This window comes from Balaenoptera acutorostrata, chromosome 20 (assembly GCF_949987535.1).
Source record: "Balaenoptera acutorostrata chromosome 20, mBalAcu1.1, whole genome shotgun sequence".
Lineage (NCBI taxonomy): Eukaryota > Metazoa > Chordata > Mammalia > Artiodactyla > Balaenopteridae > Balaenoptera > Balaenoptera acutorostrata.
Window position 1 is genome coordinate 44,996,407 of NC_080083.1, and position 122,158 is coordinate 45,118,564.

The 122,158-nt window shown below is 44.9% G+C and overlaps 4 protein-coding genes and 4 non-coding genes across 8 annotated transcripts; 6 read left to right on the plus strand and 2 right to left on the minus strand.

Annotated features, from left to right (window-relative positions):
• Positions 1-14,158: 14,158 nt before the first annotated feature.
• Positions 14,159-33,292, plus strand: FBXO47 (F-box protein 47). Its single transcript, XM_057536470.1, has 11 exons — positions 14,159-14,240; positions 16,081-16,287; positions 16,845-16,937; positions 19,594-19,670; positions 20,994-21,071; positions 22,679-22,787; positions 27,352-27,528; positions 29,012-29,158; positions 29,838-29,980; positions 32,287-32,446; positions 33,104-33,292. The coding sequence occupies exons 2-11, from the start codon at positions 16,107-16,109 to the stop codon at positions 33,214-33,216; spliced, it is 1,278 nt and encodes a 425-aa protein (XP_057392453.1). The 5' UTR covers positions 14,159-14,240; positions 16,081-16,106; the 3' UTR covers positions 33,217-33,292.
• A 13,877-nt stretch (positions 33,293-47,169) lies between these two features.
• On the minus strand, positions 47,170-85,426 carry LASP1 (LIM and SH3 protein 1). The gene is made up of 7 exons (XM_007177524.3): positions 84,977-85,426; positions 77,800-77,894; positions 68,831-68,915; positions 61,098-61,205; positions 50,877-51,021; positions 50,416-50,519; positions 47,170-47,780 (listed from the first exon to the last, which is right to left on the minus strand). The coding sequence occupies exons 1-7, from the start codon at positions 85,043-85,045 to the stop codon at positions 47,607-47,609; spliced, it is 780 nt and encodes a 259-aa protein (XP_007177586.1). The 5' UTR covers positions 85,046-85,426; the 3' UTR covers positions 47,170-47,606.
• A 480-nt stretch (positions 85,427-85,906) lies between these two features.
• Positions 85,907-85,978, plus strand: TRNAC-GCA (transfer RNA cysteine (anticodon GCA)). Its single transcript has one exon. It is a non-coding gene; the product is annotated as a tRNA-Cys (tRNA).
• Positions 85,979-87,591: 1,613 nt separating this feature from the next.
• On the minus strand, positions 87,592-87,663 carry TRNAC-GCA (transfer RNA cysteine (anticodon GCA)). Its single transcript has one exon. It is a non-coding gene; the product is annotated as a tRNA-Cys (tRNA).
• A 5,091-nt stretch (positions 87,664-92,754) lies between these two features.
• Positions 92,755-92,826, plus strand: TRNAC-GCA (transfer RNA cysteine (anticodon GCA)). The gene has a single exon. It is a non-coding gene; the product is annotated as a tRNA-Cys (tRNA).
• A 4,704-nt stretch (positions 92,827-97,530) lies between these two features.
• Positions 97,531-103,080, plus strand: RPL23 (ribosomal protein L23). The gene is made up of 5 exons (XM_007177523.2): positions 97,531-97,663; positions 98,224-98,307; positions 98,607-98,735; positions 102,726-102,839; positions 102,947-103,080. The coding sequence occupies exons 1-5, from the start codon at positions 97,651-97,653 to the stop codon at positions 103,027-103,029; spliced, it is 423 nt and encodes a 140-aa protein (XP_007177585.1). The 5' UTR covers positions 97,531-97,650; the 3' UTR covers positions 103,030-103,080.
• On the plus strand, positions 98,339-98,474 carry LOC114237101 (small nucleolar RNA SNORA21). Its single transcript, XR_003622877.2, has one exon. It is a non-coding gene; the product is annotated as a small nucleolar RNA SNORA21 (small nucleolar RNA).
• A 2,456-nt stretch (positions 103,081-105,536) lies between the features above and the next one.
• Positions 105,537-108,262, plus strand: SPMAP1 (sperm microtubule associated protein 1). The gene is made up of 3 exons (XM_007177522.2): positions 105,537-105,743; positions 107,102-107,201; positions 108,064-108,262. The coding sequence occupies exons 1-3, from the start codon at positions 105,537-105,539 to the stop codon at positions 108,219-108,221; spliced, it is 465 nt and encodes a 154-aa protein (XP_007177584.1). The 3' UTR covers positions 108,222-108,262.
• The last annotated feature ends 13,896 nt before the right edge of the window (positions 108,263-122,158 follow it).

Here is a 122,158-nt window from a genome sequence, read left to right on the forward strand (position 1 = left end):
CAAAGTTATGAAAAAGGAAAACCAAGTAATGAAATGTACCACGTTAGCTGAGTAAGGGGAAAAAGTCTTTGACAAAATTGAACATACATACATGATTTTAAAAAAGAAAAACTATTAGCAAACATAATGGTGAGGGCTTCCCTGGTGGCTCAATGGTTAAAAATCTGCCTGCCAATTCAGGAGACAAGGGTTCAAGCCCTTGGGAAGATCCCACAAGCCGCGGAGCAACTAAGCCTGCGAGCCACAACTGCTGAGCCCGCGTACCACAACTACTGAAGCCCGCACGCCTAGAGCCCGTGCTCCGCAACAAGAGAAGCTACCACAATGCGAAGCTCGGGTACCGCAACAAAGAGTAGCCCTAGCTTGCCGCAACTAGAGAAAGCCTGTGTGCAGCAACGAAGACCCAATGCAGCCAAAAATAAATAAAATAAATAAATTTATATTTAAAAAAGAGAGAATTTAGCAAGCAAGTGTATTAGAAACAAAATCAATAAATGAAAATCAAGCTCATTTCTATACACCAGCTACTAATAGATTAAAAATATGAAGTACCCAGGAATAAATCTAACAAAAGGTGCACCAGATCTCTATGGGGAAAAATTATAAAGCTTTATTAAGAGATATTAAAGAATACCAAAATAAACAGAGGGCTTTGCTATGTTCATAGACTGTAAGATTTGCATTAATAAAAATGTCAGATGTCCTCAAATAGATCTATAGATTCAATGCAATCCCATTCCACAGATGAATTTAAACCTTTTTTTAAGAGGAAGGAAATTCTAACATATGGTACAACATGGATGAAGCTCAAAGACTTTATGTTAAATTAAATAAGCCAGACACAAAAGGACAAATAATGTATGATTCCACTTATATAAGGCACTGGAGTAGTAAAATTCACAGAGGAAGTGGAATCATGTCTTCCAGGATCTGGGGTGGGGAGGAGAGAATGAAGAGTTAGTATTAATGAGTACAGAGTTTCATTTGGAAGATAAAAAAGTTCTGGAGATGGATGGTGGTGATGTTGCACAACAACATGACTGAACTTGATGCCACTGCACCGTACACATAAAGATAGTTAAAATGGTAAATATCATGTGTATTTTACCACAACAAAAAATGGTTAATCCAAAATTCCAGATAATATTCATCTCTGGGAGGAAGAGAGGAGATGCAATTGGAGAGAAGTAGGCATGGGTCTTGACAATGTTCTATCTTGGCCTGGTAATAGATTCACCAGTATTCATTGCTGTTGTTTAAACTAAACATATATATTTTCACACCTGATTTTGTATGCATGCCATATTTCTCTTAAAATTTTAAGCACATATATACATATAAATATAAGGAAAATAAATGTATGTGGTAAACCTGTAATGAAAAGCAAGGGAATTTATAAACACAAATTCAAGATAATGGTTCCCTCTGAGGGAGAGGGAAGGAAAGGGATCTGGGAGGGGACCCTAGGGGACTTCAGAGATCACGATGATGTTTTGCTTTGTTTCCTAAAACTGAGTGGTGAGGTATACACAGGAGTCTGTTGCATCACGATTCTTTTCTCCTCACACATATTTTTCAAATATTCTTTTAAATGTATTCAGTGTTTAATAAATGTAATTTTTACAGAGATCCCTAACAATATATATTTTAGAGTTTTGGCTTTATTTGTAAGCCTGGCACAGTGTCAAACACTGAGGCCAGCTACTTAATTAGATTTGTCTGGGCTACTTCTTTCCTAATACCTTTGTGGTTCCGTGGTCTAAAGAAGTACTTGTGATGTGATGAACAGACAACTTTAGTATATAATAAACCATAACTCTCCTTTATGCAAGTGGTTAAAAGGAGAACGTGCCCTCCTTTGGGGTATATTAAAGTTTTGCTGCAGCTCTTCCAGTTCCTTGCAGGGTAGAAATTGGGCCACTATGTCCCTTGGCTGCATTCATCCCGTTAGCTTTCTCTGCCTTTTTCCCCAACATCAGCAAAGAAATAATACATAAAATACAACCACATAAAAGATCCTGTCATTTTTGACAAAGGAAACATTTTTCCAGGATACAGTACCAAGCATCTTCACTATTATATTAGAAAGTGAGTAAGGCTAATTATGGGGGCCCAGAGGGCTGTTTGGCAGAGCCCTCATAGCCACAAAGAACCCCAAATTTAGATCTTGGACCTCATCTCCAAATGAGATTACAATACAGTCACAAAGGCACACAAAAAAGATTTTTAAAAGACATTTTTTATGTAGTTTGAAGTGCATGTCCCAATACCAGACCATGATTCCTGTAGTGCCCTGTGAGTTGATATTTATTATAAGTCTCACCATTATCTTCTGACTAGCAGTTATATTAAAATATATTTCTTGGTTTGGCATTCTAACTTATTAAATGTAAATATGTTAAAATTTACCACTAATTGTATAACACTGCTTTGGTGTTTCTTCATTTTGTAATAAATCAGGAGCCTTTAAAAATTAGGGTTGCCAGGTTTAGCAAAGAAAAATACAGGATACCCAGTTTAATTTTAATTTCAGATAAACAACAAGTAATTTTTAGTATGAGTATGTCACATGCAAAAACGGACACTTTTTTAGTGTATGTATGTCCCAGATTTTGCATGGGACATACACATACTGAAAAATTACTTGTCATTTACCTGAAATTAAAATTTAACTGGATGTCCTGTGTTTTACCTGGCAGCCCCATTAATGGAAGTACCCAGCTTCTCCACCTCTGAGTGCCCCAGAGTGGGTAGAAAAAGGAAGTAATATTTATTGAGTGTCTGATATGTTATGAGCCAAGCGCATTGCAAGCGTGATCTCATCTAAACCTTGCAACAACCCTATGGGATACTTATTATCACTCCATTTAAAAGTGAACAGTATAGCACAGGGAACTATACTCAATATTTTGTAATAACCTAGAAGGGAAAAGAATCTGAAAAAAAGTAGATATGTATGTAGGTATAACTGAATCACTTTGCTGTACACCTGGAACTAATACAACATTGTAAATCAACTATACTTCAATTAAAAATTTGTTTAAATATATAAAATAATTTTTTAAAGGAAATTTTAAAAAAGTGAACACAAAGCTTGAATAATTTATTCAAGGTGAGACAACAGAAATGAGATGGATGAAGAATCAAATTCAGGCTTGCTTCCCAAATCTGTACTTTTTCCCTGTCAGTGCGCCTCCCATCAGAAAGCTTTCAGATGGCCCCTCTTTTTTTTTTTTTAAGGTTTAATCAAAAAGGGAAATACTCCAAAAACTTTTCTATCATACCTTAATATTTCATGTGAAATATTATATTTTTTCGTATCTAATTAAATTTGTTTGCTTTGAGTATAATGTAATTATAAGTGAAATTTGCATAGCCTGACGTGTTTCGAGGAATTTATGTTAGTGAAGAGTTTTGCCTTAGGAAGGTCAGGTAATCTTTTGTAGCTCAGTTTCTTCATCTATAAACTGAAGGTGTTCTGTGACAACTAAAGCTCTTTCTAATTCTCCACCTTGAGGATTTCCACTCCTCATTTAAGAAAACATTAAATTTTACACAGCTCTCTGCTGTCACCTGCTGGAAAAATTACAGAACCTATTTCTACTTGAAATGCACTCTATTCAGTAGCCAGTGAGCTCTCTAGATCCTGTGGCTTGTTTACTTAGTAATTTCAGTCATTAATAAGAATTATAGATTTCTGAGTTTCCCCAATTTCAGTGTTTTCCCAATTTCAGTGTTTTCAATTTCTAAAACATTCCAAATGAACCAAGCCATCTGAGTTGACCATCTGGAAATTAATTTTTTAGCAGTTTTTTTTTCCCCACAGGGGAGTATTTCCCATACTTGTCCCGTGTTTTGTAATGACTGTCCTCCCAAAGCTACTCACACAAAATTTGCTTTAATAATTGCTGTTAGTGTTGCATTCATGAGATCTGAAAAGAAATACTTAATAGAACAGAAAAAAATTTTTTTCTTAAAGTATCTTTTAAAGATTTCTGGAACATTTAATTTTTGTCTTCTAAAAGGCAAGGGTACAAATGCTCATCTACTTTCACACCCTCACGCACAACCTGGAATGCACGTACATTTTTTTTTTTTACCTAACTGCTTTATATCTGGAAAGTCTAGTTTTTTAACTGGAAAAGTGTCCCTGAATTAAAGACTAAGTGCTGGCCTTAACTTTTTTATTTTTTTAGAGCAGTTTTAGGTTCACAGCAAAATTGAATGGAAGGTACAGAGATTTTCCATCTACCTCCTGCTCCCGCCCCCCAATCCAACCCCCAGCATCAACATCCCCCACCAGAATGTTGCATTTGTTAAACTTGATAGACACAGTATTGTCACCCAAAGTCCAAAGTACATTAGGTTTCACTTTTGGTGTTGTACATTCTAAGGGTTTTGACAACATATAATTACATGTATCCAGTATTACAGTATCATACAGAATAGTTTCCCTGCCCTAAAAATCCTCTGTGCTCTGCCTGCCCATTCCTCCCTCCTCTCTAGCCCCTGGCAACCATTGCTCTTTTTACTGTCCCCATAGTTTTGCCTTTTCCACATGTCATATAGTTGGAATTATACAGTATGTAGCCTTTTCAGATTGGCTTCTTTCACTTAGCAATATGTGTTTAAGGTTCCTCCATGTCTTTTTGTAGCTTGATAGCTCATTTCTTTTTAGCACTGAATATTCCATTGTCTGGATATACCACAGTTTATTTATCTATCACCTATGAAGGACTTGGTTGCTTCCAAGTTTTGGCGGTTATGAATAAAGCTGCTATAAACATCCATGTGCAGGTTTTTGTGTGGACATAAGTTTTCAACTCCTTTGGGTCAATACCAAGAAGCATGATTGCTGGATCATATGGTAAGAATATGTTCAGTTTTGTAAGAAATTGCCAAACTGTCTCCCAAAGTGGCTGTACCATTTTGTGTTCCCACCAGCAATAAATGACAGTCCCTATTACTCCACATCCTCATCAGCATTTGGTGTTGTCAGTGTTTTGGAATTTGGCCATTCTGATAGGTGTGTAATGGGATCTGAATGTTGTTTAAATTTGCAGTTCCCTGAAGACATATGATGCATGGCATCTTTCATATGTTTATTTTCCATTTGTATATCTTCTTGGGTATCTGTTCAGCTCATTGTTTAATTGGGTTGTTCATTTTCTTACAATTTTAAGAGTTTTTCGTATATTTTGGGTAACAATCCTTTATCAGACATGTCTTTTGCAAATATTTGCTCCCAGTTTGTGACTTATTGGCCTTAATTTTTAAAACAAAACCATTTTCCAGAATTCTCAACACAATGCTAAAAGTACAGCCCAAATAATTCAATTATAAAATATAAAATATGGGATTAAATTTATTGCCAGTTGGACATGAAAAGATGCTCAACATTGCTAATTACTAGAGAAACACAAATCAAAATCACAGTGAGATATCACTTCACACAGGTCAGAATGGCTATCATCAGAAAGTCTACAAATAATAAATGCTGGAGAGGGTGTGGAGAAAAGGGAACCCTCCTACACTGTTGGTGGGAATGTAAATTGGTGCAGCCACTATGGAGAACAGTATGGAGGTTCCTCAAAAAAACTAAAAATATAGCTACCATATGATCCAGCGATCCTTCTCCTGGGCATATATCTGGAAAAGATGAAAACTCTAATTCAGGGAATTCCCTGCCTGTCCAGTGGTTAGGACTCCACGCTAGCACTGCAGGGGACACGGGTTCGAGATCCCTGGTCCGGGAATTAAGATCCCACAAATCGTGCGGCCAAACAACAACAAAAAAAAAACCTTTAATTAAAAAAGATACATGCACCCCAATGTTCATAGTAGCACTATTTACAATAGCCAAGACATGAAAGCAACCTAAGTGTCCATCAACAGATAAATGGATAAGAAGATGTGCTTCATATATACAATGGAATATTAGCCATAAAAAGAATTTAAAAATGCCATTTGCAGCAACATGGATGGACCTAGAGATTATCATACTAAGTGAAGTCAGACAGAGAAAGACAAATATTATATATCATTTATATGTGGAATCTAAAAAATAATACAAATGAATTTATTTACAAAACAGAAACAGATTCACAGACATAGAGATCAAACTCATGGCTACCAAAGGGGAAAGCCGGGGGAGGGATAAATTAGGAGTATGGGATTAACAGATACACACCACTATATGTAAAATAGATAAGCAACAAGGATTTACTGTATAGCACAGCGAGCTATATTCAATATCTTTTAATAACATATAATGGAAAATAATCTGAAAAAATATATATAATTGAATCACTTAGCTGTACACCTGAAACTAACACAATATTTTAAATCAACTATACTTCAATTTTTAAAAAATTTATTGCCAGTTGGGATTGAGTTGGCTTCTGAGAGTGGGAGCCAATAGCTAGTCCCTTCATATCTGAATCCACACTATCTCAGGGTTTTTTTTGTATAGCTGCCTGGAGCCTGATGCAATCTAAGGAGTAATAAAATCAGAATCCTGGGGAATTCTCTGGCAGTCCAGTGGTTAGGACTCTGTGCTCTCACTGCCCAGACTAACATCCCACAAGCCATGAGGCCGAAAAAAAAAAATTCAGAATCCTACACCTTTCTAAAAACTAATCTTGAGGGAGGGCTCCTTTTGAAAGGAGATCAGAAAAAGATTTTGGGAAAAGGGCATAGTGTCCACTAACTGCTGTGCTATTTGTTCCTCAGCCTCATAATTTCCCAGACAGAGCTATCAACTGGCTTAAATATTTGAGTACATTTATTTATTGCTATATTTCGGTTTACGACAATACTCGTTTAAAAATATCCAAAACACATTTTCAACCCTTCTCCATCTCTTCCATTTGTGCTACAGTAATATACAACAGTGTACATTTTAAATATTTTTTCTAATAATGCAAATAATGTGGACTCAATACAGAGAGCTTGGAAAACCCCGAAATGCACAAAACAAAAAAGAACTTACTTAAATCTCCCTTAATATTGCCACGCAAAAATAACTACTGCTGACGTATTACTAGTGTCATTCCTCCTGTTACCTGAAAACTGGGTTCGCCTCTTAGTGGGTGTTGAGCCAAAAGACACACCCAGGCCAAAGATAGGGAGAAAGAGGGATTTATTACTTGCAGCAAGTAAGGAGAACACTAGGGATCTTTCCCAAAGCAGTATCTCCCCAAACAGCAAAATTGGGTAAGAGTTTAAGCTAAGGGTACATGCATATTCATGAAGGAGTCTGAGCAGAGAAGTCAGCATAGAATTGGGACAAAGGTCAACAGAGTTCAAGCTTTAGTTGATTAAAGCCAAGAGGGTCAGAAGATGTCAACATCATCGTCCCTTAAGATTCCAGTTGAGGGCTTCCCTGGTGGCGCAGTGGTTGAGAATCTGCCTGCTAATGCAGGGGACACGGGTTCGAGCCCTGGTCTGGGAAGATCCCACATGCCACGGAGCAGCTGGGCCCGTGAGCCACAACTACTGAGCCTGCGCGTCTGGAGCCTGTGCCCCGCAACGGGAAGGGCCGCGATAGTGAAAGGCCCGCGCACCGCGATGAAGAGCGGTCCCCGCACCGCAATGAAGAGTGGCCCCCACTTGCCGTAACCAGAGAAAGCCCTCGCACGAACCGAAGACCCAACACAGCCAAAAAAATAAATAAATAAATAAATAAAGTAGCTATAAAATTAAAAAAAAAAAAAAAAAAAAAAAAAAAAAAAGATTCCAGTTGATCTGATGAGCGCTTGACGGGGGTTTGAATTCTGCAAAACAGCTCAAGAAAGTGCTTCAGGCCAATCTTTACCTTTGAAACAGAACCTGGAGTATTTACAACTGATTTATTATCTTTAATATTGCTACTTATCTTGCCTGGTAACAGTTTGTTCTTTTGTTCCCTTAAGATCATTATTACCGAGACCTGTTCAAGGGCAAGCAATATGACCAGACTTAGATCACAAAATGACTTAAGCCTCAAATGGCTTCTCGTGTCAAAAGGCTATATCTGGTTCTCTTTCTCTGGGGACCCCCTACCCTATCAGCTTACACTTCCAGTATTTTATATACTTATATATACATTTTTTTCATTTTAAAATAGTATAATACCACACACATTACTTTATAAGACTTTTTTTCTCTCTCTTTTTTTTTTTTCCTTCTTTTTATATAGTAGACTTTTTAACATAGCGCTTTTCCAGGCAAAATTTGACATGACCCAAACGTAATCACTAAAACTGGCTTCATGCTGGGAAGGACACTGGAGTTGAAAATCTTGGGAAAGACACAACTTGTTGGGCCTTGGTGTCCTTGTCTGAAAAGTGAAGAATTTCTTGCTATTCTCCTGCCAAAGCCTTTTATTGGATGAAATCTTGTCACCATGTTACATCCTAAGGACTCTATGTAACAGTCCCTGGTTCCACATACCCTTAGTTTATACATCTTTTTAATCTCATTTGTATATTTTTCTCTGACTGCCCTATACAAGTCACTTGAAGCTGCCTTATTATTTTTGCTGGCAATTTTTGTGATTCAGCTGACTAGTCTTTAAACATGAAGAGTCAAAAAAGAAAATACCCATCTTTTCCGTTAAAAAAAATGAGGACAAAAGAGAAGATAAAAAGTCCTCAATCAGTGGGCTTTGTTCTTAGTATTTAAAGAAATAAATGCACAAAAGTAAAGGACAAATAACTGTTTCAATTCAATTCAACCAGTTATGATTTAGTCAGAAGAAAAGGTAACAGACTTAGGGACCAAAATAAAGCAACATCAAGAGAAGATGAGAAATACATCAGAAGGATGGAATAGGATTTGGAAATGCCAAGGAAATCAAATTAGAAAGGAAATTACTTTGTCTAAAGAAGGGAATTTAGAAGTAGCTTTAGTTATTTTCAATTATATAAAAGATATAAGCCAACTATGTGTTTTCTCTATCAAGAACCAACAGGAAATTGATTTAGCCTGTTAGATTAATTAGATTAATTTGGACATTAAAAAACTGTTCACTAAGGGTTGGGAAATCAGAAAGTAAAACGTGGAAAATGTGCTTACTTTTTGTACAGGGACTGCTGTTGTACTCTGATATCTGCTCTTCCCTTCTTATATAGTAATAGAATCCCCTATTTTTAAGCTGGGCACAGGCCCTCCAAAATATTTCTCAGTTAGGACTGACTATGTTACTAAATTCTGGCCAAATCCACGTCAAGGGAAGAGTCTTTGAAGTGTCAGGGAGAAGTCCCTTCTTCCCCCTTTCCTCCTTCCTGCCGACTGGAATGTGAATATGATAGCTTGAGCTCAAGCAGCCATCTTGGGCCATGAGGTGGGAGCCACAGGTTGAGGATGTGGAGCAACAAGATAGAAGGAGCCTGGGTTCCAGATGATTGTGGAGCTGCTACACCAGTCCTGATTACTTATCTCAAAACGTTGTTTATATAAGAAAAATTAACTTCTATCTTGTTTAAGCTACTGTAGTTTGGAGTTTTCTATCACTTGAAGCTTATCCTAATTTTAAGTGTTATCTTCTTAAAACCAGAATTTGAGAAAGTTTATCCTCAGATGAATATACAAAGTGTTCCTTGCAGCACTGTTTAATATTAAAAAATTGGAAACAAACTAGTGATGTGGAACCAATTAAACAAATGTGCGATATATCTTTATAGTGAAATACCATGTAACTAGTAAAAGGGATGATATAGATCTATATTTATTGGCCAGGAAAGATTCCAACAGGAAGGAGATGTACCGAAGTGATATCAGTGGTTATCTCCAGGTAGAAAGGTTAGGTTGATTTTTGGGGGGGTGGGGGGGAAATATGTATATTTTTATATTTTTCTGCAATAAACATTGAATTCTTGTAGGAATTTTAAATTAATATTTTTAAGGAAAAGAAACCTGTATATTGTTTTAATCAAAGAAATTTGTGGAATTTCCTTACCTAAAATTTTTGTGTAATGTTACAAGTAACCAGCTGTTTTTGAATAATTTAGATCAGCTCTCCTCCTACTCTGGAATTCAGGGATGAAGATATAATTTGATCACTCAGCAGCAGTCAAAGGTAAAGGGAATGATATTTTAGGCTTTCATAACATAAAATAATAGTTAAATGCTCATTTTATTAAGTAAAAATAATTGCAACAGACTTTCCCTCCCACACATGGCACATTTGAGAGTCAATTTACATATAGATCCTTGCAAAATTCTGAGAAACAACTAAAACAGCACTAGCACCACCTAGGTTTGGGTTGGTTTACATGTGTATATGGGGATGTAGCAGGGCAGCGAGAGAAAGACCAAGTCAACTAACTCATCCCTAAATTGAGTTCCACCGTTACTGCCGTCAGAGAGCTCACAATCTAACAGGATAAGTTGTACATAATTAACCATGATTCAAGGCCGAATGAAGTGACCATAGAGAAGTACCAGCAAAGAATGAAGAAGGTTCAAAAGAGGAAAAACATTTCTCACTTTAAGGATTTTAAAGGGTTGAAAAGGAGGAGGTGGCCTTCGAAATGTTCTAAGTTGGTATATCTCAAACTTGACTGTGGATTTTGTTAAAATGCAGTTTCTGATTCAGTAGGTCTGGAGCTGCATTTGAGTTTCTGCATTTCTAACAAGCTCTCAGGTCACTTGGTTCATCCAGGGACCTCTCTTCCAGGAGCAAGGGCCTAAAGGCTATCTTAGGATGTCAAAAGGTAGAGTTGGGGCTTCCCTGGTGGCGCAGTGGTTGAGAATCTGCCTGCCAATGCAGGGGACACGGGTTCGAGCCCTGGTCTGGGAGGATCCCACATGCCGTGGAGCAACTGGGCCCGTGAGCCACAATTACTGAGCCTGCGTGTCTTGAGCCTGTGCTCCGCAACAAGAGAGGCCGCGATAGTGAGAGGCCCGCGCACCGCGATGAAGAGTGGCCCCTGCTTGCCGCAACTGGAGAAAGCCCTCGCACAGAAACGAAGACCCAACACAGCCAAAAATAAATAAATTAATTAAAAATTTAAAAAAAAAAAAAAAAAAAGGTAGAGTTGGAAGAGACCTTTCCGAGCAGAGAAATCAGTATGAACAACAATACCAAGGTGACAGCAAGGGGTTCAGTTAGGGGGAAATAAGGCTGGAGACATAGAATTTGGCCACATGGAAGCAGTCCTTGAAGGCCAGGTTGGGAAACTTTTATTTAATTAAAGGCAATAAGGAGCCACTGAAGGCTTTTGTGCAAGGGAATTATATAAGCAGTAACTACAATTCTCATATAGAGCCCTATAAATAAAACAAGCTTAATAAGTCAACAAATATTTGAAGTTAGTAAATTCAGAGACCATCAGCAAATATGTCTTCAGTTTTCACCCACTGTTTATGAATACAAAATTAAGTATGGGGCCTTGGAAGGGACCTATGCAAGTAGGAGGCTCTGAAGCTTAAGTTTCCAAAGCCCCATGGTAGATCCATCTCTGTGTCTGTTGTTCTTTCATCTGTGAAGGATATAAAAGAGATATATGGCATCTCAAGAAGTTTACAGCGTGGTTTAGGAGAGAAAGCATACTTATTGAAGAAACAAGCTTTATGCAGGTGTCAATCTTAAAGTGGGTCCTGGAGGAAGATTTAGAAAGAAAGGAAGTCATTTTTGATGGAAGGTTCTGCACAAAGAGTGGGGGTGAATCTGCTGAAGAAGAGACACTTCCTCCCATCCCTCTCCCCCTTCCCCCCCATCCTCGCTGAAATAGCAGATTTGATTCCTGCTACATGTTACTCCAGGACGGGTGCTTGTGACCATGAGCCACTAGAAGACAGAATCCGTACTTACCCTGCAATTAACACGGGGCTTGGCAGAAAATGAGCATGGATCATAAATAATGAATGAACCAATAGAGGAGGAATAGATGATAGAGGACATTGAAGAAATGGCAGAGGGATTTGAGTTTGATGTGGCTGACAAGGCAAAGTCACCATAGGTTCCTGAGATGGGGAATGACAAGGTGGACACACAGTACTTCTACCTAAACTAGATTGCTAATCCAGCGGACACCTGGCTGAAATCAGCACTGGGCACAGCTGACCACTCTCGTTCTTGAAGCACTCCCTTTCAAGGCTTCTCTGTGACTCCATTCTCTCCTGGTTTTCTCCAGTTTACTCCACTAGATACTCCTTTTCAATCTCCTTGCAGAACTTGTCTTCCTTTCCCCAATCTCTGAAGGTCACTATTCTTCTATTGCAGAAAACTCTTAAATTTATATATCCAGCCCAGATTTTTTTCCTCCAACCTCCAGATGTAATTCAACTGCCTCCTTGACATCTCCCTTAGATGTCTCATAGACATATCATATTTACCATCTGCAAAATTAAACTTTTAATTTTCTGCTAGAAAAACTCCTCCCCACTGGCATATCACGGTAAATAGGATTACCATCCACTCACTTATTAAAGTTAGAAGCCTGGGAATCATCCCTATCTCCTTCCTTTCCCTCCCTCCCAGATCCAATCCATCAGAAAATTCAGTTACTTTTATCCCCAAAATATATCTCAAACCTGTCTCTCCAAGGCCACCACTCCAGCCCTGCACAACATCCTAACATATCTTACCTCTTCTACTCTCACCCACCTCATTCATTCTCCACATAAAAGCCAGAGCAATCTTTAAGTGATGTAAATCAGATTGTATCACTGCTTAAAACTCATCCATGACTTTCCATGACACTTTGAATAAAATCCAAACTTCTCATCACTCCACACCTTGGTATCCACTAGGCACTCATAGCCCACAGCATAGGGGCTGAGACCTTGTCTCAGACCTAATAAAAAATGCTTGAGACAGGGGAGAAAAAAAGGAACTGGCTACGAATAAACTTTGTAAGTCAAAATTAATGAATATTTGTGACTGCATGATATATGTCAATTAATCCTAAATTTCATCTCAACCTTTATGAAGTTATTTATATATTTTATTTTACTGAGGGATGTGGGTACATATTAATTTCTTGGATATAATGTGGAGTGGGTCCCCAAAAGCAGGAGTATAGAGAGCCTTCAGGGGGTCGAAAATGGCCCTCATTTAAGGCCTTTATATAAGGTCCTGCACACCCCCATCTATGCTGCCTTCTCCACGGTCTCCATGAGGCCACTCCTAATTGCTCACTAAACTCAACCAGCCGGCCTTGCAAATGCCTAGAACATACCAAGATCTTTCCTGCTGTTCCATTTTCTCCCAGCCCTTCTCCTGACTGGCTCCTTCTCCTCCATTAGTTCTCAAATTAAATGTAACCTCCTGAAAGGGACCTTTCTGACCAGTCCATCTAACGTAGGTGCACACTCCCTTCCCCCAACCTTCTCATTTTCTGTTGCCTTATTTCCTCCATAACACTGCTCTCCATCTGCAGTTTATTTTGTCTGTTTATTCTATATTTCCCATTAGATTAATGAGCTCCATCAAGGCAGGAAACTTATATATCTTGTTCTCTGTTGTATCTTTAGGGCCTACTCCAGTGACTGACCCAGAGCAGGTTTCAACAAATAGCTACTGAATGAATAAATGATTGAGAACTTAATCTTTAAGGGAGGAGGGCCATGCAAGGAAGATTTGTCTTGGACCCCATCTTGAGATGCCGGAGGCACTCACCCTCCTTTGATTCTAGGCACCCAGATAGGTTTAAAAAGGAACGTTTGGAGGTTTTTCCCAACAGAAGTTTTCATCAAAGTTCTTGTAACCTACCCTCTTCTGGGTCGGGGGGGTCGGGGTGGGGGGAGGAATTAAAAACCGGCGCAAAACTAGGTTAAAGGGAAAGGAAGTGGTTTGGGGCAGATGTGTGCTGCGCCAGGTTGGGGCTCTTCGTTTTGCACCCTCCCCTCCCCTCCCCGTCTCTAACGGCTCCACCCCTTCCTCTCATCAGCCTGAAGCAAAGGGTGGCTTTGGGTTAAGTTCAGGATCCAAAGGCCTCATCGCCGTTAATTATTCATGGTGTAGGAGGGCACTGTGGGTGTCGTTCTTTTAAATATTTATGAGGGGGCGGGGCCTCCCTGCCGCTGTGGCTCCTGGGAGGGTTCTAAAATATTCCTGTGGAAGGAGGGTACTATGGGAGCCGAGGTTCTTGCTATTCATGAGGGGGCGGGGCCTCCTTCCCGCTGGGGCTCCTGGGAGGATTCTAAAATATTCTCGAGGCCAAGGGGGCGCCTGGGAGGCTGGAGCTGAGGGGAGCCGGAACCTCCCTCTTCCCGGCGGCAAAACCTTGAGGAAATATTTTCTTTTTTAAACAGTAAGAAATTTGAGGATGGTAGGACAAAACGATTAAGTCCCATTTTCCTGTGATCTTTTAGCCGGAAAACTGTCAAAATCTGTGGTAAAAAGAGATTTTTTCCCCCAATGCTTTCTGGAGATAGTTTCATCTTTTCATGGGCTGAAGAGGGTCAAAAATGCACCACAGTGTGCTTTGACTCTTATATTGACTAGTTTCTCTTTTATGGCCTCCCTAGTTTACCTCTTTGGAGATGTTTTGAGCTAATTCCCGAGCAGATGGGGGTGGGTCTCTTCAAAGGATTTTCTTAGGTTAAAACAAAGTAGAAATCCTAGTGAATTGCTGTTGGACGGTTTTCTCTGAAAAGGGGGGGGGGAAAGTTCATCCAAGAGGGCCCTCAAAGCCTTTCACACGTAGGCAAGAATGAGTGGGGTGGAGCAGGGTATTGAAACATCGTCTTATTAGGATTATTTGGGCTCGTGATTCTCATTCTCTAGAGGGCTGAGAGGAAACCAGAAATAATTTGGAATTACACCTTCAGGGTTTTCAGAAAAGCCTGCTATCTCCCCCAAAACGTTCAGGTCTGAGGAAAATAAAGAATTGTAAGAGGAGAGTTCAGTTTTAGAAGAATTTGGGTTATTGTGTTTCAATCATCTCAGAGGTTTAAAAATATATGTAGTGTGTAGTTGACACACTAAAGTCCCCTGGGTATTGGGTGTCAGTGAGTCTCTGAAGAGCCCACAGGCCCCCACCCAAGTCCCAGGTTACCTGGTCCTCAGAGAAACAGAACAAATCCTAGGCCAGATGTATATTTTACTATAATGAAAATGCTTTAAAATGCCTACTGTGAAAAGTTAAAAACAATCTTATGGATTAAATAAATTAAGATTCTTCCATTTGATGGAATCCCATGCAGTTCTTAAAATATCAGTACATATACTTGCAGAAGTGTATCTATTGGCATAGAAAGAAATTACAATTCTAATTACAATTAAAACTGAAAAAGCAGATTGCAAAATAGTGTGAACAGAGATTCCCTCTTTTTTTGTAAAAATGAAATGTATATGTAAAATTCTGGAATGATATAAACCAAAGTGCTTAATTTTAAATGTTAAAAACCAAATGAATTTAATTTTCTTCTTTTTGTTTTGCTGTATTTTGTAAAAATTTGACAATGCACACGTTACTTGTGTAATTTTAATGATTATTTTTAAATATCTGCTAAATTGAATGCTGAAGCAAAGTGCTATGTATAGTATGTTTTTTTTTAAATTAATTTCTTTATTTTTGTGTTGGGTCTTCGTTTCTGTGCGAGGGCTTTCTCCAGTTGCGGAGAGCGGGGGCCTCTCTTCATCGAAGCGGTGCGTGGGCCTCTCACTGTCGCGGAGCACAGGCTCCAGACGCGCAGGCTCAGTAGTTGTGGCTCACGGGCTTAGTTGCTCCGCGGCATGTGGGATCTTCCCGGACCAGGGCTCGAACCCGTGTCCCCTGCATTGGCAGGCGGATTCTTAACCACTGTGCCACCAGGGAAGCCCCTTTAAAAATGTCACATAAAAATGTCACATTTCTTTTCTTAGAATATATCTCATCCAAATACACATCTCATTTTCTGCTAAAGCTCTATCTAAAATATTTGGCTAAGAGGGAAAAGATCTTTAAGTATTTCATATCATGCTGAGATGAATAAATAGACTCTACTGGTTGGACTCCATAAATTGGACATCACATTAAAAGTTTTGTAAATATAAAGAGACGGGTGTTGCCCATCAAAGTATGAACCTCTCCATTTAAAAAAACAACAGCTCTTCATCATTATGACTTCCTTTCTTCGTTGTCTCTTTTACTTTGTTTCTCTAATCAGGATAAATTCATGAGATAAGAAAAAGGATGGCATCTAGAGTAAATACCAGTTTCACTTTGATTCCCAACCAGAAATACAGACGTAGTAATCATCGATCCAGCCATTTTCCCAACATCCTTGACCCAGATTCTCAGCCCTTATCAACGCTTGGAAATTTTAAAGCCTTGCCATTGGAAATATTCCAAATAATCTTAAGATGTTTGTCAGGTGAGGTTTGGGGTCTATGAGTAGGCTACATGGACAATTGAATGTTTTATTTTCCCCAAGAACTAGTTTGTCATCTTAGGCCCTGCTAGAATGTTAATGGTGTTCACATTTTTTATTTTTAAAATTTCATCAGTGTTAGGTAAGTGGTACTCAAAGAAAATATGATACTCAAATGCTTTAAAACATGCTTCTAATTATAATGACATGGTAATTTGACTGTTACATCCCCAATGTTTCTAATTCATTGAGAACTAGATTTAAAACAATTTTAAGATTTTCCTTTTTCCCCACTTTTATTAATTAATTAATTTATTTATTAGTATTAATAATATTATTATTGTTATTAATCTATTATAAATTAATAGATTGTGCTAATAGTGATGTTCTTGTATTTAAGCCATTCATATATGTGTGTGTGTGTGTGTGTATATATATATATATATATATATATATATATATATATATGTTTCTTTTGATAGTGAAGGATATCAGCATGCTAAGCATGGTGTCCAAAACAGTCAGCCAGCACATTATTAATTATATCTCAACCTCATCAGGAAGCAAAAGACTTTTACTACAGGACTTTCATAACCTTGAGCTGCCTGACGGGAGACAAGACTCCACTATATTGGAACACTACAGATCTCTAGGTAATTTATGTAATGTAATGAGAAGTGTAACAAGTAAAGAACTATACTTAGTTAAGGGGATTTTATTATACAATTCTGTAAGGCCTGTGTGAAATGGAATACTTCCTATTTCTATGATGCTTTTACTCTTCAGTGTGAGGACTTTCCCTTAATAACAGTCCCTTACACTTATATTTAAAGATGAGAGAATGCACTTTAAAGTGTCAGTCCTTGTGATTTCATGTGGATACAATGTCACCTGTGCTTATTGTCTAGGTGGCTTGCCAGTTTAGGAAACTGATGTATTTTTCTATGCTTTACTTCCTGTGAATCCAATGAGTTTTATCTCTGTACTGCTTTTCCCTTTCAACCATAATCTAGTTCTTAAAATAGAAATTTAAGCATATTGTGGAAAATCACTTATTCTCTTATCAGAAACAGTGGTTTTCTTTTTTTTTAAAGCACTGTGCACATTTACTAATAAATCATTATGCTATTATTAAATTAACCTTATCAAAGGAAATTCTGGACAATTTCTTCCCTTGATTTGTAATCATTTATGTCTTTTACCCCATTCATTGATTTCATTCTCCCTAAGAGTGCTGAAATAAAATTCTAATTTTGACTTGACTAATGACACCAGTTTAATTATGAAGCTACTTATAATTAACCAAAACATGGCAATAAAACTAAATATCAGAGTGATGTTGAGATGTAAATAAAGGCATAAGAGTAAGTTACCTTTTAGTAGCCCAAGGATGCCTAGCTTTAAGATAATAAAATAAGACTATATAGATGTGTAAATACATCAAAGTGTATTTGACAAGTATACTTAGTAAGGCTAAATGAAAGGTCTGTAATCTGGTTACAATGTTATTGGTTTCAGTATTTATGATTAGGCTTTGTGAAGCCTGTAACAGAATAGGGCAATTACTTTTTGCTACTTGTCATTGTGAATATCTTTTTTCCAGTATCATTGGCTGCGGAGGAAGGCTACTTGGGAAAAACTTATTCTTTAGTTTTAATTTGAAAGAATTTTTTCTCCCTGACCAGGTTCAATTGCATAAACAAACAAAATAGCATTAAGACAATTATGTGGATAATTCAGTTAAAAATACAAATATGTATTAATCTTAAAAGCTAGCTTTTAAAAATGGTTTTACTCATGTAATGATTTCAACCTTCCATTTAAATTTTGTGCAGACACCTAGCTTATGACTAATTCTTCAGACAAATGTTTTATATACTTACCATTTCCTCATGTTGCCATTCCTATCTGATCTGTTCTTGTTTTCCGACATTAAAATAACATTTTCAGAATTCTCCATTCTAAGGATTATAAATTTTAATTTGCTTCTTCATACAAAACAGAGCAGATGGCCAGTGTGGAAAGAACATTACATCTGACTCTATTTTAGTGGGAAGAAATTAAAGAAGTGAGTCTCTAAAGGGTATAGCAGAGCACCTGTGTTAAAAGAACAAATAAGAAGTCAGCCAGTATTGGTTTTTATGGTAAATTGAAACCCTTAAAAATAGGCGTTCTACATTAGAAAAGGCAACCAACATACAGTTATAGCTTACAATTCCCCAGCTATGATATGCCATGGGACTGGATGCCAAAACATGAAAGGAAGAGAACTCAGCCTGAAAACTAAACACTGAAAATGTCTTTTTATGTACAAAAATAAGGAGGGCTTATGTTTAAAACTCAATTCTGGTCATGTGTTGCCCAAACATAGCAACTTCTAAAAATAGATTCAATTCCCATAGATTCTACAGAATTATATATAAAGTAGTTATTATATTATGTAAAAAAGTAAATGCAGAGAAGATGAAAACTGAAGAAAGTCGTGATATTCAGATATATATTTTCCTACCATGTATCTTATTTTTAGTTTGAGGACATTTGGCCTTATAGGAATGTTAACAATGTATTGCCATTTTAGGAAAACAGAACACTTAAAGTTAGAGGAAACAAATTACAACCATACACTTCCTGTCACTGTAGTTCAAGTTACATATCTCACTGGGAAACTGAAGGGTTTTTTTTTTCTTTTTTAAATATCTAAACACAAAATTCTATACATTCTTAACATGCAAGCCCCATAAAAGGATATCTCTGAAGGAAGAGATAAATATTTCATCCAAACTGGATACTTTCTGTGAGAGAAAAACCGACTTCTAATCTCTGAAATTTTAAGTACTTACGACTTCAAGTTTTTGTATTTGGAGAAAGGAGTACAAAATCTCTTTTCTCATTCTTTCCATTAGCAACTCTTAAAACATTTTCCATGGTGGACATGAGCTTAATTTTAAGAGATATTGGAATATGTTTTCTGTGGAATAAAGACAGTAGAGTTTCCCTGTTGTGTTTTGTGTTTGATTATTGTATCTTTTTAAATCTAAATACTTTCTCGTATCTGTACTATAGCATCAATTTCACAATTTTTTGTAAGATTTTATGCCATAGCTTCTTAGGTGGACACCAGAATCACTTGGTAAACACCATATATAAGTGTTCTGCACCCTTCCTCCCAAACTTCCTCTTAAAAACTCTATCAGCTCACAGCCCACTATGGTATACTTGACTTTCAGGAAACATTATGCTGTGAGTTATAGACATTCTTAAGTTAATTACATTGTTGTCATTTTTTCATGTGTCTCTTTACTTTCTCAGGTCTACTGTTTAAAAGATGTACATTGCTGCTACCCACAAAGGAAAGACTAAAGTACATTCACAAGATACTCGCAGAAGTAAGATCATACTTCTGAATTAGCTCACAGTCTTGATGTCCAGTAAAGATATTTTATTATTAATGTCTTATACTCATTTTAAATCTATCTTTAATTAGTAGAATTTCATGAATTGGTACTAAAAAATTGGTTGATGATAATCTAATACTTTACCAAGTGCTCAGAGATTATAAAACACCAAAATGTAGTATAGGAGTATTTTACTTATTATAAAATAATTTTTACATATAACTAAGTACATCATTCAAGTTTATTAGGTTTATCGGAGTAATAAAAGTATTTTTACCTCATGTGGGAATTCTGAGGTTGTTTTAAAGTGGTGATTTAGATATTTTATTAAAATGAAAATTATTTCCAAATGTTAACATTTTACTATTTAAATATATGTATTAAAACTATTTTTAATATATAAAATGACAAACCTTTTATGATAATTTATGATTTGGAAATGTGTATCAATATGTTTGGGCATAATCTCTGTTAGACATTGAGTTTTACTATATAAACCTAATATATATCTAATACTGCTGATTCAGTTTTACACTCAATATGCAAACTGTTTCTGATCCACTGGCTTTTTTCATGTCAGTGTTTGCATTGAGTTCAGCTGTATGTTATTGCAGCAGCTTCCAAGATGATCTTCCTGCCATTCACTTCTTCACTTCCCAAGACATTCTAAATGCTGAATCACTTACATCAAATTAATTTTCTTGCTTTTAAAAATATTTCCGTGGCTACTCAATTTCATCAAGATAAGGTCCGAAGTCCACAGGTGGTATTTAGGGTTCCCCCTGACAGTGCAGCCTTACTTTCTACTACTTTGAGCCTAATTAAGCTGCTCATATCTTTCTGTCCAAATGAATATTTAAAATTTTTACCTCTATACCATTTTGCCCTTATTGTTTCCCTCACCAATACGATCTATTGATTATATTTGAATCCTACTTAAAGACATTGCTTGTTTCACATCCTTCATAAGCTTTTTTAATCATTCTCAAAATTATCTTTTCCCTGCTTTCATTGTATCTGATATGTTTGGTCATTTTAGCATTTATACATACTTTATCCTGAAATATAAAATTAATTTCATGTTTGTATATCTTATTGTTCTAAAAAAATTGTGAGCTCCTTGAGGCAAAGACTTTGTTTTATATTTCTTTCATAATCCCCACCTATATAACATGAGACTAATCAGTTATTTAGTGTTTTAGTTATTTTCAGTTTAGACTGAAAACAATCCTAGCGTATTTCCATTAAATTTGAATGTCAAATCATTGCACAGTTCCACTGAAAAGGAGGAATTAACAGTTGTTCTCTTTACAGGTTTCCTGTTTTAAATTTAACGGCTGTGTAGCTCCATTGCAATGTTTAGGATTACCATGTTACGGCATGTTTTTACAGGTACATTTTTTTTTTAGTGAAAGAAGAAAAGGAATTCTTTTTGGACTGTTATCAAGTAGAGCATGTAATCTGTCTTTCTATAGGATAATAAAAGTAATAATGATCTAAAAAGAAAACAAAATAACATTGTAAAGGTTTGAGAATGTGTTAATCTAATAATATGTTTGCCACCTCAGATTTTCTTCTTGGATTTCTCACTGGTAAGAAATGTTTAACACTTATTTGCTCTATACCCTTGAATGTCCTTGAAGTTTCCAGCCAATTGTAATGACTAGAAATATTGTGGGGTAGAGGGTGTGTGTGTGCAATGAGTTTTAAGTCTTGGGCTAGTTATTCAGGATATGATCTTAGAAATGAACTGTATAAAAAAAATAGTAACTATAGGAAATGATAGGGATAACTAACCTTTTTGTGGTAATTATTTATATATATATATATATATATAATTACTGTGTTATATGCCTTTAACTTATACAATGTTATACATCAATTATATCTCAGTAAACCTGGGAGGGGGGAAAAAATCAACTGCATGATTTTAAGAACATTTTTTACTATTTTATTATAAACAAAGAAGATAATAACATTATTATTAATGCTGTTCAATATATTATTAATATATTGCACTGTTCTAAGCAGTTTGCATGTATTAACTTACTTAACTATTACAGCAACCTTATGAGGTTTACAACAATCTTACAACAGTCTTGCTTATATCCCATCCTGCCAGCCAGCCACCATCTGCGTGTACAGATTCCAGGGGCATAGGCCCTCCTTCTAGCCCTCTTCCAAGATAGATAGATTTCTGCTTTTTCTTTTTCCCTTTGGAACAGGTAATATGAGCACATGTATTCATATAAAATTCAAAAGGTACAAAATGGTATAAAGTGAATTGTAAGTCTCCTCCCAGGCCTGTTCCTTGTTCACAGAGTTCCCTTCAACAGAAGTAACCACTGTTAGCAGTTTCTAGTATGTCCTTCCAAAGAGAATAAGATTCATTTTTAAACTACTGAAATGTAGTTCAACTATTTTAAGAAAAATTGATATGATTAATCAACTTTTTCAAAATCTACATATAGTTGAATACCATTTGAATTTTTTCATATATGTTTAACTGTACATTCTGGTCTCCTCAAAGATAATTATTATATTTGGTCCTAATAAAAATTGGTTTTTGTTCACACCCAAATGTCGTAAATAAATGCTCATAATTGTCACATTAAAATGAGGTCATTATCATTTGTAAGCAATAGCATAAATGATAGCTAGAGGGGATCAAAAAGGTTCTACTGTAGTCTAAAACTAAGCCACAGTATGGTTGTGAGTCAGATGTCTAAAGTTGTATCTATATTGTCAGAGTTCAGGATTCAGTACCATTTAGTTCCCTGAAAAGATACTCCCTATGCAACCAAAAAGAAACTGGATTTTGGAGCATTTCTAGGTTTTGTTTATATAAAATTTCCTACGAATTTGAACAGTTCCATAGTGGATAAAAATTGCACATTGCCTCGATTTTATGCTACCGCAGTTATGGTCATAAGGCAATAGTGACTTACGTTTTGATTTGATGATTTGAACATCTGAAATGTTTCCTTTATCATCCTCAGACCTTAACAGCAGGATGGGATGAACTTGAGTGCCATCGTGTTTATAACTTCTTATGTGAGCTGACTAATCTCTCCCGCAAGATGCAGACAGTTGTCTGCAGCAAACCAGGTAAAGAACTAAAATTCAGAGATAACATTATACAGAGATTAAAATAGAAAAAAAAAAAGTATAGTTCTAAAGTGTATTTCAAAATAAATTGTGGCATTCGTTTGTAGTAAAAAGACAAAGAGATGTAAGGGAATGATAAACACTGAATCAGATAGTGAGGCAGAAGTGGCCTGTGATTAGAGAAAGAGAAGCGCTCACAGGGCTTCAACCACATTAATAATATTTTATTCCTTAAGCTGGTGGAGGATACAAAGGTGTTCATTATAGTATTCTTTAAACTTCTATATATACCTGAAATAGTTCATATTTTAAAATATATAAGAGGGACTTCCCTGGCAGTCCAGTGGTTAGGACTCCATGCTTCCACTGCGGGGGGCATGGGTTTGATCCCTGGTCGGGGAACTAAGATCCTGCATGCCACACGGTGCAGCCACAAAAAAAATTATAAGAACCCTACAATTTAGCAATTTCACTCTGAGAAACTCCCACAGTATGCACAAGGAGATGTATAAGAATGAGCATTGCAGCATGTAACCAGGGAAAGCTGCAAACAGTGTAATGCCTGTTGTCAGGAGAATGGATAAATGAATTATGGCATATTTATACAATTAAAACCATTAGTAGTGGGCTTCCCTGGTGGTGCAGTGGTTGAGAATCTGCCTGCCAATGCAGGGGACATGGGTTCGAGCCCTGGTCCCGGAAGATCCCACATGCCATGGAGTAATTAAGCCCATGTGCCACAACTACTGACCCTGCGCTCTAGAGCCTGTGAGCCACAACTACTGAGCCCACATGCCACAACTACTGAAGCCCACGCGCCTAGAGCCCGTGCTCCACAACAAGAGAAGCCACCACAATGAGAAGCCTGTGCACTGCAACGAAGACCCAACCCAGCCAAAAATAAAAATAAATAAATTTATTAAAAAAAAAAACATTAGTAGTTAAAATGAATTAACTAGAGCCATGTGTATTACTATGGATAAATCTCAAAATATAATTTGAGAAAAAAAGGTTACCAAACAATACTTTTAATATGATACCATTTATATACATATTAAAAACATGCAAAACAATTCTATATATTCTTTATGGTTATATACATATGTAAAAAAGTATAAAAACATAGTTGGGAGGTATGATAGTTAATTTTGAGTGTCAACTTGGGTAGGCCACAGTACCCAGATATTTGGTCAAACATTATTCTAGATGTTTCTTTGAAGTTATTTTTTAGATGAGATTAACATTTAACTCAGTAGATTTTGAGTAAAGTAGATTACCCTCCATAATGTGAGTGGGCCTCATCCAATCACTTGAAGGCCTTAACAGAAAAAGACTCCCCTCCCCAAACAAGAAAGAATGCTACCAACAGACTGCCTTTGGACTTGAACTAGAACTCTTCTCTTGTCTGCAGCCTGCCACCCTACCCTGCAGATTATGGACTTGCCAAGCTTCCAGAATCCTCATGAGCAAATTCCTCAAAATAAATCCTTCTCTATGTATATACACACATCCTGTTAGTTTTGTTTCTCTAGAGAAAGCTGACTAATACAGGAGGGATAAAACCCAATTCAAGATGGTGATTACCTCTGGGGAGGAAGGAGATTGGGACTGATACACAAGAAGTTTTAACTATATCAGAATGTTGTATTTATTTTTAAAAATCTGAAGCAAATATAGCAAAAAAATAAAGATTTGACAAAGCTAGCTGATCAGTACACAGTGTTTGTTATAGTATCTCTGCTTTTCTGTCAGCTTGGAATATTTCATTATGAAACAAATCATGGCAGATTTTTTTTTTAAAGGCAGACATAGAAGCCCAATGAAACAATAACAAAATTAATTTATCATGTCCCTCTCTTGATCAAAAAGTTTTATTAGCTTCCTTATATCTTCAAAATAAAGCCCAAACTATTTATATTGGCCTTCATATTCTAATCCTAACTTACTTTTTCAAAATTATTGCCCACTACCTCTGTATCAGTTTGACATAGGCATATTGCTCTACTCACTGTATCTCAGACACCTCTTACACATTTCTACCTCATACCTTTTATTCATTCTCTCTTTTTCCTGAAATACCATCTCTCCTTTTCACCCTTTAAGACCCAATTTACCTGACCTCCTCCGTAAAGCCTTTCCTTATCTTCCCAGACCTGCAATAATCTCTCTCCTCTAAACTTCTGTGTTACTTGACTTAACACATCAGGAGATACTTACATATGGCCTTAGTGCATTGGCAGACTTTCCATTTACACTTGTCTTATCTACAAGTAAGTAGAACATAAATGGTATAAAAATATAAAATGTAAAATGGTGTCACCACCAGGGAAAACAGTTTGGACAGTCCTCAAAAAGGTAAAGGTGGAGTTATCATATGACTCAGCAATTGCACTCCTAGGTACATAACTAAGGAAATTGAGAGCAGGAACAAGGACAAATACTTGTATACCAGGGTTCACTGAAGCATTATTTTCAATAGCCAAAAACTGGAAACAACCCAAGTGTTCATCAATAGATGAATGAACAGACAAAATGTGGCATATGCATACAATGGAATATTATTCAGTCATAAAAAGGGGTGAAGTTTTGATACAGGCCACAACATGATGAACACTGAAAATATATAATAAGGGGCTTCCCTGGTGGCACAGTGGTTAAGAGTATGCCTGCCAGTGCAGGGGACACAGGTTTGAGCCCTGGTCCGGGAAGATCCCACATGCCATGGAACAACTAAGCCTGTGTGCCACAAATACTGAGCCTGCGCTCTAGAGCCTGCGAGCCACAACTACTGAGCCCATGTGCCACAACTACTGAAGTCCGTGCACTTAGAGCCTGTGCTCCACAGCAAGAGAAGCCACCGCAATGAGAAGCCCGCACACCGCAACGAAGAGTAGCCCCCACTCGCTGCAACTAGAGAAAGCCCATGCGCGGCAGTGAAGACCCAACACACCCAAAAATAAAATATAATTAATTAATTTTAAAAATATATATATATGCTAAGTGAAATAAGTCAGACACAAAAGGACAAGTATTGTATGATTCCACTTATGTGAGGTACCTAGAACAGGCAAATTCATAAAAACAGAAAGTAGATTAGAGGTTACCAGGATCTGGGAAGACGGGGAATGTAGAGTTATTGCTTAATGGTTACAGAGTTTCTGTTTGAGAAGAGGAAAAAATTTAGAGTAAGACAGTGGTGATGGTTGAACAACACTGTGACTGTAATTGATGCCACTGAATTATATACTTTAAAAATGGTTAAAATAGCAAATTTTATATTATATATATTTTACCACAATTTAGGAAAATAATGTAATATATCAAAAACTGTTGAATTATATACATTAAAGGGTAAGGTATACAGTATGTAAATTATATATATTTCAATAAAGCTGTTTAATAAAAACATGAGATACCACTTCATACCCACTAGGATGGCTAGAACCAAAAAGTCAGATAACAAGCGTTGGTGAGAATGTGGGGAATTTGGAGCCCTCATACATTGCTGGTGGGAATGCAAAATGGTGCAGTCACTTTGGAAACAATCTGGTAGTTATTCAATAATTAAATATAGAGTTACCATATGACCCAACAATCCCATTCCTAGGTGTATCCTCAAGAGAAACGAAAACATATGTCCATACAGAAACTTGTACATGAATGTTAATAGCAACATTGTTCATAATAGCCAAAAGGTGAGACAACCCAAATATCCATCGATGGGTGAATTGATAAAAAAATGTGGTATATATCTATACAATGGAATATTATTTGGCCATAAAAAGGAATGAAGTATTGATACTTGCCATAACATGGATATACCTTGAAAACATACTAAGGGGACTTCCCTGGTGGTCCAGTGGTTAAGAATCTGCCTTCCAATGCAGGGAACGCGGGTTCCATCCCTGGTCAGGGAACTAAGATCCCACATGCCACAGGGCAACTAAGCCCACATGCCACAACTACTGAACCCACGCACTCTGGAACCCACGCGCCACAACTAGAGAAGCTCATGCGCTGCAATGAAAAGATCCCGCATGCTGCAACTAAGACCCAACACAGCCAAATAAATAAATAAATAAAAAGAAAATAAGTATTTAAAAAAAAAAGCATGCTAAGGAAAGAAGTCAGTCACAAAAAACCACCTACTACGTGACTTCATTCATATGAAGAATAGGAAAATCTATAGAGATGGAAAGTAGTGCTTAGTGCTGGGTGTGGTAAAGGACAGAAGGATAGGAGAGTGATAGCTAAAAGGGCAGGGTTTCTTTTTGAGGTAATCAAGATGTTCTAAAATTTACTTGGTAATGGGCACATATATCTGTGAATATACTAAAAAAAAAGTTGAATTGTACACTTTAAATTGGTAAATTTTATGGGATGTAAATTGTATCCCAATAAAGTTGTTTTAAAAAAAGTAGTTCCTTGATAATCTCAAATTTTTACAGAGTAAAATGAAGTAACACTCTCAGTACAAAGCATTTAATGATGTATGTCTTGACCTATCCAATATGCATATCAATCTTTCTAGGAAGAATTGTTTACAGTTCTTTTGTCTTCATAGGAAATGCCCGAAAACTGGAGTTAAGGATCAGACTGTTCTGTAGGAACGTTCTTCTTGATCATTGGACCCATCGAAGTGATTCTGCATTTTGGTTGACGTGTATATTAAAACCATGGCCAATGGTGAATCAGGCAAGATTACTGTATATCATCTTTGGACCAGTAGCTCCTCAAGATGGTGAGCATTCATTTCTTAGGGATGTATGTTACAAAATTGGTTAATTACTTTCACTTTAGGAAACATATCTTTTTGTACCTGCTTAGTTTCATCATTCCTAATAACTGAACCGTGTTTCATGATTTCATAAATGTATACTACATTAACTTGTACGTAACTTAAGCATCAAGACAGAAATTGTTCTGCTGCAGGCCATTTCCAAATATATTCTCATCATCTCTGATTTACCCAAAATAACTGCATTTCATTTTTATTATATATATTGGCCATGCTGCACAGCTTGTGGGTTTTTAGTTCCCTGACCAAGGACCAAACCCAGTCCCACGGCAGTGAAAGCCCGGAGTCCTAACCACTGGACCACCAAGGAATTCCCTGCATTTCATTTTTAAACATTATTTTTTTTTAAAAAATATACTTATTTATTTATTTTTGTCTGTGTTGGGTCTTCGTTGCTGCACACGGGCTTTCTTTAGTTGCGGTGAGCGGGGGCTACTCTTCCTTGCGGTATGTAGGCTTCTCATTGCGGTGGCTTCTCTTGTTGTGCAGCACGGGCTCTAGGCGCACAGGCTTCAGTAGTTGTGGCACGTGGGCTCAGTAGTTGTGGCTCACGGGCTCTAGAGCTCATGCTCAGTTGTTGTGGCGCGTGGGCTTAGTTGTTCTGCGGCATGTGGGATCTTCCCAGGGCTTGAACCCGTGTCTCCTGCATTGGCAGGTGGATTCCCAACCACTGCGCCACCAGGGAAGCCCTTTAAACATTATCTTAACTCAAGATTATATTTGCTGCTGTAGGGGACTAATAATGCAAGGGAAGTAATGTGGTAGTCAGAATTGATGTTTTACTTAATTTGGGGTGCATCATATTATTTTTTGCAAGTTTTTGGCCTTTCTAATTAAGTTTTGCTTGGATGAATGTTAAAATTAGCATGTATTTAGTTCACACTGCCTTATATCAGGAGTTAACTAGTTTAAAGTGTGTTGAGTAGCAGCAGGAAGCCAATCTGGGATCAAATTTTGTTTGTGTGTGTAATTCACAAAGAGAATTGGTCATAGGTAAATAATAAAAAATTGACTGGATTACTCTGTTTTGATATAAATGTCTGGAAAATTCTCAAATACAAATTCTCTCTTTTTGGAAGTCTATCACTAGGTTTTATTTCATTTTAGTAAGATTACATCAATTGTTTATTTTAATTTCTGTTATGGGGTAGCATTATCTTTGAACCAGAAACAGTGTTTTGCTTGGTGAAACTACCTTTTCCTCATTTAGCTATTGTTGCTGTGCTTCATCACATCAGTCAGAGACATTAAAATTTATACTGTTATCAGAATTGACCTTTCATTATGAAAGTTAAAATGAAAGTAGCATATATAAGTAATGGATTCCATTATGCAATCCAATTTCCTTTTTAAACAATCTGTGTAATCTTTATCACAAAGCCAACTATTCTGTCATAGCCTAGCTTTTGTTTCAATTATCATTCAGGACAGGTGGTTTGGCAGAAAATGATAGAAGAACCTGCAGATGAACCCAGTCTGAAAGGTTTGGCTGATGCCATTAAATTACTATATGATACAGGCACCAAAGGATGGACAGCAGATGATGTTATCAGTCTTGTAGATGAACTATCAGGTAAAAAGAATTATTTACCACATACAGTAATAGAAATTTGTTATTAGAATACAGTTATAAAATTGTAAGGACAACTCTATAGGTAACAAAAGAATTGCCTATTGGAAATCACTAAATGCTTTAAAATATTTAAAGTTTGGCTTTTTGTTTGAAGAGAATGCATATAATCAACTTACTTTCCTTCCATTTTCCTTGCCAATTTTATAAATATGTATTTATTGCTATTATTTGAAAGCTTCATAATTTAATTAGCTTAATTATTCCCATTTTGAAGTTCTCAGAAATACCTCCGAATGTTGGGTAAGAAGAAGGCCCTTTCCTGTTGGTACTGGCGAGATGAAACAATGTTTCGCATTCCTGAATAATCCTTTAGATTCTAAAGTTTACAAGATTTCTTTCTTTAGCAGGATTACACCACCTTGTCTGTTGACCTATGTGTAGGAGAAATGCTTTGACTGTATTACTAGTATATTTGTGAGAGTCGCTGTGACTTGGCAATAAATAATCTCTGTCCCCGGTTGAATGCTGTAATCGGAAAACTAAAGCATTTTTTCTGAGATTCTCCCTCGGCACTGATTGTATTTCCAATAAAGTAATATAATATTGCATGTAGTTAATGATGTTTACTATAGCTATTGTGTAATTTCTCATTAAATAACTGTTCTTTCTTTAATAAAAGTGGTTCCCCGTGAGTGGCTTCTAGAGAATAATGCACATCTCCTAATCCTAAGTGGGAACAGCATCTGTTTCACTTTCATGGCTAGTAAAGCTGTGAATGGACGGGCCATTGAACTGGCAAAGCTGATAGTCTTTTTGGCGTTGGTAAGTATAAAATAAGCTTTTTCTAGCAAATTGTTTAACATTATAGTTGACCTACTAGGGAGCTGCCCTGAAGGAACTGAAATATGTATGAAACATTTTGAAAGAATATGTATTTAAGTATATATTTTTATATATACTTAATATATATTTTAAATTTTTAAAATTTATATAATAAACTATCATATCTGGAATCGTTCCTTGTGTTAACCTCTCCCCACTTCATATCTGGATTGTCATTATATAGCTCTGCCAAGTTATATTCTTTTTTTTCCCTTAAATTCCATTTAAAAATAAAGCATCCCTTATGATTTGCTCCAGGATAATCCCTGGGCAGCAGGGAGAGAATGTGTAAGTGAGTGGTGGTAGAAGTGAAACAAGATTAGTAATTGTTGAAGCTAGGGAATGGATACTAGGGGGTCATAATACTACTCTCTTTACTTTTATATAGTTAAAATATTTTTCAAAATAAAAACACTTAAAAATATATTTAATATTCATTCATTTAACACAAATTGAGTGTTTACTATGGGCCATACCTGTGAGAGATTTTAGGACTGTGGAAATTAATAGAACAAATCCCTGACCAAAAGCTGCTTACAGTCTTCTAAGCAATATCAAAGTATATATAAATAAATTCAATGTGATAAGTGCAAAAATATGTAAAAAAAGATACAAAGGTATCAGAGAGGAGCCAATATTGGGTGGGCGTAGAGTACAGAGAGGGCTTCCCCAATTCCAGTAGATATAAGTTTTTTAAATGAATAGGAAGTGTTCACCAGACAGAGGGGTTCGATTATTCAAGCATGTACCTGCATGTGTTGCATAGATATCTCATTTATTTGGCTTCCATCACAGATGCCAGCCCAACCAGTGCTTCAAAAGCAATGGAATAATCTTCAGTTGGCTGTTGTGAGGAATAATTGAATGTAATCCATTTTCTACAAAATGGAGGCAGGATCTTCACCAACTCAGCTGCTTAAAACATGAATGAAATCTCTGTGGCTCTTTTAAAATGTGAAGAAAGCTACTAAATTAACTGTATTCTAAACGTAAATGTTTATTTTAATAAGCAGAGGCCTTCAAAAAGAAAAAAAAAGGAAAGAGAGAATTGGAACTGCATGACTATATCAGGGAACTATAAGCGGTTCAGTATTATTTCTGAAGGGAAAAATGTGCAGAAGAGGAGGAGATGGTAAGTTTAGATAGGAAGGGAGAGGCTAGGTAAGGCAGGGCCTGGTAGACCATTCTGTGGAGCTTGAACCACAGCAGCCACATTGCTGACAAGTTTTAGGAAGCAGGGAGACATTGTCAGTTTTACGTTTTTGGAAGGTGACTTTGGCCACACTGTAGTAAAAGGAATGGAGAGGAAACCGCTAGGGGTGGAGAAACCTCCGGAAAGCCTTCTCTGTTTAACATCTCAACTCTGGTCATTAATTTTCTCTAAATGGCCTCAGATTTGTCTTCTCTTTATCTTCATTTACCAGTGGTGTTCTAAGGCCACTGTATGTGTGGGGTAAGTCATCTCCCAAAATAGATTGCAAGCTCTTTGAAATCCAGGACTATGCCACTTATTTCTTTCGTAGTGCCTTGTACAGTGCTTTACACATAATAAGTAGTCAATATATCTTTCTTGTCATGTTAACATTATTTAGTTACAGTACTATATAGTTTATTTTCATGCTGTATGTTATTTGGCTATGTGAGTTAAATTGACCATTTAAGATGTTAGTAAATAAACCTTTTTCCTTTCAGTCAGTTTTACCTATAAACATGTAATTTTCACTTTATCTGTCTTTTAAATAATAGAGAAATATTCCCTACTACTCTCAATATGGAAAGTTGGTGTCACCATAGGGTTCTCTTGCCTGTTGAAATTGTCTGTCACCCTCATTGGACTCCTTGAAAATAGAGGCCGTGTCTTTATGGCTTACCATTGTATCCCCAGCTCTTAGCATGTGCTCAATAAACACTTATTGAATGAATGAGCAGGAGCCTTATTTTTCATGTTTAATAATTGTTTTCAATATTATTTCTTACATTAATAAATAGATATTCTATGATAATCTTTTTTTCTATGATAATCTTGAACCAGGCTTTTTTTACTTCACACTTTTCCCCACTAAATTTATACCATTTGAAAGCAAAGAAGTATTAGATATAAGAGCATTTCCCATTTATAGACTCAACATGATGTTATATGTATTAAATTCTGTAAAATTATAAACGGTCATTGTTAATACCATTTTCAAATTCTACAGCTTTCTTCAAATGAAGATTTACCATAATGCTTTGTATGTCTAAATCAGGTATGTGAGAAAGAACTATACTGCATGGATTGGGCAGTTAAAATGACGCGAAAAGTCTGTAAAGTCTTTAGCACTCCGGTGGAAAGAAATAACTTCCTGCAGAGTGTGGCAAATGCATTTGCGTATGTGATAATGGAAATGCTACAATCAGTTATGTCTGGTGAGTATGCATGTAGATGGTGCACAGTTGTGAGTAAAGTGCATTCTTGTCTCCCCTTAAGACATAGATAATTCTGTGTAGACTTTTATATCTAAGCTAAAAATAGAAAAATCAGACATTGTTTTTCCATGAGATATATTTAGTTCCTGGTTTCGTCACTTTTTAAATCTGGTATTAGTTTTAATGGAAAACATAAAGTTGAAGAGTCTGCTCTGAAAGGAACTAATTTCACTTCTGCACAGCAAAAAATTTTAACTTGCTTACTTAACCAACTATCATAATCGTAATATTCTTTATTTGTATAGTTTACACATGTATATTTTTATAGTTTTATTAGGTGCCCAACATGATAATTAACCCTATTTTACAGATGAGAAAACTAAGGCTTAGAGAAATTACCTGACTTGCCCAGGTCATGAAGTTAGAAGCAGTAAAGCATGCACCAGCATCTTTTTCTTCTGATTTCTAATTCAGAGCTCTAAATATAATTCCATGATTTCAATGGTTAACGTCTGACTTAGGGAAAATCACTAACTAGTCTTCTCTTACATATTATTAGGGAAATTGGAACATCTTATGTTTCAAATAAATCATATATTTAGAAACTTAACTGTCATTTTCTTTTCCCTACTGTCTATTCCTGTGTATGGCATATAGGAGAGCATGATGAAGACGACAGAAGCTTTCTGAATTTGTTCCATCTTGTGCATGCTCAGGCTAACTTCCATAAGGAGGTCCTGTGTTTGACCATGAATACTCTCTCTACCTAAATACTCAGAAAGCCTTGCATTTAGAGAATAACTCAGTGAACTAACTATTAGAAGAGTGCTACTTTTCCACACTCAGAGAATAGCATTCATGGCACTTTTTATCACCTAAGTAACCTAAGAATTCAAAAGCTGCATAAAAATTTAGAAGCAATTGCTTACACCATTATTAATATAAAAATTTCAGGCAAACCCAGGAATGTATTAAGATTTCTCTAGAAACCAAGCTGTGCTGCTCTAGATTTTGGTAAACCTAACACCAAGCTAAAATGGAACATTAGTGTTCAAGAATCTGGGGCCAGCCAACCTGTATGTGTGGGTCTTCAAAGCAAGAGAAAATTCTGATGCATAGTTAGAACAGACCCAAATTCACTAAATGGTGTGTATCTGTTCACTTTGCTTAAGTTGTGTAAACATAGCGTAGAATGTTTTGTGAAGATTTGCAGTATGATGTTTTGGAATGTGCAGATATAAATCACTTTTTTTACCACCTTCTTGGCATATGATTACAAAGAACATTTTATTTGCTTCATGTTTTGCAGATCAAAAACCAAAGTGTGTGTGTGTGTACGTATATATCCATACGTATATATATATATATATATATATGTATATGTATATGTATATACACATACATGCACACACATATATTTCCTTCTCTAAGACAAATAATCTAAAAAGTCTATAAATAGAGGAAGGCATATATTGTCTTAATACAATCAAGTCATCTTTTATTCTTTCCTGGGGATTAGAGTAAAATGTTGCAAGTAAGGAGAAATATAAAATGAAAGAAAGTAGCTATTCTGCTCCTAAAGCTTTTCTCCCTATCTATCTTAAAAAATAGGACTTGAAGGAAACTGAAAGCATGGATGGTTCGAGCAGCCCATGAGAGAATGGGGTTTATCTTCACTCAAGTAAATGGATTCCAAGAAGCTCCAGGACTATTTCAGTTTGACTAGCTTCTGCCACTGCCACTCTTACTATTAAAATAGAAAAAATAGTGCCTAACAAGCTGAAATAATGCTGGAGCCCTCCTGGATCTCCTATTTTCTTCTCCTTGGGTTTGATCACTTTACTTCTGCTGAAGACACACCCCTTCCCACTGGACTTCTCAGAGGCTGACTTTTTCTTTTCCTAAGCCCTTGACTTAACTCACCTATGGAGTTGAGGAAGGGAAGAAAAACTAGAAGATATGGAAATTACCCACAGGAGTGGGGTACAAATTGTGGGAAATTCTCAAGTTTGGCAAGAGGGGCTCAAGTTTGGCAAGTGGGGTACAAATTGTGGGAAATTCTCAAGTTTGGCAAGAGGGGCTCAAGTTTGGGGTACAAATTGTGGGAAATTCTCAAGTTTGGCAAAAAGATGATTTTTACTCCCACTAATAACAATCTAATGACACACCTTAATAGGATTGAGAAAGAGTGAAAATTGTGGAGAAGATATGAATTGTGATAACAAGGTTTTACTATGTTTTCGTAGCAAAAGGACTTACCTCTATTTTTGGAGGGTCAGAAATTAACTGCCTTTCTTTGATGGATTGTCCAACTGTAATTCCATCAGTGGCAGGAATTTTTTCTCCAGAGTTTAGTATTTACATATTTATGTACAAAATTCTTGCTTTTATCCTGGTTTCATTTTCTTCCTTTCAATTTAAGGATTCACCCACAACTAAATTATAAAGATTAAAAGTTGGCAGATACCAGAATACAAAAATAACACTTTAATTAGCTTTTTCTTTTCCCTCTCTCACCCTTTTTTCCATATGTGCCTTGGAAAGCCTAATCCATTTCTTTGTCAAAACACTGGTGACTCCAAATTGAGAATATTATATTATATGGGGGAAAATAGAAAAATAAAGGAAAAAAGTAAAATTTTTCATATAAATAGTGAATATTTTAAATATTTTACTAAATAAATGTTAAGTTTCATTCCCTTAGAGAAAGAAATTTGGCATTGTGAAATCTCCTTGAACCTTGAACTATCCAAGTCTCCACACCAGTTATTTTCAGCAGGTTTACAAAATAAGCATGGTTTAATTTAAAACATTGCTTATCTGGATTGTGAATCACACTACACGCTTCAATTGACATGACTGCTGCTGTAAATTTTTTTAAAACTCACCTTATTTCATTATTCTTAATAATTGTGAGATTATTATCTCACCATCCCCAGAAATTTGGAACATAAGAAAATCTGTTTCATTCTTTGGGTACAGTAGATAAATGATATCATCTTGCTACCACTAAAAAATAAACTGACAAATTCTTCATTCAATTATTAATAGATAAAATAACCTTTGAGACCAAATTTGAAGTTTCCTCAATTTGGCAGTTTTTTGCCAAATACATTTGTCATCAGGAACAAAGTGTGAATCAATTTTTAAGGTGGGAAATTAACTTGCAAAAGTATATATTATCATTAGTATTGATGTTTAAGTGATGGTAGAGGCAGTCATATTGCCACAAAAAAAGGGAGCATTTGCAAAATAAATAGGCTAAAAACACTGGGAGACTGTCCACTTCTAATTCATTCTAGAACAGTCATAAAATAACGATGTAAACTACCAACAGGTCAGATAACTTATCTCACCTGTACGTCTTTCTAAAGTAGGAGATTAACCTGGGCTTCTAGCTTTTTTCCCCTTTTGGTAGTGATTTCCTCAGTCTCTTTTGACCTTGATTTGTAGGATGATTTTTACTTCCACTAGAAGCAAGCTCAACAACACATCATTATATTTATTTTTACTATTGTTTCTAAACACACACACCACACCACACCACAATAGCACTAATAACAATCTAATGACACTCCTTAGAAACTGAAGTTTATATATTGTGATAAATACTCCGTACCTTATGAAACTATAGAACGTGTATCGTTAATACTTTTTTGGATAATTCCTTCTCATGCCCTGCTGACCCCTCAACTATATCATCTTCACGATGCAGGCAGTACGTTACTGTACTTGGGAAGCCATTCAAGCATTCAGGAAGCTCAAGCAGTTGTTTATCAGGCCGCTCCCCATAGCATGAACAATAGGCACCTTATTTCACCTTTATCCATCCCTTCATGGCTTAGTTGGTGCTTCCAGTTCTTCTGTTAATAACAAAGATTTTATTGCCAGGATAATTATTCACCTTTGGAGATTAGAGCAAGCATGAGGAATCCAGCAAAAAAGTGCAACTGGAAGAACCACCTTATATCAGTAAAAAGCAAACATGAGCCTCTTTGTGTGATGATTCCTCAAGAGTTAACCCCTTTAAGTGAATAGTACTCAATTATATGATTACACATTTTCATGTCAATAAATATTGTGAAGGGTAAAAACACAGTGCTACCACAAAAACCTCTTTGGTTATTGGACACCTTACTAGCAAGGAGACTTCTTTACCAATTCCACCAGCAGGTAGCTCTGAAACCTGTAAGAAATCAGGCGATGGAAATATGCTCCTTGGCTTATTGAGACATCACTAAGGTAGGAAAGATGACCTGAAAGACAGCTGTATTGGACAGTCTTCTCTAGGTTAAAAAAAAAAAGTGCCAAAGGACTAAGAACACTTTTTTTTTTTCATCAAGAAAGCAAATACAACTCCAGAAAATTCCTCAAGTAACTAGACTTAAAAACAAAAACTTAGTTTAGCTCTTGAAAGGCTTTTAAATTTTAAAAAATTAATAATTGTACATATTCTAAGATCACTGCTTTCTTAAAGGTGCACAAAACTGATAAGTACTCATTGTTATTTTTAAAGAATTGTATTTCTGGTGAACTGTCTTTGATACCTAAATATTTAAAATATTTGCTAATTTTATTTAATTTGTTATTTATTCATATTAATAAAATAAAATTAAAATTGAAAACATTTCTAACTTGTTCAGAGTTTGTCATGATGCAAATCATTGAGCATGTAATTCCTTTAAATTTTTTTGTATTTTTAAAAATTAAATGTTTAAAATTGAAGTATAGTTGATGTATAATACTATATAAATTACAGGTGTACAATATAGTGATTCACAATTTTTAAAGGTTATACTCCATTTATAGTTACTATAAAATATTTGCTATGTAATTCCTTTAAATTATTTCTTGTGGAAGAACTTATTTTTATTTAAGCTGTTAATTATAGCCCTACCATGATCAAAAAACTAAATGTCTTAATACAAAATAATGTTTCAATTAGCTATATATTTATGTATATTTTTATGCTTAATATTTTAGTGTATAAATAAATAATTTCATTTACTAGCAACAACTCTTAAATTGAACAATAAATCTATAAGCAGAACAGTATCCTATACTATTCTGTTATTTAATTCAGAGACAAAACTCCCAAGCAATTAATATTCCGATTGCTGCTAATATACTACAATTGTCATAGTTTAACACCAGTTTCAAAAAACAAAATATGTGATTAAGTATTGTGGATTACCTGCAATTTCCGATGACTACAAGATCTTACAGTGTATTTCTATGAACAGAGTTCTTAAATATTTCTAAAAAATGTCTGCCTTAGCAGATTTTTTTTTTTTAGTTTATAATGGAAGTTGTGTCAGTGAGTTTTTCTGTTTCCCCCTTTATATATGACTTTGCTTTTATTTTTACTTAAAATAGATGGAAGCAAAACTAACTTAGAAGAGGCCATTCTAGGCTTAGTAAGCATTTGGTCTGTGATAAAGCCAAAGCATGTAATTTACAAAGACAATTTTCCCACTTCAACTATGTTTAAGTCCTTTATTAAGGGACATTCCCATTATTTTTAAATAATTTAAAGTTAAAATGATACTGTTAAAGGATTTTGAAGTTTGAACAATGCTAATTTTAAGCCTTTTAAAAGAAAAGAAATTTTCTGAAATTTAATAAATCACGTCATGCCAAGTTTCAAACTCAAAGTTTGGATTTGATTCCATATAAAGTACCCAAACAATGAGTTTTAGGTGGCTCCAACTTAGTAACATTTATCTTCCCATTATTTAACTGTTTCCCAAAATATATTCTCTTTCTCCTAACATAAAATACATCATTTTTCCACCCAAACCCATTATTTTTTTAATCAAGAAAGCAGGTATTAATATAATGATTCTTAGCATTATGCCACATTAATTTTTTTCTAAGTAATCTGCAATTATTTAGAGATGTTTTTACTACATTGATGTGGGCCAAGTACAATCCTCATTTTTATAGGACATGATTGCCCTATGACACAGATTTATAAAATTTACACAAAACTTTATAATACTGATACAAAAGTAATTTTTTCAGTGTTTTATTATATTTTAGGATGGCAATACACAAATAGTTTAAATGTGAAATTTAGAAAATTTTATCGAAATGAACACAGTAAAACTCTGTTATAAACTGTCATATTGGGACTTCCCTGGTGGTCCAGTGGCTAAGACCCCATGCTCCCAATGCAGGGGATCTGGGTTCCCTGGTCGGGGAGCTAGATCCCACGGACCACAACTAAAGATCCTACATGCCGCAACTAAAAGATCCCATATGCCGCAACTAAAAGATTCCGCATGCCGCAACTAAAAAAAAAAAAAAGATCCTGCATGCCACAACTAAGACCCAATGCAGCCAAATAAATAAATATTTTAAAAATTAAAAATTAAACTGGCATATTATAGCATGGATATAGGCACAAAGTCATAAAGTTTCTTCCAAAATGTAACTGTTTATTTTTTAAAACCATAATATTTCACAAGTAATTGAAAATAAGGGTGTCTTTCTGTCTTTATATTGTGCCCAATACCAGTGGTATATATCACTGGTGTATAACTGAAATTGGCTGATTGTTTTCACTGAATTGATTAGTTGTTTCAACTTTGTATGGATACAGACTGAAGAGCCTTGACCTCATAAAAGACTTCAGAGGGAGCTCGGTTAGAGACTATACCACAAAGATCTATACCGCCATAATTAACTGTGTAACTTGGATCCCTCCAAAATACTGACACTTGCCCTAATTACCTAGGTAAGGACATAGAGCTGCTCTCTTGACTTGAAGTACAAAATTTTAGTTTGAAACACAAGTTATACCAAAGAGTTAAGAGGAATGTTTTAGTGGGAAATGTTATGTCACGGACTCCACAGAAAACAGAAGATCATCTCTGAATGTATTAATGCCATGCTTCTTGCATTAGTGTATCTGTCAGATTACCCCTTTTTGTTATATACCACTATGTAGTATTGTACTTGTTAATATTCCCTAAGCAGCTTAGACAAATGATCACTGATATATGTTTGGGGTAAATAAATATTTTCATTTTCTCCTCACAATGTGGCAGTTGGTACCCTAAAAGAGTTTGAAGTTGAGTTTTCATTATACAGTGTCATTTGGGGAGGGCAGAAAAGCGGACTACTGGTAAACTGTTAAAGAGTTTGTTCCTGGGAATTCTGTTTTCAAAGATGTAGTTTTTCATCCTAGAATTATAGAATTTTGAAATGGAAAGAGACATTAACAATTTTCTAGTCCAACCATTACATTTGTCAGAATAAACTGAAGCCCTGAATGTTAAATCACTTATTGAAGGCCACATAATTTGTTGCCTAGACAAGCTCCTAGAACAGTGTTTCTTCTTGGCCAGTATTTTAAAATGCAAGTTTTCCATCTTAATTTTGACATATACTGCCTCAATTTTCTTTCTTTTTAAAACCTGGAAGTTGAACACAATGTTATAAATCAAAACTATTAAGTTAATCTTTCTCCTTGTTTATTTTTAAGCTAGAAATAAAAATCAAATGTAGAACAATCAAGACAGACTTTTCAAAGGAATAGATACCACAGATTTGGGGCCCAAGGCTACTCTGGACCCTCAAATATATGGTTTCTTCAACCCTACTTGGACAGAGAAATATGTTGAAAGTTTTCTGTTTTGTTTTGCTTTTAAGAAAAGGAACATTTGACCATATAAAAAACATTTACTTGGGGCTTCCCTGGTGGCGCAGTGGTTGAGAATCTGCCTGCCAATGCAGGGGACACGGGTTCGAGCTCTGGTCTGGGAAGATCCCACATGCCGCGGAGCAACTGGGCCCGCGAGCCACAACTACTGAGCCTGCGCGTCTGGAGCCTGTGCTCCGCAACAAGAGAGGCCACGATAGTGAGAGGCCCGCGCACCACGATGAGGAGTGGCCCCCGCTTGCCACAACTAGAGAAAGCCCTCGCACAGAAACGAAGACCCAACACAGCCAAAAATAAATAAATAAATTTATAAAAACAAACAAACAAACATTTATTTGAGGGTAAGAGATTTTTCCCAAATAACAAGATAAGTGTAACCATCTTGTTTCAATAATTTATAATTCAGCTATTTAGAAAGAATGAGGACTATATATCTGTTTCTTTCTTTAAATGAGAAGCTGGAGCACAACGGGTATGGAGTGGGGAAGATATGATAAATCTTAAAAACTCAAATGACAACTTCCTTCTAGAGAGTGAGACATGGGAAATCACACAACCCCAGATTGTGCAATCTCTAAAGACAGTGATAAAGTGACTACTTCATAGATGAAGATAGACAACATGCTCTTGGACCTACAAGGGAACCCCCTCGTGTGAGAAAGGAAAGAACATACTTTAGCATAATATGCAGTTGCATTTAGACCTAAGGAAAGGCTATCAAATGAATTTTTGAGCAGTTCTCCATAGTAACTTTAATGAGTCTACATTTCAGCTCTCTGTGTTCTCAATACCTCTGTCTACAGCTCAAACGCACGCAGCAGCTGCCAGCCATGCCCACGAATTCCTGATGTCCCAGCCGAGTGAGTGCCTCTGCCTCTGAGCTCAAAAAGCCCCTTGCTTGACAGGGGTTAACCATATCCGGAAGGCTCTGGAAGAGGTCTGCTGGGCAGCAGGACTGCTGTTGATGAGAGGCTTCTTGTTGGACTGGAGTCCAGGAGCTGTGGGAAACCCAGAAACAGCAAGGCTCAGATAGGAATAGCAGCAAAGGTATCAGCTTCCGATACTGGTCATGGGCTAAGACAAGAATTGAGAGTTCTTCTCGCCACTCCGCCAAACCCCACAGCTGGGAAAGAATTGACATCTCCCGCAAGACCCCACTCCCAAGTAAATTTGATTTGCTATATCATCCTCCAGTTAGAATGAGTCACTAGTTAATTAATTAATGCAATTATGCAAGCATAATTGTAAGCCACCCTGCTGACATACAAAGATTTTTTTACCTTTAATTACCAGGAGAAAATGGACAAATTGGAGTTTGAGCACCTAACTTGAAGAAAAAACTAGGAAATATAGTCCCTCCCACCATGCACACCACTCCCAACACATTCTACTTAAAAATCCTTCGCATTGTGGGCTTTACTTTTCATTTTTAAAATTGTTACTTTAAATTAGGTCTCAAAGAAAGAAGTTGGCATTTCTTATTCTTTTCAGAGTGGTCTGGGAAATGCTACATCAGTGCACCTGAGAAAAAAATAGGAAAACAAGATCCTTGTAATTTGGTTTTTGAATCAATACCCGAAATAATGACCAGAAGCAAAAATCCACCGGTGCGTCAGCAAGCAGGATGCTCGGCCAGTCAGCTTCATCCTTCCCCCCTGAGCTGTAGGCTCCACGCCGCCGCTGCGGGCACCTAGAGCAGATAGATAATGTAGGACAGAATGACCAGACCTATGATGGCAAAGAACATCAGGATGAAAATATCCAGCATTGTGGAGTCCTTGGCCGAGGAGGCCTCTGGGTCCCGGGGAAATGTGAGCTGTGAGCACGGAGGTTGCAGTCAGTGGAGAGAAATGGCTCCCTCTTCCCTCCACTGCTCAGCCCTCCTTTCCCCTCCCCCTCCCAGGGCCTGAGACGTAGGGATGCTGCACCTCCATCAGCAGCTTACTCTCCCCCCTCCCCCCACAGCCAACCAATCACAAAGCCTGGGAGCGGGTAACCAAGGAACTGCTCGATTTCGACCAGGCAGCAGCGAAGAGGCTCAATTTCTCCCCAGGAACCCAATCCTACCCCTTTGTATCTAAATGGAGTCTGAATGTTATGGAAGTAGGAAGAGATCTGATCTGTATCCAGGTGCCCAAGGAATGAATCCTCCTGAGTGCCTTTCTTCTCCTTTTTCCCTCCGATCATCCTTGACAAATAAGCTCAGAAAATAATGGTTGGGAGCTGGGTGGGCCACTGGCACATTGTAAAGTCACGTTATGGAGGGACATGGATGAAGTTCTCACGTGAGTCTCAGCTGACATGTCTGGGGAGGGAGCTAACACTTATGGGATTCCTATGCTGGGTCAGATACTGCACACGTGGTGTCATTTCAACCTCCCTACAAGTCTTTTATAGATGAGGCTCAGAGATGGTCAGGAACTTCCCTAATGTTTCACTGGAAAGGGCAGAGACCAAGATTCAAAACTAGGCTTGTCCACTCCGGAGTCCACGTCCTTCTCTCACTCCAGACTGGCCCACCCTGTTAGTCGGAAATGCCCCCTCAGCCCCACCTGCACTGCTCAGTTTGCGATGCATGTTGCTCAGATCCCTCCGATTACAGTATGAGCCCCAGAGGTCTCTCCTCTATTGATTCCTTATCTCTTCGTGGTCATTTCCCACATCCTTGTCCCTCTTATATCCTCTTCAGAACGCATTGCAGTGTTACACCCAGAGAGGGCACTAAAGAACTCTGTTAGGCCCATCCTTCTGCAGTAGGTGTTTAGAAATGCAACTCAAGTGACTTTTTTTTTTTAATTGAAGTATAGTTGATTCACTATGTTGTGTTAATTTCTGCTGTACAGCAAAGTGACTCAGTTATATATACTCTTTTTCCTATTCTTCAAGTGGCTTCTTCTGAGGGGAAAGGAGAATTGGTGTTTTATAGTTTAAGCTGGGTGGGGGGTAGTCAGTTATGTCTTATGTAATTTTTATGCCTTTTGCCTTATTTCCTACTAAATTAAAAAAAAAACGAAAACTCCCTGTGTCACCTCTGAGGCCTAGTGTCCTTGGCTCCACCCCAGCTAGTTCTTTTGAAGGACCCAGGATGAGGGCATGAGCAACCCCTTCGTCATGCTAAGCCTCAGGAACTTAGGCCATTTCTAGAAGGGGATCCAGAAATTCCCCGCATGGGTTCCAGCGGGCAGGGAACAGAGCTGTTAGGGAGTGGAGACTTGGCGCTGGTTCCCTCCCAAGCAGACTGTCCCTGAAATCACTCCAGAGGTGATTAAAGCCTCCTGGGGAGAAGAAGCTCCACAGACAACAGGGTGCAGGCCAACGGAGGCAAGATTTGCCAACTCATTCCCCGCTATTGGGGCAATATTAGGCAGCCTGCGCCTTCGGAAGGGGAGCAGGTGTCAGTACTGACTTTAATTATCCTACCCAGTGCTGCCTCACCACTCCCTACACCGCTCCAGCCTGGCAGCCGCCTTGCCCCTAATTACAAAGGCTTACTCTGGGGAAAGGCCTTTCCTCTCCAGCCTGCTGCTATCCGGAAGCCAGGGAAAGGCCTTTCCTCTCCAGCCTGCTGCTATCCGGAAGCCAGGGAAAGCCTTAATTCTGTGCCCAAGTGGGCAATGCTCCTCTCCACAAAGCCTGACTGGTGGGCCCACGCTGGGGCTGAAGGATCTGGATTCCTTCTCTACCACTGTCCCTTTCCCAACCCTGCAGAAGAGGGGAAGCTGGCTGCCGTGCCTGGTCAGAGATCAGACCCAGGGCACCTGGAGCAAAGAATGGAGCATGGGAGATACTGCCGGGAGAGGGGCAAAGGGCATGTGGCAAGGTCATGGCGGGAGGCTGGGAGCATCACACTGGGGTCCTAACACCTCCAGCCCTGCCACCAGCTGTGTGACTCCCACCAAACATTTCTGCATTTCTGGGTTTCAGTGAACCCCATCTGTAAGATGGACATCACAGTAGTTACTTCTCTCACAGAGCTGGCAATAATGTCAAAGGGAAAAAAATGTGTGTTTAAGATCCATTCATCAGACATCGTGAGTGCTGCTTCGGGTTGCCAGAGCACCTTGTGGATGGCTTCACCCATGTCATCCCACTGCAGACCGTCCCAGGCCATCTGTCATTTCATTCCTCAAACGCGTGCTGAGTTCCTCCTTTGTGTCAGGCAGAGCCAAAACTGCCGCCACCCCCAAGCTGAGCTCATTCATTAATTCAGCAAACATTTGCTGAGCAGCTATGTGCCCAGCCCTGGGCAGGCAGCGGGGTTGGAAAGATGAATGAGCCCCATTACCTGCCCTGACAGCACACTGGCTAGTGGGGAGACAGGTGCATTACAAAGGAAGTAAGACAGTTAAGACGAGAATATGGGAGCTCAAAGAAGCTTCTGGGAGTGTCACCAAGCTGGGCAGAGGGATGTAGCCAGGAGCCAGCCGGTGAGGAGTTCTCTACAAGGAGGAAGTAGGTGCCAAGGCCCCCGTCAGAGCAGACACACCACTGCTCCCTTCCTCCCAGGGTGACAGCTTCCAGGCTGGTCATTCTCCCCCTGAAGGGCAGCAGAGCTCCCAGGAGGGTGATGGGCCAATGCCCCCCAAGCAGACGGGACACACACACACAGCAGCACCTCAGAGCCAGAGAGATAACCAAGTCCGCAGGTAAAAATTATACTTTTATTTGAGTCACCAGGAGAAAGAGTCACTTGTGGTCCAAGTCAAATGTTCAAAATCATAACAGCCCAGAAAGATTTGATCCCAAGCACAAGCCCACGAGGGAGGGGACCAAAACAGACCAAGGAAAGACAACCACCCCATATAAAAAGATGAACAGATGACTTCACACACACACACACACACACACACACACACACACACACACACGGATGAAATGTTTGGACAGAGGCAAATTTCACATGGTCATTTCTGTTTCTTTTTAAATACAGGTCTGTGGGGTGGTATTTTTTTTTTCCAGCTATTAAAAAAAGAAAAGGCCCAGAAGTGCATATGTGAGGGGGAAAAGGTGGAAATTAAGCAATAAAGTAATTTTCCCTGGAGGGACATGAGGAAGAAAACAGGAAGCAATATTGAGAGAATTCACTTTTCTCACCATTGGGCTTCTTGCATTTTATTATTGGTCCACTAAAGTTATATTCACATTCTAGCTTTGCTTTCCTGGGATTAGATCAGCTAAAAAACCTGTGAAATGTAAGAAAAGACCAGGGACTCGGCCCAGCCCTCAGGTTCTGTGCTCTTCTAGGGATGGATGGTTCTGGAAAGGAATACAGACTCCCAGCAGCCCCTGGGTCCCTCAGCACCAGTGTGACAGTCCCTCCTCTCTCTGGGGGTGTGTAAGAAAAGGTCCCCTATTTTTAGGATGGGAGGCATAGAGGGCTGGCAGCAAGATTCCAGCGGCTGGCTTGCCTTGTTTTGGAAGGAAATTTAAGCCGAGTGAAAACAGGCTACTTCTTGCTCCCCCAGGTCCTCCTCCCACCCTCTCACCACCCTGCCAACCGCAGGTTCTCCAACAGGATGTGTCTCTGACCTTTGGTCCCAGAATCCACATTGTGCTTTGAGATCAAGAGGAAACAAAATGGACCAGCGCCTGCCTCAAGGCTCCCAAAATTGTTCCCTCTCTGCCTCTCCCTCATCCCCCAAACTGCCCAATATAAGACACTCCACCTGCCTTCACCTTGGCTCTGGCCAAGGGCGGAAAGGGATTGGTCAGGCAGGGGCTCAAGCCTCTGATTTGGGGTAAATATTCCCAAGTCAACTCACAAGCAGTGAGGACTTGATGCTAAATATGCCTGCAGGGCACAAGGACGCAAAGATGTCAACCGTGGGGCCTGAGTCAGCGGACTCGGGGTGAAGATGGGAGGGGGAGACCCAGAAGGGTGACAAGAAAGCCCAAAGATGAATAAAGCCAGGCAAGGGTCGTCACAGCCACCAACGAGCAAGAGAAGGGACTTGGAGATAGCACCATCTTTCCCTTCCTCATCCTGGGTCTGTGCTTCCAGTTTTCTAGCCCTGGACCCTCTCCCTCTGCTTCAAGGAGGCTTTAAGTAAATGGGGAGCGAGCCTGGGCAGGGTGGCGGGGGCGGGGGAGACAGTGCGGGTGACACAGGGTCCCCTGGCCCCCTATTCTGCGGCCCAGGACACAGAGATGGGGGAGAGAATATGCCTGGAGCCAGAAAGCCTTCCCCCCACCCCTCCCCCACCAAGCACACCCCCCCCCCTTTACTTTTGCCTGGCACATTGGAAAGGGGGTTGGTGGGCTTTCTCCATTCAGGGATAGAAGGAGGGATTTTTCACTCCAAAACATAAGGAATTTCTCTCCCCCAGCGTCCTCCCCTCTCACTGTGGGTTTTGAGGAAAATATCGGGGAAGACACACAGCCCGCACCCCGCCCGCTTCTCTCACGCTCACACTCACCCTCGCCTGTCGCAGACACCTGCAGACACTCGCTCCTTCCCCCGCAACAAAGTCCTGGAGGTACAGAGGGTCCTGTGGTTTCGCATAGTCCAGCTGGGGTTGGGCGGGAAGTGGGGAGGGGGGGAGGCCATGGAAGGCCTGGAGACACCTTGCCAGGAGGAGCGGTCTGTCTAACTAGATCTCACGGGAGGCTTCCTTGCCCCACCCTTCACAAGGAGGCAAGCCAGGGACCCTGGAGACCGGGGTGGGAGTGAGGGAAAAGGGCTGCGGAGAGAACACCCCGTTCCCCTCCTTCCTGCAGCTGTCGTTAAAGTAAGAAATGTGAGAACCGGACCCAAGCCGAGCTTCCTGGGGAGCTGCTCGCCCACACCAGGCTCGGGGTGGGCAGCAGAGCAAAATCACAGTGTGAAAAGGAACCGTGTCGGGAGGGATGAATGAATCCCAAAGCAGGAACTTCACCCTCCTCTGTTGCCCTTGAGTTGGGGAGAGGGGGGTGAGGGGGCCCCTTGGAGGGCTGGCAGCCCCATCTTTGAGAAGCAGAGGCAAAGCCCATCTCACTGGTCCCTGCACGACGGCGGCAACCTCTCCACCCCCGTCCCCATCCCAGGGGCAAGGGCGGTGGGTCCCACTCCCGGGAGTGTGGGGAGCAACTCCCGGCCGCCCTGGGAGTCCTGGGGGTCTGGGGCTCACCCCAGCCTGGAATGTTTGGGTGTGTGAGGAGGTGGGCAGGAGCGGCTGATGGGGCAGTAAAGAGAGAAGGCAGAGGCCTGGGAGCTGACGGGTCGCCCCCCCAGACCAGCCCCACGGGCCTCGGCTTCCCCCAGAGCGGTCCACACCTGTTCCATCCAGAGAGAAAACCAAGAAGTTGGTCAAGGGGAAAACCTGCCAGAGGAAGGAGCCGCGAAAGTGGCAGAACAAGGCTTCAGTTGGCAAAAGAAGCTGGAAGAGGGGGAGAATAAACAAGCTGTTGCAGATTTTAAAAAACAGAGACACCAAAGGGTGGACAGGTCACGCCCAGGACGGATGCGATGCTGCGGAATGCACTGAAGACGGATGGGGCGGGCGGCGCCCGGCGGGCTCAGATGGCCTCCACGTAGTTGGCCGGCAGCATCCCTGTGTCGCCGGTGCGCTCCACGGTCCCGTACATCCAGCCGTCGTCGATCTGCTGCACGTTGACGATGGTGTCCCCGTCCTGGAAGGAGACCTCGTCCTCGTCGGCGGCACTGTAGTCGTACACGGCCCGGTACCGCTTCTGCAGGGGTCGGGGCGTGGTTAGTCAGGGGTGCCTAACTCTCTGGGACCCCAGAGCAGAGTGGACCAGGAGCTGGGAGACACGGAAGGGCTGGGCTCTGCCATGAATTTTCTCACCTCTGTGTCTCATTTTCTGAGAGCAACCACCTTTTTAACAATGTATCTGGCGTCTGCTAAGGGCCAGGCACAAACAGGGATGGAGGTTACAATAGTTCTGCCCTGTCTCTTGGAACAGGAACGCAGTAATGTCCGATAGACACCATGCTGGGTAGAGGTTAAAAATATGACATGTTCTGTGTTCTATTATCTGCATTTTTTTTTTCTTTTGGCCGCCCCGCGTGGCATGCGGGATCTTAGTTCCCCGACTAGAGATCGAACCCGTGCCCCCTGCAGTGGAAGCTCAGAATCTTAACCACTGGACTGCTGGGGAAGTCCCTATCTGTGTTATTATAAGCACCAGTCTTTCTTCTTTTTTTGAAGCTGTTGATGAATCTGGTTCCCAAATTCAGGACAAAGACCAATTCCTGTGAGAAAAACCTCCAGGTGACACAAGACATATCTGTCAGGTCCCACCTTCCAACCTCAGCCAAAGTCTTGTGCTTAAGCCCCAGCTCTAGGAAATGTCCAGTAAAAACACATGAACTCTAGCTGTGATCTTGGAAGTAGGCAAGATTCTAACGTCCTCTGACCCTCACTGTCCTTGACATCGACTTGTCTCCGGGGGTCAGCTCAGGCTTTACGGTCCCCCAGGCCAGGCTCTGGGATCAGTGTGGGTCCGGGGCTGGACGAGCCCATTAGAAACCTCTGGGATCTGCCCCCACTGCCCCGCCCCACCACCAGGACGCCCGCTCAGACCTTCTGTTTCCAGCCTCCGGTCTACCTCCTCCAACTGTTCATCTATTGTGATCTCGGGGGAACTTTCCAAAATGCAAACCTGAGGATGTTACTCCGTGGCTTTAAATCCTTCAGAGGCCCCCTATCCTCTTCAGCATGAAATTTCAAACTTTTTTTTCCCCCGCAGCAGAAACCAGTTTCATGAGCCCTGAAGGCTATGGAATAAGAGTTCACAACCCTCACGAAATGACTGAAGTGACCTCGGTCTCTTATCACCAACTCTGCCTTTAATCTCTTGGGCCAAGTCACCACATCTAAGCCTGCATCCTGCAATAGCCGCCTAACGCATCTCCCTGCTTCCGCCCTCAACCTCCTATTGCTGCTTCTCAACGCAGCTGCTAGAGCCATCTTTTAAAAACACAAGTCAAACCCCTTACTCTGCACAGCTCACCAGTCACAAAGGCCTTCCTATGGCCTACAAGTCCCTGCATGATCAGACCTCATTCCCTACCCTCTTCCCCTCTCTGGTCACCTTGGCCTTCCTGCTGATCCTTGAACTTTCCTAGAACATTCCTGCCTCAGGACCTTTGCAATTGCTGTTCTCCTCCACCACTCATTCCTTTACTTTACTGAGAACTTTGCTCTTCTCTCCCCTCCTCATTCGGCTATCTTTTTCTTCACAGCTTATCTCTGACCTTTTGTTACATACCTACTTATCTACTGGCTTTCGTGTTTGTCTCCCGGCTGGAATGTAAGCTTCAAGAGGGCAGGAAGGTGGACTTTTATTCAGAGCCAAATCCCTTCAGTCCAGAACAGGCTTAGTGAGTGCTGGAAGGACCGGCTGTTCTATCTGGAACCTTATCCTTCACGCGACCTCTCCGGCCCACCTGACACCCCAGATAGCACTGACAATCATTCCCTCGTTTGTGTGGCCAGAGCCTGAGGCCCGAGCAGGCCACTAATCTCAAGCTACTTTATTTCTCGGAGTATTGTCCCTCCTGCTCCTACATGAGCTACTTTGAATTCCAAGGCACCCGGCACAGAGGAGCTGAGCTTGGCTGCACCCGTCACTGGGATAAGTAGCAGGACTTACAGACCGAACTTCAAGTCCGACGGCTGGTAAGCCTGATCCCACCCCACCTCCCACTTTGCTCGTTAATTTATTCACTAAATTGATGAGTGCCCGCTTTGTGCCTGGCTCAGACTAGGTGAACCGAAGAGACACTGCCCTGCCCACATGGAGCGTCAAGTCCAGTGGGGGTGACAGTCAGAAGATGACAAACCCAGAGAACTGTTTTAAGGTGGAGAGAGTGCTCTGAAGGAAACCAGCGGGGCGGAAGGACAGACACGCCAGGGGAGACCCACTCGATACAGGGTGGTTTGGGAGGGCGCCTCAGAGGCAGGGGCAAGCTGAGATCTGAGGGACCTGGCGGGTCGTCGTCATGGAGACTGGGGAGCAGGGCGCAGTCTGGAAGGCCCCAAGCAGAAAGGTGCTTTGTGCGCTCCCAGGTAGCTGGAGTAAAGAAACGTGGGCCGGGAGCTGGGTAGACGAGACTCGCCCAACGTACAGCTATGGCTGGAACACTGGGTCCCAATCTGCCCCCTACACCACACTTCCTTTCTGCTCGAGAGGCTGAGACCCCTATTATCTGCAGATGGCAAGGGAGCTGGGGTCAAAGGTCAGGGGAGGCCAGGCCTCCTGGGTGGGGTTTCTAAGGAAAGTCCAAGAATTACATCCAGGAAGTCTCCCCTAGGCCCACTCACCTCCCACACCTCCTCTGCCCGCAGCCAGGGCTACTCACCCCGCCCCCGCCTGGGGCACTGCGCTGTATGGAGACTGGGGCTGCAGGCTCCTTGTAGCCACCGTAGGACTGGGCTGCCTGCTGCTGCTGGGGCTGCTGGTAAACTGGAAGCCGGCAGGAGACGGGCTCAGAAACTGTCTTGCCAAAGCCAGCCCGCTCCCTTCTTCCACGAAGCCCATGCCATGTATTCCCACCGCCCATCACCTCACTCAACCGCCACGCTGCTCAAAGGCTTCTGTCTCTGTGTGCACATTTGCTGGTGCCGCGTATTCTGCAGCAGGGGCTGCGTCTCCCCCCGTGGCGCTGGGAGCCCAGAACGGGCCCTGACCCTGGTGCCTGTGCCCTCGGTAGGGATGGGGCCTGGGGGGGTGTGTGTGTACACGAGGCTTCCCTCTCACCTCCTCCCCGCCCTGCAGCCGGCCCGGCCTCAGGTCCTCTGCCCGCACCGGCCTCACGCTCACCTGGGACGCTGGTTGGGATGTGGTGAGGCTGCTGCTCCTGGGGCCGCCGGTAGCCAGTGTCCTGGGGATCTCGGCGCTCCGGCTCCAGGCCCTCACCCCCGCTGGGGCCCATGCGGCTCTTCTCGAACTCTTCGTGGTATTTTATCTGCGGGGGCAGAAAGTGCTGGGTGAAGGACCCACAGCAAACCAACCAAAGTTCCCCTTCTGCTGCCACTCAAGATCCGGGGCCGGGAGAGACTCCTGGAGGTCTCCAGGCAAAGAGAGCTGGGTTCTTGTTGGGGGCGTACCAGCTATGTGCCCCTGAACAAGCACTTAACCTTGCTACACCTCCATTTCCACTTTACAGGGGTTGCTGAAGGATGCAATGAGATAATGGATGTAAAAGGGCCACGTAAACTAAAGCACCAGACAAATGTAAGTGGTCATTTTTCTGTGCCTGTGGCAGGGGCTAGGGCTACCCTGCTTTCACACTGGTCCACAGCAGCAAAAGCAGCAACTCCTGTTTATTGAGCACCTACTAGGTGCCAGGCACTGTGCTAGGTGTTCTGCGTCACACGCTCGTTTTACCTTGACAGCACCTACAAGGGGGTACAGTATAGTCGCCATTTAACAGACAAGAAGGAAACTAAGGCACCGACAAGCAGCATGAGTTACCCATGCTCACGGAGACTCCAGAGACTGTGCTCTTAACCAGCAGGCGACTCTGCCTCTTGTGGGCATGACCTTGCAGAGTTCTGCTGAGGACCTTAGCCTGCAGGGCAAAGAAATGCCAGGCCCTCCCTTGAGGGTGGGTTGGTATCTAGAAGATGAGTTCCTTCTCTCCTCAGGTTCCAAAAATGGGCAAAAAGAGGCCTAGAGAAGCCACACACCCCAGGGTCCTCAGCAAGGGCTGGCTGAACTGAACACACCGGGACCCAGAGCTGCGTTCTTAAGATCTGGTCTTCAGACTGTCTGCTCCCAACCCACCTGAGCTGCTTGTTAGAATGCAGGTTCCAGGACCTTCCATAGAATCTACAAAATCAGGGCTGGGGTTTTGGAATATGCACTTTTCTTTTCTTTCTTTCTCTCTCTCTCTCTCTCCTTCTTTCTTTCTTTTTTTTTGTGGGGGGTACTATGCACTTTTAAAAGATTCCCCCAGGTGAGTCTGAAGCAGGCTCAAGTTAGAGAACCAGTGATCTAGAGCAGAGGTTGGCAAACTCTGGTCCACGGGCCTGCAGCCTGTTTGCTCACGGCCTGCGAGCTAAGAACGGTTTCTACATTTTGTAATGTTTGGAGGCTAGGGATGGGGGAGTGGGGGGAGAATTAAGAGGAGTAAGATTGGTAACATGTGAAATTTCTATGACATTCAAATTTCAGTGTCCAGAAATAAAGTTTTACTGGAACACAGTCTCACCATTCATTTCCCCATTACCTATGGTTGCTTCCATTGCAGAGCTGAGTAGCTTCGACAGAGGCCCTTCGGCCCATAAAGCCTAAAATATTTACTATCTGGCCCTTTACAGGAGAAGTTTGCTGATCCCCGCTTGCCCAAATATGTTGACTGCATATTCCTGTTGGTAAAATCTGTTTTAGCACAATCCTCCCAAATTTCATCTATTTTATCCACAAGCATCACTTCACAAATATGGAATGTCTCCTGTAAAACTTACACCAAAAATATGAATAAAACAAAGGATGAGATGAAAAAGAACCACCTCCAGGAGTTCCAGGGTTTTCTCCCTGTACTCCCAGTGGCATGTAGCCCACACCCCACCTTGAGGACCCCTAGCGGGGTCTATTCACTTTTCAGAGAGGACACTGGTGGGGAGGAAGCAACCAAGGAGAGGTGGAAGGCCCACGGTTTGTGTGTTCCGGGATCACCGGGCTGGGCCGGGGCTCAGGGAGGAAGTGGGACAGAGAGTGACAGAATAGCTCCCCCTCACCCCCCAGAGGAAACCTGGAAAGCAGGACACAGAAAACTGGCCCTGTCCTGAGCAGACCCAGGCCTGAATTCTCTCCAGGCCTTGGACCAGAAGCCGGTTCTCACTTCCTGTTCACCAGGATCCTGCCCTGTGCTTCTCCCAGTGAAAAAGGGGGTGGGGTGAGGGGACAGGGAACGGAAGGGGGCAAAGCCTGCCCTGTTTCCCGGAGCAGAAGCAACAAGCGATCCGGTGCCCCGGAAGCCCCTGCCAAGGCCTGATCCAGCTGTCCCAGCCCCAGACCTCCCATGGGCCGCCCCCTCCCACTTTCTTTGCAAGGAGGGCAAGAGTTAACACTCAGCCAGGCAGGCCTTACACAGGAGTAGCTGGGCTAAAGGTCTGCAGGGGTGGTCGGCTGGGACCACCCACATCGCTCTGCTGCTCTTCCAGCTGTTGACTGACGGTGACCCACTGCAGCCCAGGCTGGGAGAACAGGTGGGGCAGCAGCAAAGCCCAGGATGGGCCCTGTCTGGAGGCAGGGAGGACCAGCCCCCTCCTCCCCCTGCCCCTTCCCTTCATGCCCAAGTAGGGACCCACACCCAAATGGTGAAATAAACTGAGCCCATTCCTGAAGGGGAGGCAGCTGGCCCCGGTCAGACTGAAAACCCATCGAATCCCTGAACTCCCACAAGGAAGAGCACCCAGGGGTTAAGTTCAAAGACACAGGGCCAGTGCCCTGCTCTCAGATTCCTAAGACAAGGGCAAAAGGTGAGTCTCCCTTAGCCCCACTCCCTCGGTGACCCCGTCCTCTGGTGAGGAGTCGGGGGTGGGGACAAGGAGAGGCCTCTAGGCTCCCAAGGCAACTGGCCTTCCGACTTTTGTCCTGGGGGGTAGGAAAGGTCAGCTTCCCTAGTTTACTGTCTGTTAATGAAATGAGGCCTGACTCTGGGAGCCGATGACTAGGGGAGGGAAAGTGCACATGTGGAGGCCGACAGAGGCCTGCACCGGGCCCTGAGGGAGCCAGGAGGTGGGCTGAGGGGCAGGTGTGTCCCTGATGCCGGGGCCCAGCTACCCCGGCTGACAGCCCACTTCTCTGGGTACGGCTCTGTCTGTATTAGTGAAGGGGTGACTCTCTGAGGAAGAAGGCATGTCTGGGTCCCAGGCCTGGCGCCATCCCCTTTTGTGTCCTACAGACTTAGTCCTTCATCGAGAGCTGCAGCGACCCTCCCACGCCTCATCCCTGGGGTCATGAGCCCGTCACTTGCTCACGTGAGCTTGGAAGAGTCCCGTCCCCTCTGGGCCTGAGCTTCCTCATCTTAAAAAGAGGTTACGGGGCTTCCCTGGTGGCGCAGTGGTTGGGAGTCTGCCTGCCAATGCAGGGGACGCGGGTTCGAGCCCTGCTCTGGGAAGATCCCACATGCCGCGGAGCGACGGGGCCCGTGAGCCACAATTACTGAGCCTGCGCGTCTGGAGCCTGTGCTCCGCAACAAGAGAGGCCGCGATAGTGAGAAGCCCGCGCACCGCGAGGAAGAGTGGCCCCCGCTCGCCGCAACTAGAGAAAGCCCTCGCACAGAAACGAAGACCCAACACAGCCATAAATAAATAAATAAATAAAAATTAAAAAAAAAAAAAAACAACCCTACCTTTAAAAAAAAAAAAAAGAGGTTACGGCACCACCTGCTCCCACGTGGTCTTGAGGCTCCCGACTACCTCTAGGAACCCAGCCAAACTCTAGCGCTGAAAGCAACTATGGACATGTGTGCGTTTCCACAAGTGGCTGATGGGATTCATCTTGCTCCTTAAAAAGCCACCCCACATGCGTAAATATCCATAAAATTCGGGCCAGCTGATCCAGGTGGACAGAGTAGTGGCAGCCTCCCCACCACCGATGCAGGAACCACCTGTTAATCGTAATAGTAATGACCTTGACCTCTGCTCAGCTCTTCACACTGAGTTCTCTGCACATAATCTCCCTTGGCCCTGACCATAATCACCCTAAAAAAGTAAGTCGGATAGGTACACTTTAATTCCTATTTTACAGAAGTAAATGAGGCTCAGAAGTTAAATGACTTTCATTACTCAGTCAGGGCTGAGGCTGGTGACACAAGGACAAAGCCACAGCTGGACGGGCCCTTTCCCGGGTCAGGGTGACCACATGCCCAAGTCTGCCCCTAGTCCCAGTTCACGTCTTCTGGAATAAATATGAATAGCACTGCCTTTCACTCTCAAAAGGGATGATCATCACAAGGTCACCCTAACTTTGAGAGAAGGGGTGCCTGGCACTGAAGTCAGGAGTTGCAGCACAGAGGGGAAACGGACTGCAAAAAGTCAGGCTGCAGCTCCCTGCTGCCCAGCCCCACCTGATAAAATTTCACTCCTCTCAACTTCCTCTCCCTCCCCTGCCCAACAAGCGAGGAAACTGGTATTACTTTGCCGATCAACCTAATGGTTTGAGAAGCAAGGAGGCACCTTAAAGGGTGTTAGCACATTCAAAAGGGAAAGGAACATTGTTCAGAGGCCAAGGCCCTGTCTGATCCCTCCCGGTTCCAAGCTCAGCAAAGTTCTAATCGTCTAAATGCCCTGAAAAGGTGTCACCATAAGCTCAGAAATGTCAGCAGAGCCCTGGTCTAAAAACTGTCCTGGGATCCCATGGAAGGATGCCAGGCTGTAACTGTGCCCATGAGATCCAAGTGCACATGGGTGGAGGGACCCAGGCCTAAGGACCCTCCCCGCTCATCCAAGGGCCCTGCCAGCCAGGACTCCAGGATGACTAGTTGAGGGTCCATTCCAAACCTACGAAAAATGCATTTTTTCTGCTAGCTGATGTTCTGTTTCTGAACCCCTGCTCTCCTGATTGTGGTGGAAAACAAAGGTGTGACTCCACACTTGCTTCCACATGATTCTACATCATGAGCAAGAAGGGAACATCAGGCTTTGAATGGAATAGTCAACTCACCAGCCAGGGTCTGTTTTTTTCTAACAGTGTTTCCGTTTGTTGCAGTCCTCTGTGGTGCCCTTATATGTATAACTCATTTCCTTTTCTCAGCCAGCCCAAGAACAATGTATCACTGTCATCCCCATTTTACAGATGGGGAAACCAACGCTCAGGAGGTAGGTAAGGGGTGGGTGAGTCCTAACATCAGCTCCTAGTTCTCAACCACCATGTTATGCTGTGCTCCCTGTGAGAGACTAACACGATTTTGTTCTTAAAACAAATGTAAATCTGTGCTCGATTTCATTAGTAATCAGAGAAATGCAAGTTAAAACCATGAGATACCACTACACACAATCAAAATGGCTAAAATGAACAAGTCTAAGGATGTAGAGCCACGGAAACTCTCATCACTGCCGGCGAGAGGGTAAATCAATACCACCGCTCGAAAAGTAGTTCAGCTTATCTGGTAAGGCTGAAGGAACATACGCTCTGAGATCTGGCAATTCCACTCCACCTTAACACTAGGAAATATGTATGAAGCTGTCCACAGCCATAGAAGCAATCCAAATGACCATCAACACCAGAATCAATATAAGCATTTTAAATGGAATGCTATACAACAAGAAAAAAGAACAAACTACAGCTGCATGCAAACATGTACATGATTCTTTAAACCCAATGTTGCCCAAAGGAGGCAAGACACAAAAGAATAGATATGTTCAAAATTGGGAAAAACAAAACTAAATTATTCAGAAATGCATAGTTGGGGTGGGAGGGATAAATTAAGAGTCTGAGATACATATACACACTACTAAATATAAAAGAGATAATCAACAAAGACCTACTGTATAGCACAGGGAACTATACTCAATATCTTGTAATAAACTATAAGGGAAAAGAATCTGGGGAAAAAAATATGTATATATAAAACGGAATCACTTCTCTGTACACCTGAAACTAACACAACATTGTAAACCAAGTATACTTCAATTTAAAAACAATAAAAAAAATTACATACTAAGAAAAGAAAGCATAGCTACATTTTAAAATTGTAAAGAAAAGAACAGCACACGCTTTCAAAAATTAAACTGCAGGGTTGTCCAACAAGCCCACCTCCGGGCCATTTGCCTCTGGGGCTAGAATTTTCTTTGACTTTACTATTTACTACTGATTAGGCCTGGACTATAAGGAATGAAGTTTATTTAAGGAATATAAGCTACTAATTATTTCTGACTGAAAGAAATGCAAAGGATTTCTGCCTGTAGCAAGGCTATCTCCAAAGCTTATGGTTTTGGGTTTTTTAATAAATTTATTTATTTGTTTGTTTTGGCTGTGTTGGGTCTTCGTTGCTGTGCACTGGCTTTCTCTAGTTGCGGAGCGGGGGGCTACTCTTCGTTGCAGTGCGCAGGCTTCTCATTGTGGCTTCTCTTGTTGCAGAGCACGGGCTCTAGGTGCCCGGGCTTTAGTAGTTGTGGCACGTGGGCTCAGTAGTTGTGGCTTGCGGGCTTAGTTGCTCTGCAGCATGTGGGATCTTCCCGGGCCAGGGCTCGAACCCGTGTCCCTTGCATTGGCAGGCAGATTCTTAACCACTGCGCCACCAGGGAAGCCCAAAGCTTATGGTTTTATAGTCCTGGAGGACATTAACTAGTTCTGCAGCTAATGGCAGAACACTAACTAGTTCTGTATCTAATTATATCCAGTGCTTTCTTTCACAGACTAGGCATCACCTCTGCCTGTCAGATGCTCCAGCTGGTTCCTCATAATTAAGGTAATTATATGATAGGTACTCACTGCATGAGAGTTACATTTTTTGTTGTTGTTTTTTTTAACACTTTGAAAACTCTATTTTGACAGGGGTGCTGTCATGCTCTGCTTCTTGACTTGCATGGTGAGTACACACACAGGTGTTTATGTGTTACACTTCACAGAAAAAGGAAAAGTTAAAAGACCCAAAATTGTATACAGAAAATCAGTATATAAGTAGATATGTAGATAAATAAAAGCTTCTCTGCTTGAAGGCTATGGCTCCCATATAGGGACCTCAGCAATTAAAGACTCCCGTCCATTACAGCCATCACAGCTGGTGACCAAAGGCCAGGATAAATTTCAGCTCACAGCCTGCGTTCCTGGCCTCTCACCCCTTCAGGTGCCTTTAATGAAGACACAATTACTAAACAACAAGGTCCTACTGTATAGCATAGAGAACTATATTCAATACCCTATGATAAACCATAATGGAAAAGAATATTAAAAAAAAGAACGTATATATATGTATAACTGAATCACTTTGCTGTTCAGCAGTAATTAACAACTTTGCTGTTCAGCAGTAATTAACACATTGTAAATCAATTATACTTCAATTTAAAAAAAAAGACACAAATAACGCACCACAGATGTCTAACTAGCACCTTGCCCCCTCAGTTTTCCAGACATTCTCAGTACTAGACAATGGCCTAACTTTTCAGCCAAACTTTAGTCCATGTCCCTTCTTTAGCCACAGTGTAGAAAGCAGACAAGTCTGCCTTTAAATTAATAGCAATTGACAATATTTATCACATGCTAAGTGCTTGACATTTTCCTCGCAAATGAGGAGTCATTTGACGTTAACCTGGGAAGTGAGTGACAAGCTACATACAGGAACGCTATTTTGGATACAAAACAAAAGGTGTGGCTCTAAACACCATCTTTCCCAAAACTCTTCTGGAGGAGGGACAAGTTAACAACATGGTTTAAAGTTCCCTGGGGGGTTCTGGGATGTGGCCAGGCCTGGCACCTCTGGTGAAGCTTTTTCAGGCTCTTGGTGACGATTCTCAAACTTCAGGTAACCCAGGGAATGTGTTAAAAATGCTGGTTCCTGAAAAAGAAATTTTATTTTCTATCTCTTTAATTTTGTATCTGTATGAGATGATGGCTGTGCCCTAAACTTACTGTGACAATCATTTCATGATGTATGCAAGGCAAATCATTATGCTGGAGAGCTTAAACATATACAGTGCAGTATGCCAATTATAGCTCAATAAAAATAAAAAGGAACAACAAAAATAATTTTAAAAATAAAATGCTGGTTCCTAAAAAAAGAGAGAGAGAAAATGTTGGTTCCTGGGTTCTGCTCCCAGGTGGCCTGGGGAGGAGGCCTGTGAGCCTGCATTTTCAATCCACCTTTGCAAGTGATTCTCGTCCAGCTGTTTGGAGGCCCACAGTTGACAGACTAACTGTACTTGCTAAAACCAAGAGTCTTCCAGAACTGTGGTCACAAGTCACAGGTTCCAGCTAAAGCTGCAAAAGCAGAACCAGGTCAGGCTCAAGTCACCTCCCCCACCTCAGAGCAGAGGACAATCAGCTAATTGCAGCCCTGTGGTTAATGATAAGATGTTATCTCCTCAGGTGTGAGTGTCTTGGCCAGAGTGAGCTCTGTTACCAGGGCTCCTCAGACATTAACACCTCCAATAACTAGTTGAGGGGGAGGGGGAGGGGAGGGGAGGGGAGGGGAGGGGAGGGGAGGGGGAGGGGGAGGGGGAGGGGTGCGTACAGGTGCAATAGGCCGTGTGTGAAGTATTCTGGAAGCCTTCTCAAAAGGGAGGCAGGGATGACTGGGCTTGTCTCCCTTCTTCTAAAAGCCCCAGGCTGGAAGCAATGAGTGAATGTGCTGGGGGTTGGGTTGTAGGCGGGGAACAGGTATCCAAGATAAGACAGTCTTCACAGTGAAAAGCCACAGAGGCTGAAGACCCAAGATTCCAGCTTTGTGAGCCAACTGGGTCTTCCTTCCGTTACCCGTGGCTTCCCCTCCCTCCCGTTTTCCATGGGGAGAGCTGAGACCCACACCTTCTTTCCTCCCGCTTTACCCTTTGGAGGTTGGGGCACAGACTGGCAGGGAAGCTCTAGGGTGTGAGGTCAGGTCCTGGCTTATGAAGAAGCAACTGAGACAGGATTTTTTTTTTCCGGCGGGGGTGGGGGGCAGAGGAGCAGGGGAGCAGGTAGGGATTACAGCCCTCAGAGGCGTCCTAGCCCAAAGGAAGCACTCCATTTCCTCAAGCCATGAATTTCAAGCTGCTGGTCAACAACCTAGTTGCGAAACCCATTTAGTTAAGTCGGCAACCAGCGTCTTTCACAAACTAAAATAGAACAGAAAATATCCGAATGCCCTCTAAGCGGTAAAACACTCTTTCCTGGAAGTTTTGATTCTGTTTCCCTTAAATAAATCAGCAGGCCTGTTCGGTGGGTCACGATGTGAAATGTGTTTCATACTGCAGGTTGCTGTCAAAGCTTAAAAGCCATGGTCTTGGGCATGGCAGGTTCTGATGGCTTGGGCCCTGGCTTCTGACATCCACCTGAGCCACTGCCGGAGTCCACCCTAAGCACGGTCCAGCCAACTTCTAGAAGGAGTGCCCGACCAAGGAGGTCGGGTGGAGGGCTGAGGGCTGGATGCCGGGTGGACCAGCTAACACACAGGCCCTCTGCAGCCTCTATCCCCAGTCCCTCAGCCCAGTGACACGGGCAACGTGCCAACCCCTTCCTGTTCCAGACATGAAGACAACCGCTTGCCCGGTCCTTTGTAGCACCCTGTGCGACACGGGTCTGCGGCCCACGTCCTGTGCTTGTGGCTCACAGTGGTGCCCCCCCGACCCCACGTTGCCCAAAGCCCCTTAGGCAGCCTTCCCACAGCCCAGAGCCATACAAGCTGCTGGTCCATGGCTCCACCAAGCAGGGAACTGAGGCCTGTCCCCTGGCCACAGGTGCCATGGGGTGCATCGATCCACTGCCCACTCTCCACACCCAGCCCTGCCATGGCCAGACACTGGTCACCGCCCTGGGCCCAGGAGTGCCAGGCCAGGGGGAGCAGGGCCAGCGGGCAAAACCGGCTGGGGTTTTTACACAGGAAGGAAGAGCAAGCCGAGGTGGGGGAGGAGGCAGAGGGGGGCGGAAATGACTGCAGTGTCAGCACCCAGAGGCAGACAAGGGGGAGGCCGGCCTCTCCCCACCTCTGCCACCCAGTTTTGACCTTTGTGCTCAGACAAAACAGCCAGTCTGGACCCTGGCACTCACCACAGCCGGGGGGTGCGGGGGATGTTCAGAGAGAGTAAGGGGTACGGGGGGTGATTTAGCATAAAGGCCCTCCCTGTACACCCCCCCAAAAGTCCAGTCCTTTTAAGGCGGAAATACTATGTGGGCAGAGGGTATCAAAGGGGGAATCTGGGGGTGCACAGAGGAAACGCATCTGGGAACCCCAAACCCTTCCCTTCCCTCTGCTCAAGCAGCCGCCAGCCAGGCCCGCCTAGGAGAGCAGGGGCGGCAGAGAACTGGCCTCATGCATCTGCCAGGCGGGCGGGGAGGGGACGAGAAGGGAGGGCAGGGTGTCAGTATGGTACCCCAGGGAGCAGGGGAGCTTACGTTACTGATCTGGTCCTGGGTCTTCTTGATCCTCTGGAGTTCGGGTGTGTCTGCCACCACGCTGAAGCCTTTGCCCTTGTTCTTCTCAAACTCCTCCTTGTAACGCACCTGGAGGACCACAGGGTGGAGAGGGATTGGAGTCGAGGCACGGGGAGCAGAGAGGGCCCCAGCCGGCAGCCACCTCTAAGGCAGCAACCAGCCAGGACAGAGACCCTGACCAGAAACCCCCCTGCAGTGACATCCACCTCCACGCTCCAACTCAAAGCACAAGCCTTGGCCAAAAAGTATTAGACTAATGAGAATAAACCATTAATACGTATTCAGTGTATCTTGAGTGCCAAGCGCTTTACATGAACTATCTCATTTAAGTCTCGCTGTATACTATCATTAGCTCCATTTTACAGACAAGGAAACTGAGCCGCAGAGGCAAAGTCCCACGCCCAAGGTCATGCAGCTTAGCAGCACATGTCCAGAGCCACCAGGATGAAACCCTCATCTGCCTGACTCCTGACCCTTCACCACTGGCCCATCCTGCCTGAAAGCTAGAGGAAGAAGGTTCTTTCCAGAGCTCCAAAGACTGGCCCAGCCCACACCCTAGCCAGGATGTGGCTCTACCCGCCGAAAGCCCGAGGGAGTTGCTAAGTGACCAGCTGAGTGAGGGCTGTACCAAGGGACAAAGTTGGTGCCCAGAAAGGGGGGAGGTGAGACAGCCGCTCGGAAAACTCAATCAATGAGCCTTTGACAGGCCCCGGCGGCTGCCAGGCTGGCTTCTGAGGTCAACGCCACAGGAGGGGATGAAACTGGCGGGGGGACAGACAGCACTTCAGAACGGGTTTCCAAGCTCCGGGGAAGACCCCTACCACACCTCCACGGCCCCCCTCTTTTCTGAGAATTCCATGGAAACCTGAGTACCAGAGGGACATGAGTCAGACGTCAGAAAGGACTTCCCAAGCACTAAAAGAATTGAAATATGAAAACTATCCTGTCCTTCCCTGGGGGTTTTGAGGAACAGAATGGAGGCTGGAAATGCCCCTTGGCTTTCTGAGTGTGCACTGTCCACCTCGGCAGCCAGCTGTTCCAAACCCCACCAGCTGCCTGGCTCCCCTCCATGGGGGCTGTACTGTCCTAGAGGCAGGTCAGCCCAGGACATGAGGCCCAGGACCTTGAGAATCTCCAGGCAGCTCCCAGGCGTGGAGTCATCTGGCCACAGGGCCAAGCTGCACCGGGACCCGAGTGACAGTACCTACCTGTCAGTTCCTCTGCACGTCCCTCAGGGGCTGGGGTCCCTGTTTGTCTCCCGAGCCCCAGCTTTACCCATCCATGGGGTTCTTGTGCCTAAAAGGTTCCAGAACCTCTTTTGTTCTGATCCAGACTAAAAACAAAGGCCTGGATGTGCCTTTGGAAGACAGTAAGGGGTACTGGAAGTTAACACAGTGGGTACAGGTACCAACCCACCCCAAGGGCCCAGAATTGCCCAGCATCAGCTCCTCCAGGAAGGCCTGGGCCAGCACAGCAACTCTTAGTGTTGGGGGTAGGGGGGTGGAGAGAACCCTCTGGGAAGGGGGCATCAGGAAAGGTAAGAAACTTAAGAGTCAAAAATGTGTAGCTCCATACACTAATATGTATAAAATGGATAACTAATAAGAACCTGCTGTATAAAAAAATAAATAAAATAAAATTCAAAAATTCCAAAAAAAAGGTGTAGCTCCAGATGCAGAAGCCCAGATCCAAGGCCTCTGGCCTTGGTTTCCTCACCTATAAGAGGACTGTCATAGGAATCAGTTAAAATATGGGGAGGGGGCTTCCTATCACCAAGCATAGGCAAAGAGCCAGAGGGAGCTGGTATGAACATAGGCTGTCTCCCACCTGCTGAGTGATCTTGGGCAACTGACTTAACCTCTCGGGCCTCAGTTTCCACATCTGTAAAATGCGGCTCATGATAGACCCATTCCAATGAACGGTGTGGATTACAAGACAGTGGCTCTAAAGCAGCAAACACATTGTGGGGCACATAGCAGGGCTCAATGCGTACTGATAAGGGTGGGTGTAAAAGTGCTTTGTCAACCTTGAAGTGCTGAACAAATGCCAGTGCCCCACTCCTTCCTCCTCTACTTCCTGGCCTCTGGAGCATCAGGCCCCTAATCCAGGGGAATAATTGTCATGGCAACACTACAATGACATCAGCTGGTTCCTAGGCTCGGGAACTGCCTCTCCCTCCCTGCTGGGGAGGGTAATTCATTTCACTCTTGGCACAGGCAGCCCAGAGAGGGCAGAGCTGGGCGGAGTAGGGGCAAGAAAGGATGCAGGACTGGCTCAGCACTACTTTGCTGTACATTCCTGGGCTAGTCAGTCCCCCTCTCTGGGTCCCCTTAGAGGGGCTAGCCAGCTGATCTCTAAAAGCCTTCCCAGCTCTGGAGTCTGTGACCATATTTATTAAGCACCTGCAGGCCCTGACTATGGAGAATCAAGGTGGGGAAGATTCTCCAGGAGGCTGTTTGGAGCTGGAGTGTGTGGCAGAGGTAAAAGGTGGGGAGCCAAGAGCGTGGGGAGGTCCGTGCCTAGAGCCTTGCTCATCACCCAAGCAGGAGTGTTTGCCCTCATATGGGATGGCTCACCAGGACATGACAGGGGGCTCTAGGAGGGAAGTTACCTGCCCAAGGTCACTCAACCTGTTTTGTTGGTATATGCAGGATACAACTCAGCTCGGCAGCTAGATAACTGCAGCCCGGATGCTGCGTGGGCCTCCCATCCTGGAAACTCCCAAGGCAGGGCTGGGAATGATGCCTGAGGCCCCAAGAAACTCTACTTTTTTTTTTTTTTTTTTTTTTTATAAATTTATGTATTTATTTATTCATTTCTGGCTGTGTTGGGTCTTCGTTTCTGTGCGAGGGCTTTCTCTAGTTGCGGCAAGTGGGGGCCACTCTTCATCGCGGTGCGCGGGCCTCTCACTGTCGCGGCCTCTCTTGTTGCGGAGCACAGGCTCCAGACGCGCAGGCTCAGTAGTTGTGGCGCACGGGCCCAGTTGCTCCGCGGCATGTGGGATCTTCCCAGACCAGGGCTCGAACCCGTGTCCCCTGCATTGGCAGGCAGATTCTCAACCACTGCGCCACCAGGGAAGCCCGAAACTCTACTTTTTAATATGTAAATTTATTAATTATTCTCCCAGGATCTATCTTGTTCATCACTATTGTAGCAAACAGCAGGTATACACATGTGTTTGTTGGGTAAATGATGAATGAATTGAACGCAGACATAAAAATCTCCAAACAGGCAGCGTAATTTGAAAAATAAAGCAGAAACTAACACACCATTGTAAAGCAATTATACCCCAATAAAGATGTTAAAAAAAAAAAGAACTGCCCTGCTGACCCAACATAAGAGAAAAGATCACAACTTTAAAAAATTTTATTGAAAAAAATATGATACCAACAATTTCCACTTATTATGTGCCTACTATGAGCTGGACCCACATACTGTGTAACCCACCCCCTTCTAACAAAAAAGAAATCGTCTTAATATTAGACACACACAGGAACTTCCCTGGTGGTGCAGTGGTTGAGAATCCACCTGCCAGCGCAGGGGACACAGGTTCAATCCCTGGTCTGGGAAGAGCCCACATGCCGCGGAGCAACTAAGCCCACGTGCCACAACTACTGAGCCCGCGAGCCACAACTACTGAAGCCTGCGCACACTAGGGCCCATGCTCCTCAACAAGAGAAGCCACCGCAGTGAGAAGTCCGCGCACTGCAACGAAGAGTAGCCCCTGCTCGCCACAACTAGAGAAAGCCCGCGCGCAGCAATGAAGACCCAACTCAGCCAGAAAAGATACTAAATAAATTAAAAAAATACACAACATAAAAAAAAAGGGATTGTGCTGAGTTCATAACATAAATGGAAAAAATAAAATAAAATGTTCCCAGCGAAAAATCAAAAACTAAAAAATAAAAATAAAATTAGACACACACGGATGGGGGAGGAGAGCCAACGAAAAAGGTCAGTTCTGGAAGCAATCATCAGAAGGTCTAGTATTCCTCAGCTTTATCATACCCAAGTTCCATCTCCTCTCCTTTCCAGGAGAATAGTAACAGCGAACATTTATTGAGTGCTGATTGTATGCCAGGAACTGTTTTAAATGCCTAATATATACTAACATCCTCACAATAACCTTTGGAGGGAGGTAATCCACACTTTACAGATGAAGGCACTAGGGCTCAGAGAGGTTAAATAACTTGCCCAAGGGCACACAGCTAGTGATGGCAGATCCAGCATTTGACCCTCAGCCAGCTCCAGTAAGAGTGACACAGGTATGCTGCCTGCCTTGCTGGTCACAAGATTCAGGATAAGAGAGTGGGAACCCTGCCAACAGCAGGGCAGAGAACGAGGCTCTGCTACACTCTCCTGTGCCCTGTGGTATGTGCCCTGTGGCATATCCCACGTGCAGCACCATGGACGATGAGGGAAAAATGAAAGAGACCTTTTTCTTGCACTTCTGCCTGGGCTCAGGGGCCCGCACCGCCCCAGCTCAGCCCCACCCTAAAGCTGCTGCTTCTCAGTGCAGGGCTGGCGGTGGGAGAGCTGCCAGGCCCGGCCACCAGTGCCCTGCCTCAGCCAGGCCTGGGCAGGACCACCCAGAGGGTCTATTCTGGTCAGCTCTGTGGCTGCTGCCCCCACAGGGGAGGCTCCAGGTGTCCCAGACACCCAAAGTGCCACTTTGGGAACCAATCTAGAGACAGGAAAACAAAGTTGAAATAGCATGGGCAACTTCCCAGAGACTGAGAAGAGACGCAGGCCCAGGAAGGGGCCTGGAAAGAGACCAGCTGACACCCTGGTGGGGTGGGGCAGATGAGGTAGAAGAGGTTCCCACTTCCCTTCCCATCGGCCACAGGCCACACCTCCTGCCTCCACAGTGGCCAAAGGCACCAGAACCCATCACCGCCCCCAGCCAGGCCCGCTCAGCCCTTCAAGCCTCAGAGCATCGGGCCCAGCCCCCAAACTCTGGGTAACTGGGTTTGCTGTCCCTATTGTACCGGGCAGGAAAAAAAAAAACAACTCTGAGAGGCAAGGGGCCAGACTCAGACCACACAGCTCGGGGGAGGTAGGAGACAGAACCAGGCTTGCAAAGGGGGCAGGACCGGGGTCTCCACCCTCCGCCTATCCCAGCTCCAGCCCCCAGGAGCCCAACTGCAGATCACAGCAGTGGCCTCAATGCAAAGCCCTAACTCACACCCCTCACAGCAGCTCCTCGGCTCCCTCCCTACCCCACAGCCTGGCTCCAAGCCTCTCGGAGCATGCCTGTGGGACCAAAAGCCCTCATCAGAATCACCAGGGCCGCCAAAATGCAGATTCCTGGACCCGCCCAGAACTGCCAAACAGAAGCCGCTTGGGCGGGGCCTAGGACTCTGCATTCTAAAAAGCCCCCCTGTCCCCACTGGTGACTGGTGCATCGTGGGCGTTAGCGCACAGGGCTGGGTGCCACAGCAGGCTGCAGAGGGGCTTGACTTCTGCCTCCGTCACGGGGCTCTGGCAAGGGGCATGGCCTCTCTCACCTGTGTCCCCATCTGCACCACAGGGACAAGAGTTCCTCGTCATCAGGTGGTTGTGAGGATTAAACGAGGTCCTATGAAGGACGCAGTGAGAACCTATGAAGAGTGACTGCCTTTTTCATGATTTCCCCAGCCGGCCCCAGAGCCAGGAGCCCAGGACCCAGGAGGCGAGCAGTGGGCCAGGCCCCTGGGGGACAGGGGGGTCAGAAGAGCCTTCAGACCCTGGGCAGGGGTTGCTTCCTCCTACAGACCCTGCCCCTCAGGGATCAAGTTCCAGGGGCAAAAAGAGCTGCAGCCCAGCTTCTGTGGGACCAACAAAGGCTGAGGGAATTAACAGGGTTTGAATTTCTCCTTCTGAGAGTAGGGGTGTGTGTGTGTGTGTGTGTGTGTGTCCCTTGCTTCTGCCTGTGTACACACACTCCCACACTCCTCTCAAGCTGTGGGGTGACTACAGGTCACCCCATGGTACTCTGGTCTGCCTGCCCCACTTAGCGCCTTCCACCTCTGGCCCCAGTAGGCTCCAGACAGGATGGGGAGTCCCGGGCGGTGGTCAGGGCCTGGCTAGGGTCTTCCCTGTGCAGATCAGGCCCAGGCCCCAGCGCTGTCTCAAGCCTACTTCCTGCCAGCTGGGCTACTCAGCCCTCCTCAGTTGGCAAGGCTCTGGTATCCACTCCGGCTCCCCCAGTGACTGTGGCTTTCACACCACAGCGGGGGCGGGGTCTGGGCTGGCAGATGTGAGCTGCTGCTGACATCAGCTTCCCCTACTTGCTCCCCATCACTGTGGGACACACGAGGGGGCCTGAACCTCTGGCCTCATCAGGGTTACACGCGGTCAAGGTCACTGTACTCGGTAGTGAAAAAAACAGAGCCCAGACCCTGAAACCTCACTTAGAGTGCATGTCAACAGGCAAAGTCCGGTGCCTCTCAGAGCCTTGGTTCCCTGTCTGACTCCTGGAGTCGGGTCAAGGATAAATGAGGCAAAGTAACTAAAGTGCTTGCTAAGCTGCAAAAGTTCTCACCAGCATGAGGAACTATCATGTTTATTATCAAGGTAGAGATAGTTTTCCTTAGGGAGTTGGATGGAAAACTGGAAAGAACACAAGCCTCAGAGTTAAACAAATCGGCATTCCAAGTCATCAGCATCTATTTCCTCTTCCGTAAAGTGAGACTGATCCTGCCAACTGCACAGGGCTGTTGTGAGGATTGAACATTAATACGCCCAGAGCACTGAGCACTCCATACATTAACCATTAATACAGTTATTACCTCTACTGCTACATATATGATCTTAGCAAGTCCCTTACTGTCTCTGAGCCTCAGTTTCCTCATCTGCACAATGGGAAAACAGCACCTTCCTCACAGGATTGCTCGGAGGAGTCAACGAGAGAATGCAATGCATGTAGATGGCCCAGGGCTGATTCTCCTTCATGTGACCAGAGAAGTCACATCAAGATCTGGCAGCAGGAGCCCCACTCTGGAGGGATCAGGAGAGATCCCCCTCTGAGGCCCTGGTGGATCCTGCAAGACATTTTCCTGGCCCTGGGCACCCTGCCCACTTGGTTACGTTCCCCAAGGGGTCTCTGATGAAGCCCCGCTCTGCCTCACTCCACCCCAGAGTCCAGGCCAGGCTTGTCCCAGAAGCCCTCCCAGACCCCCAGGCAGGGTTAGTCGTTCTGGTCTAAAGGTTCTGGACCTTTTGCTTATTCCTCAGTGTCCCCTGAAGATCGAGTTTTCCCTGGCGCAGGAAGCCCGTCTCCTCCCCTACTGCAGTGACACGCAGGGCTCCCCACCCAGCAGGCGCTCAGGAAAATCAGGCCCAAGGAGACACAGGCAGGACAGGCCCCCTTCACAGCCTGCCCTCTGAGGGGGGCTGTGAGGGGAGAGGAGGGGGAGGGGACCAGCTTCCTGGAGGAGGTGGGCTCTAGGGGTCCCCCACAAAATACCTGAAGCAGAAAAAGTCCGACGCCCACACCCCTCCCACCCACTTTAGGTAGGAAGCGGGATACGCTCTCGCCCACTTCTCTGATTAAGTCAGGAAATGTGAAGTAACTGGGGGTGGGGTGGGGGCAGGGAGATTGGTAACTGCTAGGATTTCAGCGCCTTGGCCTTGCCGAGTAACCACAGAAGGAAGGAGCCCTTGTCAAATCCAGGGGTTGCTCCGCCCCCAAGGGCCAGGCCCCGCCCCCTCACCTGACTCTGGAGCTCACTCTGTTGCTTGAGGCGGAGGTTTTCCGGGGTGTCGGCCACCATGGTGAAGGACTGCTTGGGGTAGTGTCTGCAGGACAGAAAAAAAAAAGAGTGGGGGTCATTCTGGGGGAAGGGGCAGGAACCTCTGGGCTTCCATTCTCTTATCCTCGGGCAGCCCCTGCCCCTGTCCCAGCTTCAGAACCACAATGCCCATTGCCCATGGCCGAGGGGAGGCAAGCGTTTCTCAGACTCAGCCTGGGCTGAACTGGGAAGACGCATCAGGCCTGAGTGGCTGGCTGGCCACCAAGAACTCCAAAGGGAGGACATGGGGACACTCTCTAAGGGTTTCAGATCACCCAAGTAATCCATGTCTATTGCACAAGAAGGTCAAGGGGGCCAGGCACCCAGGAGGGCCTAGCCAGGCTGGGAAGAAGATGCTCATGGGGTTAGGACAAAGCTTTCAGCTGAGACCAGAAGTGGAGACCAATGTAGCAGAGGAAGGGCGGGAGGGATACAGAGACAGAAGTAAAGGGGAAAGAGATACACATTTCCAGGGGGGCTTCCAGGAAAAGGCAGTGAGACAGAAAAAACACACACATCCAGAGTGGTGTTTCAAACAGCTAACCAGGTCCAACATAATCGGAGGGTAGATGAGAGATCAGCTTGAGGCCGAGAAGAGGTCACCACGGGTGACAGATAAGAACACTGTAACAACAGCTGATGTTTCCCTGTGCTAAGGGTGTACATGCCTTAGTTCATCAACTTCTTACAACCGCCCTATTATCCCCCTTTGACAGATTGGAGAACAGCAGCTTGGAAAGGTTAAACAATGTGGCTAAGGCACACGGCCAGTAACTGGAGGCATCCAGATTTGTACCCAAACGGTCTCCCAGGACCCAACACCCTGAACCAAACCCTCTAATCTCCAGACACAGGACAGGCCATGGTCCTGTCGCCTAGAAAGAGGGCTGGCTTGGAGGTAGCACGAACCAGTTCAGCCCTCAGAGCCAAGCCTGGGGGACCTCCAGGACCACCCGGTCCAACCCCCTCATTTCTCCCAGAGGAGGAAGTCGTGTGCTGGTGCCAGGCACTTAGCTGACTTCATAATTATTTATCACATCGGTTTACTGTCTTCTCTCTCCACTGGTTCTCTATGAGGTGAGGGGATTCTTGGTCTTTTCTTCATTGGTTTATTCCAAGCTCCCCAAATAGTACCTGGTGTTCAATAAATATGTGTTGAATGAACGAATGTCCTACTAGGTGTTGAAGCCGAGCCAGGACTAGAACTCGGGTCTCCTCCATTCCCCTGGATCATCACAAAGTCCCCCAGCAAACCAGCTAGAGGAGAGGCAGCCCTGAGTCACTGTGGTCTGTGTGTAGATGCTGGTATGTGAAAGGGCTGGGGGTCTACATAGGCCCCAATGATTTCAGGGACTGGTGGGTGGCTTCTCGAAGCAGGAGCCAAAGCCTGGCCATTCTTAGCTCTGGCTGGCCACACCCCACCACTACTAAGACCACTAGCCGATGCCAGACTCACAGGCTGTCCCCAGGTAAGAGATGGATTGCCATCTTCCAGCCAGCCAGGTTGGCTGATGTGTCCTGGAACTGGACACCAGCAGCCCTCCACCTCTGTGTGTTTCACCAGGCCTGGCATGTTTTCCAGCTGCCCGGCCCATCCTGAGCGAGAGCTATTGGTAATCACACACAAACTTCCCCGTGCCAAGGGCGGGACTTGGAGGCTGGAGAACTCAACTAAATGGTGGGGGGGAGGGTGGGGTGTGGCTACAAAGAGCACAGTGCTGGGTGCTGCCCTGCCACTGTCTCACAGGGTGACTGGCAAATCGTTTTTCCCTCTGAGCTAACTTCATCATCTTGGACCTAGAATCACAAAAGGTGATTGTAGCTGTGCCCCAACTCCTAGCCTGCACTGCCCTGCCTGAGTCCTGCCTCCCAGATCAGCCCAGGCCCATGGCTCCCCGAGCAGAGGGAAGAGCAAGGCAAGAGACTAAAAAGCAAATACAGCTGCCTGCAGCCGGCAACACAAATGTCCCGTAGATGAATGTGGGGCTAAGGCTGTGGGTCCAGTCCCAGGCTTGGCCCAGCTCTGCAAAGCCAGGGCCACCTACAGCTGAGGTGCTCCATTCAAACTCCCTGAGCAGTTCCAGGAAAAGGGAGGATCAACTGGGAGTCTGTTCCTGGAGACTAGAAAGAGAACAGCAGGAGGGATCTAAGTAAGATCTCTAGCAGAACTGGCGGGCCCTGAGGTCCTAGGAGGGAGGGCTTTGGAGATGACCCTCCCACCAAATCAGAGCCATTATGAAGGTGTCAAGGGGTGGGCAGTGTGGTGAGGAGAGTGTCTGTAAGTCGGGGCTCATGAGCACAGGAGGGAGGTTAGGTCCTGAAGCAGGGGGATGGAGAAGACCTTCAGGGCAGCTCTGACCCAGAGCTTGAAGGGTTAGTTCTGAGATGGTGGCTCTGGTTAGCACTTGGTGGGGAAGGGTGTCTGGCAGGCTCGGAAAACACACATGCACAGGAGCCAGTCTGCAAACCTGTGGTTTCCCATTTGCCTGAATGGACAGGGTTAAAACGGAGTGCCAGGTCCCGTGGCCCAAGGTCAGCCAGACGCAACCCCACTCCGCAATTCCGAGGCTCCTGTGCACTTTGTGTTATTCCTCACACATGATGAATATCTAGACGAGCCCTCTGCAGCAATGCACTTCTCCTAGACACTGAGGCCAGCAGGTCCACGTTTGTATACCTCCTACACGCCACCAGAAGGGTCTCAGGAGACCCCCCAACATGCAGTGTGCCTCTGGATGGGGCTGGTGGGTCTTTCATCCTCTCTTTGGAGCCATCATGACCCCCAGATCTCAGCCCCCCCACAGCCAGAACACTAATCCCATCAGAAGGGAAGGGGGGGACCAGCCTAGATGTCGTCGACTCAGCTTAATCTGGTGGGAGGAGGAGGGGGATTTTAAGCCTGCATCAGATTAAAATAGATTAAAGAGGGGCTCTGGAGCCTCCAGTCTCTTACCCTTGCCTCCTAAACCCCAACCCCAGGCCAAAAAATGCAGGCAGCCATGAGCACGGGCTATATTCCTCCTGCTGGGTCAACCCTGTCCCCTACCCACAGCCCCCAGCCCTGGCGAGACAACTCTGCCTTTCCCGTCCCCTGCTCACTGCGCTTCCGGTTCCCATGGCAACCTCATCCTCGGCTCAAGGCAGGAGAGCGGTGAGAGCAGGCAGACAGAGAGAGTCTATGGGGGTGGGGGAAGAGACACAGACAGCCAGGGTCCTCAACTGCAGAGGAACCCACGAAGGCAAAACTAGGAGGCTGTGTCTGCAGGATCCTTGTAGACAATTTAGGTGAGGAAGACAGGTGCCACGGGTTTGTTTTTAGAAGGGAGGTTATGCCAGAACGCCAGTGCTGTGCCCCTCCCCCATCCACATGACTGCCTTCCAAGAGGGCTACAATCGATTTGACCTCCTTCCAGAAACAACTGCTGGGAATTCTACCTTTTCCCTCCCTCTCTATCCTCAGGTTGAAGTGCCCCCCCAACCCATTACCCTCAGATCCCAGTTGAGATGAATGGATATATGCGTATCCCAATGCAGACGCAAAGGCAGAAGAGGGGTCCCCCCCCCAGCTAGTGACCCCACTGGAACCCCAGCCCCACCAACAGACTGGGCCACGGTGAGGGAACGAGGGACCAGGGTGGGGAGAACTGGGTGTCCCAACCCTGGCCTGGAGCCGGGTCCAGAGCACAGCTGTTCTTTGTCCCTTCTGTGGGCCAGCCTGCACCGGCCCCTTGTTAACCATTCCAAGCAGTGGGCCCTCTGCCGATGCCCCTCCCCACCCTCGATGGCAGTATCAGCTGCTCTGGGAAAGAGAGAGGCGTGGAGAGAGCCCACTAGGACAGGAAGCCTGGGGGGCAGGACAATCAGGCAGCTGCTGACAGCAGCCCAGGCCTCTAGGAAAACTGCGAGTCACATAAAGTGACTTCTGGATACACTGTATCCTGTGCACATTCTCTCCTGAAACCTGCCACAAGGCTTTGGGCTAAAAAGGGCAGGCGTTATCACTGTGCCCATTTTACAGATAAAGAAACTGAGGCTCAGTGTTTCAGAAGAAAGAAACTCAGGACAGAGATCTGGCCCAATGCACTCTCCCCTATACCACACTCGCCCAGCCAGCTAAGCGCAGGCTGACATCCCTCCCTGCCAGGTGAACGCCTGCCCACTCCCAGCTCTGCGGAAAGATATGCTTGGTTGGGTGGGTAGAGAACTTCCTCTTCTAAACCCAACCAGTTTCCAAGCTTGGCTATTATGAGAGAACCCTCTGGGGTCTCTCAGCCACCCCCAGTCAGAAGCCACCTACTCCTTAAGACACTTCTAAAGCAGGTGTCTCAAGAGTCCAGACATGACCTGTGGGGATGCAGGAGAAGGGGGGCTTGCCCCAGAGGACCTCTGAGTCACCTTCCTGCTTGGAGGGACGATGAGGACAGGGAGGATGCTGAGAAACTGCAGGGCTCCTGCTATGGGCTTACTGGGGACAGAGATCACTCGTAGGAAGCCCCACTCCCAGTCCCGCCATCAGCTGTGTTCCAGAGGCAGAACAAGTACAGACCAGATATCCTGGAAGCCCAGCTCTCCCTTTCTACAGGCAACCTCGCCTCTTCCAGCCTTGGATCCCTTCAAAAACCACAGCTTTTTGTTCAAGGAGGAACAAAAATACATCAACAAAAGCAACAAGGAGCCTTTGGTTTCACCAAAAGGGGGGGAAAAAAACCCACAGCCCCTACATCCTGCCTCTGGAAGGAGCTGCTGATTCCCCTGCTGGGAACACTGCCCACGGGCAGGCGGGCAGGGAGGGCTCCCTTCTTACCCAGTTTCTCACCAGTTCCCCAGGCCAAAGGGGCTGAAACGGTGGGGATAGGAAGCAACAAGGAGGCATTGTTTGACCAGAGGGAAAAAAATGAGCAGCCGAAAAGATCAAGGCTAGACATGAAGAAGAACTTACCAGCCCTCAGTGGTCGTAGACAAAACGAAAAATGGCAATACACAAAGAGAAATGATACTGCCAAGTCAGGAAAGGCATGGAAACACTGCGCCTCAGTTTCCTCATCTATAAAATGGGCTGTTAGGAAGCAAAGTGATCCCTGAGGTTCCTTGAGGCCCTGACATCTGAGTATAAGGATTTGGGGGTGAGAGAGAGGTAGGGGCTGCCTAGAGGCCACACTGCTCGCTGTGGATACCCCTTTGGACTCCCCGCTCCCAAACATAGCACACACACCCATCCCACTCCCTCTCCTGGTGCTACCCCCAGCTCCCCAAGACATCTGATCCCATTTTTCCCAGCCAGAGGCAGAGAACTCTGGGGAGGTGGGAAAGCCCCAGTCCCTATTCCTGGATTTGCCCACCGCTGCCCCATCCCCTAAGAGCAGCTAGGATTCAAGACAGTTTGCTAGAACCCAGAGATACTTCAAGCCCCACCAGCACAGGCCCCACCCCACTCTCTGAGGCCTGGGGAAGGAGTAGGACCACAGTCCCTTGTTCCCCAGAACCAGGGACACCTCCAACCTCCTCAGCCCCTCAGCCCACAGCTCAAGGCAACTGAAGGACAGACCCCTACCACTGCAATCAGTGAGGAGGGGAAAGGTACAATTGAGCATCCCCCCCGTTCTTCCCCAGCCCATGTCCACCGCCTACTTGACACCCCAAAAGCTGGTTCCCCTGTCCTGCAACTCTGCCTCAGGTCTGCAGCCTCTACAGACTCATGGCCCCCAAGGAGAAAGGAACAGGCACGTGTCCCCCTGAGCACCCCCCACCTCAATCCCCCTGTCCTCCGGGCTCCTCAACTATTTGCATGGAGACAAAGGACCAGGTTTGTACATGGACCCATCTGCCCCACTTTCAGAAAGAATAGTTTACAAAACAAATCATCGAGGGCATAAATGAGGCCATAAATATTCCTATAACAACTGGAATAGGCTCACCCCACCTACCCAGAAGCTTCAAGAGAGAATTCGATTAACAGCGTGTTCTTCCACTGCTGGCTATTATGCAAATGCAGGCACGCTCCCCTCTACCTTGTCATAGCAAGGCTGAGTGCCTGTGGCCTGGGAAGTGTGAACACAAACGCAGCCTATACAGTCCGACATCCTGGCGTTTCTCCCTGGCCCCACAGCTGGCGGCAGCGTGTGTGTCTGGATATGCACAGGCACGTGTGTAAATGCACGTCCTTGGGGGTCCACTACCACCCAGAAGGCCGGCTGTGGGCTCTGGCCTATGTTCTCTCCCCGGCCTCACCCCAGATAAGTCTGGTGCAAAGAGAGAAATAGAAGAGGCCTTTTTGCTGCGTTCAGTCACTTTCCAGAACTTAAATCTCAATCTTGAGAAGCCACTGGAGAGAGACAGACAGCTTTCTTCTTTCTCTTGCCCACCCTTCCTGCAAGACTCTGGCTCAGGGACTAACCAGAGATCGGCAGAACGTAGAGGCCCCCCTGCACACCAAACTTGCACGCTCCCTCCCTGGGTGGGCTCAACTCCCTGGCAAAGGGCTGGGGGCCGGGGGGCCGGGAGCGATCACCTGTCCCTCTGGGTCTTGAGCGGGACGTGCTGAAAAGCCAGGCCTGAGCTTCACAAAGCAAGGCCAGGCTGGCCTTATCCTGGAAACCCCAGGATTCAGGAACTGGAATGTCACTGGGGGATGGAGCCAAAGGCAGGAAGAAAACAGGAAGGGGATGAGAGTGAACACTCAACACACGTGCCTGGCACGTCGCAGGTGCACAAAACTTTTTGGTCTAGGCTCCAGCATCCCTGGGTAGGAATTTTTAACCACGGGAAAACTGAGGCCCCGACAGGTCCGGAGGGCGCCCCGAGCAAGCCGGGCCTGCCTCTGGGTTATCCCGGAATCCCCACGTCTGGCTCGCTGGCAAGGACCTGCAGCTCAGCAGACGCCAGCTGAAGGAGTATGGCTGCCTCGGGCCAGGTGCTACCACAGCGCGGGTGAAACACAGCTGGACCACAAATCCCCCGAGTGTTCGGCACCTCATCCAGGGTCCTTCCCAGGTAACATCCCAGCTGGGCCAAAGGTCAGCTAGGCGTGGAAGAATAAGGGCTGTAAAGGCTCAGGGAATGGACAGGGGTCAACCTGCTTCTCTGGCTGGAGGCCAGGAGAGAGACGGGGGAATCTCACCCTCGGCAGGTTGGAAGCAGCATCCCAGGAGGGGTGTTTCATCTTCTGCCTTCCCTGGAGCCCCCCCAACCCCTGCAGGAGCTACCCACCCCTATTTGCTGCAGCCTCCCTAGAAGAGGGTGAGAAAAGTAAGCTGGGACTTCGGCACTAGACTGAGAACAGGCAGAGAAAACAAGGACAAGCCTCTGATTTCTTTCTCCAACTCCCAGCGCTTGCTGCATTCTAGGCTACCGGAGTCTTAGGAAGAGACATGAAAAAGCCTTAGTCCCTGCCATCCACTGGGCTCCGGGCTCAGCCAGACTTCTGCCTGGAGGGGCCGAGGCGCAGAAGCTGCCCCCAAAGGAGCCTAGGTGCCCAGAATCTAGCCTGAAGTGGGCCAGCAATCAAGGGGTTAACTGCCCCAGCCTCTGGCTTTGCTGAACCCCACCCTACTCCCCAACAGAGGGAGGAAGTTGCAGAGAATCAGGGCTTGTGTGAGCCTTTAAGAATTTGAAGAATGTCCCATTTCCCTTGGAGGGGGGGGTGGGAGAGGTCGGTATGGGGAAGAAGACCAGTGGAAGCTAATAGAGGAGAAGGGGCAGCTGAAGGAGGAGGCAGGACAGAGCTGTGACCCTCCCTCTACCCCAGGCAGTCTTCCCAGTGCCCCCAATCCCTCCCAGAAGGGAGGTGATTCATGGTGCTTCTTGGGCTTGAGATTTTATCAGAAAATATATTTTCCAAGCACCTGGCACAGGTTGGCATCTAGCAGCCGGCAGGGCAGGCAGTAAGCGCCTGATGAATGCTCCAGCCCCAAGGAGATGAGGCTGTGTGGTATGTGCAGGGGAGGGGAGGGCAGTAAGGGGGAAGACAGCCTTTCACAGGGGTTTAAGGCCCCAACTCCTTTTAGACAGGTCCCAAAGTTCCCCTCCCAGGTGAATTTCAGCTGCAGAAAGCCTCCTGACTGAGAATTTAAAAAGAAAAAAAAAAAAGGACTCAAGTCAGATCCTGAATTTTTTTGAACACTGATCTTGCCGCCTACTTGCAGTGACTTGACCTTCTGAAGCCCCACCTAGTAGCGTGGCTGTGAGGTCCTACATGAGCCCTGACCTGAATGCAATCAACCTGAAACTGCATGGGGTGGGAGGGGGGTATCCCCATGGAATGGGGGACCCCACCTCTACCCACCTCCCCACAGCAGACCAGAGCAAACTCCACTGGAAAAGACATGAAGGTCTCCACCTCCCACCAGGCAAGGAATAGATCTGCCTGGGGCCAGGCCGCTCCCTTCCTGCTGCCCCCACTTCTCAAGAAATGACTACTGGGAAGGGCCGTAGCCAGGAGCCCCCAGGCCTAGTGCCCAGACCGTCTGGTAGGGGGCAGGGGAGAGGAAACAGTCAGGTGCGGTCATGGGGAAAGAAATGTGGAAGGCGAAGTGGAGAACACAACTGGGCAGAAACAGGATTTTTTCTTGAAAGCCCACGCTGGATCCCTCTCTCACAGCAGAGTGCGGTGGAAAGAACAAGCTTGCTCTCCGGGGTTTGAACTGGCCTGTCACTAGTCATTCATCTTGGGAAAGCCCCTTCCCTTCCTCAAGCTTCAGTTTCCTTCGCTGTAAAATGGGCATATTAACAGCCCTGACTTCATCCAGCTGTGGTGAGGAGGACTCAACATGGTTAAAACACATGGAGCAGAGCGTGGAAATGCTGGGCCATGTCATCTTGTGGGTATCAGAATGGAAGGAAGCGCTAGGAGGGAGCCAAGTGCCCGCCCAGCCCCTGCCCAAGGCAGGACTCACGCGTTGCAGTAGGGCTTCTTCTCATAGCCCTTGTAGTTCTTCATGTTGAGTGTCATCTTGCAGGTCTCGCAGTGGAAGCATGCTTTATGCCAGAACTGGGGACAGAGGCAGAGGGAGGACACCCGTCAGACACCAGGATTCAGGAAGGGGGCTCGGGCCCCAGGAAGGAGCTCTCCATCCGGGGACTGGAACACAGACACACCCGAGGTGAGCCGGGGCCATCTCAGGTCACAGGCTCTGGCAGCTGATGACACCACCCTCCCTCCCCTGTCCCATTGGAGCTATCCGGTGGGGGAGAAGGGCAGACACAAGGTTGAGTGGGGAAGAGGCCAGTTACAACAGTAGCGAGCAGCCCCCAGAAGGTCTGCTCCACCTCCCCCAGACCACTCCCTCTGACGGAGCAGGAGAAGCCTCATTGCTTATGCAAAGCTGCGCCAGGGTTGCTAAGAAGCCGGTGCTGAACGTGAGGGGCAGCTCCTCAGCCTTGACAGAGGAGGAGGGCCCAGCCCCCATGCACCCAGTCCCTCCTAGCTCCCACACCAGGGCCTCCAGACACACCTGGGCCTCCAGACACACCGGGACCTGGGCAATGCGCCAGCCCCACTGCCTCCCCTTCCTGAGCGACCCCTGCCCAGACTGGGGGTGGGTGCCCCAGGCTCTAGCCACCACACCCACACCCTTTCCCCATCCCTCAGCTGGTCTTCCTCTGAGGCACCGCCCTCCTCTGCTTGGAGGTGGACCCCCCCCCAGTAGTGGACATCAAAGCCCCGCCCTGACTAGCTGTGTGACCTTGGTCAGGACCTACACCTCTGAGCCATTTCTGCGTCTGTAGAATGGAAATCATAATACCCATCTCTCTTGGGATCGTTGAGGTTTAAATGAGAAATCACCTACAAAGCCCTCAGCGTAGCACCTGGCACCCCTACATACTCGAGTGTCAGGTGCTGGGTGCGGCAGAGACGACCCTCAGCGGAGGGGGCTCGGGGGCTCGGCGGGAGGTGGGTGTGTCTTGGGGTGCAGGTGGGGCTCTGCCGTGCCCAACCACAGCTACAATGCGTGTGAGTGAGAATGCGTGGCAGGGAAGACTCCACTGAAGCCCAGGGACCCAAAACGGAACAAGGATCCATCCAGGGTGGCTGAGGGAGGTGAAGAGGGTCAAAGACCATGAGGGCAGGGGAACTGATGCAACAGAGGTGACCCCATCCTGAGAAACGCCGATGCTCACGCAAACCCAAGCAAATGAGAGAAGTCTGCCCCTGGCAGCCCAGGACGAGGCCCCCGGATCAGCACCCACCAGGAGTCCAGCTTCCAGGACCCCAGAATCCGGGCTGCTGGGGTGACCCAGCTGGCCCGTCCCTGCCCCATTTCCCAGCAGCCAAGGGAGACACTCCTGACCCCTCAAAGAAAGAGGCCAGAAGCCAGGGAAGGGCACAGGGAGACTTTCGAGGTGCCCAGCACACGCCTGGCTCTTGGCCACCTGTCAGGAAATTTCCCCAAGGAGGTGCTTTTCAAAATGTGTTTCCCAACCAAGGGGTGCTTCTAGGACACTTCGGAGAAGGGGACAGAAAAAAGGAAGCTGAGACGTTGGCATACCACCTCCCTCACCCTGGACCACTTAAACCAGAGATGACGGCGTAATTTGCGGGGTAATCACCTTCTAACAGGGTACTTTCCCCATCAAGGAGACCCAAAGGACTCTCCAGTGGTGGAACAGTAAACAAAGTGACAGGAGAACTGCTCTTTGGGAAGAAGGTCAGCGGGAAATCTGGAAGCAAGGGATGGCTGTTGTAAGCTGGGCCTCCACCCCAACTGGGGCCTATCCCTGAGTCCAGCCCACACTCCTCCCGGTGCAAAACCCCAGCACAGACAGCCCACCGGAAAGCTAAAACGGGGTAGTCCCTGCCCCCACCAGCCCTCGAAGTGAAAGCCCCTCTCCCTCCCCCAATGCCTGGGAGGCGCTGGCAGAGTGCCCCAGCCCTGTCACCACCCAGTCTGCTGGCCTCTGCCTGCTTAGCTGCACATGCCCCTGCCTGGGCCCCTACCCCCGCAGGGGCCTGCCAGGAAAAACATTTTCTGGAATCCAGACCATGACCCACTTTCACACACACGTAGGCAGGAATCCGCACTGTCCTAGGCCTGGGGACCTCCGAAGCTGCCCCCTGATTGACTTGGGGGAGAGAAGGAGAGAGACACAGACACTTCCACCCTAGCAGACAGCCAGGTCCCCACCCTGGAGCCAAGCCCCTTGGGAAGGGGGCAGAGTATACTGGCCAGGCTGGGGTAAAAGGCCAACAGCCAATCCGGGGGTTCCACAAGACAGACAGACAGACAGACACACACACACACACACACACCCGCCAGCTGCCACTGGGAGGAAGGGGAGCCCTGTACAAGGGAACGGTGCCCATTTCCATCGGTAGCTCCTCCCCACCTCACCCCCACCACCCTTGCTCTCGGCTACACACGTTAGAGGCTGAAGCAGTGGTCATCTGTTCTCTTACAGGGGGTCCAGTAACAGAAAAATGAAAACAAGAGTGGACTGAGTACCTTCAGGGTAACTATGGAACTCGGTCTCTGCATCTGTAAAGAGGAGCTAAAACTCCCGGTCCCAAAGAGGTGCTGGGAGGAGATGACACAGGCGCCAAGCCTGGCACCACTAGCTGCTTCTCGTCACTTCCCTCCCCTCTCTAGAGGAGGGCTCCAAGGTTCAAGAAAATCCAGCAGCTCCTGCCACTGTGTCCTTTTGGGGTAGGAAAGCGAGGGGAGCAGGGGCAGAAAATGGCAAGTCATTCAACAGCCCCTTTGGGCCAAGCCTGGGCCGGGAACCCTGAGGGGACCCCAAATGAAAAAACCCCATCCCTGTCTCAATTGGGTCTGGTGAAGGACACAGGGAAATAAGTCAATACAACCCCACAATGAGCCTCTGTCTGCCTCTTTCCCCTGCCCCACGAGCCCTGTCTCAGAGCAAGAGTCCCCTCTTTCTTTTCAATTTCTATTTTTTTTAATCTTTTTTGTATTTTTTGGCCGCACCATGCGGCATGTGGGAATCTTAGTTCCCTGACCAGGGATCGAACCCACGCCCCCTGCCTTGGAAGCACAGAGGCTTAATCACTGGACCACCAGGGAAGTTCAAGAGTCCCCTCTTTCTTAGAGGCCACAGGTAAGAAGATTTCAGAGAAGGATTCCCTGGACTCAGGGAGCAAAGTTACCTCTAGGCATGCAACTCGAATCCTCCCTGCTGCCCCGGAAGTCCACTGTTTCCCTATTCACCAAAAACCAGACCTCTGGTGCCTGTTAGAAGCCTCTCAGCCCATCTCCTAGGCTCCAGCATCGCCCTCAACTCTCCCTTGCCTGCAGCTCCAAAGCTGCAACCAACTCCACAGAAAGGCAGACAGAGGCTGATGGGACAGAAGCAAGATTCCCCCACACTTGGGTGAGGCTTGTGCCAGCCCTGTCCTTCTGGAATCACCGTGGAGGTGGCGGAAGCGGCTGCTCACAGCTCTGGGTGAGGGGGATGCGGTGAACTTCGGGTCGCTGTGCCTGCAGCCTGGTATCTTGCCCTCTGCACCCGGGCTGCCTATGACTCAGGGTTGGAGTATGAGACCTCTCCCTCCCTTCCTGTCACCCAGGGTTACAGTTTCTCACTCCTCCAGGGGCAACCCTAGCCCCACCAGGGCCGGGTCACCAGCCTAGCTCAGTTGGCCACCTGGGAGGCTGGCTTAAAGGCACAGACCGTGGCTGCACCACCACAGATTCCCAGGGAGTGTTATTCCTGGTTCAAGAGCCCAGGCCCAGAGCATTCCTCAGGCCAGGGTCAGGAAGGGGAGGGACCACTATTAACGAGATAGTGTAAATAAAAGTACTTTTTGCAAACACAACAGGCAGAAGAGCTGAGCAAGAAGAACTTTAGATTTGAATTCCTGCTCTGGCGGAAAGGGGAGTGAGCCGCATGACCTGTCTGAGCCTCTGATTATGGGGTTCTTAATTTACAGGAGCGATCACATCTGCTTTGTGAGGCTCCTGCGAAGACTGGGCCTGGCACATTCCAGTGAGTCGTAGCTATTATGAACGGATGGTCACGGGATGATCGTGGGGTGCTCTCAGCTAGGAAATGAGGCACCAGGGCTGCAAGGCCTTTTCTCCTTTTTTGTGTCCAGCCCAGCTTCCTTCTACCTTGCTGCCCCCTGTGGGGGCTGAGAGGAAGGTGGTTCAGACAGCCAGAGGCAGAGAGCTCTCCCAATGGGGGAGTCCGGGGAACTGCCTCCTCCTGTGTTCAGGAGCCCGGCGAAAGCAAGCCAGGGGACAGGGACATGGCAGGACTCTTGACAATGCAGGTCCCCAGATACGACTACTTCCTCACAGGGTCTAGGACAAAACTCCACCTCCCTCAAAATGTAGAGGACGTTGTGAGACACAGCCCCTCTCCCTCCCCAAAGGCCCTGCAGCAGCCCCTGAGAGTGCCTGGCACAAAGTAGATGCTCAATAAATATTTGTTGAATGAATGAGTGACGTCACCCTGTTTCTCCCCCAACTCTGATCCCATAAGTCCTCTGGGGAAGTGAATCTCGACCTCAAACACCAGCAATACATATTTATTCAGCACCCAGCAATACATATTTATTCAGCACACAGAGCACACTGGGTACGGCAGGTTGAGGGCAGGGTGGCCATCATAGGTGACACAGCCTTTAACCCAGCTAAGCCTTTGGGAGATAAGGCTCAGGGAGGAGAAAAGGCTAACACCAAGGACGTAGCTTTTGCTCTGGGTCATGTTGTGTCCTAGGGAAATTGCAGTGAAACAGGCGAGTCTAATTTGACTCTCTCCTGTTATAAATGGGAAGCCTTGGGAAGTTGGTTAGCAACTGTATCTATGCAACCGAAGGTTCCCCCTCAGGTCTCAGTCCTCCAGGCACCAGGTCCCCATTCCAAGTGCCTGCCCTTACTACCTGAAGGGGGTTGGGAGGAACAGGTCTGATACCTGGATATTCCAGGCCTCCTGCTCAGTGCAGGGGTGAGGTCTCCCCAGGGCCACCTCCTGTAAGGAGAGTTCTAAAAAGAGAGAGGAATCACGAACTCTCACTTCCCAGGGCAACCTCCACCTGAATGTCCCCTTTCTGCGAGGGCAAGAGAACAGCTGGGGAGGGCACCTTGAAGGATCCCTGCACCACTCCCCTCTGACTCCAAAGGTATGGGGCTGCAGAGAGTACCCCAGCAAGGTAGGGAGGGCACAGCCTATACCACATCCCCTTCTGGGCACTTTAGTGCACTTCCCCACCTTCAAGGAAAAGACATTACCATACCCATTTGATAGACGGTGAATACTGAGGCCTAGAGCCATTCGTAGAGCTGGCAGGAGCAGACCTGGAACTAGGACCAAGTCTCCCAACTCCCAGGCTAGCAATCCCTCCATCATATATTGCTTCTCCCTTACGTGGGTGGAAAGTGGCCACAGCCTCTTCCCAGTTCATGACCGTGCAGAAGAAGGAGGGCACAGGGAACTCAAGATGCAGAGACCAAAATCCTTATCACCGGGGAAGGGCAAAAACCCCAGTGTGTAAGGACAGAGAGCTCTCAGCTCCTGCCTCCAAGCTCAAATCCTGCCTTCCGGCATGGTCATTGGGAAGGTCAGTACCCACATTCCTTGTACCCATAACATGGCCTTCCTCTCCACCTGCCCAGCCAGGCCCAGGACAGTGAAACAGCAGCAGCCCCATATGCCTCTTTCCTCCAAGAGCAATTTCAAATGTACCTCAGAACCTTGGAAACCCCACCCCCTCACCCTGACTCAGAGACCAAAGGTCACTGAGGAAGCACCAACCCCAAGGTGGAGGGGAAAGACAAAAGTATCCAACGAACTACCCTTTCCCAAACAAAACCTGGCTCCAGGTGGGCTCTGCACCCCTCTTCCATCCCATGCCCCCCAGCCCCTGCCACTCCAGACGGGAAGGAGGGAATCTTTGGACTTGGAGCCAGCTTTAGGAGGTAGATGACAGGCACGATGAGGAGGGGGACAAAATCACATAGGTTTCTCCTCCAGACTGGGGAGGGGATGCAGAGAGGAGGTGGATTTTGCCTTATGATCTTCGGGAGATTAAAAGAGGCCAGGATCCTACCCCAAACTGCCGGAAATACTCAGTTCTACTCTCCGCCCCCCTCCAAAAGTATAATGGCAACCAGATGAACGAGTCCAGCATGATTGGGGGGGGGGGAAGAGGAAGACGCGTAAGGGCCCCCAGGGGACAGTGAATTTCCAGAAGGCCACCTTCCCTTCCCCCTAACATCTCCCCCTTTTCTTGGCTTCCCCTGAACTCAGCCAACCCCACCCTCCACTGGGGAAACCTGCTTTGAAAAGTTAGCTCTTTGTTCTACAAGCTGGACTCAGCCTCTGAGCACAATTTCAGATTTCTGTGAAGCGACCCCCACCCACCCTACTACTCCAGCACGCGACCCCGCCCCGGTCCGGCTGGGCGGACCAGCACTGGGAGTTGGCTTCCAATTTGAGGTGGGGGCTGGGAAGCTACGGAGGACGTCTGCTAGGCCATTAACCGCTGACCCACCAAGAGGACTGCAGGTCGTGCAAAAAAGGGGTCTCGCAGTGGGGCTTGGGGCCTTATCCGAAGGCCAGTTCACCAGATGCAACACTCGCCGGCTGATAGCCCCCGCCCTCCAGTCTCCAGGCCAGGAAGCCCGGCCATTCGCCGCCGGAGCGGACGGTTTCGCGGGGGCCCCCAACCTCTGCCCCGCCCCCCCGCCGCCCCCTCCCCCAGCGCCCAGCGCTTCCGCCTACTTGGCGCTCGGCGAGGCGGGGAGAGGGAGCGGCCGTCTCCTCTCACTCTCCCGGCCCTAGGGGGCGGGGCTGCACCCCTAACCTTCCCTCACTCCCCCCACCCCCACTCCGGGGCCTGGCTTCCCTACTCCACTCGCGTCCTCCCAACCCCTGGGCACAGAGCCCACTCTTCTCCAGTAGTGGCTGCCCGCCACGCGTGGACTCCTTGCCTCGCCCCGGATCTCCTGGTTTCCAGACTGGGGTCTGTCCCCACACCCCACGACACCGCCCTCCCTCCCTCCTCTCAGGATCGCGGGGATGAGGCGGCATAGACCCAGCCCCGCTCTCCTCCCCCGATCTGGAGCACTGCTCGGGGATTGCAAAGACGCGTCTCCGGGTCCCGCGTCTCACCTTATCCAGACAGTTCACCTTCTCCGTAGGGTACACGATCTTGCCGCACCGGGCGCAGTTGGGATTCATGGCTCCGGGAAAAGCTAGGGCGGGGACGCCGGAGCTCGCGCACGTTCTCTTTCCCCGGAGCGAGCTGGCGGGAGACGGCCGCGGCTGCAACTGCACAGGCGACGGCGACGGCGGCTGGAGCTAGGGAACTGGCCTCCGCCTCCGCCCTCCTTCCCCTAATAAACACAGCGGGGAGGAGGGGCTGTACCGGGGCGGGGACGCGCCGCGGGCGCGGGCAGGGGCGCGCGCGGCGAGGCGCGCTCCCCGGGCGACCCAGGGCTGCGCGGGGGCGGGTTCCGGGGAGGACTGCGGGACCCGGGGTACGCGCCTAGGTGAGCTCCCAAGCAAAAGGAGCCCTGGAGAGATAGGCCCGGAGGCTAGGCGCGGACAGACGACCTTGCCCAGGGCACTTCCGGCGGGGCGGAGCCGATCTGGCTGCACATCTGGGCGCCTGGGCTGCAGGAGGCGGGCAAACACCTCGCACCCTTCCAGGGTGGGGTTTGAGCCCACCCGAACACCAAATCAGATTCTCCAGATTTGGAGACTTCCTTTGTACCCGTCGGTACCCGGCGAGAACCTGCGGACCGAACGGGAAGCCCCTGCTCCGCCCCCAGTAGCCTTCCCCTGCAACATCCTTTCCCACATTTGTAGGGCGGAACCAGTCCCTCCCGCCAGGACGCAGCGCCTCGCAGCCGAGTTAGGTTTTCCCTCCCCGCGCCTCTGCCGTGTAGCTTTCCTGTGGTTCCCCGGATCCGGGGGCCTTCTGCTTTCTGCTTGGCCCTTTTTCCTCTTTCGTTCCTTTCTCCATATCCTTACTCTCCACCTTTGGTGTAGCGTTGACTTAACGCCCAAAAGAGCACTATCCAAACGCAGAAATGGCGTGGGGGTATAGCTCAGTGGTAGAGCATTTGACTGCAGATCAAGAGGTCCCTGGTTCAAATCCGGGTGCCCCCTCCTAGTTTTTTCCTAAACTTATGTAACTAGTATAATTTATTCTTGACTCATATTTTAACCTTGGGTTCTACGTTAAAGAAAGCAGAGAAAAGCTACTTAAAAATTCCTTCCTCATTTTCCAACCGTAACGGAAAGCTTTCGGCTTTACTTTGTACTCAGCAGGAGGAGGGGGTGGGTACAGGCACAAATCAGGTACAAAAGCTACAGGTCCCCACTACCCACGCCAGCGGTATCAGGACTTCTGCGGTCACCGCTGGCAGCCTCAGGGGTGTCAGGCAGCTCCAGGAGCTGGTTCAGGAGACAAGACTCCCCCAAGTTCCTGTTCAGTTTTGGGTGGGGCTGGGTCAAGGGAAGGAAACCCACAGACACAGACTTTCTCCAACTTCACCTTTCTTTATTACCGGTGACAGGCGCATGCCGTGTTTCCCTATTGCTCATGCCACCGGCAGAGTGAAAGCACTTCGAGAACGTCGAAATGGCCAATGCCGACCCAAAAGTTCATTTAATTTACAAAAATAAAGTTACATCCGGATGTAAACTGATATAAACTAATGTAGTGGTTCTCAAATTTGAGCCTGCGTCAGAATTACCTGGAGAGTTTGTTAAAGCACCTCCCGGTTTCTGATTCTCTTGGCCTGGAGTGGGACCCCGAGAATGTGCATTTTTAACAAGTTCCCAGGGAATGCTGATGCTGCTGGACGACACTTTGAGAACCACTGAACAAATAATAAAAGGCCATCAAGTTTCATAACCTAAAGATGGGGACAGATATCTATTGGCTGCGTGACTGACGGTATCAGTGTTGGGTCGGAGGAAAACGAGAAGGGAGCAAGGCCTCTCGACTAAGTTTTGCCCAAAAAAAGGAAAAAGAAAGGATAGTGGGAGAGGCATGCTTCTTCAGACAGGGGGCAGTTGTGATATTTTAAACTCGGAATTTGGTTGTGTCAGCCCTCGGGGCCCCCGGGGAATACTACTCGAATGCATTTTTCCCCACGGCTCCCATTACTGTGCGACGCATCGCGAAGCTGGACATGACGATTAAACAGATCTGCCGTGCGGTGCAAAGCCCAGACCCGAGAAATAACTAATATTTCACCCCTTTCCTGGACATCAGGCCTCAAACTCACCACCTGTAGGTGTAACGGGCCAAAGCCCTGCCTTTGAACTAATATAAAGAAGGAGAAAGCCGTCCACTTTTCACCCTCCTTCTTACATCTATGCTGTGTCTCGTTAAACTTCGCCACTATATAAACCTTCTGAACTTGGATTCTGTTCTAATCTGCCTGGTCAGAGTATGAACTAGGCAAAATAATACTGCCCCGCCCCAACATTCCATCCCCCCTCCCCCCGCAAAGAAACTGTAATTAACGTTAAACCAATAAGTCTGGAAGGGTCTCAGCCTTCTTTCTGCCTGCTGAGGCTTCTTGCCACTGAGTGGGGGTATGCAGCTGAAACATGGTAGAGTCACCCCTGTGTGACTTCTGGGGAGAGAAAAAATTCACCTGGTGCAAGAGGATCTCCAGGATCCTCTTTGGATCCTGGATTCAGAAACCTCAGACTCTTGGGTTATTCGGGGTTAACCTGAGTGGCTGTGGAAAACAGAAAGGTAGATTAGGGGGCACCCGGATTTGAACCGGGGACCTCTTGATCTGCAGTCAAATGCTCTACCACTGAGCTATACCCCCTCTCCTTCCAAAAAGTTGGTAAATTCTTTTTAAATCCATTCCAAATTTTTCCTTCTGAAAATATCCAAAATTAGTCTCTTCTTGTTACATGATACTGAATTTAGTAATAACGAGTTTAAAAAGACTAACTAAAACCGTGGGATTTTGAAAACATGTGAACCTAGGTACCAATCTGCCTTTTTCTAGGTTCAATTCTTTATCCACAATCCCACTCATCTCTTCAACCTAAGAAGTCAGAGAAGAGCTTCTTGCAAAACTGAATAGGGAATCCTTTCCCCTGGTCTCTCTAAAAAGAATGCAAACACCAGCTGAACAGACATCTCCACTGAGAGACTTTCCTGGTGGTCCCTCTCTCTTTTTATGGAGCAACTACTATGTGCCCCACTCTAAGTGCAGAACATAATTTCAAATAGAAAGACACACAGGTTCTCAGCCTCACTGAGTTTAAAATCTAGTGGAGTCAGAATAGAAACAAATGCACAAATGAATAAACAAGGAAATGCCCAGTAGTAATAAGGGAAGTGACTAAAATGAAAAACAAGATGGTGTGTTAGGGAGGTCCAGGGTGGGTATTTCAAGGCGGAGAGTCATGGAAAACTTTTCTTTGCAGGTGATTTTGGAGTTAAGATGTGAATGATATGAAAGAGACAGCCATTTGCCCAGCCCATCTGTCAGGGGCAGGCATTCCAGCTAAAGGAAATGGCCACTGCAAAGGCTGGAGGGCCAGAGTAGCTGGAGGAACATGAAACAGGGGAGAGTGATTCAAGAGAGCTGGAGAAGTAGCCAGAGAGCCTTATAGGCCCAAGTAAGGAGTTTGGATTTTATTCCAAATGGATGAAAAGCCAGCCGTTGGACAGTTTTGAGCAGAGGGACTGGAAATCATCATTCACGCTATTGTGGGGGAGATTTACAGGGAGTGAAGAGTAGAAACAGAGAATACATACAACGGACTACTATTCAGCCTTAAAAAGAAGGAAATTTTGCAATATGCGACAACAGGGGACATTATGCTAAGTGAAATAAGCCAATCATAGAAGGGCAATTACTGCATGATTCTACTTACATGAGGTACCTAAAACAATCAAACTTATAGAAGCAGAGAGTAGAATGGTGGTTGCCAGGGATGAGGAGAGAGAAACCGGGAGTTGCTAATCAATGCATACAGTTTCAGTTATACAACATGAATGCGTTCTAGAGAGCTGCTGTTGAACATTGTGCCTATAGTTAACAGCATTGTATTGTACACTTAAAAATCTGTTAAGAGGGTAGATCTCGTGTTAAGTGTTCTTACCACAATAAAGGAAAAGAAGAAAAGTGGACACAATAAAATTTTTAAAAAGAGAGAGGGAGAGGTTAGGTAGGATTCTATTGCAACAGTGCAAGTGAGAGATGGTAGCAATGTCTGAGACTACAGTGACGTATTAGTTTCCTGTTGCTGCTGTAACAAATTACCACATACTTATTTGCTTAAAACAACACAAATGTATTATTACCTTACAGTTCTGGAGGTCAGAATTCCAAAATCAATTTTACTGGACTAAAATCAAGGTGCTGGTATGCCCACATTTCTTCTGGAGGCTTTAGAGTAGAATCAGTTTCCTTGACTTTTGTAGGTTGTAGAGTCCGCCAGCATTTCTTGGCTCATGGCCCCTTCCTCCATCTTCATAGCCAAGGTTGCATCTCCTCACCTTCTGATCTCTGCTCCTATCCTCACGTCTCTCCATCTCTGACTCTGATCCTCCTGCCTCCCTCTTATAAGGACTCTTCTGATTACTCAGATAATCCAGGATAATGTCCCCAACCCAAGACCCTTAATCACATCTCGAAAGTCCCTTTTATTATGTAAGATAACATATTCACAAGGGCCTTGGGATGTGGACATATTTGGAGGCCCATTGTTTAGCTTATCACAGGGAGAACAGCAGAGCGAGAGAGGAGAGCAGGCATCCAGACCAACCATGGCAGGGGAGCCATGTCCTTCCTGTACACTGGATGGCTTGAGAAAGATGAGGGAAAGAGCAGAATCAAGAATGGCTTTTCTTTAGAGTCACTGTTGGTGGGAAAGTAAATTGCTGCAGCCACTATGAAAAACAGTATGGAGGTGCCTCAAAAAACTAAAAATAGAGTTGCCATATGATCCAGCAATCCCACTCCTGGGCATATATCTGGACAAAGCTATAATTCAAAAAGATACATGCACCCCCGTGTTCACAGCAGTACTATTCACAATAGCCAAGACATGGAAACAACCTAAATGTCCATCGACAGATGACTGGATAAACAAGATGTGGTACATATCTACAATGGAATACTACTCAGCCATAAAAAAAGAATGAAATAATGCCATTTGCAGCAACATGGATGGACCTAGAGATTATCATACTAAGTAAAATCAGAAACAGAAAGACAAATACCATAGGATATCACTTATCTGTGGAATCTAAAATATGACACAAATGAACTTACCTAGGAAACAGAAGCAGACTCACAGACATAGAGAACAGACTTGTGGTTGCCAAGGGGCGGGGGAGGGATGGCTTGGGAGTTTAGGATTAGCAGATGCAAACTATTATATATAGAATGGATAAACAACAAGGTCCTACTGTATAGCACAGAGAACTATATTCAGTATCCTGTAATAAACCATAATGGAAAAGAATATGAAAAAATATATAAAAATATATGTATAACTGGATCACTTTGCTGTACACCTGAAACTAACACAAAATTGTAAATCAACTATATTCATTTATTTTTTTATTGATCAATATATAGTTTTACCAAGTGAATCTCTATGTTGAAGGTATCTAGTCAACTCCTGCCAATAGTAGACATTATTTTAAAGAAATACACTAATACGCCAGCCCCCCCCAAAAAACATGTTGTTATTTTACTTATTTATTAGACATTTCAATTTCTTCCTTTGTTATATTACAAAGCTCTCAGGCTCTAAATTAATTAAAGTATGAGATTGGCAGAAAAATAGAAAAATAATTGGAATGGGTAAAAAAATTGAATGTAGCATATTACAGACATGGCATTTCAAGTCATTCATGAGGAGAATTTTTCCAACGGTTTTCAAGGTACTCCCTGGAGCCTCTACTGTAGGGACCCCCAATGGGGGTAGGGAGTGTTGCCAGGTTGGAATAACTCTCATCCTTCCCCATTTGAACCAAATTTAACTGTTTTACATAGTGAACTTATTGGTAAGTTGATCTGAAGGGTTCTGGACCTAGGATCCTGTGCTGCCAGCAGACTCTGGTCACTAAGCCCTTCCTCTCCTTAGACATTCCAGAGCTGACACTGCTGCTCTCTGGAAAGAGTCACGTTGTCATCAGGAGAGAAAGGCTCTGAGGAGTCCTTCTTCACCGAGAGCCTTTCATTCCCCTCCCCTTCTAGGAGACGTGAACTTCAGAACCTCTGCCTCCGACACCCATTCCCTTTAATTCTCCAACTATACTTTAATAAAATAAATTTAAAAAAAAAGAATAACTCTTCTTTTTTGTCTTCACTGTCTGGGTGGATGTGGTTTCCAGAGATAAAGAACTGAGAAAGGAGTAAGTTTCGGAAAAACAAAAACAAAAACAAAAAAACCCTCAAGAGTTTCTTTTTAAAGCTCTGAAACAGACGTAATAAAGTACAGCCTCCTATCCTCATAGACTTCACATTCTAGTATGAGGTCAATATGCTAAGTTTGAGGTGCCCTGTAGACATTTAAGAGGAGATGTTAAGTATGCAGGTGGAGATCCAATTAATTCTGAAGTTCAGGGAAATGTCTAGGTTGGAAACATAATTTGGGGAGTTGTCAGTGTATAGTTGGTAGCTGGTGAAAGAGGGAGTCAATCCCAGAAGTGCACTAGATTCGACTCATACCGGCTTGTGAGAACCAATTGTTAAATTTTCAGGTATTTTTAAAGCCAGTTGACTTCACTGGAAATTAACAGGTGGGCGAATTTGCACTATGGGAATTGGCAAATGCTAAAAATCAGGTCCCCTGGAGCCAGTCTTTAGCCAACCCTGCTCCTGACTGATTCTGACTTTCTCCAAAAAGCAAGGGGCCAGTTCTTCAGCACTCTCTGAGGAGGAAAGATAAGGTGTAGAAGGTTTGAGACTGGAGAACGTATGTGAAATAGTCATTTTAGAGAGTGAGAAAGTGAAACTAGTCAGTCAGTGGTGGAAGAGTAATAAACAGGGAGACTGTCTGAGATTGGTGGAGCGACCCAGACTTCTGAGCTCTCCCCTAACAACATTCTGCTTCTTGGGTGCAAGCTTGGTGGAATGCCACAGTTGAGTTTAATTAGGTTTGGCTGATAGGTACCACCCAGGGCTTATAGTGAACCAGGCACTGTGCCACTGTGGGGAATACAAAAAGAAATGCAACATGATCCCTGCCCTCAAGGAACTTACAGTCTAGTTGGAGAAACAAGATACATACTCCAAGGGGAAAAAAATACCTGACAGTCGAGAAAGTAAAGGTAGAGAGTAACAGAACTACGGAGACAGCTTGTTGATAAGCAGAGAAATGAAGTCACAGACTTTCTTAAAAATTGGTAGTGAGAAAGAAGAAATGGACAGGCGATAACAGCTAAAGGGAAGATTTTCCAGTCTAGGGAAACCTGCTGATGATTGAAGGAGCCAAGCAAGTGGAAGAGACTGAAGATGCTGGAGAGAATGGAGATACTGCGGGCACGTCTGGTACAAGAGCAGGGGTGTCTTGGGAAGGACAAAGGAAGCACTTCCTCTCCTGTGCAAAGCACAGGCTGGGGGGATCCAGTGCAGCTCGGGGTGCAGGCAGGGAGGATGGAAATTAGACTTAAAGAATTCCAAGATGCCAGAGGTACAAGAGGTTGTTGTTGTTGAAGGAGAGAAATCCCATCGCACACCCCACAGGACCTTCAAGCCCAGCTCAGACCAGACTTCGCCCTCCCCTTCTACCACTTGGGTGCAAATTGCCTTTTCTCTTGGTTCTTTAGCATCACCCCAGGAAACCTGAAACAATTGGTCATACATATCAAACTATTGTTAATGACCAATGCAATGTCTGGTCAGTAAACACTACAAATAAGCTGTAATCTCCTACTTGCCAGCAGAGGGGGTATAGCTCAGGGGTAGAGCATTTGACTGCAGATCAAGAGGTCCCCGGTTCAAATCCGGGTGCCCCCTCAGGTTCTCCTTTTAAACCTTAAATCATCCCAAAGATGGTAGAAAAGAAAGGTGGTACTAACCAAGCGAATATTTGGTCATTCTTCAGTGTTTTCTGGGAATACAAAAAGTAATAAACTACAGCATAGTAGACTTTATATTCTAGTGAGGTCAATGAGCAAAGGAATTTCCTGTGTTCTCTATCTCTACGTCAGTGGTTCCCAGTCTGTGGTTTGGGAGTTGAATTCTTGGAGGTCTGCCTGTGAGACACTTTCTACATAGGAAAAAAGAATTTATTTCATACTTTGTTACTTACCTGTTTCATTCTTATCCATTCATGAGTACGGTGGAGCTTTCCAGAGGCTACATGATGTCACAACAGACTAAACAGTGAAAATCCAGCTGTCTTTCATTAAGCCAGATATTAAAGGGATTTCTAACAGAATGTAAAGCAAAGCTATTCTTCTCATTATTTTTAAAATTTAAATACAGTTCTTTTTCATTTTAAAATGTTATGTATTTTAACAGGTAGTGGATTTATTACCTTAAGCATTTCACAATTTAAATTTCTAATCTGGTAAATGTCAATAGATATAACTGTATAAACAAAACCTCTTTGGAGTTCTCAATAACTTAAAAATGTAAAGAATATTCAGACAAAGATAATTGAGAATGACTGCTCTAAGTAAAGAGGTGGTTTGGGGAAGAGCATGCTGGGGTTGTGAAATGGCACAGGGAAGAGACGGCTTGTTCAAAAAGACATGACATCGAAGAATTTTGAAGAACATGTAGTGGATAAAGCAAGAAAGAGTCCTGAAACCCTAAGCAGTTTGCTGTTTCCGGAGTGTGAAGTGTAAGAGGCGAGGTGACGGGAGATGAGTCCAGGCAGAAGGTAAGCCATTTCAGGAAGAGATTCCAATGCCATGCTAAGGAGCTTGGACTTTATTCCATAGGCACTAGAGGGCCAGTACAGGCTTTTAAGCAACCAGAGGTTATGGTCAGACCATTTGGAGGCTGTTGCAATAGGCTTGAACCAACGGCAGACTTTTAGATGCATGGACAGAAAAATTAGTAGCACCAATCAAGACAACTAATATAGGCAGAAAAGCAAAATTTCTGGGAAAATCATGATTTCGGCTTTGGACGTCAGGTTTGAAGTGCCTGTGGGGTGGAGGTGTCCCAGTCGTTGGTTCCATGCACTGGCTAGAGCTAAGCAGAAATGTCTGGGCTAGAGATACAGACTTGGGAGTTATCAGCATATTGATGGTAATGGAAGCTACTGGGTGGTGTGATCACTCAGGGAAATACACTGAGAAGGGACAATGAGTAAGGAGGAGAGAACAATACAACAGAGTGGCTTAGAGCCTGTTCTTTGGAATCAGCCAGACTCAGGGTGCCATTCCATCTCTACCTTTCATGATCTGTGTGATCTTGGACACACGGCTTAACCTTTCTATTTCTCAGTTTCCTCATCTGAAAAATGAGAATAATAATACCTAAGTCACAGGGTTGTGGGGAGGATTCAAGAAGTCACATTCCTGTAAAATGCTTAACTCAATGACTGGTACTTAGTAGCACTCCAAAAATAGTAACTTCTATTATTATTAGCATCATGGAAACCATGGGTGAAGAGTGTCGAGAAGATGGGAAGGGCCCCAGTGTGAAACGTTGTGAGGTCAAGTAAGATAAACACTGAGGAGGGTCCTTGGATTTTGGAAAGAGTAGGTCATGGTGACCTTTCTAGTATAATTTTTCAGTATATATAATTTGTAGTATAATTTCAGTCATGTAGTGAGGACATAAACTACACTACATGGGTTCAAGGAACATGTGCATGCAGGAAGTAAGGAAATAGAGACAGATCATTCCCAGACCTTTGGTTTTCATGGACCACTGAAATTACAAAAAAAAAAAAAAAAAAAAAGGGCAGTGTTGGGATGGTAGAAAGTTGACAGTTGACATAGGTTTGAAAGGAACATTTTTAACAAGAAAAATGAAAGAAGATAATCCCAGAATAATAGGCAGTCCTTTAAATTGAGCAAATGGAGCTTTATAAGAAACACTGTGTTTTCCAAATATTTCTAATTTTGCCATAGATGAATAAAAATTCCTTCACACAAGGATGCTGACGTATGGAGACCATAGAGGTAGACTTCTTCATTTGTTCAGCAATCATTCAGCATGTATTTACTGAGCCAGGCCCTATGCTGAATGCTGGGGATATACCACTGAATGAAAAGGAGAACATGGGCTCAGCCTTTAATGGAGCATATAGACTAGTTGGGGGTGATCGTTATTCAACAAAGTCATCAAATATATATTGAAGAATTGAAATAAATAGTAAGAAGGAAAAATACTACGTGAGAGAGGTCAGGGTAGAATTTCCCTAAGGAAAAGATATTTAAGCTGAGATCTGAAAAATCAGTAAACGTGAAATACATGATACGGGTAGGCAGGGTAGAGTATTCCAAGCATGTGTGAGGCCTATGGGTATTCAGGAGCATGGATGGTATCTGGGACCAAAACGTCAACCCTGCAGAGCAAGACAGAGCACGGTGCAAGATGAGGTTAAGAGGTAGGACAATGCCAAATCAGGGCCTAGTAGGCTGTGATATGGATTTTAACTTTGATTCTAAGGGTACAGAAACCATTGGAGGATTTTCAGGAGAGTGACATAGTAATGTTTACATTTCTGAAAAATTATTTCTGGCCATTGTATGAAGAGTGAGTGGATGGAGGGGGGAGAAATAGAGGTCAAGAGACATGTTAGGAAGCTTCAGAAATAGTTTAGGCAAGAGATGGAGGTGACTTGGTCCAGAGCATTAGCAGAGGAGATGGAGAGAAGTGGATATATTCGAGAGACATTGAGAAGGCAGACTGAAGAGAAATTGGACAGGAATCCCAGAGGGACACCTGGATGGATGCTAGTTTCATTTATCAACAGAGACAAATATGATAATGAAATCATACATTCAGAAACACATGGAATTTGGCTGAGAAGTGAAGGAGAGAGAAAAACTGGTAACTAGAGAAACAGGCAGGAGCAAGTGAAGGATTTAAGAGTGATAAGAGAAATTTATAAATGTATAAATTTATAGACCTCTTAAAGTTGAAGTACCCCAGAGCTTAGCCCACGGTCTTTTTTATTTACCCTTGCTTCTTTGTGAACTCATCCACTATCATGTCTTTAAATATACTTCTATGCTGACGACTGCCAAATTTATATCTCCCTCTTTCTGGAACTCCAGGCTAATATGTCCAACTTGCTATTTAAATTTCTTTTGGTTGTCTAACAGACATCTAACTCAACATGTCCAAAACTGAACTCATACTCTTACCCCCAAACCTGTTCCTCCCATAGCTTTCCCCATCTCAGTTGATGGCAATGCCATCTTCCACTTGCTCAGAACTAAAGCCTTGGAAACATTTTCTTCTCTTTCTTTTGCACCCCACATTTTGTTGGCTCTACCTCCAAGACATATCCAGAATCTGATCACATTACTTCTATTGCTACCTCTTTAGTCTAAACCACCATCATTTCTCTCCTGAGTTACTGCAAGAGCTTCCCAATAGATCGCCTTATTGTATCTTTGTGTTCCCTCCCACAGCCTAGTCTCAAATAGAGTGATCCTTCTGACATATTAGTCAGATCATGTCCCTCCTCTGCTTATTACTCATTGGTTTCCTATTTCAGTCTGTAAATGTCAAAGTCCATAGCAGTGTACAAAGCTCTAATGGTCCAGTTCCATTACTTCTGACCTTCTGTCCTACTACTCTTCCCTTCACTTACTCTGTCCAGTCACTCCTGGCTTCCTTGCTGGTCCTCACATTGTTCAGGCACAATCCCACCTTAGGGTCTTTCATTGGTTGATGACTCTATCTGGACTGCTTTTCCTAGACAATCATATTGCTAGCTCCCTCACCTTAAAAATCTTCACACTAATGTCAACTTCTTCCATGAAGCCCACACTGATCATTCTATTTTGAATTGCAATCTGTCTCTCCTCCCACTTTCAGACCTCTCTTACTTTTTTCTACTTTTGTTTTCATAGTACTTATCACCATCTAACATACTGTATACTGCAATTACTACGTCTATGGCTTAGTATCTAATATCCACCTTCACCGCCACCCTGGCTGAATGTACGCTCCACAGGGCATAAATGTTGATCTGTTTTGTTCTCTGATGTAGTCTAGCGTATGCCCAAAACAGAATCTGGCATAAAGTAGTCGTTTAATAAATATTTGGATGAATATATCGACAGAAAGAAGTCCGAAGAATGGGAGAAGTGAAAGGAGTAATGAATAAAGCAAGATATCTAAAATACAGATGGGTATGGGACCAAGTACACACATATAGAATTATCTGTAGCGCTATAATGGTACTTCTCAGTTATATCACAACCTAATGAAACCGTTTCGAACTCTTTCCCTCTAGCCCCTGACGCCGTGTGTTCTTTGGAGGCCCCTATACAGCACAGACCATTTAATCATTTCTGAACCTCTAGCGTCCATCGAAGTCCCTGGCACATACTTAGTGCTCAGAGAGGTTTTCCGATAAATTAAACCAATGTTTCTCTGTCCCAAACAACTACTTTCGAGTTCGTATGCAGTGTACACTGGATACCATGCACGCTCCTGCAGCCCTCAACCCCTCCACCGCCCACTTCACAGCGAGAGCTCTACACGATGTCCAGGATTTATGACGTAATAAGACTGCGCCCTGGGGAAGAGAGGCGGATTGAACAAGCACCAGGTCACGTGACCAGATTGGGCGGGGCGTTGGCGTTGAGATCTCAGTGTCCTGTGTAACTACTTCCTTTTTGTCCCTTTCCGGCGTTCAAGATGTCGAAGCGAGGTGAGTTTTTGGCTTTGGGAGATCCTTCGCCATCTGTCGCGAAGTGGCTGCTGGCCTCGCCGGGAACGGCGGCCATGGGCAGCTGGGACGCTTTGCTCTGCTCCGGGCCGGAGAGGGAGTGGAGGGACACCGCGAGACCACCGGGAGAGCCCCCGAAAGTGACGGGGGGGGCCTGGAGGGTTGAGTTCGCAGGATCCAGTCGTGATTCTTGACCGAATCCCGCGGGTTCACTCCGCGCCTAGCGCGTCAGTAATGGGGTTGGAGTTGGACTGGCTTAATCCCCAGAGTGGGCGACTTGTGCGGTCTCCCGCCTTGTAGGAAGAACTACGTGGTGCAAAAGTTGGATCGAGAATTGAGTCGTCCAGGTCCCTTAATCTCAATGTAATGTGCTAATAGTGAGGAATTGGCTATTTGCCTTGAGAACTGGGTGGCACACGGGGAGGGGATAAGGAGTCCTAGAGAGAGCGAATCTACAGTGTACCGCTCCCCGAAGCACATGCGAATGAATATATAGCTTAAGAATGTGAAGGGACCTCTCCTGTTTCCCTTCTTTCTTACAGGACGTGGTGGGTCCTCTGGTGCGAAATTCCGGATTTCCTTGGGTCTTCCGGTTGGAGCCGTGATCAACTGTGCTGACAACACAGGTGAGACCTTCGGCTGCACTCTGCCAAACTGCCCCTTTTAAAAGCACTCAGTGGGCCTTTTGCTAATGACCCACTGAGCCGTCAAGAAAGGGCAGAGTGAAAACACTGCTTTTGGGTGAAGCAGCAGCATGTTGTGTTGTTTTGCTTCAATCGGTGGTGTGACAAGGTGTTCCACCTGGGGGACTAACTGCTTGGGAGTGTGTGTGGAGGGGGAGGCCTTGGAGGTGTTGGGGAAATGCAGAACTGCCTCACAGGCCCTCAAAAAAAACTTTTTTTGTTGTTTTTGTTTACTTTTATAGGAGCCAAAAATCTGTATATCATCTCTGTGAAGGGGATCAAGGGACGACTGAATAGACTTCCTGCTGCTGGTGTGGGTGACATGGTGATGGCCACAGTCAAGAAAGGCAAACCAGAGCTCAGAAAGAAGGGTCAGTAGAGAGACCAGATCCTCCTTTTGGTCTGTGGACAGTTGAAGGACTTCTCCCTCTATTGGAAAATAGAACAGTAGTTTTACCATTCTCAGGGCCTCTTAAAGCTTGATTTTCTTTGAGAGGCAGTGTGAGATAAGCTGCAGTTGAAGTTCTATTCTTGCTGTCTTAAAGACCATTCTTTTATTTTTATTGGCGTATAGTTGCTTTATTTACAATGTTGTGTTAGTTTTTACTGCGCAGCAAAGTGAATCAGCTACACGTATACATATATCCCCTCTTTTTTGGATTTCCTTCCAATTTAGGTCACCGCAGAGCATTGAGTAGAGTTCCCTGTGCCGTACAGTTCATTAGTTATTCTCATTAGTTATCTGTTTTACACATAGTATTGATAGTGTATGTATGTCAATCCCCATCTCCCAATTCATCCACCACCACCACCCCACCCCCAGTTAAGTTCTTAGTTGGCTTCTGAAGTAAGCTAGGGGCTCTGCATATTTACCCTGCCATTTCCCCCAGCAAGTTCAGCCGATAGTTAACAGACCACCTCACATATTTATACCTATAGAAGCAAAAGCTCTGTCCTGGGATTTACAGTCCATCCACATAGTTCCTTCCCCAGCTCTCCTTTTAGTTCTTGGTTTTTTTGTTCCAACTTAAATCCCTTCCTTTGTGCCTCAGATTTTTGCTGTGCCCCCTACTAGGGTTGTCTCTTCTATGAGAGCAGGTCTTTAATTAATTGCTGACTCCTAGGCTACAGATGAACATGGTGGTACCAGGTGAGATCACAGCCTTAAGACTCAAGTCACCTCAGGCAAGTTTCCTTTTTCAGGAACTACTAATTTGAAAAGGAATAATTATACATAGATGAGATTAACTCAGGGTTGTGACTTGTCAAAAGTTTGGCATGGTTGCTTCTAAATGTGTTATGGTAGAAACTAAAACAAGGAGCTGCTCATTGCTTAATCGTGGACAACCCCCAAAAGTTTTCCTACTAGATGTATGGGTTAGAGGGGGGCCTCAGACACTTCTGACTTGACTGACTTAAGAGCTTCTGATACTCAGTGTACTTGAGTTTCCAGCTCCTGAACTTTTCTCCTGTGCCTGCTTAGTTTGTCTCTGGCCTGGGATGTTTTGCTTTTTCTGAGAAGTCCTCTTAATGCGCAGTACACGTGTGACAGGTCTCAGCCATGTATCACAGTTACTCTTTGAAGGTCTGTGTCCTACTCTATCCCCAGGTGTTTAGCCTTTTGGTCAGAAATCTTACTTTGTTGACCTCTAATATTCACTTGGGGGCTTGGTAGGCAAGGAATAAGCATTGTGCTTAAGCATTGATAAATCAATGTGTTGATTGGGATCAGCATGCAACTAGACAGGCTTTCCTCTTAGAACACTTGCTGGGTCTGATCTGTAGCCTGGGGAGCTGTCAGGGAAGGGCAGAACAATTGTCCATCACTATGGGTGAGGTGGCAGCAGGATGTGCTGTCTGTCTCAAATCAGTTGTGGGACAGACCAGAGGACACTTCATGGTTTTAAAAATAGTTCTGACTTTCCAACTCTTAATTTTTTCTTTGGTCCTTGTTTCTTCTAAATGAATACAGTTGACCCTTAAACAACGAGCAACGTGGGTTTGGACTGCATGCGTCCATTTATGGATTTTTTTTTTTTCCCCACAATATATTACTGTACTACGCTATCTGAGATTGGTTGAATCAGTGGATGCAGAGGGTCAACTATAAGTTACACATGGATTTTAGACTGCACAGAGGGCTGGCGCCCCTAACCCTTCATTTTTCAAGGATCAGCTACATCTCCTGGCCTTAGACTTAATTATAACATACAGAAATGTGGAAAGGAGCAGGACTGGAAATCCGGAGTCCTGTATTCGTGTGGCCTTATTTATTTGCTAGATGCATTTGTGAGAATTTAAATTGTTCTAAGTAGATGAGAGTCCAACGGAGGAGGGTCTCAGCCAATATTATCTGTCACTCAGTGTGTTTCCCATTGTTAAAAAACTCAGAGACCATCTATGTACATAGATAATACTTGCTTCAAGGATAGCCAGGATCTCTGTCCTTAGAAGATCCTACATTTCTAGTGTCTGATATTAAATATGGAAATGTAACTATTATCCCTACTTTACAAGAGGAAAACTTGAACTCCAGAAGATTAAGTAACTTGTTCAAGGTCTCCAGGCTACTGTCAGTCAGGATTTGAATCCAGGCTTTCTTTCAAGTGCAGTAGATGCTTTGAATGTCTGGAAAAATGTTCACTTTAGGAGCAGGTAGCGTTTTTTGTTTGTTTGGTTTTTTGTTTTTTTTTTTTTTTTTAAGCTACTTTATTTATTTATTTATTTTATTTTTGGCTGTGTTGGGTCTTCGGTTCGTGCGAGGGCTTTCTCCAGTTGCGGCAAGCGGGGGCCACTCTTCATTGCGGTGCGGGGACCGCTCTTCATCGCGGTGCGCGGGCCTTTCACTATCGCGGCCCCTCCCGTTGCGGGGCACAGGCTCCAGACGCGCAGGCTCAGTAGCTGTGGCTCACGGGCCCAGCTGTTCCGTGGCATGTGGGATCTTCCCAGACCAGGGCTCGAACCCGTGTCCCCTGCATTAGCAGGCAGATTCTCAACCACTGCGCCACCAGGGAAGCCCTGTTTGTTTGGTTTTTTAAATTTATTTTATTTATTATTTTTGGCTGTGTTGGGTCTTTGTCGCTGCGCGCAGGCTTTCTCTAGTTGCGGCGAGCGGGGGCTGCTCTTCGTTGCGGCGTGCGGGCTTCTCATTGTGGTGGCTTCTCTTGTTGCAGAGCACGGGCTCTGGAGCGCGTGGGCTCAGTAGTTGTGGCTCGTGGGCTCTAGAGTGCAGGCTCAGTAGTTGTGGCGCACAGGCTTAGTTGCTCCATGGCATGTGGGATCTTCCCGGACCAGGGCTCGAACTCATGTCGCCTGCATTGGCAGGTGGATTCTTAACCACTGTACCACCAGGGAAGCCCTGGAGCAGGTAGGTTTTTAAAAGTTACTTATGACCCTGGAAAACATTTCCTCAAAAAGTTAAACATAGAGTTAATAAGAAATAGAAGTTGAATTTCAGTTACCCAGCTCTTAGACCTCCGAGGGATGATCGTTTTTAATATTTTATGTCCTACTTTCCAATGTAAATGGGACCATTACCTTCCCGTAACCCATTTTTGCTTCACAAATTATTGTCTTGCATATTAAAAAATTACAGAAGTACATAATCATTTTAAATGGTTCTGTTCTGTGCATGTGTCATGAGATATTTAGGTTAATTCCAGGTTTTGCTCTTAAAACAACATGTGCCCTGCAGTTAGAAAGGCATAAAGTGCTAATTTTTAGGTCAAGGTTTGTACTTGGAGGTTTTGATATGAATTGGGATGGAATATTGCATAATAAGGAGTTAATAGCTTGGCCTCTCCACTCATTCAGTGTGAGGAGGGTCCCATTCCCAATTCTATGGCATTAGGATCTTTTTAAAATTTATTTGGCTGTGCCGGGTCTTAACTGTGGCACATGGGATCTCTTTTTGCGGCATGCAGGATCTAGTTCCCTGACCAGGGATCGAACCCAGGCCCCCTGCATTGGGAGCATGGAGTCTTAACCACTGGATCACCAGGGAAGTCCTGACATTAGGATCTTAAATAGTACTCACCTCTTGGGTGAAGTGAGGAAAAGTATAGAAAGTGCTTAGCAAGTTTCCTGCTGGTGTGTTGCTAATCGTCCTCCCAAAGTACAGATTTACACTTGCAAGGAAATGCAGGCAGTTTGGACTTGAAATGAGTAAGGTCTTTCCTTAAGGGGTGATTGGTGTTTACACTGTCTTTCACACTTGATTTTAGGAAATGAAAAGCTAATGAGTATACGTTCTGTCCAAATAGGAAATGTTGGAGAGCTAGCCAAGGTGTAAATTGCTTTCTCATGGTGGCACTGGAACTTGGCAGGTTAAATGACAGCTGCTTTTTTTTCCCCCCTCTCAGTACATCCAGCAGTGGTAATTCGACAACGAAAGTCATACCGGAGAAAAGATGGTGTGTTTCTTTATTTTGAAGATAACGCAGGGGTCATAGTAAACAATAAAGGCGAGATGAAAGGTAATAAAGAATCCACATCGTTGTTAGGCTTTTGAGACTGGATGATTTAACTTGAGTACAAGGAAAGGGCCCTTTGAGCTTATGTGTCACATCATTCTTTTATGCAGGTTCTGCCATCACAGGACCAGTTGCAAAGGAATGTGCAGACTTGTGGCCCAGGATTGCATCCAATGCTGGCAGCATTGCATGATTCTTCGGTGTATTTGTAAAAGAAAAAAACAATAATAAAAATTATTTGCTCCATGTCACTCTTCTTGACACCACCTAACCCTTACCCCCTCTGTAAAATAAAACTACCCAGTGCAGACTTTCTGTGGGCATGTGTAAAAAAAAGATAAACAGTCATTGCACTTCTGTCAGTGTGCAGACTTTGGGGACTTTGCAATTTCTGCTGTAAAAACTTGAGTTTTTTAGTTCTTAAAATAAATTGCAGGTGGTAGATACTGCTTGGTGACAGGTTATCCCTGTGACTGCCCTACAGTTAGAAAGGTATTTGAGATAAGGTAGCATGTATGGTCAGATCCTGAACACTCATGGAGTTCAAGGAGTGATGTGAGTAGGAACCAGGTACATGTGTATATATGTGCACTTCTGCAGTTAACAGGTTTCCTTTGGGTAAGTTGGCACATAAATGAGTTTATATTTGTAAAACCTGACACATAATAATTGCTCTCATGGAAGATGACTAAGTTAATATCTGCAAGTATTTTGCTATCAAAAATATTTTGACAACGATGGTCATATATCTGCCAAACCCTAGCTTGAGAATAAAAGATGATAGAATGCCAGCACAACAGGCATGAGCCCTGGCAAATTCTGCCTGAAAGTATTGAACATTAGCCTTTTTTTTCCTAGCCATGAGAGTAACACTAGCTTTTTTTTCCAAGCCATGACAGTTGATTTAGGTGACATTCAGGGTCTGGGGAAAATGAGCACTCAGCTGGTTTGGATCAATAGTCTGGCCTAAAGATGTTGGAAGAAGATTTTTACACTGAAGTTTGTGTCCACGTATCTAGTATCTGGAAATTGTTTTATCTGTAAGATTGGGTACAATGAAAGGCTGAGGATTAGAGTGTATGTGAAGACCCTAGCACAGTCACTTGGTGAGATGACTTCCCTTTTGTCCTTCAGATGTACCAGAACTAGAAAGCAGTGGTTCTCAATCTGAGGAGTTGAAAATGTGCCCAGGTCATATCTCAGACCAATTAAGTCAGACTGGAGGTGGGACCCAGGCATCAGGACTTTTTAAAGCTCCCTAAGAGATTCTGAAGTGCAGCCAAGATTGAGGACCAGTCCTCTGTCTAGACTGAGTCAGTCTTGGTTTTAGGAATATTAAATCTCAAAGTCTGTAAAATAGACCAGTCTTCCTCCCCTACCCCATCCTCCAGGCTGGTGAATTTCAAGTCTTTAATGTGACATGAAGCCCCCAGGTACTCTATTTTAAATGAATCTTTTTTTATCCCATTGCATAATATGAAGTTTCTCACCTGCCTTCCTCAAATGTGAGGTGAGAGCTGGGCCTGTCATTTTTTCCCCTCGTCCTCTCAAGTCCTCTAATGTTCTTTCCAGGTTCTTTTCACGTTTTAATAGAATGGGCTCAAATTATAGACTTCCTATAATTTCAAATTTGATTGCTAAGAGCTCACCTGTCATAGTGTAGAAAGATTAAATATGCTGAGCATTGAGATGCTGGGGTTGGTGACTATTACGTGTAGGTATAATGCAACCTTTTTCTAATTAATACATGTGCTTTTGTTTTATATTATTATATCTAATAAATTTGTTACTAGTATAATAGTAACATAAAAGAATTCCTGGATTTATTGCCTCATCTGTAAAATGATAATAGCACCTCAGAGTTGGTGTGAGGAGCAGAGGAATTTGTATAAGCCACTTTGATATGTAAAGCATCTATATAAGGGTTTATTATTCAAGGGGGAAATTTGGGAAGTAAAAAATAAAGGAAGGAAAAATCACTTGTAACAACAATAACTAGGGAAAATCACTGTTCATGTTTTGCTGTATCCTATCATATATACATAATATTAGACAGAGGGAAGTGTGGTACTTACTGTTTTATTGATAAGTATACAACTTTTACTGTTTTGTTGGTTTTTTAAATTTAACGGGAGGAGGAATAGCTGATGAAAAGAATTGGGTGGGGAGGGGAGAAGTGCTTTAAGTGCGTTTACTGGAAATCAGGAGATCTGAATTCTGGTTCTGGATCTGCCACTAAATGGATTTAGGGAATATTCCAACATTTCTGAGCTTCAACTTCCAGTTCTGTACAACGAGAGTTGGAAGTAGATGCTCTCTGAGCTCTTTCTGATCCTTTCTGGGTACAAGCTTTTCAAGGGAACTGGGTTTGGGAAATATATATAATAAAGTGGGAGCAGAGAACCTTGCTCTTAAAAGGAAAACAGGGAGCTGGGCCCGACTGCGTTAACACTGCCGACATTCAGTAATCCCCCTTCTCTTCAATCCCTGATTCCTCTTGCATGGTTGCCTCCTAGCATCCCTCACCTCTGGACCATTTAAGCAACTTCCCCCGCAGCCCCGAGAGCCTACCTCGTAGGATGGGGACAGTAGGGTTTGTGTCACAGGGGTCTTTGACATCACGTAACAATGCGCAGGGGAGCCCCCACCTAGGACCCTCCGCTCGCGCTAGAAAAGCCTTCGGAGGCTGCGGCGGTTAGGATGGCGCACTTTTGCGCGTGTCCTCTGTGGCTGGAGAAGAGCTTCATCTTGGATGGAGTGGCCGTGAGCACCATGGCCCGCACCTATGAGCACGTGAGGCCCAAGCTCTGGTCGGCGATTCCACCCTACAACGCGCAGCAGGACTACCACGCCCGCCGGTACTTCCGGAGCCGCGTGGTTCCGCCCATCTTGCGGAAAACTGATCAGGTACAGGAGCGCAGCGGAGGACCCCACCGTTTGTGCCCGCAGAGCTTGGCCCTCGTTGGGGGGCCGACTTCCCAGATCCGGGCGTCTCATGGCAGCGCCCTCACCACCAGGGAGGCTCCCCGACTCGCACCCTCTCAGTTTTCTTAATGAAACCCGGGAACTGGCGGAGGCGGGAGACAGGTGTTGAGCGCAAGCTCACTGAGCTCACAGAACCACCTTCCACGCCTGAACTTGAGAATGATCTCATTTTGGGTTTCTGCAAGCCTCTGCCAAACAAATGGGTTTCCTTGTCCTTTTTGGCATCACGGACCCACCCTTTGGGGTGACCTCCCGCCGCAAATTCTCAAAAAGCCCGACAATCGGTAAAAAGACAAAGAACTGCCTAGGTGAGGTGCCCTCGGTCCGGTGACGTCATAGTTCAAGAGGGCTCGCTCGCTGCGACCTTCTGTGAGCTGACTGGAAGGAAACCTCCTAAAGTTCTGCAGCCCTCGCTTCTCCCCAGGCCTTTTCCCTCGTGGATGTTGCCCCTCCCCCGCAGAGTACTTCCCCGGGATCAAAGATTCTGAGGCTATTATAGGCTCAGCTCCAATTTGTTTCAACACTTTTGCTTCCAATATTTGTGTCTATAATACATGTCAGTGACTTAGGGAGAGGAGGACTTAATGCGGGTTATTCTGTGAACAAATCTTGGGAGTGTTTGTGGTCCCGGGTGTTCGTGTGTGCGCATGTGTGTTCAGTACATGCATATGGACACACACATCTGTGTGTGCCATGTTTGGGTGTGTTTGTTGTCTACTCGTAATTTTTATAGCAGAAGGAGCCAGAATCTGGGGGAAAACTCGAGAGTTTAAAAGCTTGAAAAATAATATGGTGTACACACTTTTCAAATTTTCTATGTTCCATTTTGTAAGTATTCTTTAATCGTCACAGACACCATTTGTGGTAGGTATTATTTTCATTTACATGAACATCATGTTTATTGAAACTTTAGTATGCCAGGCCCTTTATTTGAAGGCCCTTTATATCTCACTTAAATTTCAAAGCAAACCCCCATTTTACTGATGAGGAAATTGAGGTCCAAAAAAGCTGTGTCATTGTCCTAAGGTCACACAGCTTGTTAGGGGTAGAGCTGGAATTAGAACCAGTCTCTCTGGCGTTAGACATTGAGCCCTTAACTGCCAGGCTACACTGCCTCTCCCTGAAAGGCAATAAGTCACTAAGTATATTTAATCTGTCTGGCCCTGTTACACCTGGCTGTGACCTCTCCCTCCCTCAAACAAGCCTGGAGGTGGGGTTTGTACTGTGCATCTCTCTGCATCATGACTGACAGTCTTCTGCATTTTCTCCCTCATTCTCAGGATCATGGCGGTACAGGAAGGGATGGCTGGATAGTGGATTATTTCCATATCTTCGGGCAAGGACAGAGATACCTCAACAGGAGGAACTGGGCAGGGGCAGGCAAGTGCCACCTCTCTTTCCAGTCTCACCATGGTCCCACCTAGGAAGAGTGGTGTGCATTCCACAGAGAGAGAAACTGGGCCATAAAGAGACCTGGTTGGGGGAAGAGACCCAGGGTCTGACTGCATCCTCCAGCTCTTCCTCTCATACATGTGCAGATGGTGTCACAGTGCTCCCTAATAGTTACTGAGCATCCGCTGTATGTCAGGTGCTTTTTACCCTCAGAGTGGCCTCAGGTTGCAGCCAGGGAAATTGAAGTTTAGGGAGTTAAAATGATTTGCTAAGAAGGGCTGAGCTGGGGTTGGAATTCTACTCTTTCCAACGAAAGCCTGTGTTCTTCTCACTGCTCCCAGAGCAGGCTGTGTCCTGCTCACTCTCTAGGCCCCATTTAGCAGCAACAGGAAAAGGGAGAGTTGAGACCTGTTTTTCTGGCAGGGTGAACCCTCCTCCCACCCCAACTCCACCACCCTTTGGCCACATTCTAGTCACATGTCCCCTGGCACCATTGGCCAAATTGAGCTCATCCATTTTCTCCAGCTGGGTGAGATGCAAGGGTGAAATTTTCTCAGTTCTCCTGGCAGCAAAGCAAGTTCAGCCAAGCCCAGAAATTTCTGGCCCTTCCCGTCCCAGCATGTACCATTCACGCTCCTCCTGCATGCCATTCCTAGTATGAGGTTTGGTTTCCAGGATGCCATCTGTCTCCTCCACCTCACCAACCCTTGGCTTTTCAGGATTGAGGGTTCAGTTGGGACATGGGAGCACTGTGACTATACTGGATTGGCCTCCTGTACCAGCCCAATGGGAGTGGGGAAAGCAAGAGGGGGCTGAATACAGGCTCAGGCCTCTCTCTCTGTCCCGCAAGGGCATTCCCTCCAGCAGGTGACCGGACATGACCACTATAATGCCAATCTGAAAGTGACCCAGGGGTTCAATGGTCAGTTTGGCTATCGCCGGAACACCCCAGCCCTCCGCCAGCGCCCATCTGTCTTTGGAGAGGTCACCCAATTCCCTCTCTTCTAACAGCAGCTCTTCTCTTCACACTCCTCGACCTGACTTTCTAAGATGTGTATATGAACTCTCAGTGTTACTTTATATTAAAACTTTTGTGTGTGTGTCTCCAAGTGTGCTGTTTCTTCTTTGAGGCTTGTGGAGGGGGCAAGCTAGTTTCTCCATCCTCGGCTTCCCTACCCTATGGAGGAGGTGGGAGGAGAAAGGGCATCTCAGGCTGTGCCCTTAAACTCCATGCAAACGGAGTGCCAGGCTTGAAAGGAGAGGCCTCAGGTCTCCCCTGCCACTGTGATAAGGAGGAACCACACTACTTAAGCCCTCATCCAAGCTCTTCCCCAGGCATCGGGACGGCCCAGGTCAGAAGCTGGCTACTGTTTCCATCAAGAACGGAGCAGGCAGTATGGCCACAGGGATTGGCATCGGTTGCCCTGAGAAGGAGTTCCTGATTTTCCTGAGTCATCCCATCCGAAAGAACTGACATCTTCCTTCTCCTTCCCACCCTCAACTCATCAAGAGGCAGAGGACGAACAGAGTGTATCTGGGGCCGAGGATTCTGACACGGTAATACCGTGTATAGGGAAGCTTTCTCTACTAATGCTATGTCAGTTTCCTTTTCAGCTAGTTTCCAGCATGTCATTTTTCAAGTGCCCCACCCAGTTTCCTGGTGGCCAAGAGGAAAACCAGAGCAGATGATGGATAGAAAAGGAGGTGGAGCTTTCGAATACAAAGCTTGCCGGAATGCCAGAGTGGGTGGAACCTGTTTGTATTGAATCACCATAAGTGGACAAGGAAGAGAGTCCCAGTAGGCAATGGGGTTATAGCTCAGAGGTAGAGCATTTGACTGCAAATCAAGGGGTCTCTGGTTCAATCCTGGTTGCCCCCTCCCTTCCTCCTTTTTCCTTTTACTTCCATTAAGTGGAAGTGAGTAAATATTTCTTCACTCCCAGCCCCAGGGTCACTAGAGGAGGAAGACAAGAATTCTCAACAGATTCTTGTTCAGAAGTACTAGTTACTCTCACATTCTAAATGACCACTGAGAACAGATCCCTGGAGGACTCTGTTGGGCTTCAATTAAGACAAAGTCCATGAGGAAATTCTTAGTCTAAGATTAGATCTGAGCGCTGTGAACAGAACTTAGCAATATGATGTGTGACAGAGTAAAGATAAAGACATTCGTACAACATGTATTGTTGAGAGCTTAGTACACGCAAGGCTGCGGTGAATTAAAAGATGAAAGAGGGCAGCTGTCCTCAGGGAGCTTTCAGTCTAGTGGAAGTTGACACATTCACACACAGCCATCAGAGGAAGAGCACTCTGTAGCTCAAGAAAGAGATACCTTTTAAAAAGACCTATTCAGGGACTCTCACCTTTTAAAAAGACCTCTTCAGGGACTCTCCTGGCGGTTCAGTGGTTAAGGCTCAGTGCTTCCAACGTAGGGAGTGTGTGTTCAATCTCTAGTCGGGGAACTAAGATCCCACAGGTGCTGTGTGGCTAAGAAACTTTAAAAAAGACCTACCCACTTCTTCTAGATATAATTTAGAAATCCAGCTCAGTCTTGTCCCTGGAAGTGTCCACTGCTTGTGCCAAGAACCCTAGGCACATCTTCAGGACAATTCCTCAAGTTTGAAAATGCCAAGTGGAAGCATTTGATTGGCCGAGCCGTGGTCAGACATGCATGTCGTCTTCCTCCAGGAAGGCGACAAGGTGGTCTTGCCTCACCAGGTTTGACAACACGAGATATTACCCCAGAATTAGAGGGGTGGGTGTTTGGATGTAAAAATGAATGCATCACCACTACACCTTTTATCCTCCTTGAAGAAACTACTGTAAGGAGAGAGCATGGTAAGTTATAAATTTCAGTCCTGGCAGTCAAAGGTTTGCTTTCTCACACCCCTTTATTTCCCATTTGTTAAAATTAATTAAATCAAGATTTTGTATTAAATCATGTTCACATTTTATCATGATCATGTAAATACTATTTATTATTTATTTATTTTTTTTTTAAATTTTTTATTTATTTATTTATTTATTTATTTTTGGCTGTGTTGGGTCTTCGTTTCTGTGCGACGGCTTTCTCTAGTTGTGGCAAGTGGGGGCCACTCCTCATCGCGGTGCGCGGGCCTCTCACTATCGCGGCCTCTCCCGTTGCGGAGCACAGGCTCCAGATGCGCAGGCTCAGTAGTTGTGGCTCACGGGCCCAGTTGCTCCGCGGCATGTGGGATCTTCCCAGACCAGGGCTCGAACCCGTGTCCCCTGCATTGGCAGGCAGATTCTCAACCACTGCGCCACCAGGGAAGCCCACTATTTATTATTGAGTCTATCCATATATACTGTGATAGTATTTCCTTTCTTGAAAACTTTTCTGAAGAAAATTACCTCATTTTCTCATTTGTGTATTTTTCTTTGTGCCTATTGGTAATTTGAACTTCAACAGCCTCACAGTACAATTATTCACCTGCTCCAAACCTACCAAATTAATTTTTCAAGGCAGTCCTCCTGACACCCTCCATCCTTCTGTTTCAGGCTGTTTAGACCTGCCACCCAGTTTGGGGTGCCTTGGGAATTCCCATTCTGTCTCCTCTGTGTTGGATTCTCTCTGTTTCCTGGGCAATGTCTTCCTTTTTCTTAGTTTCCTTCTTTATATGGTGGAGAATAATCTGCAGGAGCTTCTTGAGAAAGAATATATGGGAGGCAAAATTCTTGAGTCCTGGCACGTCTGAAAATATTTTTATTTTACCCAAACACTTGAGAGATAGTTTGTCTGGGAATAAAATTATTGTCGAGAATTTTTTTTTCCAGAAGTTTGAAAATCATTGTCTTCTAGCTTCTCTTGGTAGGTTTGATGTCATTCTTATTTCCATATGTGACCTGCTTCTCTCTGTAAAATCTTAGAATCTTTGTTCCTGATGTTCTGAAGTTTTTCAATGATGTACATGGTGATCCCTTTCAATCTAGAGATTCAAATCCTATCTTAAGTTTTATTTTTCTTTTATACTTTGTTCTCCATTGTTTGCTCATCTGGGGACTTACCTTTTCTGTCCTACTGTTCCTTTGTCTTTTTCTTCCCCCCTACTCTTCATTTGTCTTTTTGTTGTACTTTCTAGGAGATTTGCTCATTTGATCTTCCGACTTTTTTGTTAGCTTTTTGATTTCAGTTTTCTCATAGTTCCAACTGCTCCTTTGCTATTACATTCTGTTCTAGTTTTATGGATACAGGTTATTCTCTGGTTTCTTTAAAATTATGGTTGTTTCTGAAGTATTCTTCTCCAAGTATTGTCTATTTTTCCTCAGTGTCCTTTTTGCTGCTGTTTCCTTTGGTTTTAGATTCTTGTGTTGAGAGCATTCACCAAATAACTGGCACTCCATAGGGTACAGGCCATTGGAAGCTCTGTTTTCTTCAGTAGCGCTTGCTGACTGATGGATTTCCTTGTGGGGAGTCCAACGGTAAGCCAGCCTTTTCATTTGGGAACTTCCAAATGCCTATATCTGTGGATCACCATGCCCCTATTCCTTGGGTCATTTAGTTTCTCCATAGAAAAATTCTGAGGTCTCCTGCCTGGGGAGTAGAACAAGGAGGAGGAAGAGAATTAGTGACCCCATTTTTTAATAAGCAGACTTTCGCTTAATCCCTACAGCCATTCTGAAAGCCCTTGGCCACCCAGTTGGAAGTGGAGGGGTCTCACAGGTTCAGTCTCCCCAACAGATCTTTCACCCTTGGGACTGGGGATAGAGATTAAGGATCTTAACTGCTCCTTATATAGACTTTCACCAAAATTCCCTATTTGCAGCCCACCTGGTGGTGCCAAGTTCCCAGCTTTTCTGGGATTCCTCAAGTATCAGTCAGTTCTCTTCTCTGTTCCTCTCCACAGTTCTCACTCTTGGAAACCACCATTCCATTTTCTGTCTGTATGAATTTGACTACTGTAGTACCTCATGACTCCAATTTTTTTTTTTTAATAGTTACTTTATTTATTTATTTATTTATTTATTTATTTATTTTGACTGTGTTGGGTCTTCGGTTCGTGCGAGGGCTTTCTCTAGTTGCGGCAAGTGGGGGCCACTCTTCATCGCGGTGCGCGGGCCTTTCACTATCGCGGCCCCTCCCGTTGCGGGGCACAGGCTCCAGACGCGCAGGCTCAGCAGTTGTGGCTCACGGGCCAAGTCGCTCCGCGGCATGTGGGATCTTCCCAGACCAGGGCTCGAACCCGTGTCCCCTGCATTGGCAGGCAGATTCTCAACCACTGCGCCACCAGGGAAGCCCTGTAGTACCTCATATAAGTGCAATCACACCGTGTTTGTCTTTTGTGTCTGGCTTATTTTACTTCGTATAAAGTCTTCAAGATTCCTCCATGTTGTAGCAGGTGTCAGAATTTCATTCCTTTCTAAGGCTGAATTTTATATATATAAAAACATATATATAAACACTTTGTTTATCCATCCATCAGTGGACACTTGCGTTGCTTCCATTTTTTGCTTACTGTGTATAATGCTACTATGAACAGTATGAACAGAATATACAAATATCTGTTTGAGTGCCTACTTCACATTCTTTGGAGTATGTACTCAGAAGCGGAATTGTTGGATCATATGGTAATTCTACGTTTGATTTTTTGAGGAACTGCCATATACCCAGAGATATTTTAAGATTTGATGCCTAGTGGGACCCAGGTCTCCAGATTTGTTTCTTTATCTACCAGGTCATTTTAATGTGCACTCAAGATGAAGAACCACTGTCAGAGCCAATACTTAGGTTTCAGCTTCCTCTTCTCTGCTAAATCACACACCCCCACACTGCTTTCCATCTTCAAAAACTGTTTGACACAGCTCTTCGGTTCCCTCTCCAGTTCTCTTTGCCCTTGTCAAGTTATATATGCTATTGTTTTAGAAGAGTTTTGGGAGGGGATGGAGCTATTGATAAATACACATGTTCCATGTTTGTTTCTCTATGATAATTATTTTTATATGGATTTTAAAATGTGCATACATGTGGCCTATCTCTTGAGCTGGAATTCCGAAGGAGCAACTGCTTTGCTGTGCTTGCTCTTTCTTTACAGTGGCCAGGAAACAGTTTTCTTGCATTCTCCCATTCATTCATTCACTCATTTGTTCATGTAGCTACAGTACAGAACACCTACCACGTGCTGGGCGCACACCGTATGCCCCACATAGGATGGCAGTTGTTGGCCAAACAACAGATATAACTCTACCAACATACACATTTGGTCAAATGAAAGCTGTCTTCAGTTCCTTGCCCTTTTTGTTTTTTGTTTTTTTTTTTAATTTTTATTTATTTATTTATGGCTGTGTTGGGTCTTCGTTTCTGTGCGAGGGCTTTCTCTAGTCGCGGCAAGTGGGGGCCACTCTTCATCGCGGTGCGCGGGCCTCTCACTATCGCGGCCTCTCTTGTTGCAGAGCACAGGCTCCAGACGCGCAGGCTCAGTAATTGTGGCTCACGGGCCCAGTTGCTCCGCGGCACGTGGGATCTTCCCAGACCAGGGCTTGAACCCGTGTCCCCTGCATTGGCAGGCAGATTCCCAACCACTGCGCCACCAGGGAAGCCCCTCCTTGCCCTTTTTGTTGTGTCTTTGTTTTGATAGACACATGCCAGGATGATATTTGAAGTTGCTTTCAACACACTGAGCCACCTCCACCTTTTAACCCTAGTAATTAAAAGGTCACCTTTTTATTTATTTATTTTTTAATTAATTAATTTATTTTTTGGCTGCACTGGGTCTTCGTTGCTGTGCGCGGGCTTTCTCTAGTTGTGGCGAGCAGGGGCTATATCAGTTGCAGGGTGCGGGCTTCTCATTTCGGTGGCTTGTTGCCGAGCACAAGCTCTAGGTGCGTGGGCTTAGTTGCTCCGTGGCATGTGGGATCTTCCCGGACCAGGGCTCGAACCTGTGTCCCCTGCATTGGCAGGCGGATTCTTAACCACTGCTCTACCAGGGGAGTCCCCCACTCTTTTAATTACGGATTGCAACACTTAACAGAATTTGGACTTATTACAGCAGGACTAGAATCTTTCATTACCCAGCAGGAGTCCCAACCTCAAGTCCTACTGTTCCCTATGCAATCACTACACCTTTTCTGTCTCTTAGTAGTTTCCAGGAAACCTGGGGGCTTTGGGTCCAATTCTACCCAGTGTTGCTGAGGAAGTTTTTGAGAAAGGTCAGCTGAAACTGCCTTAATTAATTAATTAATCATCGAAGTGTGGAAGAAGGGACTTGCTGTCCCTTCCTTTTGCTCTCACAGGGCCCCAGCTGGGGAGAGAGTACTTCCTTACAATATTCAGAAGGAATGTCTATTACTGGATAATGGCAATGCGCTGGTGGGGGTCAGAACTCCGTGGTGGAATAGTTCATCACAAGGCAGCTGGTCCCTATTTCAATTCAGTTTTCTTCCCCAGAAATTCCCCCCTCTGTTTCTAAGAGATAGCTTAAACCCAGTTGGCATCACTTTTAGAAGCCTGTTTGTACATTGATAGCTGAAATGCTTTTATGTCCCTTCCTTTGCCACTTAGTAAGAATTGCTTAAGTGGATGGAGTACATGCCACACACTCGGTGCTGTACTTTGGCTTCACATCTTGTACCTCAGTCTGTCCCAAGGGTGGGATGGGTATACAGGTACACGCAATTTGACAGCAGCTAGCCAACAGGTCACAAAAAACACTGAACCACGGAGTGAAACAATTATTCCTTTTTCAATTCTTTTTTGTTCCTGAGTAACTTAAGGGAAAAGTTTTATTTGGTGTCAACTGTCTAACACTTCTGAATCCTCTCTTCTTTTGAATCAAAGAGAGTAGATGTAACTATCTAGCTAGTGTTTTTTATTTGTTTGTTTTGGCTGTGCCACGCGGCGGGCCCTGGGCAGTGAAAGCATGACGTCCTAACCACTGGACCGCCATGAAATTCCCTAGCTAGTGTTTAATAATTTGTGTTTGATTTTCCATTCTATTTATGGCAAGTGATACTGGTTTTCCTTTTTTTTTTTTTAAGATCTCAACTTCAATTTACTTTTTTTTTTTTTTTAATTTTATTGATTTATTTATTTTTGGCTGTGTTGGGTCTTCGTTTCTGTGTGAGGGCTTTCTCTAGTTGTGGTGAGCGGGGGCCACTCTTCATCGCGGTGCGCGGGCCTCTCACTGTCGCGGCCTGTCTTGTTGCGGAGCACAAGCTCCAGATGCGCAGGCTCAGTAATTGTGGCTCACGGGCCCAGTTGCTCCGCGGCATGTGGGATCTTCCCAGACCAGGGCTCGAACCCGTGTGCCCTGCATTGGCAGGCAGATTCTCAACCACTGCGCCACCAGGGAAGCCCCTGGTTTTATTTTTTTAATGACTTTATTGATATAATTCGTATTTGATAAATTCACCTATCAAACATGCAGAATTCAATTGTTTTTAGTATATTCACAGAGTTGTGAAACGGTCACCACAATCAATTGTAGAACATTTTCATCAACCCCAAAAGAAACCCCATACCCATTGGCAATCACTCCCCATTCCCTCCAACCTATCCATTTCTAGGCAACCACTGATCTACTTTTTGTCTCTATAGATTTGCCTATTCTAGACATTTCATATATATTGAATCATATAACATGTGGTCTTTTGTGACTGGCTTCTTTCACTCAGCATACTGGTTTTCAAAGTTCATCCATGTTGTAGCATGTATCAGGACTTCACTCCTTTTTATGGCCATATAATATTCCATTGTGTGGATATACCACTTTTATCTGACCATTCATCAGTCGATGGATATTTGGGTTGTGTCCATGTGTTGGCTCTTATGAATAATGCTGCTATTGTCAAAGAAAAAAAATAGTTGATCTAAGAAAGAAATGGAAAATTTTATTCAAGCCAAATTGAGAATTATAACCCAGGAACAGACTCTCAGAAAGCTCTGAGAACTGTTCTGCCCATTAGAGTCAAAGCACAGTTATATATGGTTTTGAGACTGAGGACTATACATTAAATGACAGTTTACACAATCCAGGTCCACAGGTACAAAGCAAGTAGTGGGTGGGCCACGGGTCACAAGATTAAGAAGGAAGGTTATCTCCTAAGGAGTTGTGAACCTTGAGATTAAGAAGGAATGTTATCTCTAAAGAGATCTGGTTAATGCAGATGTACAATATACACTAAAGGGGAGGGGGAGGAGGTTCAAATGGGCAAAGACAAATTTTCTGTTTAAATTTTTCTTGCTATAAAATACAAGTTCTATTTCATCACTATGAATATTCAAGTTTTTGTATGGATATATGTTATCATTTAACCTACATCTATACTGAAGAGTGGACTTCCTGGGTCATTTGGTAATGTTACTGAAAGTGGGGTCCGGCTGCTCACCGCTCAAAAGCCAATAAAGAGGCAAGGTTGGTGGAAAGGAAAATTTGCTTTATTTTGGATGCTGGCAACCGGGGGGAGGGCAGACTCCTGTCCAAAGGCTGACTCCCCACCACTGACAATCAGTGGGCAAGAGCTTTTATAGATGGAGGGAGGGGGCTACACGCAGAAAGCTCTGACAGTCATCTTAAAATTGGTCATGCAGTGGTCTGACCAGCGTCATCTTGATTGTTTTAAGTACAGTTAATCTTCAGTTCCAGGGTCAGTTTGTTCCCATTTCCTTGAGGCCAGTTCTCGGAATTGTAGCAGCTTATGTCATGGCTACAGTCTGGTCATCACGTAGTTAACTTCTGGGGGCGGTTTCAGTATCTACAAGACAGCTCACAGGACATGGCTCAGAATATTATCTATAGCCCTTGAGAAGGAACTAAAGGTCCTTGACTATGCTTAATGACTAAACTATCTTATTTCTCGGATTAAACTTATTCTTTGGCTAAAGTTTTTTCACAGACAAAAAGCAGCCAGAGGATATGGCGGGGAAGGACCATAGGGTCCTGCTCTGTTTCAGTAATTATGTTTAACCTTTTGAGGAACTGCTAGACTGTTTTCCAAAGGGTTGATTTTCTGTTAAAGTTTCTTTTTCAAATAAATTTAAGTAAATATTTACTCCGTATACAACAGCTACAAGAACTAATAAGTGGGGAATTCCCTGGCGGTCCAGTGGTTAGGATTTGGCATTTTCACTACCAGGGCCCAGGTTTGATCCCTGGTGGGGGAATTAAATTCTACGAGTGTGTGGTGCGGACAAGAGAAATAATAATAAAATAGCTTCACAGTGGTGATCATTTTGAAATGTATGGAAATATTGAATCACTATATTGTGCACCAGCAACTTACATAGTGTTGTAGGTCAATTATTCTTCAAAAACAAACAGGGACTTCCCTGGTCACGCAGTGGTTAAGAATCCACCTGCCAATGCAGGAGACGCGGGTTTGAGCCCTGGTCCAGGAAGATCCCACATGCCGCGGAGCAACTAAGTCCATGCGCCACAACTACTGAGCCTGCGCTCTAGAGCCCACAAGCCACAACTACTGAAGCCCGCGCTCCTAGAGCCCGTGCTCCGCAACAAGAGAGGCCACCTCAATGAGAAGCCTGCGCACTGCAACGAAGAGTAGCCTCTGCTCGCCGCAGCTAGAGAAAGCCCGTGCACAGCAACGAAGACCCAAAGCAGCCAAAAATAAATAAGTTAATTAATTAATTTTTAAAAAAAGCTGCTGGATTCTGAAAAATAATGTAGTTATTAAAAACAAACAAACAAACTCATAAAGAAGGAGATCAAATTTTTGGTTACCACAGGCGGGGTGTGGGGAGAATGGGATGAAGGTAGTCAAAGGTACAATCTTGCAGTTATAAGATAAATAAGTCCTAGGGATGTAATGTACAACATGATTAACATAATTAACACTGTTGTATATTGTATATGAAATTGGTTAAGAGTGTAAATCCTAAGAGTTCTCATCATAGGGAAAAATTCTTCTTCTATTTCTTTTACTTTGTATCTACATAAGACGATGGAAGTTTGCAAAAAGAGAATATAGGTGAAAGAATACATCCATGAGGAGGCAAATTCTGCTCAGTGAACGAAGGATATAGAGGCAAATACATCCAATAGGTATTTGTTGTGTGTTTATTATGTGCCTGCAGTGAGATCACACCCTAGTTGGGGAGACAGAAAATAAACAGATGCATAAATAATCGCATGTCAGGTCCTGATACGGGCGTAACCCAGGCAGAGGCGTCCCCAAGCAAACAGCAGCATTTAGTGCTCAGCCACAGCAAGAGAGGGGCTCATTCAAGTTCTGTGCCAGGTTTGGGAAGCATGCTTGGACCTACCGCCCCAACCCTGCTTCTTCAGCACTTACGGGTGACATTTTGCCCTACCGACTAGCTCTGTGTTGATTTCTTTCTGTGTGACTTTCGTTGATGCATACACAGAAAAGAGCACATATCAAAACAGTGCAGCTCAATGAACATCCCACCCCAAGCACACCTGGGTAACCAGCATGCAGGATCCCTCGCCAGGTGCCCTTGCAGTCCCTCTGCCACTAACGGTTACCAGTGTCTTGACACGTACGCCATAGATCTGTTTTGCATGTTTCTGAACTTTAAATAAGTGGAATTAACAGCACATGCTCAGTGCATACTCTCTGGTTCTTTTACTCAAGATTAGGTCTGTGAGATATATTCGTGTTGTTGTCTCTATCAGTGGCTTGTTTTTTTTCATTGTCATCTTTCATTGTCTGACTCTCACAGTTTATTTACCCATTCTATTAATGGACATATGAGTCATTTCCACTATTCTCTCTCTCTTAAAATTTTATTGGAGTATAGTTGATTTACAATGTTGTATTAGTTTCAGGTGTACAGCAAGGTGACTCAGTTATATGTATACATATTCATTCTTTTTTAGATTCTTTTCTCATATAAGTTATCACAGAATATTGAGTAGAGTTCCCTGTGCTATACAGTAGGTTCTTATTAGTTATCTATTTTATATATAGTAGTGTGTATATGTTAATCCCAATCTCCCAGTTTAACCCTTCCCCACACGTTTCCCCTTTAGTAACCATAAGTTTGTTTTCAATATCAGTAAGTTTTCCACTATTCTTTTTTTTTTTTTTCAGCCAAGCCACGCCAAGTCCTAACCACTGGACCACCAGGGAATTCCTTCACTGTTCTTTTAATAAATTTTTTTTCTTGCTAAAAAAAGAATAAAAGTGAAAGAAAAACATCTCACTATCAAAAAAATTAAAAATACAATAGCGTCACACACACACAAAAAAAAATACTGAGACTTCCCTGGTGGTCCAGTGGTTAAGACTCCGTGCTCCCAATGCAGGGGGCTCAGGTTCGATCCCTGGTCAGGGAACTAGATCCCACATGCATGCTGCAACCAAGAGCCTGCATGCCGCAACTAAAAGATCCCTCATGGACTTCCTTGGTGGCCAATGCAGGGCACACAGGTTCGAGCCCTGGTCTGGGAAGATCCCACATGCCGCAGAGCAAATAAGCCCGTGCGCCACAGGTACTGAGCCTGCGCGCTAGAGCCCGCGAGCCACAACTACTGAAGCCCGCGTGCCTAGAGCCGGTGCACCACAACAAAGAGTAGCCCCTGCTCGCCGCTACTAAAGAAAGCCTGTGCACAGCAACGAAGACCCAATGCAGCCAAAAATAAATAAATAAAACAAATTTTTTAAAAAAGACCCCTCATGCCACAGTGAAGATCCCACGTGCCGCGACCAAGACCCGGCGCAACCAAATAAATAAATAAATATTTTAAAAATACTTAGGAATAAACTTAACAAAAGGTGGGCAAGACCTCTATTCTGAAAATTACAAAACACTGCTGAAATTAAAGAACACTCACATAAATAAAAGAATATACCATGTTCACATATAGAAGACTCAGCAATGATAGGGGATGTCAGTTCTCCAGACCCATAGAAACAGCACAATCCCAATCAAATTCCAGCATTTTTAAGTTGTCAAGCTGATTCTAAAATTTATATGGAAATACAAAAGTCCTAGAATACCCAAAGTCATCTGCAAAGAAAGGAACAAAATTGAGCGACTTAACACTGCCTGCTCTCCATACTTTATATAAAGCTATGGTAATCAAGACAGATGGTACTGGCATAACGATCAACAAATAGATCAGTGGTGGAGAATCAAGAGCCCAGAAATAGATCCCACTTATATGGTCATTTGATTTTTAACAAGGCACCAAAATAATTCAATGGGGAGAAAAAGTCTTTTCAAAAATCGGTGCTAGAATAACTGGATATCCATATGGAAGAAGATGAATCTCATACCATATACAAAAATAAATTCCAGAGATGGCTCATCACTACCTAGGGTAGACCCAAAATGTAGTGATGTGAGCTAGTTAAGCCTAGAGTTGACTATGATTTAGTGACATCCAGAAGTGTGTACTCTTCAAGGCTCTCTAGATTACAGGAAGTCTCCTTCTTAATAACCACAAAACCAGGCAAATGCTATGGGCTAATGACCCAGCCACAGAAAATGCAGATTGGTGAACTGGAGACTATTATTATGCTCTGTGACTCCTGTTAAAAAGCAAAATTCAACTGAGTAAATTTGAAGATCTAATTGGTTTTATATCACAATTCATAAGGAGCTCTGAGGAGCTGTACAAAAATGGAAAACTTTTCTAGGCGGAAGGGGGCAGAGCAAGGAAGTTATTCTAGCAAAGACTGGATTGTTTCAGGCAAGGTCACCTTTCTTTGGGGATAGTTGGGGGGTCTATCAAGTAGATTACCTCACTAGTGTTGACCAGGTAATTCCAGATTGGTCACATTCCTGGGAGAAGCTGAAACTGCAGTTACGTTAGGTATTAAGTCTTGGTTTGCTGATGTGAGACTTAGCACAAGTGACTCCATTTGGGGGCCTGTTGTTTATTTTTTTAACACTCTCTAATTGTTTCCTAAGCATTGTGGCTTGTTTTTGAGTGGCATGTCAATACCTTCCTGGTTGTATGTGGCCTGTTTCCATTGGAGTTGTGAGCATTGATGCTTGCAACCCCAGGCTAAACACATTTTTATGATGTCCCCCTTTTTATTTTTTATTTTTATTTTTTATTTTTTATTTTTTGGGAATAATTTTCTGTCACTAAAGATGGAGTTTTATATGTATCTTTAAGGCCAGCTGTTTTTTTTTTTTAATTTTTATTTATTTATTTATGGCTGTGTTGGGTCTTCGTTTCTGTGCGAGGGCTTTCTCCAGTTGCGGCAAGTGGGGGCCACTCTTCATCGCGGTGCGCAGGCCTCTCACTGTCGCGGCCTCTCTTGCTGCGGAGCACAGGCTCCAGACGCGCAGGCTCAGTAATTGTGGCTCACGGGCCCAGCTGCTCCGCAGCATGTGGGATCCTCCCAGACCAGGGCTCGAACCCGTGTCCCCTGCATTGGCAGGCAGATTCTCAACCACTGCGCCACCAGGGAAGCCCTGATGTCCCCCTTTTTAAATGAACTTGTCCTGTCCAATAAATAAATGATTGTCTCCAAAAAAAATTAATTCTAGAAGGATCATAGACCTAAAGCTGTTAAAGGAAAACATAGGAAAATATCTCTCTGACTTTAGGCTAGGCAAAGGTTTCTTAGTGCATGACTAGGAGTCTCTCCATGAGCAAACTTAGGCACACACGCTCTTCTGAGTTCTCTTCCAACTAAGCCTTGACTTTTGGACTTCCATGTTCCTCTCTGCATTGTCCAATTTTAGCAAGAATCTTGCGAAGTCAGTTTAGTTAGAATCAAAATCCTCCCTCCGCCATATCTGACCTCGTCCCTCATCCCCCATCATCCTGCAGGTGATGTGTGATCATTCTGGCCTGCCTTTACTTTGCTTTAGCCAGAATTCTATCCTTGCCCCTGATATTTTTTCTTAGTAATTTTCCATCCACTAACCCCTGCACTGCTGCTTGGCTGTAAATTCCCACTTGCCCATGTTTCATTCAGAGTCGAGCCCAATCTCTTTCCCCCACTGCCAGACCCCGCTGCAGTGGTCCCTATTGGCCCTAATCTTAAATAAC

Bases quoted from the DNA above. Each gene is read 5' to 3' on its own strand.
- FBXO47 (XM_057536470.1), top strand. From the start codon at position 16,107: ATGGCATCTAGAGTAAATACCAGTTTCACTTTGATTCCCAACCAGAAA. The intron at 27,529-29,011 runs GTGAGCATTCAT...ATTATCATTCAG, and splicing joins ACCAGTAGCTCCTCAAGATG to GACAGGTGGTTTGGCAGAAA. The intron at 29,159-29,837 runs GTAAAAAGAATT...CTTTAATAAAAG, and splicing joins TCTTGTAGATGAACTATCAG to TGGTTCCCCGTGAGTGGCTT.
- SPMAP1 (XM_007177522.2), top strand. From the start codon at position 105,537: ATGGCGCACTTTTGCGCGTGTCCTCTGTGGCTGGAGAAGAGCTTCATC. The intron at 105,744-107,101 runs GTACAGGAGCGC...CCTCATTCTCAG, and splicing joins TCTTGCGGAAAACTGATCAG to GATCATGGCGGTACAGGAAG. The intron at 107,202-108,063 runs GCAAGTGCCACC...CTGTCCCGCAAG, and splicing joins GAGGAACTGGGCAGGGGCAG to GGCATTCCCTCCAGCAGGTG.
- RPL23 (XM_007177523.2), top strand. The intron at 98,308-98,606 runs GTGAGACCTTCG...TTACTTTTATAG, and splicing joins CAACTGTGCTGACAACACAG to GAGCCAAAAATCTGTATATC. The intron at 98,736-102,725 runs GTCAGTAGAGAG...CCCCCCTCTCAG, and splicing joins ACCAGAGCTCAGAAAGAAGG to TACATCCAGCAGTGGTAATT.
- LASP1 (XM_007177524.3), bottom strand. From the start codon at position 85,045: ATGAATCCCAACTGCGCCCGGTGCGGCAAGATCGTGTACCCTACGGAG. The intron at 77,895-84,976 runs GTGAGACGCGGG...CTCTGTCCCCAG, and splicing joins AGGTGAACTGTCTGGATAAG to TTCTGGCATAAAGCATGCTT. The intron at 50,520-50,876 runs GTGAGCGTGAGG...GCCGGCTTCCAG, and splicing joins CATCCCAACCAGCGTCCCAG to TTTACCAGCAGCCCCAGCAG.